Source organism: Acipenser ruthenus, chromosome 25, assembly GCF_902713425.1.
Source record: "Acipenser ruthenus chromosome 25, fAciRut3.2 maternal haplotype, whole genome shotgun sequence".
Taxonomy (NCBI): Eukaryota; Metazoa; Chordata; class Actinopteri; order Acipenseriformes; family Acipenseridae; genus Acipenser; species Acipenser ruthenus.
In genome coordinates this window covers 15,833,161-15,955,764 of record NC_081213.1, presented here as the reverse complement: position 1 = coordinate 15,955,764, position 122,604 = coordinate 15,833,161, and the positions used below count along the sequence as shown (strand labels likewise).

The 122,604-nt window shown below is 38.2% G+C and overlaps 1 protein-coding gene across 5 annotated transcripts; it reads right to left on the bottom strand.

The window, feature by feature from the left end:
- Positions 1-984: 984 nt before the first annotated feature.
- Positions 985-76,916, bottom strand: LOC117963453 (FYVE, RhoGEF and PH domain-containing protein 5-like). 5 transcript variants are annotated; one of them, XM_058999834.1, is made up of 22 exons: positions 76,584-76,916; positions 69,131-72,068; positions 51,089-51,200; positions 47,546-47,604; positions 46,850-46,880; positions 35,646-35,797; positions 34,812-34,968; positions 28,357-28,450; positions 27,908-27,958; positions 26,609-26,667; positions 25,798-25,869; positions 23,344-23,412; positions 18,127-18,210; positions 16,279-16,358; positions 12,047-12,137; positions 10,298-10,435; positions 8,815-8,880; positions 8,196-8,298; positions 7,600-7,730; positions 6,824-6,952; positions 5,195-5,352; positions 985-4,560 (listed from the first exon to the last, which is right to left on the bottom strand). In XM_058999834.1, exons 1-22 carry the CDS (start codon positions 76,597-76,599, stop codon positions 4,524-4,526), a joined length of 4,827 nt encoding a protein of 1,608 aa, XP_058855817.1. In that variant the 5' UTR covers positions 76,600-76,916; the 3' UTR covers positions 985-4,523. The 5 variants fall into 5 exon arrangements, with proteins under 5 accessions (XP_058855817.1, XP_058855818.1, XP_058855821.1 ...); XM_058999835.1 differs by having other exon boundaries at positions 28,357-28,444; positions 76,584-76,915; XM_058999838.1 differs by lacking the exon at positions 76,584-76,916 and adding an exon at positions 75,877-76,046.
- Between the last annotated feature and the right edge of the window lie 45,688 nt (positions 76,917-122,604).

Here is a 122,604-nt window from a genome sequence, read left to right as displayed (position 1 = left end):
GTGGTAGTTGTCATGAACAATTACGTCTGTGTAGAACCCCACATAGTATAGTTTAAAACATTTTGTATGCTTCAAGCTCTGGGTCACTGGGGTCTGGCTCTGTCCTGGAAGCCTCACCACAGCCCCTAGTTCCACCGGATTTGACTTCTCCTAGGCCTGGCCCTTGGCTCTTGGTGGCACAGTGCTCCTGTCTTGTTTGGTGGGGTTTGCATTTTGTAGCAAAACCATTCTGTGTCACTGAAGGGGAAGATATCTCTGATCACTTTCTCCTTCCTAGCCAATGAGTCAGAAGAGACTGCAGCAGGAGCAAACAGAGCTCAAAACTGCTCCCAGTCTCATCCCAGAATGATAGGGTAGGGCAAACACAATCCTACTCTTACGTTGGCCGTGTGTCTGCCAATTGTATTATTTATCCGGGCCGTAGGGTGGGTATGGACGTCACCATGCATGCACGACATGGCTCCACGCCCCTTTAATCATCGATGCCCTGATAAGATCAACCCCTCCAATATACTGTACAAATCATAAACAGATTTAACACCTGCAAGATGCAAAAGGCACAGGCGAGTGGCATCTACTAAACTAAATTCACTGGCAAATTGATCATTCGACAGGAAAATATTTGCAAAACATAACCAAGCCAGGGAAATGTAAACCTACCTCTCTTTACAGTCTGTGCTGTGCTTTGAGTTTACCTGCTGCTCATTTATGGCCTCCCTGCCTACCTCTCAGTGTCAATCAAGATTTAGTGCCCCTCAAAGTCGAGCCCAGAGACCACAAAAAAAAAAAAAACTTAAAATGCTGTGCTACTGTACATGCTTATGTCAATGGTTTGTAAGCCTGCTGGAGAATGATATCAGTATTCACCATAACCAATATGACTGGAAACTAGGCAGTGTCAGACCCCTTGGGTTTTTGCCCTTTAAAGAAAGACCTGGATACTGTGCGGCTTCTTGTTAGTAATTAAAGATGAGGCCATTTTTTAAGATTTCATTTTTATTATTATTATTATTTTCACATTGCTTTAAACAAAGATACAATCCATTACATACTGATTTTTACAAGAAAATATTTTCATGGTTCTCCGTCTTTTACTGCAGGTACAGTCACTAAACATCATCAGGTTTGCATTACTGCTGTCACTGGAGTGCAGTCTGAAACACGGCTTAGTAAAATCTGAGACAATCGTAGCATTCCTTGTTTTTGGCAGTGCAAAATAAAGCAAAAGAATGTTTTACATTTACAACTTACATGTGCAAGGCCATTTTAGTAGAATGTTCAACACTAAACATTAAAAGACATATCTTAGTAGATAATGAAGTACTATTGGGCATTTGTGTATGCATACAACCTGTGCTTTGTTAAATTGTACAAACAGTAAACATGGCCACCAGTTCAGATCAATGATAAAGTAGGTTTCATGCCCTATCTGTTTTGGCAGGACTTCAATTCACCACACACAAAAATATAAAAACATAAATGCCAAGCACCGCCCTAACAAAACCAGTTGAGCTACGCGGGTGCATTAATGTGCACTGTGACCTTTGTCAGTGCTGACTGAGTGGAGTTCTTGTTCTCAAAATGTAAATAGTTAGGGAAGCCTTCAATGGATTTTTTGAATGTATCCATTATTACTATTATATTAAATGAGAAGGAGTGGACAAGTCCTCTTGTAATCTGTGATTAACAATCTGCTGTCTTCCTTTAACATAAATCCTTCATTTTGAGGGTCAGAAGCAGAGCTTTATTTTTTTCACAGTAAACAAAATGACTTATTTCATGGTCTAAAAATAGATATTTCAAGATAGTTCACAATTAAACATAATATTTATTAAAGCAGAAACAAATTGTGTCACATTTAACATTGACCATTTTCTCTAAAGCTGTTATACAACAAATGTTCCTAAATATTTAAAGGCTTACCTGAAAAACAGGAAATGCTAAACTGTAGAGTATTTAATTTTTTATGTCCACCTTTTAAAGACATTCTGTTTTCACCATCAGTGAAATATCAAACAAATAAAACCATAAATACAAGTAAAAATAACAACAAACATGTGATAAGTCCTCGATTTTTATTGAACCGAGCGATCTTTAGCAGAAATATTTCCGATATTTGATGTAGCTGGTGTCTTTTTCGTTGAAGACATTTTAAAGAAATCGTGCAGCTCTAAGCAATGTGTTTTCAATCATTTACCGGAAGCAAACTAAACTGGCTGCCAAGTTCCTAAATGCAGTTAACACATAGTGTGTCAATAAGGCAAATGTTTGCTGTATTTATTTTTAAGCAATAAAAAAATATTTAGATTTAAACTATTCTTTCAGAAATGCAAATTTTCAGGGGGAACTACATATTACACAGCAATGGGTACATTTCCTGGAAAGCATGAAATCTGTGACAGCCATTAAAAAAAATACAGCCTTGGGCATAAGACAGACAAAAAGCAAAATGCCCAATGACTTTAAGAACACTTCATTGAAAAGCAGGTTTTGATTTTACAATGAAAGGAAAAACATGACTGTTTTTGTTGCATTGCTGTTTATAAATACACATACTCTATAGAGTTCTGATATCATTATTGTCTTGTACATTTGTTTCACTTTTTTTTTAGCAATATATTCCTAAAATGTATCCCAAGGATACATATTGTTTTGCATTATAAATTCAAAAACAATTTTTTTTTTGCAATATAATATAAAGAATGTGCTGCCATAAGGCTCCATAATTCAATAATGGAGTTATGTGTTGAAAGATTACATAACCGCCAGCCACATTTAAATGTTTCCAAGGAGTTGTATTTTAATTCTGCCCAAAACTAATTCTCAATTAAAAACCCACACATTATTAATATGGTTTGGTGAAATAAAGCACTGTTAATGGTTTGGTATGATATAAACAGCATTTATTTTTTGTTTTCTCCATATATTTGTATTGGGCCTCCTTCAGGTCTGGGTTGCGTGCATTGCTGAGACCAATAATGCAAAACCGAAGCAGGCAAACACAATCTTATTCCTAAATGGTCTGTTTTCTATCGGTTTCTGTAATTGCTGCAACAGATGCTGAGCTGCAAATGCAGCTAACATGTTGTAAAACTACTTTAAAGTAATAAGTTTAAAATCGACTAAATATAGTATTTGCAATGTTTTATTTAAAGAATGATCTTAACCAATGTCTTCTGCTTGTTGTTTAGATTCACTTTGCATCACTTTCCGGTTCAGTGATCAAGTGACTGCTTTACATTTTTAAAGCACTCCTTTGGACTCAGTAGACCTCTCAGAATCATGTCTTCTCTACATAAGGTACACCAGAGTGTAACCACTAACCTGTCCCCCTGCAACGCTCTGGTCCTATTCGATATGAGCAATGTCTTCTATTGCTTCCATTTTTCATTACACTCTTGAAACATATTTCTAAAAAGTTTTAGCTCAGCATGGTTCATAGAAATATCCTGTGCTATAAAGACCATTACAAGATGGTCTTTAGTAGTGAACAGTGCAGCGTATTAGAAGTAGAAGGACAGTTGTTGCCTATTAAGTAGAAAACACATCAGTTGGATAAAATAATTGAACATTGTATATATTACAAAACCATAGGATTAAAGTGACCTGGGCCATCTGTTTCCAAACATTTCTTTTTGGGGAGCACCATGAAGTAGACACCTATGGAACAATATTAACATTTACCATGGTTCAGATCTGACCGTTTTAACAGAAAGCAGGGGCATGTGAAGATTTACTATGCTTAAAGTGTAGTTTTGATTTTGTTTTTAATTAAAGTAGTAACTAAGGATGTCAGGTGTGCCATTGACTGGAGAAAATGTAATACACAGGGTTGTGAACGGGAGCGCATACATTTATCAGCCTTCTGTGCATTCAGATGACTGCATTAAAATGTGCTAATATTTGCTGGGTTGCACATTGGATTAGTTATGGTATGTAAATGGATTTCAATCTGACGGAGTCCTGGATTACAGCTGTAGGTGGACAGGTTAGATAACAAAAGAACCAGAAAACCATAACAAGCCTTTTAAAGATGCCAGAGACTGTGGACATTGTGGAGACCCCAGCCTTCTTGAGGACGACTTTACTGCGGCAAGGTTTGGCACGTGGCACATTGGCACATTGTTTTTGCAGCATAGACATGCCAGCACTACAGCTGTCTGTGCTGTAAATGCTCATAAGATAAAAGACAGACACTCATTTTCAGCGCCATCTCTTTGTCCCTCTAGGAGTTCACTAAAGTTATAAAACAAAAATTAAGTTACCTCATCCGGAAAGTATTGAACTTGTTGTGCAAGTGTGCGCAATCTCCATCAGAAGATGTCTTGCATTAAGTCAGCAGTGATTGAAGGCAGGTTATGTTGTTTTTGTTTTTGTCTTTACATTCATTGTTTGGGTGCATGCTTTGTTACAGACTGCAGTGTATGAGTTCCAAGGCTCAGCCCAGGTTTGCGTCATGAGTTTCTGGAATGTGTGTTGAAGATGTAGAACTCTGTGACCCAAGGCCACTCAGATAGCCAGTGCTATAACACAGTAGCTTCTTCTATGGCTTCAACCCATCTGCAAAATAACAAAATAAATTAGGTAAGAATTGGGAGACAAAAACAGGAAAAGGAAATGGCAATAATTTGAAGAAAATGGATATGTGATTGCAAACCGCAGTTATAAAATAAATTAGTACTGTATATTTAGCCTGCTGTATTGTGGCAGAATATATCACAGTGTAAATAAAGACCAGGGACTTGTGTGAACGGCATAATGCTAATGAAAGTTCAGTCATTACACTCTGAAGTCTGTAATTATTAAACTCTACGAATGATTTCAATATGTTTTGATGAGTTGTGAATGTCGTGTGAACAGCTAGTTTCAACAGTTACAGTATGAAAGGTATGTTGGGGCAGCAGTGTGGAGTAGTGGTTAGAGCTCTGGACTCTTGACCAGAGGGTCGTGGGTTCAATCCCAGGTGGGGACACTGCTGCTGTACCCTTGAGCAAGGTACTTTACCTAGATTGCTCCAGTAAAAACCCAACTGTATAAATGGGTAATTGTATGTAAAAAAATAAGGTGATATCTTGTAACAATTGTAAGTCGCCCTGGATAAGGGCGTCAGCTAAGAAATAAATAATAATAATAATAATAATAATAATAATAATAATAATAATAATAATAATAATAATGTTGCTGTTGTTGTTACCTCTGTGCTGTGTATGCGTCCTCCGACTGGAAGGTATAATAGAGAGTTTTCTTGTGGTAGAGCTGAAACACCAAGGCTGGCTCCATACCTCCCTCCACTTTCCCTGGCAGCTTCACTGTAAACCCCAGGAGAGGTAAGCTTTCAGTTGCAACTTTGTCCTGCAAGGTAGATAGATGTTAGCATATTCCCTTCACTGTATCACCCCTTCATGTGTCTTCTCTCAGGTACTGTAGACTGTAAAACAGAGATGGGCTACTTACAGTACACGATCCTGACAAGAGTAGCTGGGGTATTATTCAATTAAAGGCCCTGCCTTTGTAGCATAAAAATTATAAAGCCAAGCTGAGAAGCGATAATATTCCAGATGTCCTTCAAACAACAATAACTTGCTACAGCTCTGAAATACCAGTCATTGTAACTAATGTGTTCTTCTTGTTTAGAAGCACTTGTATCATTTCCTGCTTCAGTCATCACATCCTGTTGACTACAAAAAAGTTTAACACACTCCTGTAACCCCAAAAGGACTCAAATATTTATTCTCTCTCGGTTCGGTTGGTACACCAGACTAGAACCATTAATATGACCTCCTGCAACACTCAACTCTATAAAACACAGTGGAAGACAGAAATGAATACAAACAAACTGAACACTGCAGTCACAAATATAGATACTGGATTGTTCCTTCACTGTAAATATTTGTCAAGTGCCAGTGGGAACAGGAAGAAAGTTGCTGGTATAATGAAATTCAAAAGCCTCAAACGCAGAGCTGTACAAACACAGGCGGTTCTGAGCATATGCTTGTGTTTGCAACCATTTGAGATAAATATGGCCCATAATGTAAACTTGAAATACCTGGCAAACTATTTTTGCTAAATGGTTAGTTACAAAACAATACACAAATAAAAATATAAATAAAAAACAACAACATCACAATCGTATCATATAAGTTTGAAACCTTATTGAGTTGGAGTTACCTACATTATAAGAACATGAGAACATTTACAAATGAGATGGGGCCATTTGGATTATCCAAGCTTGTCTGGTTCTGTGACAAAGATCGAATGAGTACCGTACCGTGAATAAGCCGTGAGTGTTCTGTGTCTGTGTATTAACACTGTGTGTCTTGTGTGTTATTTGTCACAGAAGATTACTGAGCACGATCCGGAGCTGCAGCCGCAGGCCAGCAAAAAACCCGGACTTCACCACTCACCTTTCACTACCAACTGTCTTTGTGTTTGCACCTTTTAGCACTTGAATCACGCACTGTCTTTTGTGTTCGTGTTTAGTGTGGGTGTCGGAACGGGACTTTGGGGTTGCGGGTCAAACCCGCGGGATTATAAATTAGAAGTGATACACGCCGCTGTATCACTTCCAGCACTATTATTATTTACAGGTTTTGCCTTGAGGCTCTGGACATTTACAAAAATAAATAAACACCCTTGCACCTGTACTAACGTCTGTCTGTGTAATTATTCTGCACTGCACTCACCTGCACGTCATTACCACTTTGCCACAGGTTCCTAGAAATTGATTGATCTAGGCTGAATAGATGACGTTTTCCTGTCAATCTCAGTTCATTATAAGACAGGTCTGTAATATGTGGATAAAAGGAGACTGTATGACCCCTACCTCACTGGTTGTATAAGTGTACAGCACTTTGTCTTTGATGACAAACCATAGATTTTTCCAGTGCCTCTTGTTCCTCTTACAGCGGCGAAGGGGGCCATTCATTGAGGAACCCTCTGCAGACGCTGCAACCTAAAACAAGAACGGAGATCTTTATTGACAGCTTCAATTACAATACTGGAGCTCTAGCTGTAGTAGCAAATAAACACCACTAGGTGTAATTTTACACGCTTTAACCTTATCATATATCTCATAACAGGCCCTATTCACAGAACTTTAAGAAATGAATTGCCTGAAGATTACCTAAAACATCTTTGCTTATTAACTTTTTAACATAATAAATAAATAAAAAAGATTGATTTTGAATTACTGCCAAACAATAATTGATTTTGATCGATAGTATTAGTCTTGTGGGTTAAGGAATTAATTAATTTCATCAGTTGATTCAGTACTTTTTATTTAGGTAAATAAACTAGGAAACTTTTTGCAGAGTCTCTAAGCAATGTTGACTGGGGTTCTCAAGTCCCATTCATAGATTAGTTGCTCTGACATTTCTCCTGTGGCATGATTTCTAACTGATTTTAACCCGCCCCCCGCCCAGCAGCCAGGTAAAGCAAGTAGTAGCAAAGCAATGCCTTTCCAAGTGCAGAAGCACTATAAGCTTCACTGATCTGAATACAAATTCAATAAAGCAAATTTTGAACTATACAGGAGCCTCGCACTGGTTTGTAAAGTGATAACTATGAACAGAGGGCTTTGGAAAGGGCGTTTGTCCTCACCTGTGACAGCGCAGAGGGGTTTTTCCTCTGTTTCCACAGTGCTGTGGGGTGGATGCTCTGGAAGACAGCTGATAAGGGCCGTCCTGAGGATCTGGACAGTAAGTTATCGCCTGGTGTTGGGCACTCCACCCCTGTGGAGGAGATACAAGCCAAATTTATGAACATTCCTGGGTTACATGACTCCATTCAATACCGGTCTTGTCAGACATTATTAGAGAACCATTCTTAGGGTTATAATGACAAATAGATAACCCACCCGGTCGTTCTGTGTACAGTTTATATGTACAGTTGACTCTGGCTCTTACAGTAAGAGAGTGTCTTCTCGTCTCACACTTTGGGTTTTCTTCTTGCTCATCCAAAGTGCTCATGAGAAGACTCTTACCATAAGAGACAGAACTGAACATTTTAGCATACACAGTAGCCCTTTGATTAAACCCTTAGACTACATCTCCCAAATGCTACCGGCAAAACAGGTTCTCACGAATCCAAACGGCTCACAATTCCAGACAGCTATAAACGTCCATTCCTTTGGTGACCAGAATGTATTTGTAAGCATATCAGGAATGCAGGGCACTTTTTTTGTTATTTGTAAGTACCTCTTTTCTTCAGCTCCGTGTAACACTGGTCACATACTTTGGCGAGCCTGTCCTTGAGGTACTTGAGTGGACACTTATTCCTGGAACAGCTCCGGCACACAATCTGCAGGAGGTTCAAAAGAGCAAAAAAGAAATAAATGAGGGCCCTCTTTATGTTGCTTTTTTGCAAACCACAGAAAGCTAACTACCATCTAGTAAAGATCCACATTGGATTGCAATATACTGGTGGTACAGTACAAACACAATTATTTATAAACATGCAGTGCATTTACACAAACAAAACACAACAAAAGTTTTCGGAAAACTGAGAAGTACTGCCAATTTCAGATGATGTTCTGAAAACTCTCATCAATTGTAAATAATGCAATGCTCCCTCTGGAATCCCCAGCGACGTCAAGGGACTCTGCACAGCCAGGACAGGAACCTGCGCTCCCCTGACTGCATGACTCCCATGCACACCTCGCGGCCGTGCTTCTACCAGGTAAGCCGCTCAGGGACCCCTCCGAAATTGTAAACTTTTATTTTCTAGTTTTCAGAAAACTTCTTTTCGATGCACTGCCTTGCATGCAAAGAGGAACTTATTCAGCCAGCTACAAAGTGTGCATATATGTACAATAACCTTAAGATCACTTGAACCTTGCACCAGCCTCCAGTAGAAATAGGGTTTAGGCAAGAACAGAAGGGACTGCGAGTGGAGAGAAAAAGCAGGCAAGAAAAAAGAAGGTATCATTTCAGGATTTGGGCAGCTATGCATTACCAGACCCAGAACAATAAGAGACATATTACTGAGTGATAATATAGTCTGATTAATATGTTCATTTATATAGTCTATGTTTATTAAAAAAAAGTTTTTAATGTTGAGTAGTGTGGTGTCTACTAATCTGGCAGCATTTGGCCACTGCAAAGAAAAAAATAAACAGGAATTGGAATGAATAGAAATCATTAAGAAATACAGGAGACATGCCATCAATGTAAACAACAAAAATTGCAATGTATACTGAAGTTTTACCATTACAAAATGTTTGCCTGTTTTTTCTTATAACTTTTGATACCATGGACAAGATGTTTTTTCTAAAAATACAAATTGAATGAAGACCTCTTTAAAGCAAGGTCATTTAGAAAAATAAATCTGAATTTAATAACTTGAATCAAATCAGAAACAACCACACCATTTTGTATGTTTTATTACATATTATAATGAAGAATATCGTTACAGCATGACAGTGTAAACAATGGTCCCTATTCTCAAAGCTTTCACTTATTAGTTATTTAAAGACCTGTTTAAGTTCCTGTAAATGAAGTTGTTTTTGAACTGTAGAGATGACTGTTAATGAAACCAGCAGTCTAAAATAAGTCATGTATAATTCTTTGTGAATATGGTCAGTCTGTATTAAATAACAGAATACAAACACTAGCGTTGCTTTTTGTTTAACTTTTTACTTTCAATTGTTTCTTTTCAAGCATTGTATCTTTAAGAGAATTCAAATTGTCTATGTGTACATACAACCCACATATTCCCATCTACTGTAGGCATCTACTGTGAAGTGGGTGGATTTATAGCGTTATAATCATTGAGGTCAAACAGTGCTTTGAAAAATGAGACTAAACCAATAAAACCACTCTAAAAAGTTGAAAAAGGTTTCATGAACTGCAAACTTGATTAAATTAATTAAAATCAGCTTCAAAAACATTTCTTAACCCATTAAGTACCAAATCAGAACACAAGCTGTATTTATGTAACTCATGTAGATTCAACTTTTGCGGTTACCTAAATTAGAGTAAGTTATCCTAACAATACAGTTAAAGAGAAAACTAAAATAACAGGCAGATGCCAGTTAACATTACAAAGCAGCCTGTTCTAAAATGAGGACAATTGCAAACAATGGGTTACAACAGTCTTCAAAGTTCTGTGAATTGGGACCGATGTGTGGCTTAAATATTTAAACCTGTAAGCATATATATTTATTTCAATACATGAAAATAGTACTATGCAATCAACACCCTCTCAGAACTCAACAGCGCATTTGGTAGATATAGCAAAAGACATTCTCAAAAGACTGGCAGCGTGATGAATATGTAAGTGAGCTGATTCTTGACCGTACCTTTCCACAGGCATGGCAGTGATGACGGCGGAGGGTGAGGCTGAAATCAGAGGCACAGTTCATGCACATCATCACATGGGAAACAGGCACCAGCGTGGGGGGCTTTTCACCCAGGCACATCCACAGCTTCTCTCGGGCCTGGAAACAGAGGGGCAATATTATTCACTGGACAGGGGCAGAGGCTGTGTGTGTGAATGAGAGAACGAGGTGCGCTGTGTAAGATCGCAGGGAAGCCACCACTGGAGCTTGGAAGTGAGCTTTGCTTCCCCGATGGGGAACTCAAAGAAGAAAGGTAAGAAAGGACAGGGGTCTACCCAGACTCATTGGGGACTGGCTCGCTGGGGTGAGACTGCCGCTGCCTGGCCTCCATGGATGGAAGTGAGCTTGACCTCCCCTAAAGGGAGAACCTAGTGCAAGAGAAGAAGGAAAGCCAGAGGTCTCCCCCAGACAGTACAGGTAAGCCAAGAATTTAGCACAGAAATGGAGAGCTTCCTTTAACCTACAGTAGTACCAGCTATCATGTTTTAAAATTAAAATACACGTGTGCTTGTGACAGGATGACTGGGCGGTGACGTCACGGCAGAAGCAGGGACAGGAAAAACACCGACACCAGGAACTGCAGTTTTAAAGTAAGACGCGGCTGGCCGTCGTTTTTATTAAGCAAAACAAAAATAAATAAAATATTTAAACAAAAACACACTGTGCTCACAGAGCAAAAATAAATAAGTAAACAAAAATAATCACAAACACAAAATATATAACACACAGGTCAGGCTGGGCAGATTGCCTTCACTGTTCCTATGTCTTTTAAATAAAGTTTCGTTTTTTTTTTCTCACGCTCCTCTCGCTTCGCTCCGCTCGCTCTCTCCTCTCTAACAACCACCTCGAGCTGGAGAGCTGCAGGCTTTTTATATTCAGGTGACCATCTCCCGATTAGCAACAAAATGAATGGCCACCTTCTGCACGAGTTTACTAAAATACTGTGTGGATGGGGCTTCCCATCCACGCTACTAAATAATAACAAACAAACGGCTACGCCGTCACATCTATAAACAAAACAATAACTAAATATACGGCGCTCGCCGACATCTATACATTTAACAAATACCAAAATAATAATAATAATAATAATAATAATAATAATAATAATAATAATAATCAAATACAAAATAACACAGGGGCGGAGGGGGACCCCGTTCTAAAAATAAATAAACAAAACAATGTACAGGGCACCTCGCCCTGTTACAGTGCTATATTATGTGTTTCTTTTAAAACTGCACATTGGACATGCTTATGGAATTATTTTGTTAGCTACAATTACTTGAATATCACATTTACTTCAAAACAATACTTTCCATTGTGTAAACAGGTAAATCAAAATATCAATTTGAGCTCAGTATTACGACACAGCCGTTGTCAATGCCCACTATTAGCATAACAGTCCACGCATGACCATAACTCATATTTTACTTAACCAAGTTTACATTTTAATTCTCTGGGAGATAGCTCGGGTACGGAGATGGTCTGTCGTCAGGAGAGGATTCAGGTAGCTTGTCTCACTCGCACTAATGAGTGCCTGTGTTATATACCCTACCTAATTGCATGTGTGTGAAGCTCAACTTTATAAAGCCTGCATGCTCTGTGCTTATCCACATGTCATTAATGTATAGCAGAACATAGCCTCACCTTCTTTATTAGGGGCTTCTGTATTGTTTGACAAAAAGCCCACATACATGGGAAAGCATTTACCTCACTGCTGCTTGGACTGGCTTGGCCTCTTGAATGATCTGCAACAGCTCTGCTGAGCACATGGTACCAGTCCTCTCTTTCACTGCAAGAGCTGAGAGACAAATAAACAGGGTCTAAACATCCCGGGAATCAAAGATTCACTTCCAGTTAGTACGCTGTAGATGGAAAGACTGGGGTTTACATCACTGTACACTGGCTTCAAAATAGGACTCTCTCACTTTAAATCCAACGACATGATGTAGCAATACTAAGCCTTTACAGCTTCAAGCGTGATAAAAGAAATTAAAACGCGCCATCTTGTGGTGCAAAATATTACAATATAAAGGTTTTTTTTTTTACAATGCTGTCAAATTAGTCATGATGAAGAACTGTAAGAACTGCCTTACTGATTTATGAAGTTAGGTACAATTTGGTGAATTACATTTTATAAGCCCACAATGCTGCAATTTCAAAATGTTAAATGGTACTTAAGAGTAACTGTAGTTTTTAGTCATTTACTAATTTTTGACACTTTCCAAGCTCAATGTATACCCTTATAAAAGATTATTGCATGATAATTGTTCAGTTTTCCCATGTTTTTCACCCAGTTATACTACCAGTTGAGTTCTATTGGATTTTCATAAACTCCACTGAACAAAACAGTTTGGAAGGCAAGCCAAAATGTCTTAATAAACAGAAATGAAAGACACACACTGGATGATTTGAGACATCATTGCACTTTTTTCTACAATTGGCTCCAGCATTGCATTAACATCAATGGTCACCAGTAGGTAATATATTAAACTGGAAGAGCTGTCCTGTGTGTGCAGCGAGTATCAAGAAGATATCTTGAATGCTTTGAAAGATCTCACCTCTCACACGTGGCCCCTTTTCAGTGCTTGTTTTCATCCATCACAGGCACCTCCCATTATAGGACCATAACTTATAAAATAATAAGAGAGCTGAGAGCTAATATTTTGGGATTCTGCCTAAAACACCTCCAGGCACGTCCATATGCGATATCAAAATAATCTGACAGAGTGAGGTGGGCACCGTTGGTCCATTTGATGTGGAATGACCCACATATGAATCAAATGAATATAGTGCTGCTGTATGTGATTTTGTCACAAGAGGGCACACTTACACCAATTATTTACAAAAGTACACAAACAACAAAAGACTTTGTAGTGGCCTGGACACGGAAATTAGGGAGTTTCTGTAGGGTTAAATCTTTGCTTCTATTGTTTGTTTGTTTTTCTTACTGCAAATTAACATAAAAGAAAGAACAGTGTTTTACATTATATTATTTGAAATCAAATATGTATGATTTGGTGATTGAAACTGATTGAAATTATTAGTAGGAGACAAACACTGACCAGAAACTGGAAATCAGTTACAATTGGGCTACAACAGGCTCACTATCGACAAAATAGTTTAACACTGGCTAATTTATAATTAATAGAGGTAGTACGCTATGATTGTAGCGTTAAAAATCCCTTGACCCTGTCCTTTCTTCATTTTGACAAGGGTTTGCAACAACTTTCTAAACACAAGACACCAGTGGGTGTCATTTTATGGTATTTAAGGAGAGGCTATGCTAATATTTCATATAGTGCGCACCATAAGAACATACGGATAATTAAACATGCATTACACTGACTTTGTAAGATTTTAGAATGGTATTACAGAAACGTTCCAATTTAATTGATCTAATAGTGGCCATTCAGGTTCACAGCAGATGCAACTGGAGCTTTCTACTGGTCACCTCTGTTTTATTTGTATCCCCAGGGGTGGTTAAATGTAATTATGGGTTCCATGTTTCTATTACGATTCCCTCATAGTGCACATTTCCAAAACCCAGTTTGTGTACTGCATTTACTTTTGAGTAGGGATAGCAATACCACAATTAGGGGCACAAGCATGAAACCTCAAGGAAGTGCTTTGTCCATTTATAAATACAACTTAGTTGACTGAAAATTCAAGTGGTCAAACATTTGAGCTACATTGTTTATACCTGATATGAATTAGGGGGATGGTAACTGATTAAATGTGCCAATACCTAAAAGTATAGTACAAGATGTTTGATATATGACAGTTTAATATTTGGTAATTGAGTCTTACTAGCTCTGAATTTATGCAATTGAATTGTACAGTCTGATTAAAAATAACTATTAACACTGCATAGGAAATTAATACACTTCGGCACTGTACAGTAACAGCTTATGGAGATGAATTAAGCACATCTTAATTAAACACGTGTCCAATGTAGATCTAAACTGTTTCTTTTCTGAAACAAAAGTAAAATATTGTAACACTGGGACATTTACATTTGACATAAAAAATACATCCGAGAGCCATTAGCCTTCGTAATTTGAACAAACAAAGCGTTGAGCCCCTCCTGACAGGGAAATAAATACTTTACTGGCTCTGTGAATTTGCAAATACGCAACTGTACATGGTGCTTACAGCCATTAAAATCAATGATCCTCTAAATTAAAAAATGTCTACATTTAATGTACAGGCAATAAAATGGCAATCTCACAAACCCTTGTGTGCATATTAAATTACACATCATTGATTGACTGCCATCCTTTAGTACATGCATATCAAAGCGGAGATCTTTCTATTCATGTGATACAGACGGCTCTCGGTTAAGCATTCATTTCAGACATTCACAGACATTCATTTCACATTGTGAGCACATTGATACCTTATCAGATCCCAGAAGCCAATCTGGGCTGGCTCTAGTCACTTGGATGCTGTAGGAACTAATCCAGAAGCATGATGTAAGTTGCTGGGGGTGACTTTATTTAGAAATAGAATAGTGATGGTACATACTGCATGCTCGAGCTAGGACATAATGCACCAGTATAAAAACTGAAAAAACACAACACTTAATTGTAATCGGATGGCTCCTAAGGGCTAGTTGTTTCTTTGTAGTTTTGAATTTTTTTTTTTGACTTGTGCTTAAAATAACTGTATTTCCCTTTACCATGCCAGGAAAGTCATGCTGTACAATTTACTATCAGCCTCCCTGCCAAAGCATTATATGCATCGCAGTGTCTCGTTTTGAGCTTGTTTGTTCTTTTCTGTGAGCGACAGCCAAACCAGCCAGCCACTGGTACGTTTAAGTTTTGCTCTCTGCTTGTAATTGACCTCTGGTATTAAACATATTATTCCAGATCAGTGATTTACATTACAACCCATCTAACCAAAGAGAGATTCAATTTAGGATGCATGGGATAAGAATCTCATTAAAGTGTGGGTCCCCAATCAGCCATTTTGCACCTGCTGTGCTATCTCTACAGTCGACCGGGTGTTACTATACTTGAGTGTGAAACACAGACATGTTTTGCCATTTCTAGCTTTCAAGCTATCAAATATATGATTACATGTTTTTATGCATTTTAATATCTGTGGTGGATAATGAGACACACACTTTGCATACGTCTGAGGAACACTTTGTTTCTTAATGTTATTCTTTTGTTTTGTAGTTTTTTTTTTGGCCGTTAGGGGAGTGTCAGTCAGAAGCTATAGTTATGAGACTGTGCTGGTTGTCTTCCACTTTATAACAAGTTTTTTATTTGATTTTTTTTAAACATTATATCTGGCACTACATCATGCTTGTTCAAATTGGCCGCACCCCTTTAAATGGATTCTTTCCTGTCATTACCAACCAGCTGCTTCCCTTATTGACTGACATACTTTCAACCAATAACATGCGTTGGCCCAGAAGATGCTGCTGAGATGAAACGAGGAAGTGCAAGTATAATCTATATACTGAAAATAAGGCTTATAAACTCTCTTTAACCTAAAGCAGTACCAGACATTGGGCCATATTTTTAAAGTGTTTTCTCTCTTTATTTGTTTTTGACAGCAAAAAGAAAACATGTTATGTTACAAAATGGGAAACAAAACAGATTGAGAGTGCTGAAGAGAACTTGAAATATATTTTAGTTGTTTGATTCCAGTTAATTAATAGTAAAATAAAAAAAAACAGGAATTAAAGCTATGCTTTGAAAATATGGTCCACCATGTGTTAAATACATGTTTGCTATGACATGTGTTTCTTTCAAAACTGCACACTTGAGACCTATGTAGCTATTGGAAAGACACACCTGGATTTTCTCTCTGCCCATGATGCAATACTAAAGAGTCTCCTTTTAACAATATTTAGGTGAGAAGCATGAACACATGTTGTTGTGTGGTGTTAAAATATGAGTATCCGGACTGATAGAAATGTAGAAAAGTACCTTGCAGAAAGAATAATGGAGTAGTCAGCCCCCTCGATCTTCAATGCATTCTGGACCTTGTCAATAATGGGTTTACTGATCTGAAACAGAGGACAGAACTGATTTGCAATCTGCACTGAGATGATTGAGTGGAACAATAGCCAGTGTTCAGGTGCTGTCGTCCCCTTTGACTTTGAAGGGATGTTTGCTATCACAGATATGAGCTGACCTCAGCCTTAAGAAGCACAACAGAACAATGAAATGGAACAGTTCCCTTGGTGTGAATGGAGCTGCCTCAGTGACAGCTTTGATTCAGCATCACATATATTGTTCAAATACCACATTATTTATAAGCAAATGGACAATAGACTCTTCACTGAACTGAATGATAAAAATCTGTGGATTTGAGGCTGGGTATTCATATTCCGTTGGTAAAAAAGCTGGGTTAATGCATGATATTACAAGGACACAAACATTTCCAGAGATCCTATATTTCAAGTATTGTTTACTTGAGTCAGTATTATGTTGGGCTGCATCCCAATAATATTAGATAACGGTTGCACACTGTATGGCATTTGTTATTTGTCTTTTTTTCCTTCTTTCTTCTTTATGAAAAGCATTTGGATGTAGTGGGATATATTCATAAAGGGTGTTTACTAAGCATTTAACTTTGGGCGTGGATAAATAAATACATCTAAATGTTTGTATTTCTTTATTTCTGCTTGTATTTATTTATTTCGATTTACATTTATTTATGAATTAATTTATCTATTTAAAAATGTGGCAGAAAAGATCCTCCATATGTGTGAACATTACCAAATGGTCTGTAACTGACTGAATTATTGAATACTTTTATTTACTAAAATCAGTCTGCACAAAACAAGTGTCTATGGTATAACACTGTTTACAAATTTTGTCTTTTTTTTTTTAGGACCCTTAAGCTATTTTTGTTGTTGTTGAATTTAAGTAATTAATAAACTATTGCATTGCAAAAAAGTTATTTTTATAATTGTACAATTTGTTTTAGCTCTGCATCAATGCGACAGAAAGAGTTCAAGACTTAAATAGCTGACTAGAAATAACCACAGCTTTTAAAAGCAGACACAATTTTCTTTTTTTTAAAACAGGTTTCTGAATAAGCTTTCTTATCGTTTCTGATCAGGGCTGTAAATGGCAAACAGTCCCAACACTGTACAGTAAAACAGTACAAGGATGCACATTTTTGTTCATAAGCCTGTTGAAAAATACAGTAGGTTACACTTCTATCACTCATTTAAGTGCTTGTAGCTAACACAATACCCTCATCTTACCTGTCATTCACTGTACTCAAATGTGCAGTTTTGAAAGAAACACATTATATCACAAACATGTAATTTACTTTTAAACCATGGCATCTGGCACACTAGTTAAAGGAACTTCTCTGTTTCCTTGCCTTGCCCCCCAGGAAACATTTTTCACTTGTACTTCCTAAGTCATTTCACCTCAGCTGTGTCACACTGGCTGTAAACATGTCTGTCAATAGTGGACGCAGCTGGTTCATTACTGACAGGAAAGAAGGCCCTAAAGGGGTGGGAACAACTTCACTCTCCAGGTGAAATGACCAGGAAAGTGCAAGATTACCCATAAGCAAGGCCTGCAAACAGAGATTTCTTTAACCTAGCGCAGTACCAGATATCATGCTTTCCTATGTTTGCTAAAATACACACTGATAACTATACAGTGAATGCTAAATCTATTGTAATTATTTAGCTGCACTTACTTTAAGTAGAATGCTCCTAGACAGCTTAATTAAACAACTACAGCTATGAATGCATCTTCCTTCAGATCACTGGCAGGGAAGAGGGATGTGCAGATATTTAAAGAACGTACCTTCATGTCTGACAAGGACAGCGTGTTCTTTAGCCTGTACTTGCCATCCTGCTGTGGGTAGGTATACAGCAAAACATCGTTCATCTGTCAAAAAAATATATAGAAAAGAGGTTGGCAAATAAACACCATATTGGCTTTTACCAGCATGTATCTTTAGCTTAAAATAAAACCATGCAGATCAAATGCTTTTAGTGGGTACTCTAACAATACTATACATTTAAATAAATAAAATCTATTTGATATAAAACCAGTTTTCAAATATGGTGTTTGGCACAATGTTCAAGATATCTCACAGTTATGCTGCCTAGGAACAGCAAATCATCTGAAATTAGATTCAAAATGACAAACAAATAGAAGCAAGTCTTCTATTGCAGTCTATATAGACAGAACGCATTGATGTGAAGCTGTCATTGTAGCTCTTCACCCATGCTGAATGAGGAAAACATTCAACAGTTGCAACGTTATTCTTTTTGGAGTCTCAAAATTTCTCATAAAAGTATGAACAATGAGCTATGCACTTCCACCAAACCCTCAGGCTGTACAGAAAAGATTACACCCGTCTACCCTAAATTTCACTGTGATCTTTGGAATAGCTAAGCTCATTTTTTTTTATGGAAAAATGCAAACCCAGTTTTTCAGTTTTAAAAAAAGAACCATGGCTTATTACAGGGCAGCACGATTAGTAAATGAGACTTTAAATCCAGTGATTGTCTGTAATAAGCCACTTGACCTATTAATGCTCCTGTGGTTCCTAGTATTTGTTTGATCCAGGAACTTTATCTAGTCGGCTCTTAAAGGATAAAACATCAACCACATGATTCCGCATTCCATGCCACACTCCGTTCTGTGAAAATGCCCTATATAATGAAAGGACACCTGATTGAACTGATAACTGATTTGAAGAGCTGATACACAAACACCCTTCATCACACAGGGAACGAGTTAGACAAATAAGTATTTTATACATTAACTTAATTTGGTTTATTTTGTAGAGAGCTGGTTTGATTAACTGTAACCTAGCAACCTCAAGGGTTCTCATTATGGGCGGGAGTTAAAAGTTTCAAGGAAGGAGCCCAAAAGAAGGAGAGCTAGAGCATACCCCATCATGCAAATCAGTTTACACCCAGGGCTATTTTCCTTTTTGAGTGGAAACGGAAACTAAACAGCGTTAACAGATTTCTCATGGTGAGCTAGTTTTATGAAGTGGTTTCCTTTATCTTTTTAATAGATATGTTATCACATAACACGCTAGGTATGAACTGTTATACTGTATACAAACACTGATGTCACTTGGAACCCAATTTTGCTATGAACTGTAAAACCAGATGCCATGAATGTAAATGTGGATACACTTGTTATATATTTTCTTATTTTACCCAATGTGCTGCCTTTGCATTCAATCTAAAACCTTACATTAACCTGTCCCCCATCACACACACAGACACACACACACACAAGCACGCACACACACACACACACACACACACACACAGGTGAAATGAGCGTCTGTTCAAAACAGGATGGATCCATAAAAGCTGCGTTTAAAAACAGCACAAAAGGACTTTCAACACAAGCAGGTGACAAATGAGTTGTCAAGCATCTTTACTCAGTTTACTTATTGCTTCATAAATTACCCTCCCAGGACCATTAATCTAACAGGAGCTCTGGCAGCCCTGCCTAACATTAGAATCCGCCACTCCATCACCTCCCTCATATGTGAATTGATGGGTACATCCATCACAGCCCATTTACTACAGGGGAGACTGCAGCTATTAACAAAACCAAAAGCAAATATCTAAGCTGTTTCCAAAGAAGGGATAAGGAGGTCAGTGTGACATATTTAATCACTTCTTTCAGCTTTTAAAAAGTTCAGCTTTACATTAGCTTCCTGCTTAATTCAGATCCGGAGTAGTGTGTTACGAACATCATTATACCAGTGTTTATTCCAGTGTCTCTTTACTGATCACATTTGAGTTGCTTAAATCTGCTTTATTGTGAATTGCTGGGCCGGATTAAGTAAATGAACTACACTTCAGAGGCTGGTAATGTAATAAAAACAATTGCACCCTAGTCTCTCCGCTGCCATTCTCTGACACAGCTTTTCAAAATGTTTAAATAATACATCTTTCCCTAAACCTTTAATAAAGTGCACGTGTCTGGATTGTATCCATTCACTATGAAAAACACAATCATCAGACCTCATCTTCAGAGTACATGCTGTTAGTCTAGTCTGTTCTCATCTTGGGAGGAGAAGCAGATGAGACAGATACGAAGATCTCCCCTGGTCTGAGCCTCAAAGAATAGAATCGGTAACCCCAGTCATTGTTTTTATGGAAGACAATTGAAGATTCAATGTACATACAGGCAGGTTTGTGGGAAGAAAACAAAGTAGGTTACTTCCTACCTGGTTGCTTCATGCCTTGCATTTTAAAACTGTTATCACTCTTAACCTTCGTTCTACATTTGTATTTCTATTCACGAGTTGCATAATTCATGTGCAGCTCATCTTCACTGTGTTCGCCTTGTGTAAAACTCTTCAACACTACTCACTGCTACATGATTCTGATATATTACATGACCAAATATTGGGACCCTACTCCATGCAACGCTACAGACCAATAGCCTAATGGATTGCCTAATGTTACATGTGTCACTGAAAAAACACATTTTATTATTTCCAAATGAAACAGTTTATCAGTCTATTGATTGGCTGATAAACTGGCTTTCTTTCCAACTTTCCCAGTCGTTGACTGTGTTCGGGAGCGTGACTCTTGCATTCTTTTAAATAGCCCCCGAGCAGGAAACAGGGATTCAGAAACCCCCACCAAACATCCTGTCAGGAAAGCCAGTGCTCGACAACACCATTGGTCAGGAGAGTCCTGTTTTGGGTGGAGATATCTGATGTCCTTGCGTCCTTTCAAAGATAATGACACTGCTTCATCCTGCCTTTCTGTTATTTCACTCAGCATATTGTTACCTTGTTTCAAGGAACTGGTCCGTAAAGGAAATAAATAATACTCCACCTTCAGTAGAGAACATGACGAGATCCAAGCACAGTCTCCTTTCAAGCAATAATGAGACATACAGTACAACTTGGGAGGGGCTTAGCATCTCTTAATGTTCACCGGGTCGACTGTCGACTGACTAATCGACTGTGATTTTTCTAGTATTCAGTGCTACCCCTACCAAAAACTGCACAGTGATAACATCCTGCTCTATAAGTCTGTTGGAAACACTTGGTTCAGAGACTAGTAAAAGGATTTAAACATTGTAAAACATGTAATTGCTACACTGAACAATGGAAAAAGGATTCTCATAAGAGAACCTAGACAACAGAAAATACTAGCACATTCAATAAGAAGAACATTGCAGCACAGTAACACGTGCCAAAAGTGTCTTTGAATGAGCTGAGTTCCAGCCTGGTGTCTGGACATGCCCTGTCAGGCTGAGATCCAAAGACATGCCAGGGTCTCCGTCACAGATGGAAGGGTGGAGGAGGCACTCTTGAACCTTGGCATCCCTGGGCATGGACACTTTGTGTAAACCTCTCACTGCTAGTCATGTAGCTGTGTGTGGGTGAGGAGATGCCCAGTAAGGAGTGATCCACCCTGCCACACCTCTAGAGGGCACTGTAGAACACAGAGTCTCTGAGAGAGGGTCGGAAACCAGAGGGGGCGACACAGTATACAGCTGAGTGTGCTGCAAAATCAAGCCTTGTTAAAGGGCTGGGCCAGTAATGTCAGTGTTATCTTCAACAAACTACTTGCAAGACATTTAAATGAAAGAGCTGTGGTGTTTTTGAGATTGCTGAACGCCCAAGTACAAAGGTGGAAGACAAAGGACACCAGCTTGGTAACCCCATGTCAGGAATATTGAACCTTAAGGGGCAGTCGTAAGTGTTTTGCCGTTAAATAAATGGGTAAGGGTATAACAGCTGTTTGTAATTTGCATGTAATAATGGATGTGTTTCAAATGATTTTCTGTTGAATGAGTTGAGAATTTATATGCAGTAAACATCATTTCATGGTACGATCCACATTTGTTTATTGTAATTACCCTACTATAAACTCAAGAGTAATAGACACTGTTTGAAGCATTTGTGCTGCAAGTGTTCAGCAACTGAATTCCACACCGATTTGTAAAAGTAGCAGGCTCGTTTTTGCTACTGGCAAAATGCTTAGGGACTTCAATTTATGATCAGCTCAATTGAAAGAACAATTTGTTTTCAAGCACCGTAACAAGACAAATCAGTCAGAATATTATTACCAGGCTTCGTTTTTACGACCAAACTTATTAAAAAGTAATGCACCTATAACTCTCAGAAAACTAATATGAAATGTGTGACATGTAAGAAACATTATTCATGTGAAATAAAGCAAATTGCCTAGTGCAAGGATAAAGAAGGTTTTTTTGCAAGCCTTGTGCTTGTTTTATGTTTTATGTAAAGTGCAACAGGCACTGCCTGCATTTATTTACATAATATAGTATTTAAAATCCCCACTCATTAGATTTTGCTAAATAATATTTAAAATATACACTCCCCAGATCTCACAGGCAGTGACAGTTTAGAGATGAGTAGTATTGAAAATTCAGCATCTGTAAAAATGCAGCTAGTCATTAGATTTCTTAGCATTATAGCTAAGTGTAAGAAGTACTGTGCTGTATAATAACTGGTAGGGATCATTTTTGCTTTTTTTTTAATACTACATAAGGCTTTGAAAATGTGGCTCAATCAGACATCTCATGTGATGTGATGTTTTTGTTTGACGGTATCTTAAGATTTTACAGACAAAAATGCTTAATATATTACATTGGAAGTACTTAACCCAGAAACTGTTTGATATGATTATGTTTACTTGATTTACATTTGTATAAGCCATTATTAATACTAAACACATAAGATGCTCCACAGAACACTCCGCAGTTATCTGTTTCATTTCTGCAGGTTTCTTGCATATTTTTACAGATAGTCATCTGCAGATGTAGTTTGTATGCTGTAGGGCACATTCCAACTTGCAGGCTAACTTTGAAAATATGAATTATGGTTTCATTGCATATGCTGAAATGCCATTTGAAAACCAACTTATAAAAAACCACGTTTACTATAAGATGTTGCTGTCGTTTTAAGTGTAACAAACACTTAAATGAGTTAGCAATGTTCTCACAAGTCTCCATTTTTACCCTCGATTTTCAAAGGGGAAATAATATAAACATTACCAAGAACAGATGTCGAGGGTGTCTGTTTTTCCTGGATACCTTCATTAATGTTCCTTCCTTCACAAATACCTAACAAACAGACAGAAAAACAAGTGTACATCAGTATTTGGGATTCATTACTATATTAAGGAATTTCAACAGAACTTTAGGAGACCTTTTGGAAATTCTCACATGCAGTTAGTTACATAATTAAGAAATATGAGATGAAATTCACTAACGCTTTCCAGTTGTGCGAGTTTGTTAATAGTTCCAATGTTCTGTCTGTCATTTTAATATGATCTTGCTTGACTTTAAACATGACTTAACATGACACAGCTCAGTTTGTTTTTAAATGTATTGCCAGTTTTGTTTTTAAATGTACTGCCATTTTATTTATACAGTTGTGTGCAAATGTATTAGAACACCTCAAGGTGTGTCATTGACATCCTTTATATACCTACCTGCATGAAAACCTCTGGGTGTGAGAATTTCAATTTCAGTAATCAGTGATATAGAAATAAAAGACACTATGTTAAACTGTTAGACCACTTTGTGCTTTAATTGGGCTTTGTAAAACAAATGGCTATGTGTTCCATTTCTCTTACTATTTTAAATGAATTGCATGTGTGGCCGATTAAAGTCATCAATTAAATTAGACAATCATTCATTTTTGTCTATTTTGACAAGATTTCCGGTTACAGTGGTATGCACAACACATCAAAACTACAGAAGCAGTTGCGTGTTCTAAATCATTTGCATACTGCTGTACATGATATTAATGTCAGCTAACTGGACATCTGAACACCCAGACTAAGTATGAAGCCGTGGTTATCCCTACTGATGTTCTGTCAGAATCAATCAGGGAAGCCTTGTCAGAACTTTTGATTTATGTTACTAATTTAAAATTATTAAGGGATGTTATGAACCGCCTATATCTATGGCCAAAAGTTTTGCATCACCCTATAGAATGAACTCATTTTGCTTCATAAAGTCAAATGAAACCTTAACATATTGAATTATATACCGCGTTGTAAAATTGAAAAATGTGACATTTCGAAATCTAGCATGAAATACTGTACTACTATTATGGCTTCCAGTAGATTTTTGCGATATCATTTTGTAGTTTCTTTCATTACATGATGTTAAATAAAATATCTTAATTATGTTCATAGTTTAAATATATATATTGTAAGACAGCAGGGAGGGGGTTAAAGCCTCCCTGAAGAAAAAACATGTGCGGAATGCACATTTGTTTAATTTAATTGTTTAATTGTTTTGCTTTATTCTTTTATTTAATTAATTGTTTTATAATTAATTATCCCCTGCACCTGGTAATTATTGTTAAATTAGAACCAGGTGCAGGGTATTTAAAGAGGGCAGTGAGTTTGCTCAGGGCTGCTGAGGAGAAGGAGGCAGAAAGGAGTGCTCTGCTTCCTGGCAGTCGTGAGGTAAAAGTGTGCTGTATTAAACCTGTGTGGTTTTTGTTTATTGTTTGGTGGGGAAACGGCCTAGCTGTCCCACTTGTAGTCAGGGTGTTCCTGTGTGTTTAGTTAGTACTCCTTTGAGGAGTTAGGCTTTTGTTTGTTTTGTTTGGGGTTTATGAATAAATATACAGGCCCTGTCCTGTTTAATAACCTCTGTGGTCCAGTAAATGTTTCTTTTACAATCAAGAATGTCCCGAATTGTAGCAAGGCACCCCTACTTTGTTACATGTGGTGGAGAATGCGGGCAGAAACACGCCCTAATGACCCAGCACAGTAAAATAAAATAATAAAGCAAAACAATTAAATTAAACAAATGTGCATTCCGCACATGTTTTTTTTCTTCAGGGAGGCTTTAACCCCCTCCCTGCTGTCTTACTATATATATATATATATATATATATATATATAATGTAAGACTTTTGATGCAGCATTGTATGCAAATGTTAGGAATGGAGATTGCTCCAGTTTCATCTTTTGTTGGTATCATTTGGTTTGGAATTTTATGAAAATGTGGGTTTTGGTTTGGGGAAATCCTAACTGTTGCATCCCTAATTGAGAAACAAACACCACATTTATACCATCTTCCTTTTTTTAAGGGCATTACCCATTATATCTGTTTTTGTGAACACCATTACTCAATAGTAAGGCTCCCGTTGCTTGTATGTATTAATTTTCTCTCAAAGAAAATCTTAGACATAAACCTCTAATGCATCACATACACGTTTTCTAACAGGAATTGGTTATTAAAGGTCTTTTGTGGAAGACAGACACTTATAAAGTCTCTCATCAATTTTTAATAACAGAACATGAAAGAAGAATGTGGTGTGCTAAATCCCACAAGAACTGCACACTGGCCCTTTAAATGAGAGCTCTGTGACTCTGAGTGGAGAGAGGGGCTGAGGGAGGCTTTTTAATTACATACGATTTGAAGGCCCTGTTGTGTTTGAGACTTGTTAAAAACAATGTCCTTATCGGAGAGTGCAGTACTCACCCTTCCTGGCTGGAGCAGGTCTCTCTGGCCCCTAACACTGTATTCGATGTGAACCAGACGGAGGAGGTTCTCCTGAGCGAGAGAGAGAGAGAGAGAGAGAGAGAGAGAGTCAACAGCACCTCTCCACACTGCAGCCCTTGTTATTAAGCACCTGGAAACTTTAATTACACCAGTCCTATCTGTCTAAGACTCGTTTGTCCACACAAAACACAGAAGGTAAATGCATACAGTTCAAGGACTCATTGTACTTTGCAGTTGGAGCATTTTTTAGGCTTTTAAAGACATTTAGTGGCATGGCCCTGGTGTCAAATAAAAATAAGTGTTCTGATTTCTGACAAAGTACAAGTGAATACGATATCAAAACAATTGCGTTTATGATGAAAAAGATATTGCAGAAATATATATAACACTGCATACAGTAAGGGTAGGTAACATATTTGGTTGTAATCCCTACAGCCTGTATAGTAACCATTTGATACAGGGTAGACACAGGACAGCACCACTACAAGAATTTGTAACTATCCTTATTGGGGCAAATGTGTTAAAGGGAAAGGTAAAATTGCTCAGTACTGTAGATGTTTATTTATTTATTGATTTATCAATGACGCATGTGTAATTTCTAGATTTCTTTTTAATGTACTGACATTTTATTTATACCGGATATTAATGGCAGCATGAAATCCCAATCTATTTTTTTCATAATGGCAGTTTTTAGACCACCTCACTAACATTTCCCTGATAGCTGGGGAGCAATAGTATTTTTCACCGTAGGGCAACATGATAACAAATAACAGGATACAAGGAGACTCACCCCTTGTCTCATGCTGTCATTGGCTCGATCTGCAACTTCAGAGACAATTACCAAGGCAGCTGGCAGAGGAAATGGTGGAAAAGAAAACACTGCAGGTTAATAAACTCGGCTCTAAGAGACACAGTTGAGTTGAACAACCAAGCCTCCCTAACCAAGGTGGTTGTCTTAAAGCAGGGGTGCCCAATCCTGGTCCTGGAGGGCCGATGTCCTCCTGGTTTTTGTTCAAACTGTACACTAAATTGATTAATTGGACAAATTAAGCTTCTAATAAGGGCTTGATTGGTCCAATTAAGTAATTTAGGGCACAGTTGCAACAAAAGCCAGGAGGACATCGGCCCTCCAGGACCAGGATTGGGCACCCCTGTCTTAAAGGGTTACTTTGCATTTGTCTAATATTTAATTACTTACCTGTTCAAAAATCTTAATGTGTGTTCTGTCAGGAAGCTCATGCGATAGATCATTTATTAAAACAGAGACTAGACAACACTACCTCATTGTACATATTTTACACTACGTTCTTTGACCTTTGACCTCCCCTTTCGAGCTAGCCCTGCTGGTAAATCAATTTGCGGATCAGTGGAGAGGCTGACTGTAGGGAAACCATGGGCAGGGGGGCAGGATAGCTGCCCTCCCAGTGTGATGAACCCAAAAAGCAGGTGGAGGCTGGGGAGGAGGAGGCGAACTCAGAGATACTAGCTATTCGACTGACGATTTGATCTGGTACTGGAAGCTCCTAAAACATGTTTGATGTTTTATGTGATTTGATCTAAGGTTAAAGTGGGTTCCGTGCTGGAACTACCTCTTTGCTTAATTTCTGTGTAATTTTACTGCTGTTTAAGCATTGACTGTGATTTGTTAACTAAATATTCCAGCTAAAATTGCTTTTGCAAAAACTACTTAACATTGGTGTTGGGGAATGACATGGGGAAGCTTACTAGTGTTGCACTTGCAATAGGTGCTCCATTGTGCACTGAAACATATGCAGTGCCTCTGTGCTGCCCACATCCCAAGAAAACATTTAATACATCATTGAAAATGTGAGAACTATCAAATGTTGGCAGTGCATATTGGTGAGATTTAGTGGTGTAATGTCAGCTCTGTGTGATTAGGGCCCAAAGTCTAAGTGTGAAAGTAATACAAGTCCTAAGATTATGTTCCATAGCAGTGATGGTAGTTTTGTCAAATGAATCATAGGCTACAGTTGTGTGTCAATTGTCAAGTTGATCTAAATCATCCAGAAACCAAAACCAAAAAGTTGCATTCTAGCACCCTGTACCACAATATTGTATACGCCAATACCTTGAGTGTCTTCATACTCTGACGAGTCTGGGGACAGATTGTTCAAATAATCTGTAATACCAAAATGAAGACATTGTTACATTATATTCATAATAAATGTTACGATAGACACAAGGCCAGTAGGCCCACTTATGGGTCCTAGTAGCTAAAACAGAGCACAGTGACTGTTATTGGAAATGTATCATGAATCAACGATTACTTCATGAAATCAATATAACACCTTCTATTCATTTGTTTGCAAATATCTTTGAATTATTTTTATCTACTAGTTGTATAGTATTTTGAATGAAGTGGCTTTGTAAGTACTCCATGAAAGTGTACTTTATTTCCTTGTTGTAATACATCGATCAACGTTTCTTCACATGCAGTTATCTCTAAAATAAGGACACACATTGTGCTGCCCCTTCATTTCAGTGAATATTAGTGTGAATATTAAAGAGCTCTCTCACCTGTAAGAAGCATGCGATACTGAAGGATCCGGAGAATAACTTTTAGCAGCTGATGTTTCACACTCACGTTGGCACAGCCAGGACTTTGCTGCTCCTCAAAAGGAAAACAGAATATGATCAGCTTTGAAATGATCAGTTCAGTTACAGTACATAAACCATTCGCATTAAAGGTCAGCCAATGGGCAATGCATAGCTTTCCGTGGGCAGCTACTGAAAATACAATAGTGAGCTTTTTAATCATTTATTTGTGGTTTTAAGTCATTATGTCACATCCATGAACCATGCAGCAAACAAGGACGTAGTTAATCGTTGGAGCCTTTACGAATCTTTCACTGAGAAACTGCATGTTGTTGGATATTACAACTATGGCCAAAAGTTTGACATCAGTTAGAATTTTAGGATTGAGACATAATTAAAACAAAAAACTACATGAACATCATTTAGATATTTTATTTAGCATCATGTAATCAAATAAAATGATATCGCAAAAATCTACCAGAAGCCTTCATTTTTGTCAGTTTCTCATTAAGTATATGGTACAAAGAGGTATTTCATTCAATATGGTATCGTAACATTATTCAGCAGGTTTCATTCGACTTTATAAAGTGAAATTAGTTAATTCTATAGGGTGATGCAAAACTTTTGGCCATTGCTGTATACCAGTATTAAGGTAAGCCTAAATGTTTTATTTAATACTGAAGACACGTGCTATTAAGATTATTAAAAAAAAGCATTTCCATAATTTTGAAGGAATGAAAAACAGTGTTCATTTATAATATCACAATTGAGTCCACCTCAATGTTATTTGCATCAGTCTCCATTTTTCACAAAACAAATCACCCACCACTGACAATAGGAATTCAATTAAAACTATTTGCATAATAAATATAAGGTAATAAACTAAATATAAGCAAATACTTGCAACACAGTTTATTTTAGTTATTAAGTATTTATTTCTGAGTTTAATACAATGAAGACTTTTGTGAATAAGGCCCTTAATGTTTATTAAATCACAACCTAATTCTGCACACTGTGTGGTGCTTCTCATTAGCTTGGGCAGCACTTCTGCACAGCCTCTGACAGCTGCTACCTCTATTGTCACTGCAAATGACAGTTATACACAGTGGAATTGACAGCTGTTAATACGAACGGCTCCTATAAAATCTAATTATTTCAAGAGTGTAAAAAAGGTCTTAAACTAATGATTAAACACAGGAATGATTGACAGGTGTTTGTTTTTCTGTTTTTTAATTGCTGCCAATGTAAAAGTATGGTTTGGCCCTGTGATCCACACAACATTGTTCTATTTAAATCTTTGTTCAAGTGTTCCACAAGCCTAAACATTAGGATTGTTTTTTTTAAATCTAAAAGACAATTTCAGAAACATTTTTTTGTTTGTGTTGTGTTGCTGTCAAACATGAACACATAACAACCTTTTATAATGTTATAATGATAGCAGACCACTGAGAAAAAAAAAATCCCATCACAGTAACCAGCTTCATTTTAAATCTGCCTTTATTAGTAGACTTTACACAGGATTAACATAACCCAACCTGATCACAACAGGAGCCCACATGACCTGAAAAAGCATTTTCTATTTGCCTCAGACCTTTCTTTGTTGCACACAGTCAACTTCTCTTTATTTTGTAAATGTATATGTGCATTACCATCTACTGTAGATTTAAATAAAACACATTATAAACTGATGGTTCTGTGTTTTCTTTTGCAAGTAAAATAATGAATTGTGGGCCTGAATTAAATTAATCCTCAAAAAATACTTAGCACTGTCGGGTAATGCACTTTCTCATCGTTGCAGTAATATCTCAGAAGAAGAATTGGGATTGCACATCACCAACCCACTGAAGAGTATACTCTAAGTGTATAAATATTTGTGGAACTAGATTATACACTTAAGCGGGTTGGACTGCATTTTAACTAAATACATAACAGATACTGAATTTCATTAGAAAAAAATGTAAGGTACAACCAGTGTTGGAGTTACATATTACATGTAACGCCGTACTGTAATCTGATTACATTTTTCAGTAACTTTCTCAGACCGGTAACAGATTACATTTTAAGTGAAAACATAAAGTAGTTTTTCCAGTAGTTACATTTAAAAAAGGACTATGTTTAATGCATAACATGGAAATCAGAGTGCGTGTCAGTCAAACCTTACTTGTCACATGAATATCAACTTGCTAGAAAATGGTGTCCGAGGAGGGAATGAGCGAGTTAGTTAGCTGGATCTTAAAATAATAGCTTGGCATGAAGCCTGACCAAACCCAAGCAAAAATGCCTCTGTACAATATAAACTGTAATTTTAAGTAGTTCATTTTTTTTTCCAAGTGATAAGTTACTGTAAAGTGTTACAATTCTGCTGTGTTACAGGTTACTTTAAAACGTTACTTCCCCAAAACTGGGTACAATTATACTCAGGAAGCACTTACTGTTAATCCTTTGATTTTCATTTTTCTCCCAGATGTACACACATGGCCTATACTAGTAGTGCAGCACAAATCAGCCTCCGTAGCCAAGAATGACATACAGCATGGAACCCTCTGCTTGTCTCTAATGTGTTCATGTTTAGTACCCCTTCAAACTACACCTGGTGATATTTCTGCATGAATACAATTCTGCATGTGTCTGTTTCATATTTTATCATTTGAAAACTTGCATTTACATCCCTATGCACGCACAATTTCAAATGAATGATTTCAATTAATGTCCCATTATTTCCCAGTGTGACAACAGGCTTGGAAGAGAGATAAAAATACACAGCAACGTTTGCCAAGGAGGTTTGTGGGCATGACGTTAGCAGGATCCACTGGGGGGGGACCGTTTATGGTTTGGAAAGGGTCAGTTGTAAAGAAAAAGTGGAGGAAAAGCATTAAAATGATTTACAGTGCTGCAGCCATGCTTCTATTCTCCTTTTAGCAGCAATCAAGCCTCATAATAAAACTAGAAATATCCTCAAATGGCATGATGCCGACAGCCTGCCAATGACATAAGCTGCTTTCACCCTTAAGTAAGTGTCACATGGAAATGTTTCCCAATTTCAAGGGTCACTAAATATTGCTCATGCAAAAGACTCTATAAATGCAGCTGATTCCTGACGAAACAGCCACCATGAACACAATCTTTTACAATAAGGTGAGTACACCTAGCTTAGATGTAGAATTGACTAAATCCACGTCCAGAATTGTATGATTTTATAGTATCAGATCAACTAGAAATGGGATCCCAGGGGCATATTCGAACAGATTGAATGGTTTATAAATATGAAGTGAAATAGATATTTGAAAAAGATCTGTATCTGAGATTAAAACGATGCAGCAGTGAAATGGTTAATTTCTACTGGACATCATCTGTAATGGAACCTTGCTGAGAGAATCATCAAACACAGCTGTGTACAACTATAAAGACACTGGGCCCCATGTAATACATTTCATAGAGAGTCAACAGCCTGCGATTTGTCCATAGGGGAAAATATAGGCCACTATGTCAAAGTACCATTGATGTGGCCAGAGATTAAAACAATGGGGCAGCATGAAGCCAATATCTGGAAGAGTTAGGTCTTTATCATGCAGAAACCAAGGTCCAGAAACTCCAATATGTTATCCATCTTAAATGGATTTATGAAATAAATAAAATAATGAAACAATAAGCAACGGTCATCCTGAAGAGCTTTTGTTGTAACTTCATTCATTCTTTTCAAATCTAACTTCTCTGTACAGCATTTTCAATATTTGGGATCTGTTTTGCAGGTTTATATGCATTATTTAAATATTTGTTTTTTATTGATTGCTTATATATTTTTCTACATAATATGCCTAATAATTCTAGGAGGGTTGTAACATAGTCTTTATTATTATTATTATTATTATTATTATTATTATTATTATTATTATTATTATTATTATTATTATGTTCCATAATGTACAGTATCTAGTATGACTTATGTTAAGTATTACTATAATTTACATTATATGTTTAATTGAACTATTGAACTGTCTGTCTGTCACAAACTACATTGTGAAGTGGACTGACCGTAAGAGTCAAGCTGTTGTATGTACAGTAGCTGTGTTTGTATTAGTGTAAAATTCTGAGACCACAACCTCTGTACTGTATTTCTGTCAGCCAACAATACAAGTGCTCAAAAGCCATTGACTACAACTCCTTTCTTGTTTGAGTCCTAAGCCTAAATAATGAAGGTCCTAAGCCTAAATAATGAAACTGAAGTTACTGCATCAGTGCAATGTGTCACCCAGCAGCCAGCACAGCTGAGATTGCATACTAAAGAAGCTGCCGTGTCAAGTGGCTCTATTTCCTCAGTTCCTCAGTCTGGAAAGACTGCACACACCTTTGGGAGGGACTCACACCATTTTCTGGTGGCCTTTTCAAGCTTTGTTGTTAAAGCTGGCATTCTCCAGCTTGACCTTTCTGAATGGAACAGCCAGTCCCCATACAGTTTTGCTAATCAATACAGTCGCTAAGACGGATGCATTTGAACCCACTCTCTGGAGCATTGCATAAATAAGTCCACCAGTCTTTATTAGGGTACAAAACTGACTGCTAAAGTTTGCATATTCACACATTTGTTTCCTCCCCAGTGGCCTACATTGAGTGAATACATATGTTGTGATAGTATATATTTTAGTTTAGTGCTGGGACAAATATACAAATATTCAAACTAACAAACGAGCAAAAATCGATGTCAATCAGAAATCACAGAATTGATAGAAAAGTGAATCTTCTGATATAATTGATTTTCTATCAATTACTTTTATGTACCTACATACAGTATATATATATACATACAGATAGATAGATAGATAGATAGATAGATAGATAGATAGATAGATAGATCAACACAGCTACTGTTGACCCTCTGTTCAAAAGTTTTAGACAGCAAGAAGTAGAGCAGATCTCTATCTTAAAGCACAGATGCTGCTTCAGATTTGGGAAGCGGGTCAAAATCGGGATACAGTTGCAGGTACGTCACTCAGAAAGGCCTTGCACTTTCCAGCACTGGCCAACTTGCACCTCTCTTTCCCCACTGTACACCCCCCCCCCCCCCCCCCCTTTCCACGTATATTTGAAGTGTTTATTCAAGTAAGATTTGACAGTTTTCTCTTGCTTGTGCAGCAAAAAAATAAAAATTATCAAAAGTAAACCCCAGTAATGATGTTATTACTTTATGAAAGTGTGTCTTTGGCTACTTTGTTTATTGTGAAGCAACAGCAATGGCAGGGATTTAAAAAAGCAAACAAACACGATGTCTACCTCATGTACTGTTTTTGCCTGAAATAAACAGAAGAAAAAAATGTTTAACTTAAACTACTGTTTAGCATCCTTTGTTTTGTAGTTAATTCAGTGGGGTAGATGATGATTTCCATTACATGAGAGTAGACGTGGGATAAAGTAAGACCTTCACAACCTATTCTTACTTCAGAAATATATATTATTTACTTGAATAAAGTGTTACATATTACGACTTTGATTACGTTTTGAAAGTGATGAATTTTTGAATACTTGTCATGAATTTTGAATGGCTATCCGAAGATGAAAACCTCATGTTTGTCCCAGCACTATTGTATTTGCAGTTGTAGTAGTGGTATTCATTTATTTATTAGAAGTTATTTATTCAGAATGAGTTCACTGAGATGCAAGCCCCTCTGACAGCAGCAGCAGCATGTTACAACAAAAACAAACAAAAAACAATCACCCATCAATACATCTGATGGCTCTTTTAAAAATTATTCCAAGGACATGACACTATGTAAGCAAATTAATGCTTTCCCAGATCTGTTTTGATTCTAGATGGAGTTAGAGAATAACGTCTAACATCCCAAAGACCATAGCCTGTCAAGAACAGCAGTCAAATTCGGAGCAGTCTGAGATTTTTCACTTTTAAACACCATTTTTTGTAATTCAAATGACGCCTCATGCTCAGAATAGGCCTGCTTGTTTTTTTTTTGAAAGTGGTAAAACACCATTCAATTTACCAAAACTAAAACCAAATAACTACGTTTTATATTTGACATTCTCTTCAGCAATCCCTGTGTGTTCTGTATCTCAATGTGTAACATTATTAATATATTTTTTATTCCTTTCAAAAAATAGGACTGAAAGAATGGAGGAAACACTACAAATATGTTCCAATGAGCAGTAGATACTTCACTTCATGTTGCTTTTTAGAGAGGTCTTTTAACAGAGGTTTGATCCATTCGGGACTGCTGATGGTGGCTTTAATATAGAAATACAGGGTTTTACAGGAATTACTTAATATTGAAGATTACTTTACATTGTTGTCAATGTAAGAAAGGTAGGACTGTAAAATGTGACCTGTGAGGTGGCCTTTTTACTGAGAAGGCCTTAAAGTTTAATGTACTTTGGAACAAGCAGTAACAATACATCCATGCTAAAATCCTACCATGTTTTGCAGGGCTTACCTCAAATTGTTGTACAGCTGAAGCGAAAATCTGGGATTTCTGACAGCACTCGTCAAGCAAGGCAATGTTCCTATCAAATTCTGTGAGGTATGTGTTAAAGACGTTGAACTGTGGTCTCCTTGACAGAATAACATCAGCAATCCTTGTATGCGCCTCCCTGAAACAAGGTCAAACATGACAATGGTTTTCAATGAAAACGCCAAAGGAGGGCATTGAGCTGTCAAGCAAGCTCAAAGCTATGTTAATGCAAAGCAGCTCATCATTAGAAACCAAGGGAAATGCTATGTTCATGCCAGATGAGCCACGTACACGTGTATAATTCCCCTTTAATTGAGAGTGCAGCAGTGAAGCTGCAAAGAGACTGAATCATCACAGCTGAGACTGCTCTTGCTGCTGCTCACTTTCTCTTTCTCGGCCTGATTGAGTTATTATTGAGGTTCATTCTATTCAGAGCTGTACAGATCTGAGCAGCGCATTCTTATGGATATTTAGCATTGAGCAGATTTAGTTTAATCAATACCTTCATGCAAACACCTGTGTGGAAACCATGGATAAGAAGATGGGAGACACTACAGCAGAGCTTTCTCACGTCAATCAAGTCGTTTTCCAGATTACATAAAAAATAAACACGTATTTGTTTGTTTCTCACACATCACTCAACTTGACTTCACATATATAACACATTTTTTGGGGCGTTTTGACGATTGGAGTCCAAAATAAAAAGTGTAATTTTCTTACTCGTAGATTTCACATCCTGGAATATTCGTTACAGTACACTTTTGTAATTTAAAATCCAGGAGGATGGCTCAATCATTGGCTTTAGACATAACTAACCAGTCAGTGATTCTCTCCTCCAGCTCCTTGAGAATGTCCTGGTGCAGCTCATAGACTTGTGGCAGCTCACACAGAATTGCTGTTAAGCTCTCTTCTTCCACCACAGGTTCACTTTGTTCACAATTCACTTTCTGGATGGCTTCTCTAAAATCCTGCAATTAAAAATGTTTTTTTAAGAGGTTAAAACAATTCATTACAATTTCACTACTGGTGAAGGAACATGAGAACAACGACAGAATATAGATGAGTACCAAAAAGACAATAACAGTCTTTACAGCCCAGAAACCTGAAAGTCACGTCATAGTTAGAGGTCAATGTCATGGTCACCAACACACAGTGTTTACATGACCCTGCAAAGAGGAAGTCCCTATCTACGAAGGTCTACAAATGGGTTCATTCTTCTAGTATGTTACCTACAGTCATGAACTGAAACATCAGCTGTGTACTGAAGCCTGAAGACAAAATCCCAGAGTTGGGTCTTTGTCATCCAGAAACCAAAAAGTCACATGACCACAGTGTGTCCGCCATCTTAGGTCACAGGCCAAAATAAAGGGTTCTGTTAGGTGTTCTCCAAAGAGTTCCCACAGCATTGAAAATACGTAACTGGCATCTCTAATAGTTTATGAGATATTAGCTGTTAAAATATCAGCAGTGGCAGCGCAATGAAAATTACAAATAAGCTACCCCACAGGGATGCCTACAAACATGTTGCGTTGAATTCTACATTTTATACATGATTGTTATATTTGATCTATGACAAAAATAAGTATGTTATAAGAATTATAGGCAAAATTGAAATGTATTTTGTTCTTGTTAAATGCAATTTTTATAGTATCTTGCATAGGGCGTACTAAACCAAGATAATGTATAATTTTAAATAAGCATGTTTTGTTATTAGTTTCTGAAATATGGCAAGAGGACTGGGATAATCATAGAAGACAACTCTGTACTAAGTATGAATACAATATCGGAAAGTGTGCTGTCTATAATGCAGAAACCTAAAAAGTGACATGGTTTCACTATGGCAGCCAGGTCAATCTCAAGGTCAATGTCAAGGTCACTGCCATAAATGGTCTCTCAACACAAACAAGCGCAATACCCATGACTGATCTTGACCCATCGTTATGTAATACAGTTGTGTGTAAAATGTGACGGCAATTTCTCAATGTGTTTGTGTTTTATCATCCGAAAAAAACAAAAAGTTCCATATGTTCAAAGTAAAGGGCACTGTTACATTTTGCCCAAGCGTCTTCAGAACACTGAACATCTGATGTCTGAAACAGATAGGAGCAGCTGAAGTGTCTGTGGCAGCAGATGCATAAAAGCTTATAAGATCCCTCACAGGGATGCTTAAATATACTTGACATATCTGTACGTCTGTACGGATTCCTCCACTATGTGTACCTTTTACTGGAGATATGTATCTCCCGTGGGGGATAAAAATTACAATATCATTTAAAAAGAAAAAAAAAGAAAGTAATACCCCCCTGTGACAGGATAGCGAGTGTGGTGACGTCAGGCAGAAGCAGGAAGGATAACTGACACCAGGCAAGTACTGCAGTTCAAAAGAATCGGCTGGCTGCCGTTTTTATTTATAACAAAAGTAAAATAAATATTTAAACAAAAAAACACACTTGCTCACCGAGCAAAAATAAAAGGTTTGAACATAACAAAATCCCGAACACAAAAATACACAAACAACGGTCAGGCTAGGTAAATAGCCGTCACTGATCCTTTATGTTATTACTCTTATGTTTTTACTCTTACGTTTCTCTCCTCGCTCTCTCCACTCTCGCTCCTCATACACCCGCCTCTAGTTGGAGAGCTGCAGGCTTTTTATAACAGGTGACCAAATTAAATCACCTAATTAATTCGGGAGATGGACACCTTCTGCATGAGTTTACTAAACAAAACGGCTACACCGTCCTAAATACATAATAATCATAAATACAAAAACAATAACAAAACCTGCGGCGCTCGCCGTCATAAATGTACAAAACATTACTAAATCATAATAAACACAAAACAAAAATCTGCACAGGGGCGGAGGGGACTCCATTCTAAACTAAAATAAACAAAACAATGTACAGGGCTGCTCGCCCTGTTACACCCCCCCAGACAAAAAAAAAGTTACTTAATTTAGTCTGGTAAATTCCGGAAGCATCCATCACAGTGGTAATCTGTCTCTCCTATCTCCCTCACAACCCTATGTAACGTGGAAAGTGCAGGCTGGTACTCAATCAGGAAACGCAAATGTGTAAACAAAGTAGGTGGGATGGCAGTATTGGACAGAGATCAGCTTGGACGCCTCCACTCTACAGCCCCCCCCCCCCCCCCCCCCCCCCCGCCGCCCCCACACACACACACTCCCTTATCTACCCTTCATCAATCTTCTGTATAAACGCATTGTCCCCACTGAGTAGGAGGAAGGGAGGTGTTACTAGACTGAAACCTGGGGTCAGTAATCTCTCCAAATACTACGTGTAGCACACAACAGGATTATTACTGCCCCTGGATACTGTCAGCTGACGGGCCCACTGAAGCTGCATCTCTAGCGGAGCAGGACTCACGTGTACTATCAGCACAGTCAGCTAGCTCAAGTGGTTCTAAACCATTAAAAGCCAGTTTAGAGTCAAGCTCCTGCTCGTATCAATTATTGATGCTATGCTGAAACATGCCTCTTTTCCAAGTGAACAGTAATTATTACCACGCTTAATAAACTGTTGTACCTCCCCACGATTCACTGCTTGACAACATATTTCTAGTGGACAAAAACACATACAGCCTGATCTGCCTTGATCTGCCCTGTCGCTGAAAATGTGTTTCAACACACTCTGATGACAATAGTTCCATCACAGAACCACCCCTCAGTTAGGCACGATGACCCTGGGCCCCTTTGCATGTGTAACAGGCAGTGCTGTGTGATGCGCTGCCGGAATAGATTCTCACCTCTGTTGGCGAAGCTGAAAGCACTATAACCACACCTTCAGACGAGCCTGTTACGCTTGCATAGCAGTTACTCCCTTGCTTGCATTGAGCATGGCTGCCAGTTCACATGCAGCTTAGATTAGTGCCATGACATGGATGTCAGAATGGCTGTAACTGATTAGCAAGGTTAAAGGGGGAAGAGTATAGGAGGCAGTGTTGATGGACGCAGGTACGGATTCTGACCCCTGTCTCAAGCATAATGGTTAAAATACTTGCTTGCCCATCAGTTTGCCCTCATCCTTCTCCCTGTTACACATCCTTGTGGGAGCAGTCACAAAACAATGGAGGCTAAGGACTGAACAGGCATGGAGACTGGACTGTTCTCACAACCTAGTGTCATCCCTCCAGAGTGTTTGAGGTATGATGAGGGGCAATGTGCACAACATTTAGCAACAAAAAAAGTTTTAAAAATCCACTATGCAAAAAGGAGAAGAAATTAGAGGCACCACTACTCCCCGTTTCAACCTGAACGAGGCTGTGTCTGATATCACAGCATGTCCCCACATCTATGAAAAGAATAGAGCCCCGTGCCTCCTGTCTGCTCTGTTTTTCTAAATATTCCCATTGAAAAGCAGTTTCTGACTTCCCATCTGGGAATGGGTGGAAAGTCTTTTTTGTTCTTTTACACATAAACAATAGAACAATAGTAAGCTTGCATATATCAACATATCTCCAGTGGTGGTCTTTTCCAGACAACTGTGATATATTGAATATGTAATACTCAGGATGATATGGACTTCCCCATCTATTAAGGTTTTTGTAAGTTCAATAATAATATAAAAATGTTTAGTAGATAAAGTAGATAGTGTTCAAGGGCTGCTGACAAGTGAAATTCAAAGCAGCACCTCTAATGAACTCCATTGTCCTAATGTACCAACTCCTGGTAGTTGTCCCAGTGGGTTACATCATTGGGCCAGGGAAGGGTTCTAGTTCAGTGATAATGCTCACCAGTAATCCCATGATACCTTGCAGCATGAGTGATTGTCTGTTTCCCAATGGCTTTTTATAACAGAAGGCAGGCACAGACTCAGGAAACTGGAGCGATTCCTCCAGTGGAGACTTCCTGTGGGCCAAGCTAGAGAATCTTGTCTTTCACGGTAAACTCCCTCCCATACGATTACAAATTAGATAATGCCTTTTCTATGATGCACACATCAAATTCAGAGACAGCAATGTCTTAGACTGAATACCTGATACCCGAGTTCTGGAACTCAGAACCAGGGAACCAGACGAGGAAGGGAATCCAATTACAACACATCCAACTCCATTCTAGAAGAAAATGTATACTTTCTCCACCAAAACCAAACCTGAACCACAAAAACAGCATACCATAATAAATAAGACAAATTATACAGCATCATTCATATACAGAACAAACATGCATAACCTACCAAAATGTAAAGCTCCAAGAATGGTGTGGGTGCCTTTATGGGATTCAATATAGGGAGGGCTGACTTGTTCCTCTTTGGCAGTCAGTCTCAAACCCCCTAGAATACTTCCTGTAAGTCTGCAGACCAGGAAGCACCCCCTGTTTGCACAGCAGTCAGACTGATGTGAAAGTCAGCAATAACCAGCAGGTCTAATCTACCCAGATGAACAGTTACATGATCACATCATTCAGCAGATGTGCAGTTTCTTCCACTTCCTTTGTTTTTATTCACACACAGATGGTTTATCTTGACTAAACCTACCCTCAAAATAATGCAGAGCATCTCTGACAGAAAAGCAAGAACACTGTCTAAATATAAGTTGAATTATTTTAGACTCTTGTCTGCACATTACCTGTGGGATTCCTATTTACACAGGAGCCAGTGGACATGCATGCAGTTGTGCTAGATCAGGGCTGGCCAATCCCAGTCCTGGAGGGCAATTCCACTCCTGGTCTTTGTTCCAACCTTGTACTAAATTGTTTAATTGAACCAAATAAACCTCCAGCCAGACCCTGAAGTAGTTCATTGTCTCACTTTACATGTTAAACCTGGAGTGGAATAGCCCTCCACCCCTGTGCTAGATTGACTATTGTCGGCAAAAGCACAACCTTTTTTGGGGCATGTGTCACTGCATTAGCCAACAGGGTTGAGAGTTTTAACCGCATATGTGATCTTTTTTATTTTTATCTCCACTGCATAGATTTATCACTTCCATATATTCTGTATATAGAAGATACACCATGAAAGTACACAGAGTACTGTAGTTATTCCACAAAAGAGGATACACCTATCCTCATGAGTGAAATAACCACAGCACCCGATGAACGTAAGGATAATTATCGAAAAGAAAACCCTTTTAAACCTATATTTAACAGCTTACATGCAAAAAGTTATTTGATGCTAGATATTTCAACGCTTGCTGTATAGAAACAGGATAGTCCCCTTTCTTTTTGGATAATGAAGTAACTCAGACCCATCGTGGATTTGAATCACAAATGATTACACACATAAGTTTTCCATTTTTGAGTAATACACCATTTCGGAAATATTCATCATGGTGCATGGAGTTCAATAAAAGCAGGCATTACAGAGAAACATGGCAGGTTAAGACGTAAGATGATTATAATGGATAGAAAGATTGAAGAACATATAGATCAGTTGTTTGAACTATATTATTATTATTCAGTGTTTTTTTCAAACGGTTGAGCTATGATATCATTGACAGGCACTATGACTTAAAGAATACCCCCCAGATTTCTCAAAGCATTCTTGATTCACTGATTAAAACTCAGCTAATCAACATTTTCAGTTTTGGCTCTTAATTTGCAATTCTCACTTGGGTGTGTTGGCAACTGTTTTTAACAATTCTATATAGATGCACAAAAGCTAAACAACAACAAGTGAAACAACGACAGCTTAAAGTCTGTTTGGTGTTGCCACAATTTTTAAAATTAAAATAAGTATAATGTGAAAAGCTATAGAATATCAAGCAATAAAAGGACCCACATAAAACAGATTCAGCAATTTCAATTTAAAAACAAAACGAAACCTGCAATCTGACAGGTTCATACAACACTCATACACATGCTGTGTATTAACAAAACAGTGTTTTAAGTCTTTCTTTCCAGAAAAGAAACACCCTTAAACGATGATTAAAATTGTAAGTCACTGATGACATTACAAACCCGAGTCAGCTAATATAGGCTGGTTGAGATTTAGACAATGCTGTTTGTAATTATAGCTCAATTCAATAGCTGTGTGGGTGTACTGAAATGCCATCTAATGGGCAATCTTTCAAGATTTTTTATTCCCAATTAGTTACACATCAATTGTGGCTGTAAACACATTCTAAAAGTAGCCACATGGGTTTATAAGACTGTTCATCCAGTGTGCAAAAACATTCAGCTCTTTAGGGATTCTAGCTGGCTTGTCAAGTTTTTATGAGGGAAGGGTGGGAGCTAAAAAACATATGTAGGCCATTCTTCCGAAAGAAAGGAATCAAATTATTGTAGCATGTAACATGTGTTTATCATGCTCAATGACTCAGAATTAACTGCTAAACACAAGTTAGTAAATACTAATGGAAATAAGTTTAACAAGACACACCTGAGCTTGTTACCTATACACTGTGGCTAATCAAGCTTATATTAAAACCCAGATAGTGTGAAACTGCTATGCAACAGAGTCTTATTGCCATTCCTGAAGTATCAGTATCATAAAAAAGTAGATCAGCATGACAGCCACAGTGTGTATTATACATGTAAAATGCAAGTGTGACATATATACGGACAGGTCTATTCATATATAGCCACAGATCCTCTCAATAACTTGCAGGTAGGGGTAGAATGACTGACTTACTTGCCAGAGTGAATAGTTGTCTAGTCGCCACTTAAAACAAAATATTAATAAATCATGCATTTATAAGTCTGGTGCTCTGTTTGTGTCCATACAGTTTTGTGACATCTACTTTAGAACTGCTTGGATTTTATATATACATATTAATGCACTTTCATCCATCTGAAACTGCACACTTTACAATTACTTTCCATTTCAATTCAAACAGTTGAATACAACTGAAATATTGACACTGGTAGTTCACTACTAGTACACATTTTAAACACACAAAAAACATGACTATGTTGCTGCTGCTGCTGCTTTAAAATTGAGGCGTGCGATTAGTGAGGTCAACTGTCACTAGTCGACTAGTTGACTATTTGGTACTGGCCCTTCTTGCAGGTGTGCCCAGTCTAACTGGGAGGATAATGCTGTGCCACAGCTCATTCAGTATCCTCTATTTATACCAGAGCGTTAAGATTTAAAAATAGCAACTATGTAACTGCGTGACACAACTCAGTAAGCAAGGATTTTCTAGCTTGGTCTTAATTGCCGAACAAGTGAAAATTACCGATCCAGCAAGGTAGCCTGCAGCATCTACAGCAACAAGAAATGTATCTTCAATCGTCACAGATGTGTGCACTGCTGCCTTGGGGATCACAACCCAATAAGTTTTGTCAAACTTGTACTTTACTTGAACAAAAGTTATTGTATTTCTTGCTCTTATTGTATTACTTGTATTGTAACGCTTGAAATGTTTTTGCCTACGATTGTAAGTCGCCCTGGATAAGGGCGTCTGCTAAGAAATAAATAATAATAATAATAATAATAAATAAACTGTTCTGGACAGCCCACATGATGTATGTTTAATGCATGTGTGATTTTTGAAAGGATTGTTTGAACCCGGGAGGGGGAGGGTATTTAGGATCATTCTCTCAATGCTCATAACTCTTTGAGGGCAATCATGAAAACTGAGTGCCTTTACTACTCCTGTAGCAAATTAAATATATTACTCAGTTGTAATTGGGTTGGGAAAATGTCAAGTTGTATAGATCTCACTCGGGCAGTACAATTTGCATCTATTTTTGAAAATGATTCTATAGAAAAAAGAAACACATTAAAACCAGGTTAATATCACCTCTGTTGATGCGCTCTCCCCTTACTTTAGTTTATTTATTTATTTATCTGCATTTTTATAACGCTTTTTATACAGTATATATCTATCTATCTATCTATCTATCTATATATATATATATATATATATATATATATATATACTGTATATATACACACACATGCATACATAGATAAATCTACTTATATACACACATCCATACATAATAATAATAATAATAATAATAATAATAATAATAATAATAATAATAATAATAATAATAATAATAATAATAATGCAGCTATATTAAAGTTACATTAAAACCCACTAAGACAAGAAAGCCATTTTAAAAAAGTAAGTTTTCATTCTTGAAAAACTGTAATGGTCCCAGCTTCCTTGACAGATGCAGGCAGAGCATTCCACAGCCTAGGCACTTTACAAGAAAAAGCCCTACTTCCCATGGTGACCCTAGGAATAACCAGTACCCTGCATCCTGTGATCTCAAAGTGCAATTTGAAAGATACAGGATCAGTAACTGGGTGCTAATCCATTCAGGGCTTTATAAGTTAACAACAAAATCTTAAAATCAATTCTATACTCCAGAGGGAGCCTGCGCAAATAAGCCAAAACAGGGGGAATGTGTTCACTTTTCCTGGTTTTCCAGAATATAATGAGTTTTATTAGGCCACCATCTGCTCTAGATTTGACATTATCTAAACACTCAGCCTTTTTAAGCACTATTGACTATTGGTACTCACTGGTGATTTTAATTATGACTGGCTTTCTGCTAAATCTAAAGCTTGGCATTGGGTCTAACCCAACTGATAGATGTTCCAACTCATCCCAACCAAAAAAGATATAACTAAATAATTGATTTGTGTTTTACAAATACTCCTCATAAGTACAACTTGGCTGGTACATTTTGTTACACAATGCCATGTACTGTATTCAAGATGCTCATGTTGCTAAGCTTAAATCTAAAATTATCTATAAAAGAACTTTTAAGAATTGTAACAAGCAAAGTGTTCTATCTCATTCGGCTCATATAGACTTGGAACTTTTTTTTGGATGAATTGACTTCAGTTATTAATAATCATGCCCTGTTCAAAAATCCTTGTGTAAAAACATACAACTGTCGCTGGTTTACTATAAGTGGAATATCACGTTCTTTTGAAGCTCAGGACCATTGATGAGCTAGAGCACATAAAACAAAGATTTTCATGCCTTGAGGAATAAATTTACAAATTTAATTAAGAAAACAAAATCTGATTATTACCTGCAGCTTACTAATAATAATGTGAACAACCTGCATACATTTTGGAAACTTCTGAAAGAAGGTCCGGTGTCTCATCAGCATGGCCCCAACCGGTGACATTTAATGATAGCACTTATACTGAGAGTAAAGATGTCACTGATTGTTTTAACAAGCATATTGTTAGGACTGGTTTGCCATTTGATGAAAGGACAAATGCCTTCAGGTTCTATTAAAACCAGCGCTCAATCAGATATTGAGTCTAATTTAGCTGAACTGTACAGCTAAATTGTATTTTCGTACTATTACAACACTTAAACTATTACTGTGTCTAGATCATACAAAAATAATATTTTTTAAAGGTAGCAGCATGGATTATTGCTCAACTGTTAGCAGATCTATTTAATCCTTTTCAGTCCTAACTGTTTCTAAGAATACCAAGGCCTGTGGGAAGGAAAGAAAAGCTGAGAAGCGACCGAGGTTTCTGTACTATAGTGATAAAAGACAAGTAAGAACAATATTATATCAGCCGTATTGTCATACAAGTGAGTATAAACATGCTTTGACATTTGAGGCCAAAGATTCCTCAACTGACAGGACATTAAAGTGACATTTACCAAAATATTTTGTTGTCCTATTCTCATATTTTGTTGTCTATTCAATAATTATATAACTTAATTTTGCATTCTTCAGCTCGACAACAATAATTCAGGACTGAAAGAGTTAATCTCCCTTTAATTTCAAACTGAATACAGTCAATTAGGAAATCTGCATATGCTGTCCCTATTTTAAAGGAAGTGACCATTTGAACCTAAACAACTACAGGTTAATGACTGCTACTATTTTCCCAGTTTTAGATTATGGTGATTATATTTACCAGTTTGCTTGTAAGCAGTCTCTACATAAATTAGCTATAGCCTACTATATAATTCATGTGGCAGATTTGTTCTAGAGTGGTCCTCTTTTACACATCATTGTCATGTGAACATAAAACTAGGCTGGTTCTCACTTATACACCGTAGCCTTTTTCGTTGGTATTGTTTTGTGATACAATCGCAAAACCGGGACAGTTTAACAATTTTATTGTTTTCCGACCAGGACAAAAATGAAGGCTGAAAACTGGGACAATACCTAATGTAGCCCTGAGACATTTAGTTTTTGCTCTACTTGTTTTTTTCAGAGTAGGAACTAAACTACATGAAAAATGTTTACTTCCTTGTATAGTTTGTTTCCTATGTGCAAAAGGACCGAGTCCAGCAGTTGTTCACTTTGAGGTTTAGCAAGTGAACCAGACTCTGTGCGTTTGCCAAACTGACTGAGACCACCTCTTTAGGTGGACTCGGTACGGTTCATTTCCCAAGAGGACATTGTTGTTCTCACTTCACACCAAACGTACTGAACTGTACCGAGTGCGGACCAAACCCTCTAAACGGACCCAGTGTGAACACAGCCTAACATTGGCTACAGTTTACGGAAGGGTTCAAACACATACGGGAGAATTATCTTTTGCATATCAACTTATCGAAGACGTCGAACAGTTTCCATCATAGTAGGAGGATGGAATTTGATATTTTTTCTTTCTCTGGTTTTAAAGATCGTATTTGGGAATTGCTTAGAACCTCCTGCCAATGCTTCTCTTTCAGTCCACATTAACCAATATATATGACTTATTTATTCTGTTCTTTGATCTCAGCATGCTGCTGATTAAGTTTGAACCACACATGTTTTTTTTGTGTTGTTTGTACTTTGCAATTGTCCTGTTATTGTGTTCCAGGACACCCTTGTAAATGAGGCCTCGGTCTCAATGGATAAATCTCCTGCTTAAATAAATAAATTCGATAGTACTATATTTGAGTTCCTCAGTCAAACAGGCATAGTTGTTGTATCAGCACTTCTGTGTTTTATTGCTTATTTTGCCAAGTTATTGTTGAACTCATAAAGTCAGCTCCGCTTATTGTCCCCGTTTTTGCTCAGTCTCTTTGAAGTTCTATTAATAGGGTATTATAAATGATCACGCCTTCCCCAATAACAAACTTCAATCTCATCAGCAACAGGAATTTCAACACAAAACTGAAACTCATCTTACCACGTGTAGTAGCTTCAGGCCCTCCACATACCTGTAAAAATAAGCAGAAAGGGCAATGCTGAATCAAGTTAGTGCTTCTGAATTCTGTTGAGTTTGAATGATTTTCCCTATTGCTGACTATCACTTAAATGTGTAATAGCTGTTGATTGCTAACTACCTCTCTACTGCCTTTGACTTCATTGAAAGTCAGGTTACACCTCTCTCCTTGCTGGATTGTGCAGTATCTGCTAGATCCACCTGCACTGTAATGTAAACTGGGGACGACCTCAGGTATAGCCACAAAAGAAGAATAGTAAAGACAGTTTTCATAATTGAGATGACATCATTTGCAATAACCCTTGTGGGAACTTATTATGTTCTTACTGAACCTGACTAAAGTACAGAAGTAAAAACCAACACCCTTCATTACACAGAGAGTGGTGAGGGTAATGGATGGGTTACCTAGTCATGTTGTTGAGGCACAATCACTGGGATCCTTTAAGACCCAACTTGACCAAGTTTTGAGATGAATCAGCTTCTAGGAACTGGACAATCTCAGATGGTCTGAATGGCTTCCTCTGGTTCGTAAATTTTCTTAAATGTTTTTACAGGCAATCTACGCAATTATAATGATATTACAGTAATGCGGTTATCATATTTTATTGTAATACCAGCAAGTGACCCAGCCTAACACACTTATTTATTTAGCATACTTACACTTTCTCAGAATCCACCAGTTCCTTTGCTATATAAAAAGCTCTTGATTGCCCATCACTCTGCAAAGAGAAACAATGAAACGGTTCAATTAGTAGTCACATGTCCCCCATGGTTTATGTCAGTTCTTAAAATTAATATAAAACTAAAAGTATGTTTGACTTCCAAAACAAATCACACCAATGTGCAAATGATAATGTTCATAGAAATAACAAATAGTCTTTGGAGTTTTGATGCAGTTTCCAAAGGGGAAGTCCCCCACCCCAACAAGAGTCACAAGAGTCACAATATTTCATAGAAATAAACATCCAAACCCAACACAAGAATCCAGTGTGGGAGCTGCAAGCACCCAAGAAGATAAAGCATGTTATAAATACATTTACAGAAAGCCTTGCACTCTTACTATATGCTTCTAACTCTTTTTTGTATTTCATACTGGGTTTAAATGAAAAAAAAATAGAAACACCTGCCATATCACTGTCAATAGGCTCTAGGGCCACTACAATATAAAAAAGAAAATGTAATGTAGGTAAAAAAAATAAAAATCAATTATATCTGGATGTTTCAGACTACAAGTCCTTCTTCAGCTGGAAGGAAAAAGCAGTGCTATAAACAAGCTGAAGAAGGACCTGTAGTCCAAAATGTCCTGATATAAAAAAAGATAGATTGAGAGATAGATTGATTGCGTGAGAGCGCCTCTAGTGGTGGGTTTTGGTAGTGTGGCTGTACACTCTCACCGATAATGTCTGGTGTTGAAAAGCTATTGAGTATACTAGGGTGTCAATTTGGAACCCTGACTATAACTTCACACTTTGATTTTCAGTCATTAAACAAAAATGTAGCTTTCAAACCCACTGTCTGAAGTGGCTGCCTGAGATGGGTCTAATGTCTGCTTGTTTGGCAGACAGACAATTCACTGGGTGGCCTGTGTCACCTGACTTGCGTCTGCCTGGTTCTGAGACACTGAGGCTAGGCATTGCCCCCCCTCCCCCAATGTTATTAAATAACTGTTTGTTTAACCACTGAGTGAACTCTGTAGCTGACAACAATGTCCATGGACAGGCTTCTTAGAAAACATCTCCACACACAATGTGAACCCAGCAGGGCTCCTGCAATCTTCTGCTGAACCTGCTTCACAGGATTACTGTTAAAATGACATGACAATATATAGTATGTTATCCACTAATGTCATGCATTCCTCCTCACTGAGTTAGAAAGCCCATGGAAATATACAAGAATGTCTCATGTTTTCATCATACAGGTCTTTAAGGTCACCTTCATGTTGAGTCTTACAAATTTAAACCTGTCTACTGTTCTCAGCGTCAAGTTTCCTGCTGCTGGTCTTCCAGGAAGTCTACAGCAGGTATGCATAACTGACCCCGTTTTCAGAGGCTGCAGTTGTAGGTTAGCTTCCCTGTTCTTTAGATTCTAGCTGTGATTCTTAATTGAAATGGAAAGGAAACTCTTAATAGAGTAGCTGTCTTCATTACACAATTAGATCACGTTCTGTCTACTCTCTGACAGCTTAACTTAAGGATGGAGTTATCCAAATGTAAATGTACTAAGATAAGCTGATAATGCACCGCCCCATTTTATTAGGTAAGGGATAATCAATGATATAGTCAGTGAAATAACTGTTCTTGAGAAACTATAGATTATTTGAACACATTTTCTCCACTTTTTTTATTTATCCCACTTAAAACATCTCTAATTCAACTGACATGTATTCCAATGCCAACAGCAATTGATATTCCACCTCTTATATTAATTCAATCATGTTAGTGTTAAGAATTTAACTGTGGTAAAAAAAAAAAAAAACAAGATATACTGTATATATATATATATATATATATATATATATATATATATATAATACCTTGGTTTTAAAATCTGTCTTGTGATTCATTAAAATACCAGCACGTGGCAGATTATACCTTGCACTATAGACCCCAGAGTCCTTAAAAAAAGTCTATATTCCCAGCAACGCTACTTATACTTTAATACTTCCATAGCAACGGTACATATTCTAATAGCAACGCTCTGACCTCGACTGACGTGCTACCTTCACATCACAAAATATGGCAAAAGCGTGTTTTCCTCAGCTTTCTAAAGATAAGCTTCAACAAATTCTAAATGAACATCTAAATAAAAACATCTGTCACCATCCTTCAGAAAGCTGTCCAATCCAAAAACACAGACTTAGAGGTCGTGAAGAAATGAGCCTCAAGATCTGAATCCCCTTCTACTGCTGCTGTCTGGAAACCGCATGCAGATCAAGCTGTCTTTCATGGTTTAATAAAACCAATATGGACCATGTATTTCAGGCTTTGTGGTAAACTATTGTCCCCTTGTGTTGATATCGTGTCCTTCGTTTGTTGACGGCTGCAAATATGCCTGAAACTAAATTTCAATTCTAGTACTTTTGGTTTGAAGAAGTGTTATGACAACATGCCATTAATACAAAGTGGGTTTTTCCTGAGCATGTAGGTATACAGTATTAAGTAGCCCTGTGGTGTCATGAAGGCCACATGGGGTCTGATTCAAATAAAGCATAATCAGAGAGGAAAACAAGCAATTGACTACTGAGAATTCAGCCACTGTGGTTTGGTTTTCAAGTCCAGTTTTCTTTTACAAATCCACACATGTTTTAACTACTGTAGTTAAACAGTTTGCACACAGCACACATATATTAGTAAAATAGTACAGTAATACCGAGCTAGATTCTTAAAGCTATTTTCTCTAAACCGTCATTAGCGTTATTTACATCTGAATGGAAAAAAAAACACCATCTACAGTGCCTTGCTTCACCAAAAAGAAAACTTGTAAAATGATATCAATGACACCAACTTTAGCTGCAGTAAAGAGAGAAAAACTGACCTACCAATCCACATTGAAATACAACCAACACAGAATAGTAGGCAGCTTGAACACACGCTGTACATTTATAGTAGATGTCGCGGTAGGGAAATTGATCAGAGATGTTTGAACTGAATCAGTCATATTGCATAATGCACGTTGTTTTATCATCAGTGCTAGAAAAACATGATATATGACAATTTCACAATCAACTCATTAGGCTTAATATGAATAATAATATGTGGTAGAAAAAAAGAATAACACACAAACATCTGAGTTTTCAGAAATGTGTATGCTGTTGGTAAAAGGACACAAGGATATTTTATATAAAGAACATGAAATCAAGGTCCCCCTCAATTGAAACTTTAATAACCTGGAATTAAAAAACGTTAGAAAGCCCATGACAATAAACAAGAACATCTCCTGTTATAATCATACAGGTCTTTAGCATCAGATTTAATGAGAAATAAAACTGTAAAATGCTTAAAGAGTATAGTGCAACGTCCTCAAGTATGCACTGTATGAATAAGTATATGAATATGGCTTATATATCTGTTCTAAGATAATTGAAATATCTTCTATTTCTGTGAGAGGCATGATGTAACAGAAAACAATGTCACTGATTTCAATTTTCTAACGTCTTCAAAGCTGTCAGAATGATGAAGCCCCAATGGGAACGACCTGTCTCACCTTGCTGTGTTCCACCAGGGAATCCTCCTCTCCTGAGCTCTTCCCTTCATCCTCATCAGATGTAACATCCACCACTGGAACGGGACACACTCTGTAGGGTTCTGTATAGGCACTGTGGGGCAGAGATACGAGAAGGCGTTTCAGTCACTCTGCAGACACAGTGCTCATGAGAACTCAGTGGAAATACATTTAAATATGTGGATGTGTGTTCAGTCAGGAAACTCATGCAATAGATGATTTATTAAAACATAGACTAGACAACATTATACATATTTTACACTACATTCTTTTGAGGTACCCCTGCCCATTCATTAGCTTGCAGTGGCAAGTGGCAAGGCTAACCATAGGTGGCTGGACAGCTGGAGCAACCTTTTGTGTAATTTTATATGGAATGACCCACTTCTAAATTTGAGACCTTGTAGTTGAACTACGGGGAGATAAACAAAATGTTGTACAACAGAAAAGATCTTCAAATAGAGTCAATTATTTAAAAAATAAAACAACAGCATGTGATATCAGTAGGTTTCCTATAACCCCAGAAGAATTCTCTTTCTTTCCCTTGTAGCAGTGATACGCATGAGTAAGAACAGATTGCAAAGAAATGACCTGCTCATGTAAAAACAATTGCTTTGAAATTATACAGAAACCGAAGCCAGTGTGTTTGCAGAAGCAGAAAGGCTACAGTGCCTCACACTTAATTGACTGACTCAACATAAAAAAGAAACAGAGTACGGTACTGTAATAAACATACTTCTGGTCCACACAGCTTATACAGTAGCATAACTCGAATACCGGCAGCTTTTTCATATACAGTACAGTAAAATATTTCACAGACAAAGGATGTTGTAATTAATAATGTTATTTATTTACCGAACATATTTAACCAAATATAGAAAGATATATAAATATATAGTCCAACTTTCTGGCCTCTATACTTTGAAGTAGAAATACACAAATGACAGGCTTGTTGATTTAAACACTTCTGCATTGTGTTCTGGAGAGGGAAATGTCTTCATGCAAGGGGTGGTCAACGTTCTGGAAGATAAAGGCTCTATAAGCACAAATGCAGACAATCCTGGCTGTCTTTCATAGTGGTTAAGATGCTTGTTTGTGGTGTGCTTGGTTCGCACCTAGCCTTTTCCCTGTTGCACCCGCTTTCACATTTCTACATCCTCACTCAAGTCTTAAAATGTTTTTGTAAACGTCATTTTAGAGTGGTTTATTAGTATCGTATATTACAGGGGTGGCCAACCATGGTCCCGGAGAACCACAATCATGCAGGTTGTCTGGGTATCTTTAAAACATCAATGGCTAAATACCTGGAAAAATGTTAGGTGTTGACCAATTAACAAAATAACTGGTACAATTAAGCAATTGAGAACTCAGGTGGAAAGAGAACCAGAAGACCCTGTGGCTCTGTGGGACCATGGCTGCCCCCCTGTTATATTAGTTTGTTATTATAACTCCAGGATAAACCAAAATGTATTTAATTAAACAGGTGAGTATAGCAATATAAAACACTCTAAATCTGTGCTAGAAATGTAATTCAGGCACGTTAACCCTTTCCCCTAGGGCTTTACCTAGTTGGAACGTGCTACCTGATCACATTAAGTTCTCCTCCAGCCTTGAAGCCTCTGAGACCCTGATGCTTCACTACATTAAATCTGATTATGTATGTTAATGCTATGAATTGATTTTGATGCCTTAGTGTAATGTAATCATATGAATCTGTCCTGCTGCTCCTGTCGCTGCTGTTTCCCTCAATACACAGGGTGTTAATTAAGTCACGGTGGCATATAAAGTGGTTGCACATGCATAGATCCGACAATGAATATTCAGATTGGTGACCCTGTGGTATCCTAACCTGTTTGTGTCCATTGTGCCGCACCTGCTACTTGACAGGAGCACAAAGAACATTTGTAGCAATTGAACATTTCAGTATCTGACCCTGTCCTGTGACTTCTTTTACATCCTATCTGACCCTGTCCTGTGACTTCATTTACATCCTATCTGACCCTGTCCTGTGACTTCATTTACATTCTATCTGACCCTGTCCTGTGACTTCATTTACATCCTATCTGACCCTGTCCTGTGACTTCATTTACATCCTATCTGACCCTGTCCTGTGACGTCATTTACATCCTATCTGACTCTGTCCTGTGACTTCATTTACATCCTGTGGCTCATTTCAAGACAGAGGCAGAGATAGATTGGCCACACAAAATCGACAAATATAAGGTTTTATCTCTTTGCATCATTGTAGACCCCATACACAGGTGCGTCCCTGTCTCTGAGGATTAATGTTGAGTGTGTGTAATACACAAGGTGCCATAGTTTACTACAGTAAAAGCATACCAACCTGTAATAATGCACAGTGAAAGCATGGTAAAGCATGGGCATTTATTGAAAGGCTTAGAGAGGTATGGTAAAGCACATTAATAAAAGTGGCACACGATGGTAAACTATGGTAAATATAAAGTAAAACCATGGGAAAAGCATGGTAAATTACTGTGCAAATTTACTTTGGTAAACTTTTATAGGTTTATATACAGTAGCATGATTAAAATCAGAGGTAAATTCCTTATCTATTGGGTTATATTTATCAGCGGTGGTTATATATATATATATATATATATATATATATATATATATATATATATATATATATATATATATATATATATACTGGTCTGGAAATAGCAAGTTGTGTTATGGTATTATGTGGCAGACACAGAAGTGGATTGCTGCTGGTGTAATACAAGCAGACAGTGCTTCACTGTGTTTGTGTGCTTATTGGGTGACATACAGTCCATGTTTACTGGTCTACATCACATTTTGTAGGAGATACACATTGTATAACAGTACGGCTCCCCAAGTTCCTGCTAGTTGATTTATCTACTGCAATTAGATAAATAAAGCATCCAAATATTGTAGCATCAACAATGTGGTATAGCAATGTATTCCATTTACTCGTCGCTCTCTGTGCACTAAAATGGCGCCCAAGCCTCTGTCCCAAGTCCTCTGTACTGTGCTTAAAATATTGGCTAGGGTTAACTTTGTCAACTCTTTTTAGGATTATAAAAACTGCAATCAGGTCTTCTCTGACCCTTCTTTTTTCCAGGCTAAATCGATTCAGTTCCTGTCCCACGACTTCTTCCCTTAAGCCCTGGGATTAGTCTGTTTGCTCTGGACTCTCTCCAATGCTGCAAAGTCTTATTTGTAGAATAGGGACCTGAATTGAACACCTGAATTATAATGCACTGGTGAGACCTGCGATCTCACCAGTGCATTATACAGCCTCATTTATCTACATAACCAAGCATTCTGTATTCCGTTTGAATTGCTTCCTGATACTGTCTAGTTTCTGACAGTGATCAGTCTATTACAACAGCAAGTTCTGTCTCCTGGAGGGTCTGTTCCAATTCTGTCACTTCTGTTTCATACCAGTTCTGTAATCTGTATCCTTTTAGCTTTCCTGGGTCACTGGATAGGTGTCCACCTTCCTGTCTTTGTGTCATCTGCAAATTTCTCAAGCTTGCTAATTATCTCCCAATATGCTATAGGTCACTGATGTAGAGTGAGGCTTCTATCACAATCCCTGTAGCACCCCACTGAGTACATGGCCCCAAATAGATGTTTCTCCCCAGAACTCCTAGAGCCTACAACAGAGAAGAATTAGGGGTGACATGATTGAAATCTTTAAAGTCTTAAAAGAAGTTTACAAAGTAGGGATGCAAGTCTGTTATGATCGGTTTGGTTTTTTATCAACTCTATCGGCTGTTTCTGACGTCGGTTTTCGGTAAAATCGTAATGAAAGTCTAAAACCGAAAAACTAAAGTGCACTTGTGCAGCCAAGGGAACGGGTCACCACATTATTACATACATGTCATTTTTCAAACTGTGACAAATAAGCTTAATACAGTGTCACTGCATCACTCATTCCAATGTATTACCAAAGTAGACACAATGTAGACAGAATCAAATAATGTATTAAGAGACATTTCACTTTTTTATTTATTACTTTCCTTGTACTCCCGTTGTTGCCGTGGCTGGTTGTAAGTGACAAATCACATGCAAATCATGTCTGAGTAGAACTGCAGCTCATGGTTTTTCAATATTGTTAAGTTATTTAATCATCATGAATGAGTGAGATGTTTGGCAGCATTTTAAAATAGTTTCTGATGAGGAAGCACTTCTAAGTTAAAATGCCATCTAGATTTATGTCAGCAAAAAAAAAGCCAGTCCACCAAAACTCTTATGTAAAGTTCTCATTTAGTATGCTGGTTTATTATAGTCTTTTACTGTAATACATATGACTATGGATAAGGCACTTACACTTGAATTCAATCAATATGCCGATAGACTGCAGTAACAAAGTAATCAAACAAAGTAAACAAATTTCAATACATGAACAGTAATTGAAGTTACCGTAATAAAAATAAACTGACCTGCTCACTGAAGCATCTAACTTATAGCAGTTTCCAGATATTTCCCTGCAACATCCCCTTTATCGAAAATGAATATAATTATTTGTTTATTTAGCAGATACATCTATCCAAGGGGGCTTACAGAGACTAGGGTGTGGAGGATAAGTGACTTGCTCAGGGTCACACAATGAGTCAGTGAGTAAGCCAGGATTTGTTACAAGCCCTTTTCTTTAACCACTGGACCACACAGCAACACAGGCTTAGTGCTGAGACTGCCAACGTTTTATCATTGTAGTAAAAAATCGTTTTTGGTTTGATCTTTTGCCGATACCTTTTGGTTTGGTATTTTATGCAAATGTCAGACTCAGTTTGGTTTCATCCCTATTACAAAGTTAACCCACACCGATATTTTAAGTGCAGCACAGAAACCACAACTAGAGGATAGACACAGATGGAAATTACGTGGAGATAGAACAGGACAGAGGGCAGGAGACACTTCTTCACAGAGTGTGGGTATGGAATGGACTACCTAGTCATGTGCTTAATCACTTGGCTCCTTTAGGACCCAACTTGAAGTTTTGAAATCAATAAATTACTAGGATAGGCAGAACTGCCTCCTTTTGTTTGTACTTATCCTTATTTTCTTATGTTCCTGTGGTTTAACCAGTTCTGTACCAGTTGTGAATTGTACTAGTTGTGTGTACAGTCGTGAGTCAATGCTGCTTCATAATCATCTATACTAATTGAGGAGCTGCTCTCCCCCCACTTCACTCCATCCTGCAGCAGGATGTCACACAGAACCCCCACCCAATCACACCGTCCGATACAAGAGCTCGCCTTGGTCACTCTATGTCACTGGGGCAGTATCAATTTAATGGTGTAATTAGGTCAGCAAAAGCCTTCTTTCCAGCAGCTGAATCTTATATCTTCTTATACACAAATGCAACCTACTTCAGTATATTGCCCTTAACACCTTGCAGTGTTTACACGAAACACATGAAGTTACCTTTGCTGTGTCTCATGTTCTCTAGATTGCAGCATTATGTTTTTAAACATATTGCCGACTCTAGATACTTTTATTACAGTGTATCCAGATCACGCTTCCTCCTGCAACAGTGCTGGTTTTCAGTTCCCACAATACACCACTCATGTCAGTCACCAGCAGTGTTGAACTGGATACACCGCGCTGATTCAAAGAAAATTGATCTTTTTCCTGACAAATGTTCCAGGGTAACAGCTGAAAAAATCCCTAATATGTGTGAATAGAAAAATAAATTGGGATTATGTTGAAACATATATTCCTGCAATATGGACGGCACGGGATACAGCAAAGGTAAAGTAACGTGTTTCTTGTAAACACTGCAGGGGGCTCAGTAACACTTTAAGTAACACACTGGCAGTACACTTCCAATAGAATATCTAGCACTGTCGAAGCAATTCATGGGTTAAAATCGTGCTCAAATCTGGAACAGTAAACCCAGCCTGTTCTAAAATGATAACAGTACTGGTATATGTTTTTTTTTGTGTGTTTTTGTTTTATGGCAATAGAGTTCAGCTGCAGTGTTCAATGGCATTTGTAAAACAGTGTACAAGGCGTCTGACAGATCTGTACTTGTGAATGATGGCTGATTATATTTGTAACAACAACAAAATGACTACTGGATTCCAGTACCTCACGTCAGCTTGTGTTGTTCCAACTTTACACTGAGAGCTTCACACCCTACGACACCACAGCCCAGTTCTGAGGCCCTTGTCTCGCATTTCCTGTAAACAGCTAGGTGGAAGAACAGAGCCAGAGCACTTCCTCCCCAGAGATGACCTGGCAATGAACTAACAGCGGCTGACGTTAGGATGCCCCACACCCAGGCCCGGCTGTGCCAAAAGCTACAGCGCAGCACTGCTGATACACAACAAGGGCTTTTACATGCAAGCACACATGGCACTGCCTGTCTACCAACATTTTAAAAGATTTGTATCCAAGATAAATATCACCTGCACCCTCTTACTGGATGGGTTCACTAGTATCTATTTCGAAATCATACACTTTTTGACTTATTCTTGGTTAAGTCAATTGGAAAAGAGCATTCTTTCAAAAGACAAAAGACAGTGTCTATTTTCACAGCATCAATCAGAATGTGTTAGAGCCAAAGACACCACTAGCAACTGGCAAACAGCACTCCTGCCCTCAGCCTAAAATACTGTTGTTTGTTTCTTTAACTTAAAATGTTAGATCCTAGTTCCTGAGGAAATAAATAAAAAATAAACTGACCCATTTTTAACATTACAAGACTACCAGATATTTAAACACTAGTGTGATGATACATTAAGGTCAAAATTTTCAGGTCACGATACAAAAAATAAATGTGATGCGATACTTTGTATGATGCGTCATAATAATAATAATTATTATTATTGATGGAAAAAAATTTAATGGCAGGGATAGCATTTATTTATACAAAAGCATCTATTTACTGTTGCACTTTTGATCACAAGCTCAGTATAATACATTATTAGACGCCAAATATAGTCGACCAATTAACTTTAATATGACGTCACAGCCGTGCCTATGAATCCAACAATGCGGGTAAGGATTCTGGGAGCTTATCGCCTCTGAAGATCAAACTGAGTCAACAGCTCCCATTACAAGGACGCTGAACTATCATTAATAGATTCACATTTTCCTGACAGATTTCCCTCCTAATCTGAAAAGGCAGACTGTTTCCCACACCATAACCTGCTGTCTAGTTTCGACAAATCAAATGCAATGCTACACATAAAGATCAACTTGGTATGGGTATGCTATATCACACTTAGCTAACGTAATCTTTGTCTTGCTTAGATACACATTGTACATGTTGTTAGCAGCCCTTTTGAGACAGGAATGATGTTTTAATATTCCTGCATCTCTTTTTGTATCTGTAGTGTTTGACACTATCTCAAAGAGACAGCAATGATATAGATGTGCTGCTGGTAAGACGAGTAAGACAGGCCTGGGTCAGAGGTCATCACAGTGCAGTATATCATGTTTTATTGTGTAGGGTAATGGATATTGCTGAACATCAGTTTAAAACCAAGCGCAATACAGTTTTTCAAATTGAACACCCATTACTGTTTTTTTTATATTAACCCTAGCAACAGTCATGACTGGTTTTAGACTTGACAGAACTGGTTTTCAGCTAATAATGCTGGTTTTATAAATGATGGTTTGAGGGAAAAAAACAAAACATGAAGGATAAATATCAATAGGGCCTTTTTTTGGCCCAGGATGGCTTGAAAAATGAAATTTCTGGAAAACAAAAAATTATTAATTTGCTGCCTGTCTAAAGATTTTCCCTGCAGCATTGCTCTTGACCGGCAAAAATAGTAAACAACCAACCAGAAATACTTTGTTAGTATGAATTCTATATACAGTACAATAGTGTGCAAATGTATTCTAGCACCTCAAGATGTGCCATTTATATCCTTTATATAGCAACTGTACCTGCATGAAAACCCCAGGGCGTGAGAATATCCATTTTCAGCCAGTGATATAGAAACAACAGGCACTCGTATAAATACTAGACCACTTTGTGCTTTAACTAGGCATCTTAAACAACTTCTAAAAAGTCTCATGCAGTTTATCATTTGTGGCTGTGTGTTCCTTTTCTCTTACTGTTGTAAAGTAATCAATGACATTAAACAATCACTAGTTTGCCTATTTTTACCATTTTCAAGATTTTGAGTTACAGTGGTTTGATTTCGTATGCACACCACATCAAAACAACAGAAGCAATGGGGTGTTCTAATAAATTTGCACACTGCTGTATTACAATGATGTCTATAAAGGAAAGGAATGTGTTAAATGGCTGAGACACACACTGTATTGTATGCGTGTGTCTCAACTGCTCCTAATTAAGTTACAAGGCCATGGTCTTACTGGCTGCGCTGGTGGGAGTTAAAAACCAGGGGTCTGTCATACTGCTGCCTCAGTCTGAAATACCAATTAATTATGTCCTAATGAAGCAATTAGACTGAATGGATGAGAGCTTGTACTTAAAAAAGCACTCACTGTTTTGCCAGCGTTAGCCCTTAAAAAGCTAATAAAGTGCACTCTTGCAGTCTGGTGATTGGTTGGATTAAGAGAGCGACTTAAGGGCTTAGGAGATCAATGATGAAACTAGTTTAGATACTGAGAACAAAAAACAGGACTGATACTTCACATTGCGTTTGATCACACAATACACATCACAACAATCTATTCTGCAGTACTGTATTTCTATATTCTTGCTTATAAAAGCTGTGTGTTAAATATTGCGGAAAACCTTACAAAGGGTTATATATTGCTGCATTACATCTAAGCAACCATGGATATAAAGAGCAAAGTAAACCACTCCGGAAGCAGGCGAATTTTGAGCTGTAGTTCCATGTAGGTCTGTAAATAGTGTACAGTATGCCGCTTTGTGTGAATATATAGGGTAGAATTTAAGTGGTAAGTTAAAAGAAAATATAAAAATCACTCACTTAAATGCTCATTTGAATTTTTTTTTTAAACCCAAAACACGACGATATTAAGAGTACTTGATCAGAGCAAACATGGAAACATCTGGAATCCCCAGTGAAGAACGTCGATTCTATACAGCCAGGACGTGACCTTGTGCTTCCCTGACCGTATGACTCACCCGGCACACCATGCCATGCTTTCACCAGGCAAGCCTCTCAAACCTTACACTATGGGAAATGCTTTGCACCCTAATATAATAGATAGGAACATGGCAGGCTAGACGTGAAATGATCTTTATGAATTTTTTTTTTATTCTATATCAATTTTTCACAAAGGAGAAGTCGAATGACAGCTACTTCTAATTAATTACAAATAATGTACCGTTCCAGTGGAGAATGGGGCTGCCAAACCCAGATGGATGGTGTAAGTGGATGGTACTGTCCCCAGATGCCTAGGAAATGGCTCATAGTGTAGCTGCTATAATGCAGATCATGAGAGAGAAATGGGATTCACAGACACAGGCTGGGTGAATGATCCGTTTTTTTAGCTGTTAAAACACATCAGCCCCCCTCAGTGAAAATAAACGTACGCTCTAATTTAGATACTATGATTTTTTTTCACCTAAAGGCGTAACACCAAAAAGATCTCATGCATTTAAACAGGCACAAAACACAGCCCATTTATTACTGCTATAACCAAAAGCTAGGCTTTCCTTTAGGCACAACAGTAAATGATCACATAAACAACATTTGCTCATTTTCAAAGCCAGCAAGAGCTAATCTGAGGGTTACTTCGGATTCATTTTTAAGAGAAGGGTTTTGTTTAAGCAGCCTAAATGAGGTCATTAAATGAAATTTATCAGTCGTCTTTGACTTGTCTAGCAGAACAATATGTTCTTTCCTCAAGGAATTTCAATCGCTGAATGATGAGTCAATAGATTATTTTTATTATCAGAAGGGTTTAGGTTATATTGGACAAAAAACAGCTGCATATGTCTTTGTCACAAAGACGGCCAGAGTGGGTTGCGTCAGACCAGAAAGGAATTCAAACACAGAGACGGTGGTTGTGATGAGCTGAGTGCAATGGCTGCACTCAGCGTTTAATAACAAAATAAAAGGTTTAAACAACGGAATACAAAACAGGACACGGCACTTGACGCCAAAATAAACAGACAGACAAAACGACTAGACACTAACACACAGGTGAAACGGAGACGAACAAACACGGTGAGAATACACTTATTATATTTATAATTACGCTGACGATTTTACTCCTTCTCTCTCACCCGTTCTCCACTCTCTGAACACCTAACCCGACTGACTAAAAATGTGCCTATTTATACTGTTGTGCTGGGATTCAATTACTAATTAATTATTCACTTGAATCCCAGCACGTGAATTAATTCTGTGCAACCCCGTGCTCACATATTACATTTAACCAGCACGTGAAGTGATTTGTGCTCTCCTCGTGCCTAAATACAAATCTACACTTTTTAAATACACGTGAAACACAGACCCGTTTATATCCCGTGTACCAATCTATACACCGACATTAACACACACACGCACGCAACATACAACACAGAACACACAAATGCACACAGGGGCGGGGCACTTTGCCACATATACCCCCCCTTGTGCGCAGCACACATGGCCTCAACGGCCACCTCCCCCCTTAAAAACCCAGCAGTCCAGGACAAAGTCTCGGGCTGGGAAGGGAGGCTTCAGTGGGCCCATGGCTGGCCATGCTGTCAGCACCCCTGCCGGTAGTGGCACGGCTGACAGCCTGTTGGTCCCGTCTTGCAGCGGAAAAGCTGCGCGGGCAGGTGGTCCCCCGACCTCCCCCTTCTTCATAGCCGGCAGCTCCCTCCTGTGGGGCTCCGGCCACAAGAACTCCTGCAGTGAAACTGCTGCTGGGGAAAGTGGTCTCCAGACCTCGTCCCCCTTCTTTGTAGCCGGTAGCTCCCTTTGGTGGGGCTCCGACCACAGTACTGCCGGCAGCGAAGAAGCTGCAGTGGGAGCAGGTCTCCGGACCTCCCCCACGATCTCCGGCAGCGAAACTGCTGCAGTGGGAGCAGGTCTCCTGACCTCCCCCACGATCTCCGGCAGCAAAACTGCTGCTGGGGTTGGTGGTCTCCAGACCTCCTCCCCCTTCTTCGTGGCCGGCAGCTCCCCTTTCTGGGGCTCCGGCCACCGTACTCCCTGCGGAGGTACGGGCAGCAGAGGCAGCTCCTGCTCCTCTGCTCCGGGCGGTGGTGGAGGCAGAGGCAGCTCCAGCTCCTCTGCTCCTGGCGGTGGTGGAGGCAGAGGCAGCTCCAGCTCCTCTGCTCCTGGCGGTGGTGGAACCAGCAGGTATTCACCCTCTGCTGGTGGAGGTGGGAGGGGCCAGCAGTCCTCCCACTGCGGTGGAGGTGGAACCAGCAGGCATTCACCCTCTGCTGGTGGAGGTGGGACCAGCAGGTATTCACCCTCTGCTGGCAGCTTGGGTCCTAGGGCTGTGGAAGCCCCGACTTCCCTCTTTTCGGGCTGTGGACGCACCGACTCCTCCCTTTTGGGCTGTGGACGCCCCGACTCCTCCCTGTTGGGCTGTGGACGCACCGACTCCTCCCTGTTGGGCTGTGGACGCACCGACTCCTCCCTGTTGGGCTGTGGACGCACCGACTCCTCCCTGTTGGGCTGTGGACGTTCGGGCTCCTCCCACTCAGACGTAGGACGTTCGGGCTCCTCCCACTCAGGCGTAGGACGTTCGGGCTCCTCCCACTCAGGCGTAGGACATTCGGGCTCCTCCCACTCAGGCGTAGGACATTCGGGCTCCTCCCACTTGGGCTGTGGAGGCAAAACCAGCAGGCATTCACCCTCTGCTGGTGGAGATGGGGACAGCAGGTACTCACCCTCTGCTGGTGGAGATGGGGACAGCAGGTACTCTTCCTCTGCTGGTGGACCTGCTACCTGGGCTGCTGTTCCACTTATAATTGCCTCCAGGTAGCTGAGGACCAACCCCACACCTTCCTCCCAGGTGCTTACAGTCTGTTCCCTTGCATATGCCTCCCATCGCTCTCTGTCCATAAACTGCAGGAACTGGACGACTACTGGTATAGACTGGGCCTCCAGCCCAGCATTTTCCAGCATCCAGTCCCGCACTTTGATGGCGTCTTCTGCCATTTTTTATTTTTTATTTATTTTTTTATTATTTTTTTTTAAATCCAAAACTGCGGTTCCTGCTCTGGCCTGAGTCCTGGAGGCGCTGTCGATCCCACGCAGGACACCACGTGTCACAAAGACGGCCAGAGTGGGTTGCGTCAGACCAGAAAGGAATTCAAACACAGAGACGGTGGTTGTGATGAGCTGAGTGCAATGGCTGCACTCAGCGTTTAATAACAAAATAAAAGGTTTAAACAACGGAATACAAAACAGGACACGGCACTTGACGCCAAAATAAACAGACAGACAAAACGACTAGACACTAACACACAGGTGAAACGGAGACGAACAAACACGGTGAGAATACACTTATTATATTTATAATTACGCTGACGATTTTACTCCTTCTCTCTCACCCGTTCTCCACTCTCTGAACACCTAACCCGACTGACTAAAAATGTGCTATTTATACTGTTGTGCTGGGATTCAATTACTAATTAATTATTCACTTGAATCCCAGCACGTGAATTAATTCTGTGCAACCCCGTGCTCACATATTACATTTAACCAGCACGTGAAGTGATTTGTGCTCTCCTCGTGCCTAAATACAAATCTACACTTTTTAAATACACGTGAAACACAGACCCGTTTATATCCCGTGTACCAATCTATACACCGACATTAACACACACACGCACGCAACATACAACACAGAACACACAAATGCACACAGGGGCGGGGCACTTTGCCACAGTCTTATTACAAGATCACTTTCTTTCTTGAAGAATGCTGCAACGAACAACTGCTTCAGTTATGAGAACGAAACCTTTAGTAATATTGAGAGACAAAAGACCCTTGAATTGACCTCTGGATTCTATTGGAGGAATGCTATAGAATCCCAAAGCAGTGTAGAACAACAATGCCTTGATTAGGCTCCTCATTCAAAACATGGGCTGAGAATGGCCTCTGTCAATCTCTATATGGTAAACACAACAAGTACCTTGATTTAACCCCAACTTCTATCAGAAACTCCTAGCCTGCTACAAACAGACTGTATTTGTCTATTATCCGATAAACTCTACATTTTAAACACTTTCAGGTGCAGCATGAGGAACCTCTGTATGCACTTTTTTTGGTAAAAGCAAAGCAAAGTGTAATAAAGCACAGTGAAAGCATGATAAAGAATAGGTAAGCATTGTAAAGCCCAGAGTAATATGGTAAAGCATATTAAAAACATGACAAACCATGGTAAACTATGGCAAGTGCAAAGTATGACCACGGGGAAAGCATGAGAAAACTGCAAAATCACTGAGGTAACTTTTATAATAAGTACAGTACTGTAATTGGAAAGACAGAAATGGCAGAAATTACACATACAAGTTTGGTAGCAATTAGAATGCACGTTTCACGTGCGCCTGCCTGCAGCCAATCATGGTAGAGATGGCAGTCAATGGTACTGTGCATCACTTGGTAAGACACATTTAAGGTCAGTCAAGATTAGTTGTGAATGACAAACTAATGTGTGCTGCAGATATACCATAATGCAAAAATGGCAAAAAAGAATGCTTTAGTTATTCATATATTTGTTTGTTAATGTGTATTTTCCTTTTTCTTATACTTTTATATCGGGGAAAAAAATCCTTTCTAATAACTATAAAAATCAGGCAGCGGTAAGGTTCATTAATCGCTTCAATCACGGAGAAATGGTATTGTCAAAACTTACATTTGATAAAGTGCAATTTATCACTGCCTGGAATTATGCTAATTGATAGTGCTATAAATGAAGCATCTGTATAAGGATCTGAACAGGGAAATGTAATCCAGGGCCCAGTGACCTGCACATGTGTGTATGTAAAGGGGGGATGTTCCTCAGACAGCTGAAGACTGAACACACACCACAGAACCTCTGACTTTGAAAGGATGCTGTTAATATCAGCAGTTATAGTCAATAGAATGCATAACCCTTGTGACAAAGACTTGCATTACCTCTAAGCCACATGTCCTTTGATGAAAAATGCTGAAGCAGCAATAGCCACACATTGATCAATGTGTCACCTTCATGCAAGGTATTTTCAAGAAAACCTTACACACCCATAGCTGTAACACACTCAATAGCGGTACATTTAGACAGATTCAAAGAAACAGTAAAGCCAGATGTTTCAACTAAAGAAGAAGACTGCTCTACATTTCTTTTAGAATCTCTCAATATTTCTCATGATCATGAGAGAGAGTGATGAAAGTATAACATGCGGTAATGCAAGCAGTTTCTTCCACTGTTATTGATGAAGAATTGCATTCATGCCACTTTCTCAGTGTTGCCATGGTTACATGAAAGCCACCAAAAGGCTGCTCAAATGTACTTAATAGTTCAGCACTACCATTTATTTGTATGGATGCCACAAGTTACTGTCTTACTTAAGTGTGTTTTAAGTCTCTCACAGAAGTAGAAGTGAAGCAAAATCTAAATGCACGTATAATGGACATGGATTATAAAAGCTAAAAGCCCTAAAAAATGAAGAGAGATTTGGCATCAGGCAGATGTATTGTATTTTTTTTTGCCTATTCTTCCCCACTTTCACACATGCTGCCAGCAAAGAAAAAGAAATGTAGCAATGTCATAATGAGTTTCAAGCCAAAATATTGATTCAAGTTGTGTGATAATGGTATCCAACCCCAATCATGGTAATTATGTCTGCCTCACTTAAAGCAATTGTAGCTAACAAAGGTGTATCTAGCATAACCATGGGAAAGGCATGACGGAAAACTTTACAACTACTTTGCAAATGTTCCGTTGTAAACTTTTATAAGGGTAACCTCACTTCAGCTGGTCCTTCCGGTTACATTACTCAGATTAAGGAGTTACAGCATTTCTGGTTAAGAGTGCTAACAAATGCTTTCAATTCGATTTTCTTGCCTGTTATTTGCTTTATAAAGATTATACACTATTTTGTCTCTCCACTTAAGTTAATGCAAATAGTTAAAATGCCAGTGAGTTTGAATTACAACACGTGTAGCGATTATGGACCAGGATATAAAGTTATTAGGTACCAGCAACTTTTCATTTACATAACATTGTCTTTGAAATATCTGCATATTACAATTGAAGTACAAAACAACAAGCCCAAAACCAAAAGATCTTCAACAGAAGAACATTTTAATGATATCGCAAAAGTCTACCGGAAGCCATAATAGTAGTACAGTATTATATTTCAAGTTAGATTTCGAAATTTATATGGAAAACTACAAAGAGGTATGCAATTCAATATGTTAACGTAACATTATTCAGCAAGTTTCATTCCACTTTATGAAGCAAAATTAGTTGATTCTATAGGGTGATACAAAACTTTTGGCCATAGCTGTAGATTATGTAGAAATGTTATGACCAGTGTTCCTTTCATGAATGTTGGAGAACACATTCTGGACACACCTGTTATAGAAAATGTTTAAACACCATCTAGATTGCTTTGGTATTTGTATTCCCATATCCTGGATTGAGGATTGCTTAAAAAAGGTGACTATCCCACCACTGAACTCTCTTTGGAGTAAATCTCCCAGAACAGTTTGACAAAAGTGTAATGAAGAAAATAAATTGAAAGAATAAAAAAAAAAACATACATCCTTATCATTGACTAACGGAGCTCTGATATTGCTATGTAATATATATTGCTATCTAGTGCTAGAAGTTCTCTGTGAAACTAATCCCATCTTTATGTGTTGCATTATTGTCTGTGCATGCGGCAAGAGGACTTTCAGAGAAAGGAAATTGAGTTTCATGAGGGAACAACACCCTAGTTCATTAATAGAAGACAGACAGTAACAAAACAATTCTTACTGTGTTTAAAAATTCATTTGCTACATTAATAATACAGGAATAAAGAGTGTTGTATTTGTACACAGTGCTCCCCAGCTCTTGGCAAAACAAGCAAAGGTCTGTAAACAAGTATTCTAATAGTAGCAGATGAAGGCTACGTGATACCATTTTGAGAAACAGAAGCATATAAAAACAAAGCCACAAAAAGAAAACAGAAAACTTCCTCTGGCAGCAGATAGTCGTGTTTTTGGGGTTTCTACAATTTCAATGGTCTCTCTCCAGAGGAAGTGCTTGCAACTTGATGTTTACTGCAACATTTACACAATAGTGTTGGGACACGAATGATGTCAAAATAAAACCTCCTTTCCAGTTGAAACGAAAAATAAACAACCTAACTGTACTTAAATATCTGAAACGTGATGCTATGTGTTTTGTTTTTCTAATACTTTATCATTTATTGTTGCATACAGTACAATGAAATTTAACAATCTGCTTTCAATTCGATTCCTGTAGTCTGTTTATAACACTAAAGATCAATTGCGGTGTGTCATATATTTAAGTATTTACAGTATTTGCACTTTAACAACAAAAATACTAATAAACCTTGATGTTGTTTATTGATAATGGAACCAGCTGTCTTTAAAGGAAATATTTCAGATCTGTACGTGTTGTATTGGTTAGTGTTTCTAAAAATCCAATGCTATACACCATTAGATTACAGTTTCTGTGCATTCTTTGTAGAGTCATTATGGTTTCTGGACTCATTTTGTTTAGGTTCAATAAATAACTATTTTTTATATACAGTAGCGAACACCATGCTTCACATAAGGAAAGTCCCAAGGAAGAATACTGGTTTTATATATACATTCATGCTTTACATGTTGGCTGTAACTTGATGTGGAGTAAGGGGTTATGTATATGCTTTAGGATGAAATGAGTCCCAGAGGTTAGAGGGTAGCAATTAGTTTCATAATGCTAAAGAACACTTTGAACAGTTTAAAACTGGGGCACATGGGCTGGTGGTTTGATAAGGAATGTCATTAGAAATGTAACATAAAGGGTTTTGAGGCACAGACAAGGGTACATGTCACAGGATAGACATTGAGTGATCAGATAATGTAATCTAGCAGGAAACAAATATGAAGACTGGTGGCACGGGTGGCAAATCTTGGAACCTAGAATATCCTATTAGATTAGGAAAATCTAATTAAATTACTGTATTTGTCACTAATCACAGATGTTTAAATACTGGAATGATTTTATTTCTTCATATTTTTTTGCACATACCTAAAGGACAATCTTATTAAAGATATGTAATTATATTGAATGAGAGGTATTGCAATAAGTGTCAGCAATTTATAAATTATTTAGTAATCTTCTATTCATGATACATTCTACATTCATTCATTCACTGTAATAACGTTAGCCCAAATTCAAACACATACATATACAAAGCTGTAAAGATATAGTAAAATTATTGACTATTAAAAACCATACTGCAATATATATATATATATATATATATATATATATATATATATATATATATATATATATATATATATATATATATATATATATATATATATATCTCAATAGCTTATAGAACAAGTTAAGAATACCTATCAATTATATAAATAAACCATGAATTACTACAAAAATTGAAAGAAAAGAAAAAATGTACATTCAATATGTATGGAAAAACAAATGGAGGATTGTTTATAGTGCCTTAATATGGTTAGCAGAGGTAATCTAGGACAGAGTGTTTGAGTTAAGATGGTAAATTCTCATTTAGTGTTAGAAGGCTTAGTAATAATTCTTAATATGTGCTAGTGATTTGAAGATAGGTATGAGGGTCATTATCTCCAAACAAGATTCTGGTGTCAAAAGTGAAACATCCATTTATTGATAAGAGCACATCTGACAAGCAGATCCATTGCATTTTTCATTACAGAATATTCGTGTTTCTTAATGTGTTCTTATTGACGATTTTCCTTTACAGAAAGTTAGCCATGTTTTGTTCTCTTTATGTTGAAAGCACTTCTTTGGTGAGACAGCCCATCACAACTGGTAAATAAAGTCAATTGTATATTTAAAAAAAACAGAAAAAATGCCACCGTAGGAAGTTTTCAATCTCCTGAATTGGAAAAAAGCTAACAGGTCTTACATAATAATTTACAGTACCTTTCTGTTTCCTGGTCGGGCGTTTGAGGATTGCTTTCAAAAGCGTTAAAGCTGCTCATGTCTACATAGCCATCATTCTCATTGGCAGAGGACAGGGCTCTACATGGATCCTCAAAGAATTCTGTAAAGGTGCCTGTTCTGGACGGTCTCCTGGGTGGAATCTGAATATTTTCGTAGTCGGAGTTCATGGCCGGAATGTTCTCATAATCTGAAGTATCAGCATTCGGGAAAGAAATAGATCTTGGCTTTGTCAAAGGAAGGGCCATAAAAGGAGGTCTTGACCGATCCTCAAAGGATTCCACTCTAGATACACTCCTACTGAATGTTTTATGGGTCCCTTTTCTCTTGCCATCCTTGTAAAACAGAAAAGTAGATGGTGAGTCTGATGCCCGTGACTTTCCAGACCGGGACTTCAGTTGTGGTGAGCTGCCAAGACTTCTCCTGTCCAATTCCAGGAGTCTTAAAGGCCCTTGATGACTGGACTCAGAAGAAGACCTAGATGAAGAAACATTAACGTCTACATGGACCTTATTTTCTGTCTTCTTCTTGAACCGAAGTGTTAAGAAACGCTTGAATGACAACTTTTTCTTTTTTGGTTTATCTGGAGACTCGTTCTCCATTAGGAGTGATGGTGAGCTTTTAGTGACCGGCTTCTTGGTTATGCAAGCTAGTTCAAAAGGAGGTGGAATATCAACTACTGAGGATGGAGTTGACATCCCGCTGGAGGAAAGGTAGCTTCTCTGAGAGAAACTGCCTGAGGACCCGATAACACAAGGTAGGGAAAGGTTATCATCGTTCCTCTTCATTCCACAGTTCTCCACTCCGTCATTTTCTCTGTAAACAGACATTGGCATATCACGACCTTCAACTGAGTATGACCTAGGGTATAAAATAAAACGCCTCGACTTAGATAGCATTGCTCTGTTTATGTCAAGTTGTTCACTTTCACCAAGATGTTGATCGCTTTTGTCCAAGGCCACTGTGCAGTATTCATTGGTGTTTTGTAAGTCAGATTCCTCTGGAACCGTCTCAGGCACATAACCAGGTACTTTGCCAGAATAAGACCTTGTTCTTGTTACAATAGTTTTTCTATCGACGGCAATAAAGTTTAGATTTTCACCGTCTGTGTCTAGTCCAGCCTCTTCATACACATGCTCCTCACTGATGGTATCCTCTGATTTTTCCTGTTCTATGTCTTCCATATACGGCACTATAAGACCTTCATTATCATCACCAAAAAGTTCTGAGTCATCCAGCAGTGCTGGTCTGCTAAAAAGAGAATCTACTGATAAGTCTTTTGGCAATGTAACGGTGCATAATTCTGCTTGGAGGCCACAATGGTCCTGATTGCAGATTGTGTAATCATTAACATCAGTGCACACTGTTTCTGTCTCTTCTGGTTCCACAACCAATTCTTCAAGTTTGCTTAGAGCCTCTTCTAAAGTATTTACATTGTTAATATTTTCCACTGTACTACAGTCCTCAGTTTTGGCATTTTCATCGGATAAATCATCTGTTCCTGCTAAGCTATATACATTTTCCTCTGTGTCATTAGGAAATATCTCATCATCCTTTTTTTCACATACTAATTCTTGGTCAAGACCTTCACATTCATTAGAAGGCTTTTCCATATCAATAAATGCATGAGTCTCCTCCAGGGTAAAGTCATCTTCTACAATGTCATCTTCTAAGGTAGGGAAGCTTTGCTCCTCTTCAAAAACATCACATGGAAAATTTGAAGACTCAACATTTTCAGATTTTTCCATAGCTACCTGATCCTCTAAGTTCATAATATAATTAGTTTCATTTTCTGTAAATTCCTCCAACACATTGGTTTCATTGCCCATATCTATGGTGGCCGCAGTATCTCCCACAGAAAGTGAAAGATCAGGTTCTACAGTAACAGTCTCATCCAATAAATTTGGATCAAGAATCAGAGAACAAGGATCTATTTGTTTTGCAAGCTGCAACTGCTCAGCATCTGAAGAGAAAACAAGGTAATCCTGAGTTTCTTGTTCCTCGGGTACCATATTTTCACACAGTTCAACAACCTGATCCTCACGCGCTTCGTTTACTTCAACATTTTCCTGATCTTCTTTCTCAGGATCAATTTGTTCATTTAAATCGTCAGATCCTTCACTAACTGGTGGAGACTGATTAGGGTTGTTCTCTTCACTAATTCCACATGATGTGTCGTCATCTAAGATCTGATCTTTTTGGTATTCCTCATCGCCTTCACTGGCGCCCACATCCTCTGCAACCTCTCCCAGATCTTGATCTGATTCCCTACCTGTATCATTATCCTGTGGACCAGCTCCTGAGTCCACAGCTTCAGCTTCCTCTCTGTTCTCACTGTCTGATGTTCCGTCATTACTCAAGGCTTCAACACTTTCTACAACTTCAGTACAAGCCTCTACTGTATTAGTTGATACTGCATCACCAGTTTCATCAATTTCTAATGATACAGTGTCTTCAGTCTGATCGGGTTCAACAGCCTCTTCCAATTCTACCTCTCCATTTCCATCAATGTTATCAGTAGAATTGAGCACCTTAGCATCAGAAGAGAGCTCATACAACTGTCCCTCTTCATTACCACTGTCATCCCTTTCATTAGTAAGAGTCTCATTGTCAGGAAGCATAATGTACCCATCGTCCATGATTTGGAAGCTCTCAGACTCAGAATAGGTGCTGCATGTATTTTCCTCATTGAACTCTTCTTCAGAACACAGTAACTTTCCATTTGTGCACCTGTTCAGGTTATTGTTTGTATACAAGCAGCATTTCTCTTCAGAATCCTGCAGCAGCTTTGGTTTGGGAGCAATCGGAGGCTTTGGACCCCGGGAAGCAGATGAAGGTCTTGACATCAGGGATGAAGGCAACTTAGATGTCAGCTGATCAAGAATCTTTGGTTTCGGAGCTAGAGGTGGCTTCTTATCATCTGAAAAAGGAGTAGAAAATAATCAGATCTAAAGCATTATAAAAAAAACAAAACAACAGTATGACAGAAATAAAGTCATATCTTCTACATAGAAAATGTATACAGGTCTTGGGAAGATAAACTACATTGTGTGCACACGTTTTATTATGTGTTTTTATTATAACACAGTGAAGGCTGGTTCCACTAATTTTGGACTAGCTAATGTTACCCTTGGTAAAGTGGTCTAAGATTAATGCTAATCCGTGTCTGTGAAACCAGCAGGAACACTATTAGTTATCTTACGTTTTATTTCTGTAAGGTTACTTAGAGTTGGAGTAAACTTTTTCTAACAGCATTAGGGGGCATGAGTTTGCATCTTTATCACAGTAGCAAATGATAAAGATGTATGTACCAAATGTAACCCCTTTCAATGCTTTTGCAACATGCAAGCTTGAAAAAATCAAATATACACTCCGTGGATCTACTGAAAAATGCTATACCGCCTGGCATGCCTTTGTCTTATATGTCTATGAACTCAGACTTCTGTCTTCACTGACTTCTCATCTTACTAACCTACTCTTTTCTAACCTGCAAGCTGACCACTTGAGACCCTCCTCTCTCACTCTCCTTCTGTATCTCTCTCTCTCTATCTCTCTCTCTGTGTGTGTGTGTCTCTCTCTCTCTCTCTCTCTCTCTCTCTCTCCTTCCCCCTTTCAAAGTTGATACTATGTTTAGATTGATGTTAATAATCACATAATATTTTTTTAATGTAATTTGATGATTTTAATGAATTGCCTTTTTGCTAATCAATAGTCACTGTTTGTATTTACAATTACAAAACCAATAAACAGTTTAAAACAAACAAACTCTCACACTCACACGTGCTGTACTCCTGTGCCACACTCAAAGAGAAGAGATTAACCATCTGACTGTGTTTCAACACATGATTGAAAATATATTCTCAGCTTTATTTGAGTGCACCACATCTGAACACTGGTAGTATTTAGTGAGGAAAAGTAAAACAATACATAACATTTTATTGAATACATTTAAGAGCATTTGTGTAAAGAGATAAAACATTATGGTGCTAATGCATAGTAATTGGGGAGAGGCACCAGTCCTGAAAAAGTGATTGTTTAAAACTGCTTTTTACATTACTGTTTTTAATGTAGAAAACACTGTAGAAATACTAAACATATATAATACATCAAATAGGTTTGACTGGGGAAAAAGGTTGACTTATTGAGTATGTAGGTCTCAAAATTTGGTTAAATTGTTTCCCACACAACTGATATGCAAATTTAGAAAATGATAATTTTGGAGAACAAACCTATTTAGCGACAGTGTTTAAATTCTTTAAACTGCGCTGCTTTGAGCAGTAAGGCTCAGGGTTTACAGAGTCCTCTGTCCTGACCTGACATTACCGGCTTGTTTTATCATCGGGACACAGGAAAGGTGTGGAGCAAAACAGTCTGCACAGTGTTTTGTTAGCATAGATACTTGCAGGGGTAATTAACTAAAACACTCCCCAAATCAGGGTCCAATTGGGTATACTGTACATGGTAATAGTGTCTGCATATCCCCTTGCGATGTGATTCTAATGTATGTGCTATGTGCAGTATTCCTTTACAGCATATAGAAGGTTGTAGCAGCCAATAGGATTACTTTAGAATCTGATACTTTAGTACTTTTGGAGTATTCTATCACTAAAAGTATCGAAGCTGGTACTATTAGTTCTATAAATAGTACTTTAGACAAGGGCAATAGTGAAACTATGACTATCAACATATAATTGTTCTTTTCTTTTTATAGACAACATTTAAAACCTGGATTGATCATTTGTCGGGTGCCCTTCCGCGGAGAAATGTAAATAGTCCTGACAGTTTAATAAAAAACAAATTAAATTATACCGTATTTGTTTTAAAAATGTTGAATTGTCTTTTAAGTTGCTTTTCGGTTTATCTGGGCTCGGCTTGACTGCTGTTCTTATTGAAACATGAAAGGTTGTGTGGCAGAGTTAATTCAGAGTCTACAATAGTTCAGTTTTGGAACCAGGAAAGAAACTATATTGACAGTGGACGCTGATAGGCTGACAAAGCTTGAAGTGAAAATGAAATATTGGAATTACAGCTGATTTGCTGATGTCGCATCAGTTATTTACCATCTAATAGAATGTGAGCTGGAATGCGATTGGCTGACTGCACTATATCGTGTTCTAATAGAGGCAAGCAGTAGTTTTAATGATTTTTACCAAAACATTTTTGGATTTTACAAAAGATATAGACCTGTATTTTCTGATTGTAACCCGAAGTTTGGCCCACTCAGTGTGTGGAAATTCTGATTTACACCAAGAAAATACATTACTGTACATTCAGTATATACAGCTCTATAAAAAAATAACTGTCTGTTTAACATACTGGAACTGAAATAGTGATACAGGTTAACTTGAGCAGCTTTCCACGGTTTGCATTCACAAACAACAGAAGCAGGTGAGCTGCTTTTCTGACTGCCCCTGAGTATTACACCCCATATTTACCCGGAAATGCTTGAAAATGATTTTTGTTTTTAAAAAAACACTGATAAAATCCCAGGAAATGCTACATAAACCAAAAATAAAGGGCCTTGATTATAGACATTGTAGTAGACTAATTGTACATTGTAATTACTTAATTGTATTATTGTTCACAACTATAACAGCTTGTTGATCAGACTAATAGCCTTTGCAGATGTATAACCTTCCTACCTTCTGTGGGTTACCTGCATGGCCTATGGAATAATAAACTTGCAAGTATAGGGTTAAACACTGGTAGCATGTACACTATTATATTATATACTGCAAAACAGACAGAAAACATTATTTAAAGAATGTCAGATAATTTTAAGTGTATTATGTTTATGGTTAATTGTGCTAGCTAAGTTTTAAAAACCAACTCCATGTAAAATGGGTAGTTATTTTATTTTTTATTTTAATCCTACCAAGATTTCTATTCATTTATTTCATATTCTTTTGGTACGTGAGACTATGGTACTGCGTTCTTATGGGAGTTTCCTGTGTTTCACACTAGAGACCATTTTCCCACAGTGAAGTCAGGTACCGATTTCAGCCTTGCATTAACAATACACCCATATATCAATTGTTACCAGTAAACACAAAATACACGACTTAAACAATTGCGCATTCATTATTGTATATATTGTGCAGCGCTGTATGGATGTATTAGTTGTCTTAAAATGTAAAATCGCATTTCTGCTGCGATATTTACCAGTTAACATTTTTTACACTTTAATTAATTAATTAATTAATTAATTAATTAATTAATTAATTAAACACACTAGTATATCAATTTATAATATACTCTATGTACAGAGTGTGCTTCAAAATCGACAAATGCAGGCATTCATGTATCCAATATGTTTAATGTGATTGCATACCGTTCCTATGACAATTGTATGGATGAAGACAATAAAGTTATACATATTAAAAAATAAAACAAATTAAAAAAAAAAAAACATGCCAAAATCCTCAAAACAGAACACTCCAAAAATCAGTTTCATTACGGATAATAATAATAATAATAATAATAATAATAATAATAATAATAATAATAATAATAAAGGAAAATAAAAAAGCTATGTCGGTAAAAGGCCAATTTGTTTTAAAATGTAACATAGCTGCACTGTGTTCGGCTTAATCTGAGAATAAACATAAAAGGTGTATTTTCCTAAACCGAAAATACTGTTATTTGTTAGAATGCATCCGATTTCAGAAATGACAAACCTAATTGTAAAACTTCAATTATAATATCCGTGTAGTACAGTATCGTCTCACCTCCACCAAAGCAGTAAGCCCATTTCAGCACAACTTTATTGAGAGATGAGTCTCTAGGTCTCGCAGCAGTGCAATTCTGATACAGCTGTCTCCCGGCGGATTTATGGATTGTGCACCGTCCAGGAAATTGCACACTGTACTAACTCCGGACTGGTACTCGTCACCGCAGAACAGAGTGCGACATTCTTAAGTAGGAAAAAACGACCAGTCGCTGCACCGTTGCGTTATTTTCTAGTATGCTAGTTTTTCAACTGTTTGCAAAGTATTGTTAAGATAAAATCTTCAGAAATCAACTTAATCATATACATTTTCTTCATTTAATGAAATATAAACTGAGATTACAAATCATACATGATTTACTGGCTGATTTGGAATTTAAATGATATCTATTACTGTATAATATGCACTTGACATTATATTACAGGTCTTACAAAACTTAAATAACATGCTATAAAAGTTAAACTGTGCGGTACGAAGTAGTCCAACTTTGTACAGTAAAACAAACATTTACCTATTTCATTTTTTAAAGACGTCTTTAAGCAAACAACAAATAATAACACACAGTTCAAATGCAGGTGCATTTACGAATGTCTTAATTTAGACAATTAATGTAAATAAAACTAATAAATGCATATCTATGACAACTCCCGTGTCAAAATTAATAAAAATAATATAAGAAAATATTACAAAACAGACACGTAGCCTACCTGCTGCTGTATTCATTTTGGGAGACGCACCCAAATAGTCAATGAGAATGTGTTCAGATCATCACAGTCCTTTAAAAGTGATGCTACACACTAGATATACATTAAAACACATTACTAGAAATCCCCAGCAACAAGGAAAGACGCGGAAAGACACAAAGGCTGCGTATCGGTCATCTTTCCCAGTCCTTTTATTATTTTTTTGTTCTTTCAAAATTGTTTCAAATCACGTCCCCTTTTGCCGAGGTGCTGCTTAATAATGTGTTCTGAGGTCTAGCTGGATGAAGCGCGCATTCCCCTCCTTTCCTGCAGAGGAAGCCCTTTTGCTCAATCAGGGATTGTGCAGTGAAAATCTCAGTTTCAGGCAAAAACAAACCCAGGATTTAAAGAGACAGAATCTCACGACTACTTGCTCAGATTACAGCGGATACCGCGGAGACGGTCCGCGCGTGAAGAGAGGTCGGGGATGCACAGATTTGAGATAAATAACTGAATACAAATACAGCACTTACATTATATGACAAGGGGTTGTGAATAATAAAGAGCAAGAGCTGCTTACAAACTTATCCAATAGTGTCCAACAATGTACCCCTGTTCATGCTGTTGTTTTGGGTCAAGGGGATGATCTTCTATTATAAAAACACGAATTTACAAAAATATCCTCTGAAGATTACTGCAGTCTTCTCCTATATGTGTGTACGATGCTGGTGCTGACTCTTATAAATAGTACCGTAATTATAATATTATATTACATATGGGGAGGTGTAAGTTTCGTATTGTATTATTCAAAGCTCTATAGCAGTCATTGACCATAATAACATACGCAAGGGGGTGGGCTGTATGTATCTATCTCAGTGCTTCCAGAGGGACTGCTTGTTTGTTTTTTAACTTTAACAAAAACCTAAACTAAACCTTTTTTTTAACACTTTACGGTAAAGGGTGGAATTACGCATGCTTTTTTTTAATACAGTGGTGATGAAAAGACAAAAAACACCTAGTTTTTTTTCCAGCTATATACGCTTGTATTGTAAACGTTGTAAATGAGTAAATCATTTTAAGAGCCACATTATTATTATTATTATTATTATTATTATTATTATTATTATTATTATTATTATTATTTTCAATTATATATCCCAAACCTCTTGTTTAGTTCAGACCACATCCCTTTCCCTAGGATCATTACTGTCTATCGCTCAAAGTCTTTTTCAGGAGCCTTTTTATACATAGTCTGTACACTTGGGATCTAGATGATATGAAGTGTATTGTAGTTGTATTGATATACTATCTGGTAGATAGGGTAGGAGATATCTTGTACCCTAACACATCTACACTATATTTCTTTTATTTTATGGTTTTACCAGGAAATAACCCATTGATTTTGATGTCCTTTTATAATCCCGGGGAGCACCAGAATCCAGACATATTCTTGGGAGCTTTTTAAGAGCAGGTACAAAGTGGTCAATCCAAACACTAACTATTATAGACATGATTTTTGCATATTTGCTAACAAAACATAGAATAAAAATACCAATGGCCCTGGGATAGGCATTACCAGGCCCGGTTTCCTGCCCATGCATATGTTGTCTGATTGGAGGAAAACAGTCCTTTAAAACCTTTCTTCATAACAGGAAACTGCTCTCCCTGTTTCCTGAACTACAGGCACCATTTCCTTAGCAACAGATGGACAAAGCTGGCACAGTTAACCCCTTAGGGTGCCATATTAGACACAAATAAGAATTTACAAAGTTACAAATAACACAACTATGACTATTATTATTATTATTTATTTCTTAGCAGACGCCCTTATCCAGGGCAACTTACAATCGTAAGCAAATACATTTCAAGTGTTACAATACAAGTAATACAATAAGAGCAAGAAATACAATAACTGCTATACTATACAATATACAATAAAGGCTAAACATAGATTTGTCACCACCTTTTTGGTAATAAAATAAATAAATAAAAAACAACTTTTTATACTTTTGTTGTCCATAGACTTTACAACAGTGCCATCCGTCCTGGTCTCTGTGCTGCTGTTAAAATATTGTCTGGGGTTAACTTGGAACAATTTATTCTAGGATTTTAATAACTATAATCCAGTCCCATTAATCCATTACCCTTCTTTCTTCTGTTAGACTAAACATATTATATATTTTTACTAACTCAATATCCCTGCATTCATATTCAATTCATATTGCATTCTTTTTGCAGAGTGAATTCACTTCAGAGTAAAACTGAATTTGTTTTGCAAGGAACAGTAATTGGGATGAATACATTTTGATTAAAAGGATTCCTGAAGAATTTGAAATTCGTTAATCTACAGCTATGGCCAAACATTTTGCATCACACTACAGAATTAACTGACTTTGCTTCAGAAAGTTGAATTAAACCTGCTGAATAATGTTATGCTAACATGTTGAATTACATACGGCTTTGTAGTTTCCTATATACTTAACAAAAAACTGAAATTGAAAAACAGACATTTTGAAATCTAGCAAGAAAAACTATTATGGCTTCTGGTAGACTTGTGCAATATTATTTTGTAGTTTCTTTGATTACATAATGTTAAATAAAATATCTAAATTATGTTAATATATTATAATTTTTTTTAATTATGTCTCAATCCTAAATTTTTAGGTGATGCAAAACGTATGGCCATATCTGTACTGTGTGATTCAGTCAAGCTGATTTCTGTTACACCAACTGTCAAGTCAAGCTGATTTGTCCTGTGTCACGTCATCGGGCATGTCAGTGTGACACAGAATTGATAAGTCAAGTCAGAAGATTTATATATAGAAGGGTGAGTGGTCCGTTGGTTAAAGAAAAGGGCTTGTAACCAGGAGGTCCCTGGTTCAAATCCCAGCTCACTCACTGACTCACTGTGTGACCCTGAGCAAGTCACTTAACCTCCTTATCCTCTGTTTCTTGGGTGAGACGTTGTTGTAAGTGACTCTACAGCTGATGCATAGTTCACACACCCTAGTCTCTGTAAGTTGCCTTGGATAAAGGTGTCTGCTAAATGAACAAGTAATAATAAAAATAATATCCCTACAGTTACAGGTAAAAAGTGCTGACTTGTTTGGGAACTGGCCTTCTTTTGAAAGTAAGAGTGTTTGGATCCGTGCCCAAGGAAGGACGGGGCATGTGGAAATAGCAGGTAAACACCTGAGCAACACAACAGTCAACTAGTCGAATAAAAAACTGGCATTCGACCTCAGAAACTGTCAGTCGACTAATCGCAGGTCATGTGATTGTGAAGTCCTGTCACGGTTGCGTTCATTAACATATAAATAGGGGCAGCAGTGTGGAGTGGTGGTTAGGGCTCTGGACTCCTGACCGGAGGGTTGTGGGTTCAATCCCCAGTGGGGGACACTGCTGCTGTACCCTTGAGCAAGGTACTTTACCTAGATTGCTCCAGTAAAAACCCAACTGTATAAATGGGTAATTGTATGTAAAACTAATGTGATATATGTATAATGTGAAATAATGTATAATGTGATATCTTGTAACAATTGTAAGTCGCCCTGGATAAGGGTGTCTGCTAAGAAATAAATAATAATAAATAACATGTTAGAAGGTCAAAAAAAAAAAAATTAAGCAATTTTAAATTACAGTGCACAAGCACCAAAATGTTACAAAACAGTACGTTGACAAATAGAGCACCAGACATGATAAAAATATGGGATTTATACATTTAGATTTTTTTAAAGGGGCGATTAGTCAACATATTTTGACCTCAACTATTTGACTCTCTCTCTCTCTCTCTCTCTCTCTCTCTCTCTCTCTCTCTCTCTCTCTCTCTCTCTCTCTCTCTCTATATATATATATATATATATATATATAAACTGTGAACACTACATTCCACAGTAACGGAAGACATCTTAATACAGACTTGTTTAAATCCTGCTGTGTCTGTGGTTTACCTGATTAGCAGAATGTATGCCTCAGTGAGAATCACTTTTGTATATATATTTGGGGGTGCCAAACTGCCAGGAGATCTGACAGCCACAGTGTTCACTGAAGCACTGATGCAAAGCGTAATCAATCATGTAGCTGTTAGTATTTATCAGGCCCATAGCCATGATTCTATTTTGTATTTTAAAATGTGTTAAATATTTGTGATCTGGATTTAGTATTTCAATTACGTTGTGATTCAATTTTCGGTTTCACTTTGACAAACAGTAAAGTGCGTTTATTTATCATTTATAAATGCAAGATATTAAAGATTTTACTTTATCATTTTAAGAAACAGCCTTATGACAGCGAGTTACAGCAATGCTTTATATTGCACTGAAAGAAAAACGAAATATATAATGATTTGTTCTGTGCATGTACTGGAATTATAGTCTGAGTGATTTAAAACTGAAGCAGGCTACCTGCTACAGAAATTATTACAGCAAATACATATGGATGGGAACTCCAAAGTACTGTGAGATAATTTATATACAGGTAGTTATAGGACTTATCACAACAGCAGCATCTAAATGTCCAAAAATGTCTGCAATTAGTTTTTCTATCATATATCTTACTGTTTCTAAAACTTTGGGCCATATTTTGAAAGTGTTTTCTCCATCTATAATTTACTCCTATTTTTTACAAGGGAAAAAATGATGGTTTAACTATAAGAATAAATGAGAAACAACCTGAGAGTGTTTAAGAAAAGACTTCTAGTCGAAATGTTTATCAGATGATTTTTAATTTCTTTAGTATTGCATAGCAGGTGGTACATACAAGTGTTTTTCATATGATCAGTGTTTTACAAAGAAACTCTACTCAAAGCAGCTTAACTGAGTAATACAAATATCCCATTATGGATTCTCTCTCTTTAGCCAAGAATAAAAACAGTACCTGTATAATAATAATAATAATGTTTAGGCTTTTAATACATACATTTATATTACACACGGAGATTTGTCATTGGTTCGGTCATATCACAAAATTGAAAAAGTTGGCTAATGTCTTATAATACACCTTGTGTTCATTATTTAAGATTGTTTTGAGGTAAATACCAGCTCCCATTGCCAGGGGGATATGGTAACGCTTTCTAGAGGGAAAAAACATTTTTTTTGGCTAATATCAATGAGGTTTCAAGAAAAAAGTATAGACGGCTGCAACAATGACCAAGCAGCAAAGGTTAGGGGTAAAATATTGGGGGCCACTACATTAAAGCTAGGATGTGTTTGAGCAATGGGATGTTTTCATATTTTTGAAATGCAATGATATACCATCCTTAATAATGTCACAGGTACACCAGACCACAGTTTAGAGGATTGTACTGCCTTGAAAGGGAATTTCAGATCTATCAAAGACAGAAAAATCAACCAAGTTGGTTACATTTACCATGAACTAAATCAATGGCTTTCTATCCCAGTTATATAAACTGTACAAATGTACCTTAAAAACATGGATGTTACATGTGACTAATGCTACTTTGTATCACTGTGGTCGCTGTTATGTTACTTTTCAGCATCCCATTCCGTTTCCAAAGGAATTGTGTTCTTTCAGAAATGCTCTGTTCCAACAGTCGGACAATTCTTCTGACATGCAAATGTACACACATGTTTCTTTAAATGTCCACCTGCTGCTGAAGAAGAGGCTTTTGGGTACTGAGAGCTAGTGATTCAAAAGCATAGTTCATCTAAAACACAGTGTGGAAGGGTGGTGGGTAATTCACTGACACAGGATACAGAGAAATGATTCTGAAACACCGCACAGGTGCCCAGTTTTATTAGGAACTGATTTCGGTTCAGCCCGCAGAGGGCGCTGTTGTCTGTGGCCTGCCGTACCAGCTATGCAATTCCCCCAAGCAATTCCCCCAAGACCCGCCTCCCAGCCACTCAGAGAGAAGGAAAGTCCGCACACCCACTCTCCCCCCTCTCCGTGTCACTGCCATGACTGACAGGCGGATATTGACAAGCTGCTGCCCTCTCCCTGCAGCACTATGAACACGTCAGAAGAGTCAGCACAGGTCTCCCCCTGTTACATATCCTCCCCCTTAGAATGGCACCACCGGTCCATTCGAAAATCCTACATCCCCATGCCTTCCCGAGAGAAAAAATCTGCGTTTTGATGCAGCTTCCCTGCTCGGTGGACAACCCTGAAGGCATAGGGCTGCAGGGCCAAGTACCACCGCGTGATTCTGGCGTTGTTATCCTTCATCCGGTGAAGCCATGCCAAGGGGGCATGATCTGTAACCAGGGTGAAGTGTCGCCCCAGGAGGTAGTACCGGAGTGACTCGACTGCCCATTTTACTGCGAGACACTCCTTCTCGATGGTACTATAGTTCTTCTCGCGGGGAAGGAGCTTCCTGCTGATATACAGGACCGGGTGCTCGCTTCCCCGCACCTCCTGGGATAACACTGCCCCGAGACCTGTCTCTGACGCATCCGTCTGCAGGGTAAACCTCTTACCGAAATCCGGACTGCATAGCACTGGCTTACTACACAACCACCGCTTCAAAGCGAGAAAGGCCCTCTGGCACGGCTCCGTCCACTGAACCGTATTTGGGGCAGCCTTCCTGGTGAGGTCTGTCAAGGGAGCAGCAAGCGTGGCGAAGTTCGGGATGAACTTCCTGTAATAGCCCGCTAGTCCCAAGAAAGAGCGCACCTGGGTTTTGGTTGTAGGGACCGGCCAGTCAGCCAAGGCTTTCACCTTAGCAATCAGCGGTCTGATCTGGCCACCCCCTACTCGATACCCCAAATACTCTGACTCACTCTTCCCAATGGCACATTTCTTTGGGTTAGCAGTGAGCCCAGCCTCCCGCAAGGATTGCAATACCGCCGCTACCTTACACAGATGACTCGGCCAATCCTCACTGTGGATAACCACGTCATCTATGTAAGCAGCGGCGTACTGCTGATGGGGCCGCAAAATGCGATCCATCATCCGCTGGAAAGTGGCTGGTGCTCCGTGCAACCCAAAGGGCATGGTCCTAAATTGGTATAACCCGAAGGGAGTCGAAAACGCCGTCCTGCACGTCGTCACGCCCTTGCTCGAGTCGGAAGTCACGGGAACGAACTAAAAAATCAGCTCCCATGGCTTCCAGCTCTGGGTCGGGTCGGTCCGGAGCGGAGGCAGCCGAGCCAGACCCCTGTGCCGACTCCGCAGCCTCCCCCCCCGAATCTTCACCAACCGCCCCCACCTGAAACCTCTCGGACTCCTTCCATCGCCAGCCCTCATTCTTAGTGGCCCAACGTTCCCGTTTAGTTTTTCGGGGTCTAAATCTATGGCAAAACCAATTCGGGTCACAGAAGGGGAAGATCTCTCCAATTACTTCCTCCTTCTTGGCCAATAGGGTGGGCGGGGCTGTCAGAGCAGCTAACCAATCCTTAAACTGCCCACAGTCCCGCCCCAGAACTACTGGTACTGGCAATTGAGGACATAACCCTACATGCACGTGCGTCCCCTGCTGGCCAATCGTTATATTCACACTTATCTTAGGGTAGGAGCGTACATCCCCATGAATACATTTAATATGCACCTGTCCCAATAACCGTTTATGCCCCAGTGATATTAGGCTCTCCTGTATTAGGGACTGACCACACCCTGAATCCAGGAGCGCCTGGGTTTTTGTACCATCCACTGTCACAGGAATAACAAAACCCGTCTGCTGAAGTGACTGAGGTAATTGAACAGGCTTACCTGGTCGGCTGAGGTCACACTCCATCACGGGGCAATCCCGCGCGAGGTGTCCCACCTCCCGGCACGTCCAACACCGCAGTGGGCTAGTTTCTTGCCCTGGAGCCTCGGCAAGAGGTGGAAACACCGGAGCCATCAAAGAGGCTCGACGGTAAGGAAGCCGTGCGAGACCCCGGTCCAACCCCGCAGCAGTCCGAGGGGAACCCCACGCTGCCCCGGTCCCTGGGCCGGGAGCTCTCACAGCCCCCCCCCCGTCCAAAACCTTGTACACCCCTTCCCCCCAGTTCCTTCGCCCTATCCGGGGCCGGTGGGGCGGATGATGCCGCAGTGCTTCTCCCCGGCAGCCGGGCTGGCGTTGGTTCGGCTGCCCGGTACTGCTCTGCCAGTGCGACCGCCTGATCCAGGGTGGCGGGTGCCTGCCGCTGTACCCACAGCCGTGGTTCCGGAGCTAGACACTCCAGAAAGCGCTCCACCACAATCACCTCCACCAGCCTGGCTTTCGTGGTCGCATCCGGCCTCAACCACCCCATGGCATACTCATTCAAGCGATGGGCGATGGTTCTAGGGTGCTCCTCGGGCGGGAAGCGCTCCTCCCGAAACCTCCTGCGATAGACCTCCGGTGTGGCCCCCACGCGATTCAGGATGGTGGCTTTTAGCGTGGGGTAGTCCATCATCCGGTCGGGAGACAGCGTCCTCGCTGCTGCTTGCGCCTCCCCCGTTAACTGGGGCAAGAGGTAACTGGCCCATTGGGCCTGATCCCACCTGGCAGAGGTCGCCAGGGCCTCGAACACCTCCAGGTAGGCTTCGGGTCGATCCTCTGCCGTCATCTTGGTGGGTCTCATCAACCGGGGGTCAGGTCCCGCCGGTCTAGCCGCCCCTTGCACTGCTGCCGTCAGGGTCTGGCGCAGGAGATTCATCATCTCCGCAAACTGGGAAGCATCCATGCTGGTGTGCACTGCTTAAAGGGGGCAGTGCCAGTGAATCCCACTTCTGACACCACGTGTGGAAGGGTGGTGGGTAATTCACTGACACAGGACACAGAGAAATGATTCTGAAACACCGCACAGGTGCCCAGTTTTATTAGGAACTGATTTCGGTTCAGCCCACAGAGGGTGCTGTTGTCTGTGGCCTGCCGTACCAGCTATGGTAGCGACAGAGCCACAACTATACCGGAGAGGTACAGGGTACAGAGGTTTAAACAAAACAGTAATCAAAAGACGAAAGGAACAGGGAAAACAAAACACAGTAAACAAAACTACAAAATAAAAAGTGCTGCACTCGGCAGCTTCACCCCAACCGTCGCTACCCGCACGGCCCGGGTCTCCGTCCTGCACTAGCGGCTCCCTCAGCCTGCTATATACTCTATCGGGGCTGCCCAAGAGTTTTCCCCGCTACCGTTAATTCTTTTATTTCTTTCTTTTATTATTTATTTGTCCTGCTGGGATTTTCGTCCCGGCTGATTTTCCTCCAGTGATTCCGCACGCCTTTTACGTCTCCGTGGGCAGACCTGAGGGAACAGCAGAATGTTAACTTATAGGGTCAGCAATTCCCCCAAGACCCGCCTCCCAGCCACTCAGAGAGAAGGAAAGTCCGCACACCCGCTCTCCCCCCTCTCTGTGTCACTGCCATGACTGACAGGCGGATATTGACGAGCTGCTGCCCTCTCTCTGCAGCACTATGAACACGTCAGAAGAGTCAGCACAGGTCTCCCCCTGTTACACACAGTATCAAACCTTCAAACCTACTATCACTACTACCTGGTTTCAAACAGCAAAAGCTAATCCTATTTATTAGAAATAGCAAGTGACTTTATAGAGCATACACCATGGATGTTCATCGATTCCTGTAGTTATAGACTCATTATTTACAGCTATACATGATTGTTATAACTAGAGTATTCTGTTTATGTATAATTATGGAAAAGAAAGTAATAACACAACACAGTGTAAAAGTGTGATTCGCACGCCATTCTGTCATTGGATTTGAATGGATGCAAGAATGAATCCAAAATCTGATCCTGTAAGAAGAATATTCACTCAGGACTGCAGAATAAGAAAAAGTATATATTCAATGTTAGATATCTCAACACTTGTTGTATAAACTAAATGATTAGATTACCAATACATTTAGAAGATTACCATTCTTCTAAATGTATTTTGTAGAAACTAAAATCCAGGTTTTAAACTTCCCTGAAAATGATTAAAACATGTCAGAGATTACTGATGTCTTACCCTCTTCCCTAGCTTCTACACCCACCCGAACACTACCCTTAAAAAAATGAACGGGCCATTCACAGTTTTTTATGTAAGAGAATTACTGTCAGGTGAGCCAGTGCAAATAAATGAAATTGTCAGCCAGGCAGTCTGGCCAATATGAAAATATCTATCGATCACAAATCCAATTACTGCTGTTCATCTGTCTGCAAGTATAATAGCTACTTAACCAACAGCAATGTTATGAGCTCCAAAGATGCAACTGTCCTTTAATTGAATTGGGGGGTTTTGGAGTAAGACATTCACTCCCACAGTGTTCAGGAGTAACTAACACAGTTTTGTTTAATGTGAAGCTTATATGGGTGGGGGCATGGTTGAACATCAGTGAATCCAAAAGCCTTTGTATCCATTGAGCAGGTGCAGTCGTGGTTAGAAATAGAAGCAACGAGGGGAGCTTTCCCAAGGATAAACAAGAACAGTTGGAATTGGGGTCCAGGGTGTGGTGAGTTTAGCAGTATTTATCCAGTCCATGGTTTTATTTAATTTTAAACTGTAATGGCCAACAACTGTGCCTTTGTTTTGCATGCTCATAAATAGACCCTGTGAAAATGAAATTCTACAAAACAACAAGATGCTTCCCCTCGTTGAAAAACATTCAATTGCCAGTGTTACTAAATTTGATCCGAACTTTATTGTTTGATAGAAAGGTCAAAAAAAAAAATGTGGTGGTGGCTGTGGAGGGCAGTGACAAATGGGTACTTTGAATTGTGTTGACTGACTTTTTCTTGGTAAATAGTGCTCCAGATGTGTGGTAGTTGAAAACATGTTTTTAGTGCAAGATGTCAGTTTCCTTATTGTGAGCAAGCAGACTATTCGCTCGCAGTCTGCTGTGTCACTTGGCTAATTTGTTACCTCACTGTTCCTGTCAGTGAAGGCCAGAGCAAAACATGTTGTTTAAATTGACTGCATCATGCAGAGGAAATTCTCCTGAAATGGGTTATTCACAATGAAAAAAACAAATATTCACACTGCAGTGTTCAACAACATTGGGGTTAATCAGGAAATCAAGCATGGATGTGTTAACTGAAGAAAGCCAACGTAGTACAATAACAAAGGGGGTTGTTATTAATAAATGCAGGAGGGATCTAATGTCACTTGGCCACTTTGCATAGTTGTTATGAAAAACACATTCACTGCAGACTGTACTAGAGGAGGCCACTCGACCCATCTAAGCTTGTTTGGTTCCTTGTAGCTGATTGCTGGTACCACTCTCTGTCCTCTATCTCCACTTAATTTCCAACTGTGTCCTCTGGTCCTGGTCTCTGTAATGCTCTTAAAGTAATAGTTTGGGATAATTATGTTAACACCTTTTAAGACTGTAAAGACTTCAGTCATGTCCCCCCTGATTCTTCTTTGTTCAGGATAAATAGATGACGTTCTTTCAGCCTCTCTTCACGTTCATGCCATTAAACCCTGGGGTCAGTCTGGTTGCTCTTCTCTGGACTCTCTCCAGGTCCACAATGTCCATTTGGTGCTGTGGACACCTGAATTGAACACAGTATTCAAGTGCAGTCTCACTAGTGCATTGTACAGCCTCATCACCATCTCCCTGGATTTGTGAAAAATCTTTGCAGCGGCTTGGCAATCCTCCCCCATGTTTCTCTAAGACCTCTTGGGTATATGCTATCCAGACCAAGGGACAATCATTTTCCACTATATGCCTCATCTCCATTTGTATAATATTTCATTAGTCTCAGAACTCCTAACAAGAAATGTACATTTAACAGTTCCAAATGTATAGCTCAGATGCAAGTGCTGTGAAAATGTCATTCAACAGAAGCATGTAAAGTTTGTACCTGTGGATAAATTCAAAGTCAAAGTTGTAGTTTTGTTTCCTTTGTTTCTAACATATTAAACCCAAAGCTCACCTATGATCAAATATGGTCATTCCTGGTTGAAAGGGCTGAAATGATAGCTAATAATATCTCCTAGTCTTGCATTGCTTTTTGCTATGTAAACACATTCTACAGTGCAACTCCATGTCTCAGCATCAAGTTCAAGTTGCTTCTAATAATCACTCATTATATTTAACAACTGCTCTTAATTCCATCTGTCAGTCTATTTCAAAGTGTTCCTTTCTAGCTTCACAAAGCCTGAATAGCCTTCCTGCTGAAATTCAGGCTGTTTCCAGTACTCTTTCTATTTGCAATTATTTGTTATTCAAATATTATAATTCTAACCATTAACTTTGTTCCTCAAATTTTGAGGGCCAATTGACGATCATCATTGTCGATTGCCATCAACCGTATATAACAAGGAACTAACGCATACACAATTCCAGTTGAGACTGAGGACTTAATTACCTCAGCACAAACAAACTCTTGCTTTGTTTTTTTAAAATGAAAAACAAGATTAAAGTGATGATGGGACAAATCGAGGACATACCTTTTAGACATCTAAAGCATTGTGAAAAAGAGTGATGGGTGCAAGATTGATTCAAATTCTATTCAAAAGTAATTCAATATCACTGTTGCTGTTACAATAACAAACATCTAGACTTCAAAGCCAGCATCTTAACACAAGAAACAATTCCTGGGAGAGCACAGACCCTGAAGATGATCAACAGCAGGGCCCTTTATTAAAATGTAGCGGTTGTGACTGGTTTCTGACTATGCCACTGTGTTGCTCCATAACATATAAAGCAATTATTTTGTTCTTCTCTTAGCAAGGTGCTCAGGTGTAGTTTGCAGATTCAAACTCATTTTGCTGAATGAAAGAGCACAGTGCTAAGGTGCAACAGGAATTACCCTGACGTTTTAAAGGACTGTATTTCTGCATTATCTATTTACAAATAAATTAGGTGATCCATTTTGTTTGCTTGTGCAAATTTCACATCATTTGCTTTTCTAGATAGTTTCAAATATTAAAACCCATCCTGCACATACTGAGTTTCAATGTCATTATCTTATTCGATGCTACTGCTATTTAGAACAACTTTGATATTTTAAGACTATTGCCAGCAAAGCAGCTTTACCTTACTGGTCAGTATTTTATAATTCATTGGGCTGAGATGCCAAGCCATGACTCTTTGTTTGACACTGAGTATGTTAAAGCCTAACCTTTCAACATCTCTCAATGATGCAGAGCTCCCATACCTAGTTAGCATTGATTCTACTCCTGATTCAGAGTAGTGCTTTTCTTTAGTGCTTTTTCTTTTGCTTGAAGTATTCCTGACTCCCCTCAAGTTTTCTTGCAGTGCAATGATTGAAGACAAAACTAACATCAACTTTGAATCAGTGGCAGCTTCTAATAGTATTTCAGCCAGGTACATTGAAATCTACCTCTCTCTGCATTTAGTGCCATGCTTAGAATTTACCTCCTACTTCCCAGCCACTACCTCATGTTCAGTCCTGCCAGTTGAACTGCCTCCTTGCCTATCTCTCAGCGCCAGCTGAGATATCAAGCAACATTTTCAAGTGCCCCCAAAGACGAAGCAGAGAGTCAAAAACAAGAACAATGCAGTGATATGCTTACGTCAACTGTTTTTATTCTTGAATAAAACATTTTTTAAATTGCAAGAGTTGCCCTGACTGAAAAACATATCACATTGAGAGTTTTTTTCAAAAGCCATGAGATTGGATGAAGAAAAATGACTGCACATTGTTGAGAAACAATGCGAGCACCTTACAGTTTATTTATGTGAACAGAAATTACATGAGAATTCAAAGACAGGGAAAGCAAGTGTAAGTAGTACAGAATACAGGTAAGAAATGTAGCCCTTCATATTGTTTGACAAGTAAAACAGGAAAGCCCTAAAGGACAAGGCTTTATAAGATGGTAATTTTTTCTACAGGCGACGGACAATATTTTTCGATGTTTATTAAATCCTATGTAGGCCAACTTATGTAATTTTGTTCATTTTAAGGTAATTATTTCAAACTTTGTATCCATTTTTAATGTGATCACATCTCACAACCCTAAATAACATACTAAAGACTGAAGTTGTTTATGGACACATTCAAACTAGATTTCTTCCTATTCTGCATCCATTTATAAATGTAAGCACCATCTTTAAACAACATCTCGGTTTAATATTTATAACATCTTATGATACACAAACTAAAGAAGTTGTTTAAATGGATGCAAAGTAGGACAAATTACTATGTAGGTTTCCAAAACATGGTACAACAAAAGAGTAGGTAAATCTCCTTCTCGCGCTAAAAAGCCATGCAAATTGACCACAAACTAAGATTTGAAACTCGTACCATATGTTCACAAGACTTCAGCAATGAAGCTCCTGTTTGTGACTTTCTACTATAACTAAGGCTGTACAAAGCAATTCTTTATCATCAACTGAGAAAGTAGCCCTAGCAAGAATATTTGACCAAACTGAAATAATAATAATAATAATAATAATAATAATAATAATAATAATAATAATAATAATAATAATAATAACAAACCCATTTGAAAAGCATAGAGTCTTTTTAGTCTTTACACTTTTGTTATTTTCATGTTTGGTGATCAGATAGCTGATTGCTTTAAGCTTAGACTTTTCAGTCCCTTAGCAATTAGATAAGATGCAATCCATGTTACACTAATTGTAAGTGGTATCTATCATGGGTACCTACCCAAGTTACATTTGTACCCAGTCATGCGGTTGAGTCAGAATGACTTGGATCCTTTAAGATCAATGCGCTTCTAGGAAACGGACAAGCCGAATGGCCTCCTCTTGTTCCTATATTTTCTTATGTTCTTAATCTTAAATGTACAGTAACTATGAAACTCTTTGGTGTTACAGGGGCATTCCAGTTTATATTTTTTATGATAGAGTTGTATTGTATTGTTATACACCTTAGCAAAAGTTCAGCCAAATATTTTGCCACCTACATTCTTGTAGTCAAAGGTCAACAAGGACGGTGCAAGTCTGGGTTTCTGCCCACCAGACCCCAGCTGTAAACAATAGCTACATAACTCTTAACAACTCCCTTTTGATTAACTTTTTCCTGTTACTGATTGTTTTAAGACTTTCGGGGAGTGGACTCCGAGCTCAGAGATTTCATTTTTCCGGCTGCTATATATAATTTGCCTCACTGCCGACATAACTATTTCTTTTACTACCTTGCTTCTGCAGGGGAGGGACTGCGCTCCAGGGTAAAAATGTAACTTTAAATTCAGTTAATACTATGCTTCTGAAGGCCCTCATATTTTACTATTTTATTGAATGTGTTGACCTGAAACTTTCACTAATCATTTATTATGTCACAGTTTTAGCCTCTAACCAGTTAAGTACATTTCTGCTTTTTATTAACTTACATCCAGTATTGCCTTCAATTACAGCACACAAATGTCTATGTAGTGACTAGATGGCACAATGTTTCCTGCAGCTTTTATTCACAGTGTGCATTGATTGCAAAGTGAATGGCAGTGAATACTATTTTGATAGTATGAAATTGTGAGTGGGCTGTATTTTCTGTATTTATGTATGGAAGTTGCTGACACATTAACTTTTACAGCAGGACATGCACAGCCGTGTCTTCCTCCATCTCTCAAAATATTTGCACTCATTCCAGAATGTGTTTTTTCATCTCTCCGATTTTTCTGTGTCACTCATAAGCAGGTCTTCTGTTATATTCAATATGCAACGGTAAGCTTTCCTGAAGTGCTGCTGAAAAACAATAAGCAGTCCTGAAACAAAACCTCATTTTCTCTGATTGCTGTATGACGCATTGTAATATTGCGTTGTAAAGTGGGTCACAGTATTTGCAATACTGCAATATTAAAATCTGTGTTCAAATTGAAAAACAAGCGGTTTGGAAATATTTATTTAAACAGGGGTTGCAACACATATGAGTTCAAGACAACATTAGTATTTTTGCAGTGCTATACAATGTACTCTAGCACAGCATGTAACATGTTTCACTGCATTTCAACAAGGCTAACCCATTGAATGGTTTACTGAGGTATAGTGGAGACAATCTTCCTTTATGTAATCAATCTGTTTCTAATCATTTTCAGCCCCCAGTTTGGTATTTAAAAGGGACTTTTCATAGTTTCTGTAAGTCGCCTTGGCTAAAGGCGTCTGATAAATAATTATTCAAATTGTATTCCTCTCACCTTAATTCTGCCCCCTGATTAACGATGCACTTTGTTAGTATGCCACTCTCATTTGTAGTTTGCACTGCAAACGTCTCTGCTATAATTAATCTTACAAAGATCTTACCCATGTAAAAATGTGTGTACATAAATAAAAACAGTAAGTAGCTTCAATTTACATTAACTTAATACTTAATGAGCTTAAACCAATGCTTGCGTATTCTCATGGTAAAATGGTACTATAATATTTAGGCATGTATTTTTAAAGTGAAGTAAATTAAATGAGATTGTGTAGGTTTGGCACAAATCGTCATCGGTGTGGTGGTGTCAAGCGAGGATTGCCACAATGCAAAAGGGTCAATCCAACCTAATGTTGTGCGAATGTATTGCAGATCATACCTCTTTGTTTTCTTTCTATTGTCATCTAATAAACATGTTAAATGTACAAAAAGCCAATTAAATTACCATTTAAACATATTCACATAATCAGAATCAGATAATCCATAAGGTTGTTTATGTTATTGTTCGATGGCACTAACGCAACCTAATCAATTATTTATTGCTGTTAACTTGCAGAATACATCGATGCAGTTTTGTACTTTTACATTTTTTTTTAATACATTAGAAAAACAGGGACGGGTTTAGCAATTTTACTGTTTCTGACCTAGTCACAAGCCACCCCTACTTATTGGATCCACTCCAGTCTGGCCATGATTCAAACTGATGTCAAACAAACAAAATCCAAACAGGTTTCTAATACAAAGAGAACAAATATTTATGTTATAACGAGACTAAAAACAGGTTGTTTTTTTTCATATTACAATAGGTATATTAGCTCATAAAGGAGTTAATATTAGCAAACACTAACAGATCCAGAAGTGTTATCTTGATGCCAGCTAATTATAAAAACTGCCTGAATATGGAACAGCACTAAAGTTCATGAAGGAAAAAATAACTTGAGCTGATTTTTGAAAAAGCAATCCGTTCTTTGCAGCTGCTGTAGCTGGCACTGTTAGATATTCCAGTAAGGGATGACAACTGGAATGTTGTTGATGTGTGCGGTTCTCTTACAGGACTACTCAACCCAGCTGTGCATGGGAGGAGCAGAAGGCATGACTTCAAAGGGGACAACTGGAATTGCACCATTGGTTTTCTGAAATGCATTTCTGCTTCAGATTTCAGACTCTACATTTGGGCTTCATTCAATGGGTGCTGTTCACAAAGCTTAAAGGAATAGTTTTATTTCTTAAAATCGGATTTTCATTTGTCAATCAAAGTTTTCGGTGTGCAAACCCTTTTCAGCTGTGGCAAAGGGGGTTTATTTATTTATTTATTTATTTATTTATTTATTTACAGTAGTGTGAAAAGGTATTAAAACACCCCATTTCTTCTGTTGTTTTGATTTGTTGTGCATATGAAATCAAACCACTGTAACTCAAAATCTTGAAAATGGTAAAAATAGGCAAATTAGTGATTGTCTAATTTAATTGATGACTTTAATAGGCCACGCATGCAATTAATTTAAAATAGTAAGAGAAAATGCCCGTGCTGGGCTGACAAAACACTGCCGGCGGCGCATTGGTTGGGCTGGTTGAGGTACAAGCTGTGCTGGCCACATCCAGGCCACACCAGCCACCAATTCCAAGCATACACAGTTTCCCACTCTCAATCCCTTGATTGTTGCAACATCTTGTCCCCTGATTTGTGACAACAATGTTGCAACCAGGTCCCGCTCGCACAGCAAGCCGAGCCTCCAATTGGTAGCAATTCTCCTGTCTCTGACGTCCCTGAACACCTGCTGCCATTGAACCTTTGACCCACAGAACCTTTGGGTCACAGAACCATCCCAAACGCGGTTAGCAGACCCAGGGTCGTTACAATATAAATCACATTTATAGCCTTTTCGTTGCTCTAAGAAGGTGTGCTTGTGTGGACTGCACATCAAGAGGAGGGAGATATTTTTGGAACATGATCCAGAAGTGAGAAGACCCCGCAGTTTTGTTTACAATCTGACATTCATCTTCCCAGCACTTCTGGCAGTATACAATCTCCCTTTTAGTACCAAACGCACAAACTCGATCAGCTATCTCTTGCCATATATTTTTTCAGCCACAGAACCTTGTATTTCTGAACAGCTGATCTGTGTTGACAAGTATGGCTTCATTTAATACTGCAAATTACTGGGGGAGTGAGTCAGTTTTTATTAATTTTATACCGTTAATTATTTGCCTATGCACTTACTAAAAATAGGCCTCTTATATCATTTAGTGAACAACAATGACAACAGTGTATTTGAAAGCACAAATCCACTCAATGTGATGAATGCTGGTAGAAATAGATCATTTTTTATTTATTGTTTTAAGTTTAGAAACTGCTTGCTTAATTGCTGATAGAATAAGCCAACTAGTTTACAAACTTGGAGAGGTTATCTCGGTATGATTGCTTCTTTATAGAAGCTCTAGTATTCTTCCTTTTTTTACTGTACTATGGCCACCATTCCTTATTAGATTTCACACTGTATATCAATCTACATCCTGTCTGCCCAGTTCCCTTATTATTTTATGGGATATTTGTCAATCTGAGTGTAAACAGTAATAGAATCAAACCCAAATCACAAGGCCCTGTCACCAGCAGATGAATTATAGCCAGCAATATGCTTTCATTGCACAGACAGGAATATTAATCTCAGCCGGAACCGACAGCCTGATAAGGATGACTGTTATTAATATTGTCTCCCTTGGAATCACATTTACAATGGTAATACCAAGGTTGTGTTTTAATATTGTGAACAAAGACGCAGACTGGGTGTGTGCGTTCGGAGACAATGTTTTGTTGAAAGAAGCAAGCATCATGATTAATTCATGAGATTTTTGGGAGTGATGATGGGACTGTTGGTCGTGGAGATGCTGGTGGGAGGTATCTGGCTCCCATCATAGAGATAGCTCATCAATCCTCCCAATGGTGTTAATAACAAATTCAGTAATCCCTGTTCCAGAGCTATCAGGAGACTTTTATAAATGTGGACAGCTTCCTTGACTGCTTTCACAGTTCCCAGTCACTGCGCTACAGTCATCTTGTTTCATAATATGCATTATATAGTACAATAATTACTTTTGCCTGCCAGACTGATCAATCAGCTGTTTATATAAATAGCAAAACGCACTGAAGAAACTATCAATAACATATCAATCCAATATATTAATAGTGTGGTCCAGTGGTTAAAGAAAAGGGCTTGTAACTAGGAGGTCCCCGGTTCAAATCCCACCTTAGCCACTGACTCATTGTGTGACCCTGAGCAAGTCACTTAACCACCTTGTGCTCCGCCTTTTGGGTGAGACGTAGTTGTAAGTGACTCTGCAGCGGATGCATAGTTCACACACCCTAGTCTCTGTAAGTCGCTTTGGATAAAGGCGTCTGCTAAATAAACAAATAATAATAATAATAATAATAATAAAACAAGGTAAAATTGTTAATATGACACCACTAGCAGAAGACATAATAAAAGTAGTTTGGTGCAGTGTCCTGGGTGTAGTATGTGGTGGCTGACAGGAGAGTTAGCAGGTCTTTGTACAGAGGAACAGCTTGGTAGATTATGCGCTAGCTGCAGAGCACAATACAAGTACAAAGATCTGATAGCTAGTCTGACAGAGCAGCAAGACCAGCAGCGGGCAATCAAGGACTTGGAGCAGTTTGTAGACTCCCAGGTGGAGTTGCATGTGGCTCCTCTAGATACACAGAGGGAGGAGGGTGGACCAGACAGGGAGTGGACAGAAGTTCAAGGGAAAAGGAAAAGGGGGAATATGATAGAACAGAGTTCAGCAGCACGCAGGAGGAGAGCAGAGGATAGTCCAGAACCTGAAAACAGGTTTCTTGCTCTTGGGTCACAAGAACAGGATGGGATCTTTTGAATACTGATAACTTGTAATGCATTCTAGATGTTTTGTAATATAACACTATATTTTAAAAATGATTTATTCACTGTCACTTACTTATATATAATGTGACTGTATGAATTTGTACCATTGACGGTATTGTGCACTGATTTACAGTATGTATACGTTGTGTTATGTTTTTATTTACACAAGGAACCACAGTTGTATTGTATACATGTTATCTGTAATATAATTGGCAGTTAGTTCTTGAATTGAATTGTATAAATTGATAAATAACTGCCACCATTTTTTCTTTATTGCTCTACAGTTGCTGTGTGAAACCAAAACATATTGATTTTAATAAAATAGTGTTGTCAGTTTATTCTTTTGGGAAACGTTTCTTTTAAGCTACAAGGCACTGGACTGGCATAGATGAGCCGAATGACCACTTCCTGTTTGCAAATCTTATATTCTTATGTTCTATCTCCTTTCAGCTATTCACCCTACTATTTAAATATGCACACATGCATGAAACGAAACACATTCTATATACTTGTATAAGCATTTCTATTCAGAAACAGTATTGCATTCTTGAAAATGCATAATCAATTGTTCATATATTTGCTGGGTGAAAGCCTACCAAGGGTTATTCTGAATATTTCTGTTTTTTACATTTTAATACTGAATTATGAAATTCCACTTTTCCTGTACGCTATATTGAACATTGTTTTATCAAAGTATTGCTTTTTTTCCTTTTCTGCATTTAAAAGTAGGGCCTGATGTGTTAATTCGTTACCAGTAATAAAAATGCTTGTCTCCATCTTAAATGTAAAGAGTAAAGCTATTTAAATGGCATTCAAACAGTTTTAAATCATTGTTTCCTTTTTAATATGTTCACTATTAAAGGTGCAGTGCACTATATGTTTTGTGTACACTGCTGTGCAAAAGTCTTAGACATGTTGCATTTTTCTACTTTAATGCATTATGAGCATCAACAATTTACTCAAAGCCTCCACTAGTGTTTTCTACTATTATAACAACCTTGACTTGCATAAAGAAGGAAAAATATTGAGTGAAATAGCTCACATCATTTGATTTTCAAGGTGTGATATCCGAAGCATAATCAACAAGTACAGAGATACATCATCTGTAATTGACAAACCCAGGACTGGTTAGACCCAAAAAGCTGTCTAACAAGGATGAGCAATACTTGAAGATAATATCCTTAAGGAATAGAAGCGTTGAATTGACAACAGAACTGGCAGAAGGCACAGGTGTCGTTGTCTATCCATCAACAGTCCAAAGTACCTTTGACCACATAGTCCAATTTCTGTGTTCTTGTGCATATTTGTGCCTTTTGGTCTTGTTCTCCTTTCTTAACAGAGGTATTCTTACTGCAACACATCCTTTAAGTCCTGATTTCAAGAGTGACCTTCGTACTGTTGATTTGATGGACAACGACACCTGTGCCTTCTGCCAGTTCTGTTATCAATTTCAAAGCTTGTCTTCTAGGAAGCAGCTTCTAGGAACTTGATGAGCCTTGGCTGAACCGCTTTCTCTCGTTCTCAGCGTTTCTTATGTTCATATGTTATTAATGCTTGGTTTCCGATCAATGCTAAACTGCAGAAGCATGCAAGAGAATCTATTTACTGTAAACCCTTCTTTGTGTGAGGAGTGACGATTCCTTTAGTGCTTTTTGGTGGCACTATACAGAAGTCATGCCCATGATAGCACTGGCCCTGACAGTCCTTATTTGCATGCCCACGGTAGCGATCAGGAACAAGGGCATCAACAGGAAAGGTAACACCATAAAAAGGTAATAGAACAAATGGAATTACCATTCATACTGTATGATCCTAATCGACACAACTGTTTCTGTATTCAGAATGAATTTGATCTGCACTGGCATGATAAAATTATCCCACAAAGACACTGTCACTGTCCATTAACAATAAACACAGGCAGCCTAAATGCATCATTACCTGGTCGAAGAGAAGGATGGACCTTCTTAATAGTTATTTTCTGATCAAGCTAACAATAAACTCATTCCATTACTCATTACTCATTCCAGCAATTACTTTACCCCTGATTTTGTCCTCAATTTGAAATGTCAAATCATTTCCCCCCTTACAGTCCTCTGATCCCATGTTCGAGAGCAGATGTAAGCAACCTACCGACCTCTGGAGGACAAAGGCCAGCCCTGCAGGAGTCCGCTCTGAGCTCACAGGGTGCGTGGCCAGCAGGGTTCGCTGTAGCGCATGAGGAGAAACAGTCCCTACCGGTTTTTACTAAAACATTGTAATAGTAAATACTGTCAAATAGTCTAACCCACGGGAGCGCCAGAGCCAATATGACTCTGCCTCCGAAATTCCCATCAAAGACCGGCGACTTTGCACAGCCAGGACACAGACCTGCGAGGTAAGACTCACCCTGCATAACACACAGCTGTGCTTTTACCAGGTGAGCCTCTCAGGGACCCCATTCCAGGATTTTATATAGACTACACTACAATGAATCAGTAACACTGACATTTGAATGACGTATGGATTGAGCATTGAGTTCACAAACAGTTCTGACTTTATAAGGTTGATTAAAGGACATGTAACATTTTAATTTATTTCTAGGTCCTGGTATCTGTAGGGCACATTCGTCTCAATAAAACTCCTCATAGCCAATACAGAAAATATTATAGCATAGTATAATCCTACCAAAACCCAATACTGTAATTGATTTATGGGTACAATAAGATATCATAGTACCATACTATCATAGAGGCTACAAAAACTGTCAATATACAATAATGAAACATCAAATACAGGCCCCATGGTATATTATTTTCATTAGCTTACAAATACTAGATAGATTTCATTTACAGGCTTGAGTGTGGATTTACAGCTTGATCAATTAAGGCACAAAGAAGCAAAGTGGTTGGCTCAGGGGTTTCACAGTACATCAATAGCTGGGCTGTGATCTTCAGCTGTGGGAAATTCTGGAAGCAATGATTTAAACACTAACACACCACACCAATTATATTCCAGCATTAAAACATTTAAACATAAAGAAATCTAATGGATCTGCAATTACAGTAAAGTGCAGTTTCTTTGTCACATGTATGGAGGCTGTTCAACAATGTACTATTGAACTCCAGGTCAAGGACTCTATGTTGCAACACAGGCTCAAGTCCAGTTTTGAATTCTCTGCCACCTTCCTCTACTGAAATCCTTGGGATACAGCAGTACGAAGCCTTCACAAGCACTTACACTTTAATAGTAGGCCTACATGTAGCAGTACAGTATGTGTATATTTGTTTGCCTAACTACTAGGGCTGTATTTTTTCCCTGTAAAAAAATTGCTTATTTCGTTGCATTTCATGGTCTAAAAATATGTATTAAAAGGCAGAAAAAAATATTGTGTTGTCACATACAAAATTGATTATTTTGTCTAGAGTTATTATACAACAAATGTTCCTAAATGTTTAAATGCTTTCCTGAAACACAGTCAATGCTAAATTGTAGAATATTTCATTTTTTATGTAATCTTTTAAAGACATTCTATTTTCACCATTAGTGAATTATTAAACCAAATAGAGATCTTTAGCAGAAATATTTCCAATCTTTGATGCAGCTGTGTGCCTTTTTCATTGAAGACATTTTAAAGAAATCGTGCAGCTCTGTGCAGTGTGTCTTCAATCATTTACCGGAAGCAAACTAAACTGGCTGCCAGGTTCCTAAATGCAGTGTAAAAGGCAGTGCGTCAATAAGGCAAACTTTTGCTGTATTTATTTTGATACAATATGTATATTTACACTATTGTTTCAGGAATAGGAATTTTCACAGGGACTAACTACATATTTTATGGCAAAGCCACAGTTTAGGGGCTTCATCAGTCTTGATAAAGGCATACAGGATTAAACTAAAGTGACCTTTCATTATTTACAATAAAGCAGGAGCCATGACCATAGTCATCAAAAAGGGCCTGTAAAGATTGGGTTGATGGATGTTCAATGCAGTGGTGAAAACCAGCTGAGGTCAATAAATAAAACAAATAGTTACTAAAAAATAATGGCTAAAGGAGTACAATTAGAACCTTGCAGAACTGATAATGATTTATAGAGTGGATTATTTCTTGCTGGCGTCATACAGCATAATGTATATTAATATATATGAAAAGGGGAGAGGTGCATCCTTACATACATAAAGGGTAACATTACTACACAATGGAAAATAAATTATATTAGATAAAAGTAATAGGATATGCACATGATCTTATAGGACCCATCATCATTGCATTGTTTAAAAAAAAAGGCTGCATCGTACATAACGGTTGAACACTCAATAATACTGAATTTAGAAAAAAAATAAAATAAATGTATATATAAATTAGCATTTTGGGAGTTTTGCAATAAAAAAAATGCTGAAATAAATAATTGTATATGTCTATTTCTTGTAACTTGTTTTCCCTCATCCATAAAAGCTTTTGCTATAAAAGATTTTTCCTATAATTCGTTGTTTTTGAGAAATGTTCAGAAATTAAAAAATTCCATTGGGGTATGTAAAGTTTTGACTACAACTGAATATATATAATGTAATGATATTAGCTGCAACTGTTTTCAGATTAACTATTCATATATGAAATGGTTTAAGATTAACTATGAAATGCAAACACTTAGCTTTCAAGACCTCAAAAGTCTCTTCTTCAGGTGTAAGTGGAAGTTTTAAGAAACGTGTGTTATTTAAGGGACAGTGGCATTTTACAAGGTAATAACAGACTTCCTGCATCAGTAAAGTGAGACTAGAGGTCTAAGGCATTATTTGAGAGAGGGAGAACATGCAACAGCAATGCCAGTATCACTATCATACTACCTTGTAAAGTTATTTATTTACCTCTGTTTGTCTGAAATAATCATTGTAGTCCACCTGTGAAGTGTTTTCATCAGTAAGCAATGCAGAACAGGTGTATATTAATTAGTGTCATCTTTATCACTATTAGCACAACGGAACGGCTGACCTCCATAGAAAACAACGGGGAGCAATGGCTGGGTGTTGTCAATGTTTAATATGTTTATGTTATGCAAAAGTAAACACTAATATCAATTTCTTTATATCTCCACTTACACCAGAAGAGACTTTTGAAATATTGAAAGCTAGTATAAAATGAAAACTAAGCCAATCAGCATAATGCATAGTCATACAACAACTAAAGAACCCTCTTATTAATTTACTGGATGTGGATCAGATTGTTAGGACCTGACACTTATATTCAGAAGCTTCAGTTCTAATACCCAGATGGAAGACTACACAAAAATGGATATGAAAAATGTTCTAATTCTATCTAGTGGTGTGATTATTTATCCCAGTAACTCTAGGGTTACGTCAGTGTATTGCTTAGTTGTGGTTGATGGAAACACATTCATTGGAATGGCTAAATGGAAATGTACAGTAATAGCAGGCTGTACTATATAAACACACTGATTAGGGTTACACTCCAGTGTGTTCAGGAGTACAAATGAATCCTCTGCCTTTTCTCCGTGGTGTATGATACCTAAATATAATACTGATACCCCGCCAAGAAAAGCCACCCCTGGTTTCTATTACAGCATATTACTGCACTGGGGTAATCTTGGGTACCCATGGCTAGGTGCTTGATGCAATGCAAGATTCCCCAGTTTTGTAAAATGCTCTGGAAGTCCATCTGTAGTTGATCCTGGTTTATAGGCTGATCTGGGTTAAAACCTATTCTCCCTGAAGGGAATGCTCTTTTTCAGTTCATCCTTTTACAGTTCATTCTGGGTCAGTCTTCCCGATCTTTTCAGTATATACTGCATCATATAAATGTTTTGAAGCTGTCATAAGTTAATTACAGACTGTTTTGTTTATTTTCTCTTTAACTGTGTGTAGACAACCCTGTTTGAAAACTCACAATACGTTTCAGCTGTGTTTATACAGGAAGAGGTGTAGCTGCAGTTCATATTTTCTCATACTGTACAAACTGGACAGCCACCCAAGAAAACTGTAACTGCCCTAATCCCACACTGTATGCAGGCTGTCACTTTCTATCCTCACACATTGGAATAATATAAAACCAGTATGTACCGAATACTGCTTTCAAAGCAGGGGTCAAAAATACAGATTCACAGGAGGGTCACAGGCATACCTGTTGAGTGAAATAGAGAAATCACAATCAAACACTACGGCCAAAGCATTTCATTTCTTCTCAATCCAATGGCTTAAACAAGTCCTGCCTATAGAGAAGAATTAACAGCCTGTGGGATGTCATCCAGACTCCTCCTTAACATTAGCTTTGCCATTGTGATCAAAAAAAAAAAAACAGCGGGGTATGCTTGTATTGGGGGGTTGCTGTAGACTAGCATAATATTTCTTTTTCTTTTATTGATTTGAAATGTAATTAATAATTTAGGTCAGATTCATTTAACATTTTCCCCGACACCCCCCCTCCCCCCGCCCCCTGTTTTTGAATGTCTTATTTATTCAGATTTATTCACACTTGACTACCGATGAACTTCAAATATCAGTTAAGAGTGAAAGGAGTTTGGATCGCACTTCCTGCTGACACAGTTTTCATTCCAGTTGTTTTTAGCTTTTCAGAATTTATTATCCCATTATCAGTGTTTGCAAACAGATAGCACTCAGCACTTCTCTATCTCCCTAAGATGGCAGCTCTAATATACTACAATGTCTTTATGAGCGTAAGGAACGACCAACAACGCTGATCCATCGTCCTTAAGAGACTTCTATAGACTATTTGACAGTATTTACTATTACAATGTTTTAGTGAAAATCATTGATAATCTGCAAACGGTAAGAAATGTAATTATCATGAGGCACCATTATTATGAAACTGATACCAGATTCCTAGACAATGGTCTCCTATATATATATATATATATATATATATATATATACACGCATATATACTGTATATATGGTTTACATTGCACTCAGGGCTTTTACAAGCCAAGGCAGAAGGGGGGCTAGGAAATAACACAGAGCATGACTAACAAAAGAGGAAATTAAACTTCAGAACTGACAACACTCTCGATGATCAAAGTCGATAGTTTAATTGATTCAGCTCCAGAGTCACTGCATGGCACACATGGCTTATTTCTGATTGGCCACCCACTATTGTTCAACCCACAAGTGTAATGAAATCGACCAAAACATATGCAGTCAAATAAGCAAACAAGGTTTTAAAAGTTTTAAAAATTGATAAATTAATAATGTAGAAAAAAAGATACTTTTCTTTGACAGATGCAAATATGCTGATACTAAAGTTTTATGAGGACTTATACTGTGCACTGGTTTCTAAAATAAACAGCTCAATTACAGCTCAATAAGTTTCCAGAATGTTCCTGTAGGTAAAGTGTAAATAGGTAATGAAATGGTTTATCTCCTGGTCATTAAGTTTAATAAACAGATATGTGCCAGTTCTTTATTAAAGGCTTGGAGCTTGCTTTGAGCTACAGTGGCTAAAATAATTTTTACAACAGTATACAATGCATCAAATTAATGCTGGGACAAACATGTTTTTTTGTTTTTTATATGTTCGAATATTTTTTTTAAAATGTAACATTATTTTATTTTTAATTAGTTGGAAAACAAAACTATAATTTGTGCCATATTACAGTACAATAAACCTGGCACAGTTATTTAATGTTTTTTGATAGTCATGTTAAAATTCTATTATATCACAAATATGAATATGGTAATTTTTTCTGAATACATTGCAACAGTGTTTGCTATATTCGACTATTTGTCTCAGCACTACAGAATATGTCTGTTATCCCAAGTAGCCCACCAATTTCAGAGGTCGAATTCCCTGTACCAGGTGACCAGCGTTTACTGCATTTTCAAGGTCGCTCGATAAGTGAATCTCTGTGATAAGGTCATTTTTTGCATTAGTGTTTTTATCTTTTGCTCTTCTCAGGCTGTATGCTCTCCCCAGCTGCTTTAAACGCCTACAATGAGGAGGCCATTGCCAAGGCAGGAACCATAAAATCTTCCATTAAATGTTAATGAGGACAGACTAATGACAAGGATTTAGATTGGATACTCGTCAGGTTACTCTCAGTATCTTCCCAAATCCTTTGTCCTCCATCCTCTTACACTAACGTGGTCTGCATCTGAAGATTTTGTTAAATGTAAACATCATCTGTACAATGTATTCTGTTCCATCTTCATTTTACCTATTTTAATAGTGTTATATATATATATATGAAAGGCAGTTTAATCCCATCAGATTCTATAGTGGGGCCCCCACCTTCACTCCCAAAAAGTTTTTCATAATCACACAGTAGCCCCTCGCTAAATCGGACATGTTTGTCCGACATAAGGAGGTGTTGGGTTTAAAAACAACACAATAAAATCGCACACACATACATTTGTAGTGCTCAGTGCATTTTAAATGCGCTGAAATAACACTGATGTGTTTTGGGTAGGCTACACATTACATTATGTAAAAATATAAATCTGTAGAGTAGGCCTATACAGTATACAGTACAGTGGTAAAATCAAATGAATACCTGGTGCACTTTCTTTTTACTTTAGCCTGTAGGCTACTGGTAACACAAAATAAACCATACTTCTGCACTGTACACAAATTGGTTGCATTGTACAAATTATTTTAAATTGATTTAATTGATTTCAGCTGGGTTTTTTATTATTATTTTTTTTTTTAACAATTAACACACAAGATCATGGTCCTATACAGATGCTCAGAATGACCTGGATGGCTTAGTGGCACATGTGTGCAGTCTATTACTCCCAACACGTTGGGGAAACAGAAATGTCATAGAAATTTGTTTTCAAGGCTTGTAAGTACACCCTGTCTTTCGTGAGAAAATTAGGTACTTAGGTGTTTGCCTCAAAAATGCATTGAGCACAACTGTCAACGCACGAGAAAAAGTGGACTGGGAAATGCCAGCAACAATTGCGACTGTTTAAAACATACTTTCAAAAGCTTTTAACAAATTGATGCAATTGTAAGTGTCGCAATTGCCAGGAGCTTTCATACATCTCATTATAATATTTGAGAACCCTCATTTGCATAATTATTATTTATTTCTTAGCAGACACCTTTATCCAGGGTGACTTACAATTGTTACAAGATATCACATTATTTTTACATACAATTACATTATTTTTTTTGTACACATTATTTTTACATACAATTACCCATTTATACAGTTGGGTTTTTACTGGAGCAATCTAGGTAAAGTACCTTGCTCAAGGGTACAGCAGCAGTGTCCCCTACCAGGGATTGAACCCACAACCCTCCAGTCAAGAGTCCAAAGCCCTAACCACTACTCCACACTGCTGCCCCTTTATAATTGCCACCACCTTTTTGCGAATTTATGCAGGAATGCCCATAAATACATATTCTTCAGCTTGAACTGCAAAATAAAACAACTGCCTAAGCATTCCCTAAAAAGTGGCAAATAGCATTGCACTTGTTTAGTACATTTCACCCAAGACTTCCGGCTCGTTTGCAACTGGTTTGCGAATATTGCGACAGGCGCAACACTAGTACATCTACCCCTTAGTCAGACACACTGGCAAACTCCCTGAGCAATAACATCTATTTACACTTATGCCTCCATATAAGATGCTACCTTTGTCAGCCCCATCGATGGAACATAGAAACAGACACAACTCGGGTACAGAGCTCAAATACAACAAGGCAAGATAGATTCTACACAGGATGAGCTATGGAGCTACCTAATTCATCTTATCATATCAATCAATACATGGGAGGATCCCTCTACCCTCTGCTTAATGAACTACATGGAAGATAATTAACTATCAACTGATTCCTTTATACTCTCATGCATATCATTTATATTAATCAGGTGCTAACAAGCAAGGCGTATAAAGAAATCATTATGGTTGAAACCTGTAATTTAGACCTTGGCTCTCGAGCACTGCAGGGAGAAAGGTGGACTGCACAATGGCGGCTAGTTGTATGGGTTGCATTTTGAGCTCTGCTGGTATCAAGTGTAACATTCACCATCAGGATTATTACTTTCTCAATGGATACTGATACAATTAAAAAAGCCTCACTTATATGGGGTTCCAGAGTGGCTCATCTGGTAAAAGGCATGGCCATGTGGTGTGTCATACAGTCAAGGAACTGCGGTTTTGCATCCTGGCTGTGAGAAATCGGTAGTATTCGCTCAAGATTCCACAGTCACATTGAGAGTGGTGTTCCCGCAGGTTAGGGAGGTAAAACTAGAAGGGACTTTTTCTCCTCATTGTGCTACAGCAGGGCTGGCCTTTGTCATTGGGTGTAACAGCGACTGGCTTGGTTGGGGGATAGGAGGATGCTTCAGGTCTTCGGAGCTGTTGTGGACAGTTACCGCTGTGAGGGAGCGTCATGAGACATTCTAAATTGGAGAGAAAGTCAGGAGTACATTTATATATAACAAAAAAAGAAACGATTACAGTGTAGTAAATCTCCAAAAACCTGTTTATTAAACTTATGACCAGGAGGTAAACCATTTCATTACCTAGTTACATTGTACCTACAGGAACACTCTGGAAACTTATTGAGCTGTAATTGAGCTGTTTATTTTAGAAATCAATGCACAGAATGTCCTTATAAAGCTTCAGTGCCACATCATACAAGAGGTAACATACAGCATCAGCAACAGGAATGCCGTTACCAACCCTGTTCCTAGAGAAAGTGTTCAGCAACATGCTGTAGAGCTATTTTTTAATTCAATACTGTTAGAAACACAATAGGGCTGAATTTATTATTTTCAAAAAAGCCCCAAAAAAGACTTGGATAACCTATGAGCAGGATTTCTCCTGGTCCTATCTGTTAAGTTTTAAAGTGTGCCACCTACCTAGCAGTTTTTGTTCCGCTTCCTATTAATATATAAACAAGAGACATTCTGTAATTTGGAGATAGCTAAGAGCTATGCTGTATTAAAAATACACGAACGTCATTAAAATTGTGTGAGTTTGAGCTGGTATTAGAGTAATAAGAAATACAATTTTTACAGGGTTAGCAGAGTTCCACTAAAAGTCCAGACAATATAAAAATGAAGCTTCTACGCCTGCTTTATGAACATTAAATCACTGGAACTACAGTATTACAATGCAGGTACACCATTTACACCATTTAGTTTTATTTCCCAGTACTGGATCTACTGGGAGATGTACAGCAGTGCATTGTGAGAACACCCCCATTTCTTCTGTTGTTTGGATTTGTTGTGCATCTGAAATCAAACCAATGGAACTGAAAATCTTGAAAAATTGTTGGAATAGTCACATTAGTGGTTGTCTAATTTAACTGATGACTCAAGAGGCCACACATGCATAGTAAGAGAAAAGGAAATAGTAAAATGAATGACAATTTTTAATTATTTAACCCTGAGGTTTTTATGCAAGTAGGTGTGTAAAGGGTACACATGACACATCTTGAGGTGTTCTAATAAATGTGCACACTACTGTAGTTATAAGCACATAATAGAAACAACATGCTGGCCTCTCAGTGACTTTAAAACAGCAGAAATGAGCGTGACTCAATGGTAGTACACTGCACATTTCAGTGTTTTTGCTCACAGTATCAGTTGAGAACCTGGCTGTCGTTGAGGGATTTTAACTTGATCAGGATTATAGTATTTGTTAATTTGAGCAGCATAGCTCCTCATCTCTGTTTTGTAACTGCATGACCTGCCAGCTCATGCAATGGTCTGTTTGCAAAGGTCCAGTTAAGCTTATGATTAGTTCCTGGTGAATCATTTTTCATATAAATGTTAAATGATTTGGCATAGACATTTGTAACCAAAACAATGTGTTTATTCATTCTGTCATTCTGGAATAAAGAAAACACTAAGAATGGTAAAAAAAAGTACATAGCACTATCAACTATACTGTCTTATATCAAACAGTTTCATCAGCATCATTCAGTAGATTTGATGTGCAGTAAAAGCTACAGTCTCAGAGATAATATTGAGAAAGGCTCAGAGGTTATATTTATAACAATCTTCCCTTGACCTCAGAATATTAAAAGAATTCTGTGTCCCGCTGAAACACAATAGAAAGTGATAGATAGGTATGATCCGGCTTTGTTGGTCTCAAGGTGTGCAGCAGCTCCATTGCCTGGCTTTACTCATTTTCTACAGGAACATAAGAACATTTATGAACGAACCATTCAGCCCATATAAGCTCGTCCACTTCCTAGTAGCTGATTTATCTCAAGTGAAGTCTTACAGGATCCAAGTGTTTCTGCCTCAACAACATAACTAGGTAGCCCATTCTGTACCCTGACCACTCTGTGTGAAGTAGTGTCCTTCCCTCTGTCCTAAGTCCACTTAATGTTTGTGATTGTGCCCTCTGCTCCTGGTTTCTGTAATGTGCTTAAATTATTGGTTTTCGTAAATGTTCTTATGTTCTTAAGTGTGCCAACTACTTTATGCTGCCAAGGCCAGGCACTTACAGAGTGCCTGTACTGTGCAATATACTTTCCATTGAATAGAAACATGTCAGTGTCAGGATAATACATCTGCACAAACTACTTCAGTATTGGATTCTTTTAAATAGTTGAAATTCAGGACCAAATGTGTCTCTGGACTGGTTTGCTTAAATTGATCCCAATTCTCTAGGCAATAAGGTCTTAAAAAGAATGAGGCACAGTTGTAGACAATTAAGTCTGCATCTCTCCAATCCATCTGTTTCTACTCATGTGGCCAGAATGGTTTTGTCAATGTCCGAAGCTTGAGTGCTCCTCTCCCGTCCATAGCTGTCAGGTCCAGGTTATTAGTACAGCATGACTGGGATATGCAAGCCCGGTAATGCTGAGGACTTGCAAAACCAATAACAGTCAATCAGTCCGACCTACTGTGTGTTATTACAGACTGAATCAGCTAAATAATGACAAAACATACATGCTGCACCCCTAGACATTTAGAGTTTTCTGCAATATTCCTTTGACCACAAATTATTTGTGAAGAGCTGGAATCTGAGCTCTTATTTCACTTTAAAATTCACAGTTCTTATTCATAAAATATAGGAGTTACCAATTATGAATAAATCACTCTGTAACATAGATGAGCAACACAAATATATAGCACTTGATTTTGGAATTTCAGACCTAAATTAAATTCCTTGCCACAAACTTATTTTGAATGATTAAAAAAATGCAAAAATGATTACTATATATTTTTGGATTTTTTTTTAGGTGTTTTAAGGTCAGAAATGATTGCACCTTTTTGCAATCTAGGCAGTTAAAGATGGTTATATTCATAATTAAGAATGTGGAGGTCAGACCTGCCAAAAGAGATCACTCAGGGCAGTAGCCAGCCATGAAAAATGACAGAGGCACTTGCCCATGCACCTTGGAATATTAAGAAGCTGGATTTGCTAAATTGCGGGACTTGAGAATTCATGTACACACAATGACGGATGAAATGCATTTTATTTTGCGGCAAAGCAACGTGTAAGAGAGCCTAAATAAACAATGATAAGTATGATTTTAACCGAGGCCTGTGCCTCGGGTGCCTCATAGCTGGCTATGGCCTTGTGAATATTGTAGCCTTTTCTGTTTCCTATTTAAAAAAAAACACACATACACCTTTATACAGTACATGTAAATTTTCTTTTACAGAAACATGACTATTTTATTTTACAGAAACATGACTATTTTATTTAACTTTTTGAACCATTTTTAAATCCCTATGTATCCCTTGTGGCAGAACAGAGGTTTTGTGTGTGCTTGTGTCCGTGTGTGTGTGTGTGTGTGTGTGTGTGTGTGTGTGTGTATGTGTTGTGGCTGGCAGCCATCTTGGCTCAGGAGTGAAGGAACAGCCTGGAGTCAAGATGGCCACCATTTGCACCTGGTGAACCAGATGAGGCTCTCGCCTCTGCCTACTGCTGCAGCCGTCCGGTCACCAACTTGCGCTCCCGATGCCCCATCCACGTCGCCTGGGTCGCCTGTCGACGGTTCTCAGTCTCTTGCTGGAGGCACCTAAATGTGGGCCGACCCATGTGAATTAACTCCTGGTCATATGATATAAAAGAGACAAAGGAATGTTTGTTTGTGAGTGTGTAGGTGAGTGTGAGTGTGGAGTGGAGAGAGAGGAGAGAGTGTTGAGAGCAGCAGGGAGTACTGAGACAGCCGAAGCTTGGATGCTGAAGTGTTTATTTTGAAGAGTTTTGTTTAAACCCTTTTTTTGTTCTTGTTTTTGTTTTGTTTGTTTCCGGTTTTGTGTTTTCAGAACAAAAATGTGTGAGAAGCGCTTGAACTGCAGTTTCTGTGTCTGGGTCTCTAATATGTCAGTGCTATCTATCCTTTTTATAGTGCCTTCATTGTGCTTTTGTAAATAATTTGATATCAATACTGTATTACCCCAACTGGGAGAGCAGCCTTTTATCATCACAGGACACAGACCATTAACACAGCCAATAAAATTATCAGATTTAATGTGTCAATGTTGTAAAAACACTTTAACAATGACAGGGGGCAGCTATTAAATTGCTTGTCGTGTGCTGGAATATTTAAAGCTGCCCATACAAGGTGCTGGGAAAGGGAGTCAGAAATATCTGGATTTCAACACAAAAACCTCTTGGTTTTCAGTATCATGTCGAAAGAACTAAATCTAGAACAAAGAAAAATTAGGGATGTGTGGCAAAGTGGCGTGCGGTCAAAACAAATCCAGAACAAAACAGAACCCAAGCACAGCTATCATGTTGCTTTCTTCTTTCATTTTTTTCTTCATTCTTCTTACATTATTTTTTCTTTCTCTCTTTCTTCTTTCATTCATTTTTTCTCTTTCTTTCTTTCTGTCCTCTCTTTCATTCTTTTTCTTCTCTTCTCTTCTCTTCTCTTCTGGTTTGGCAGCACCTTCACTGAACTCCTGTCTTTGGGGTATTCTCCATGTGCTGCCCTCAAACAAACATTTAATTGTTCCTTTTATAGGTTGTGACCAGGGATCAATTGATCATTAATAATTCAATCACCACCTGGCCACATCCTACACTTTTCAATAAACTAATTTAATAATTAAACAACTAAACAATAACACCAATCTACAATGGGTGGCTGTGAAAGGTGGCCATCTTGGCCCCTGCAGTCAGTTCTTCTCCAGCCAAGATGGCTGCCAGCCACAAAACACACACACACACACACATACACAGGCAGAACCTCTGCATTGCCACAGAGGGACCTGATTTATTTATTTTTAAATCTTAAAAGGAGTTTACAAAGTTAACCCTAACCAATACTTTAAGCACAGGACAGAAACCAAGACCAAAGGACACAGTTGGAAATGAAGTGGAGATAAGCTTAGGACAGAGGGAAGGAGACACTAGGTTACCATGTCATATTGACAAACTTTGACATCAATCAGCTCCTAGGAACGTGCATAGAAGGGTCGAATGGCCTCCTCTCATTCGTAATCTTTTTAATAATCAGGTGGTTCTATAAAGACCAGGCACTGATTTGTCAGTAAAGTGTAGGACCTTCTTTTGTACAATGGGCTTTCACAATGATCCAATAACCTCCTGCAAGGATGAAACAGCAGCATGATATTAGGGAAGGGGTTGTGGAGCATGTGCATAAATAGGTGGGCTTCTCCTTCCTGTCTGAATGCACTGAGATGAATGCTTATATATTGCTCCTGCCAGCACCACAGTCCAAAAAAACACCCCAAAGGAAATGTTTTCTTACCAGCATCGATGTCTAGTGTGACCTCAAGTTTTGAATAGAAATAAAAATAAACTCTGATGGGGCAAACATCTTGGAACCCAAGGTTATAGGGCAAGATAGACTAGTAGTGTGGCTGAACAAATAAGCAGATGAGAAGAGAATGTATTCTTTCCAAGGAGGGAGATTACCTGATGGAAACAAGTTCACACTCCTTCCCTTAGTATGCCAGACCAAAACATATACAAAAAAAAAAAAAAAAAAAGCCATGTCATTTTTCAGGGATCTTAATATTCACAAGATTTTGTGAAACATTTAGCGAATAAAACAAAAATAAAAATAAGATACAATAAGCTAACAAGAAAATACAATAGTGCATATCATAAAACAAATCATAAAAGCTTTTATAATCTGAAATAGTGCAAAACAAGCCTATTCATGTAGCTGAACCCCATGAAGCATCAATAAAGCATAGTCTGCTAGCTCAACCACTTTTGCACTCTAGAGTTTTATTTTCTTATTTTTTAAAACCTCACAAGGACTGTAAAATAACATTCACTAGGTTTTAAGCAGAGACTTTCATTTCTGGAGAGTTTTTGTCGATGCTAGGAGCTGTAATAAAAATTGAAATTTATTGGCCAGCTCTAGTGAGGTTGAGGGAAGGGATTACTGGAGTGAAAGTGTCAGGTCTATCACTCCTGCAGCAGCCATAAAACGTCCATTAGATCCGTTATCCACGACATGAAACAATTTGAAGGTAAATGTAAAGATATTGCCTCTCGTACACAGACATCAAAATAAAACCTTCAATTGCAAAATCCCTCTAAGCATTTCCCAGAAATAAGTGGATCACTTGCTGTTAAAATAATCTGCTTTGTTTTTTAATACCTAGAGTTTAGTGTCTTCTAGAGTTTAACTGATGTGACCCTTTCTTATGGAAACTTACAAGAATGAATAATGTCTTATTAAATTAGATCCCCTTCGTCTGGGAAAAGCCTTGATGGGATAAACAACCTCTTTTCATTCCCAAACTTTTTCTATATTCTTATGTTTAGAAATAGCAGTTTCCCATTGCAGTGCAATTCAGACAAGGAAATGTTTAAACTCTCAATAACGTAGTTTACTGTAATTGCATAATTCTCGTAGAAAAGCTCTGCTTTGCTTTGTAATGAAATTAAATGAGGCTGCATGTGCAAGCCTGTTTTCTGATCTCTTGATTTGAGTGTTTTTTCTAGGCAGGTTCACAACTGTCCACTTTTGTACAAAATAAAATGTACCATTATGATATTAGGTTGCCATCATGAACTTTGTTTATTATGTTACTAGTTTAACTTTGTTTATAATGTCAACAGTTAGTTGTGCTGAGAAAAGCTTCTGTTTTTTTGCTTTATCATACACTGGTTCAATGGTAATTATTGTCTTACACAGCAGTATTCATGTAATGGTATTGCACATCAGCTGAAGTCTTGTAAAGTGATAGTGGCAATAAACAGAAACCATAAGCCAATAGAATATATTTAGGGGTACATTAACTGAAAGCAGTAAAGCAGTGGAGTGCTTTGTCATGTGTTTTTTAGCAGCTAAAAGAACATTTCCAATATAAGTATTTATCTGGATGACACTGTGTTAAGTGCTACTGACTGACCATCACTTTTAGTTCTCAATATGTGACTGCTGTTTGACCGTAGGCAATGCATTGGATCAAAACATGCACTAAAACACCAGAGCTAAAGTAAAAAGATTAGCCATATAAAGGTGTGATTGTCTACAAAATTGGGTGTAACTTGTCCTCAGTTTAGAAGTGCTAATTTCCAAAGGAAGGCCCAAGTTAGTCCAAATGGCAAGTTCAGACCTTTACCAGCAGTAAGAAACTAGTGGGGAAAAGGCTGAAACAGATTCAAAATGAATATTGAGCTACTGTAGCCCTTCTTATTGCCCAAATGAGGCTGTCTCAACTAGTTCACAGTGGTCATTTCATATTTAACAGGACCGCAGAATGTAATTCAAATAGATGTATTACTGCTGTATGGGTTACCATGGAAATTGAAGGTTATACTGAAATAAAAATGCACTCTTCTTGTGTTTTCCATGTTCATATACAAGAATGGGGAAAAAGAGGGAAGGTTGCCATTTGATTTCTATGCAACATGAACAGTACAGCAGAGAAACAGTCAAAACAGAAACAAGGACATTTATCTTTGCACATATCTGGAGAACCACATATCCAATTGTCATGAAACTTGATAGAAATATTAGCTTAAGTTATTCAGAATATCAGTCTGGTGACATAGGCGGGTGTATCCACTTGTCTGTGTCCAAGCAGTAATCTTGAAATTTACTTTATTATCACTGTCTATATTGTTCATGTTAATAAAAACTAGACTTGATAAATCTAGAATGAAACAACTAGGCAAACATGCAAGCAGAAAAAGAAACACCATCTTTTATTAGTCTCATCTTTCCTCCATATAATCAGACTCAGTCACTTTTCTTTGGCTACCTGTAAGTTCTGTTGAGTTTCACACTTTTCACCATTGAGAAGACACAGTCTTTGTCTGATAAATTCCTGAGTAGGTAGTCCAGAGTGGAGTCTAGTCTCTGCCTGTTGAGGAAGCAATCGGACACTGTGAGCACCTTGTAACAGGCAGCAGGATATAATGTGCGGGGCTTGTAAACAAGAGAGGCTGGAGAATCTCTAATGAAACATGACCCTCAGGCAAGAAAAGCAGCTAGAAGCAATGAGATAAACTGTTCAGGGTAGAACAAGCCATGCTGGTCAACAAGATTAACAATAAAGGTTAAGAGGAAGAGGAACCATTTTTATCTTTAGTTTACTCACCTAAAGCAGAAACCCAAAAGTTATTTTATATACGTGGGTCAGCTGATCATATTAAAAGGCAAAGGGTGTATCTTGAAATTCTGAAGAAATATAGAATTCAGAACTGGGTCTTTATTTCTCTAAACCGTGACGGATCTAAACTGCCAATGTTGAGACAAACGTTTGAACAAATGTTTTGAAAATCTAACAGCGGAAGGGAGTCGGTTTAGTGTATTTCTGTCTGTAAAAATAACTACAATGGAAGCCAAGGATCCTTGGCCATTGAAATCAATTGAGTAGACCCCACCCCATGGTCCACAGACAGTGTTGATTTATACAGCAAACCTGTTTATTTGGACTGGTAGCGTTCCCTCCTGCATTCATCTTTCATTCAGCTGGGCCAAACACATGTGGAAGAGGCTATAGCTGTGTGAGTGAGATGTACCCACGTTTTGATTACTTGCAGATATTTGCAAGGGTTCAGCCACGTTTGGGAGAATTATCTTTTGCATATCAACTCCTGAAGATGAGGAACTGTTTCCATCATAGTATGAAGATGGAATGTGATCATCTTTCTTTCTCTGGTTTTAAAGATCGTATTTGGGAATTGCTTCGAACCTCCTGCCAATGCATCTCCTTCAGTTCACATTAACAAATAGATATGTCTTATTTATTCTATTCTTTGATCTCTGTATGCTGCTGCTTAAGTTTAAACCACACATGTTTTTATTGTGTTTGTACTTTGCAATTGTCTATTTATTGTTTTCCAAGACCCCCTTGTAAATGAGACATTGGTCTCAACAGGTAAATCTACTGGTTAAATAAATAAAGAATCAAAAGAATACAAATATGAAAGTTTAATTTTCTTTTGATGGATTTCTTCCTTCTAGATACCATCTTAAACTAGGTTTTCATAATCCATACTCAGTTTCTAACAAGGGCTGCGATTAAAAGTACGTTTTGCAAAGGTTTTTTTCCTTCAGTGTTACCAAGGTGTTGTACTTCAATGACTTTTACCAAGCAGAAGAACGAGTCCCTTTGCTCTCACAAACCCACACGTGTGCATTGGTGTTTGTTACACTAGGAAAGGAGCAATCTCTGAGCAATAACTCTATTCATGTACAGCACAAACTCATTCAAACACAGGCGTAAAAACAGACACATTTAAAAAAAATACACAGGATAAAATGTACAGATTTTAAGTCGTATGTGATATTGTGATGGATAAAACACTCTATCACTGTAAAAACTTGACATTACATTTTATTTATTGCTTGAAATATAAAATGGGGGGAAATTAATCCTGACAGTACCTGTGTAATGTGACATTTTGCTGTTCTGAACAAGCCCTGAAAAAAAAAGTTACTGCACTGTGTTCTTTTGTGTTTGTTATACAAATTTCTGGTTTCAATCAAAGTTTTGGGGATAGTTACTCTATTTCTGCCTCATGACTGATCCCTGTGACATCCAACACTTTGTTACACTTGCCATACACCTGCCACTCGGCAATGCAGAAGCATTTGTGAAAACTCTACAGAGGCGAACTTACCTTGTACAAACTGAAAACAAAAGCAACAGACAATTCCTGTTCTTACCTTTGAAGGATTTCTGGAGGGAGAGTCACAGTTGTCCTTTTCAGTCTCTTGACACAGGACTGATGCTGTGTGTTTGAGGTCCCATTTGTATCTTTGTAACCTCGGCACTGGTGCTGGGTAACTGAAATGAAAGTCATTGTCAATCCAGGCTGATTAATATGGTATAACTAACCAAATGGACACAGAGCTGCAGGTTTATCAATGTCAGTACTGTACCTACAGGCAAATTACACCATATTTGGGAAAGTGAAACAAAACACACAACCAGACACTTAAACGAACATTCCAAATTGTTTATTGCTAGTTTTGTAATATTAATTAATCTGCATTAATAGAGAAACCCTTAAGGCACAAATTAATTTACAGAAATTAGAGATTAGAAATGTACAAAACAGAGCAATTGTGGAACATTATTTAATGGGATTAAATGAACTAATCACAATAAACAATCAATATAAATAAATATATTCCCATTAACTTGAAAATTATATCATTTCTTCCAGTTTACTTTCCAAATAAACTGCCCCTTTTAAGAGGTCTCCATTCGTTAAGGGATAATAGTGTTGTTGTGCTGCGCTACAAGGTTATTTGAACAAGGGAGTTTTACAGTTACTGAGGAACACGCCACAGCACAGCAATGGCATTAAACATGTGGAGTATAATAGTAATAGTTATTTAATCATCTCTGTAGTCCTCTGATCACATTTTGACAGCAGGGCTCGGGCTCGGGTGTCTCTATGAAGCTCATCAACAGTAAGCAGTTGTTTTAGAACAGGTGTTAATCTTTTCCATTATTAAGCTATAACAGAATGGCTGACCTCTATAGAAAACAATGGGTGAGCAGTGCCCAGATGCTGTATAATTGCCAATAATGTTCACACTTTCTCAAAGTAGGGTCACGATAGAGCCATAACAAAGACACTGGGGATCAATCAGCTACGAGAAACCAGACAAGCACTGATGGTACGGTTTGGCCTCTCTTGTTTTTATGCCCTTAAAACACATGCTTTAGAATTGCCATTGTAGATCCCAAACAAACATAACCAGGGTGTTAAATCATTCAGTTATTATTTGGAACTACAAAAGCGCTTTAAGAATATGGAAAATGTGCATGAGCTGCAGGAAAAAGCAGCAAATCTGACATCACAGTAGCTAATGACATGATTTACACTCTGCCTCTTATTTCCTCACTAATTCCTTAATTCAGGGGCATTTAAACTGTTAACGGAGTAGCAAGCGCGTGTCACCACACACAATCATTCACAGCAATGGACAGAGGCATTGACGGACTACGTGGACATTAACGCAGTCAGAGCGGAGGACGGGGATCCTTTATTATTCCTTGTTATGCAGACTATGGGGGAATTGGGGGGTCTTTACTTACACTAAATGTGCACTCCGTTATCCATCACAGCATCGATTGGTACCGGCAAACTCTTTCCAGTGCATTTTGTCTCTATAGGGTTTCTCTATGTACACTAGCTGAGTAAGATTATAGAGTTCCTTAGCTCAGCTGTTGGCTGAATTAAATAGCCACAGGACTGCAAAATGCAGTGACTGCAGGAGGGGGCAGGGCAAGGTAGGTTCTAATGGTGTATCTTCTGTTTAAGTTGTTCTTCCAGAGAAATATATGTAAACAAATCATTCAAAGGCCTCCACTATTTTTAAAGCAATTTTTAACTTATCCTCTTGTAGTGTTGTTTTTTTTTTTTTTTTGGAAGGTATGATAATATATATTGCTTACATTGCATGTGGTATTCGTTCAAATATTTATTTAATTATCTGGTTGTATTTTAAGCTTTAATTGAAAGCTATATTGTGTTCTGCTTTTATTTGGTTAATTGCTTGCAGTACATGCGACATTCATATGTGATTGGTTGTATTTAAGTGTTTGTTTTGGTAGGCCAGTGTATGTGGTAAGAGAAATATTGTACTGACAAATGATGACAACATAATTTATAAAATTATTTTTACACTCAATCTCCATGGGTTTCCCCGCATTCTATCCACTATCTCTCAAGCCCTGTTGCCATGACAAACAAAGCTTCACTTCCTGCTTTGCGCCTTACTCTGATTTCACCTGACAGGAAGTTTGGGGTTCTTTCACGTTTTCTGTTGAAATGCCAAGCCCCTGGACCAGTCCTCACCAGATAAACTGTATTCAACTAAGGTGATTTCTGCAGCAGGTAAATGCACCATGCCATCATCATAACATCATCATAACATGTATCCAGATATGGGGTTGTAGTGTAGTGATAGCACAAACATGTATCCAGATATGGGGTTGTAGTGATCTAGTTATCAATGTTGAAGGTATAGATTTCCAAACTTTAAGAAATTAATATTATTCAAAATGAAAGGTAATATATATATATATATGTATACATTTTTATGTAACATTATTTAAAGAACTAACGTTTTAATTTTGTCTGAAGACCCTGAAAAAAAGGCTTCTATTCGAAACGTTTGTGAAATAATGGATATGTTTATTTTAGTATTACTACATATCTTCTAATTGAGTGTTTGTAAGTACACAATTGTATCAGAAAAGGATTGGGGGAGTTATGGTTAGGTTTAAAGTTAGGGTTATATCATGCAAAATAAATTACACATTAAGTACATTGTAACAAAGCATAATAACATTGTAATTATGTGTAAATACGCATGTATTTACTAACCTGTTCTACTTTATTAATACATATTTGTATTCTGAAGAACATTTTTGGAAAAATAGTTTAAACGCATCACAATGTGGAAAAAAAGGTTCTGCCTAAGTGATGACTTGCTTAATTCATTAGATTTTTTTTCTGCCAATGTTATTGAATGCAGGTATAGGTCAAATCTAAACTATTATTAATAGTATTGGATTTGTCTGGGAGCATTTATCATTACTGAATGTTAAAGCACTAAACAAGTTCAACTTAAAATTGACTGAAATAGTGAACTTTCGATGGTTTGAATCCCAATGCACGTTAAACATTAGTTGCACAACAGGAAGCTTGTTGTAAACCAGGGAAGTTTCACTCTGAGTACCAGAAACCAGCCATATGCAGGGTATTTATTTATTGAGAGGGCGGCTTGCAATACAGCCTTCACAGCATCCCTGAAAACAGGAAAGGCCCTTAAACCTTTGGGAAAGTGCACAATGGCAATACTGGAGGATCTCACTGGTCTGATGAATCAGATTATTTTAGAACTCAGGGGTGACTCACAGTGCGTTAAAGCACTAACATTTCACCGTCTAACTTAGGCTGAGGGAAAATGAAGCCAGTTTTTCAGGAACAGTGGCTTGAAACCTGCTTCCAGGAGACAGAGAGACTTAGTTTGAGGCAAGTTTGCTGTATTAAACCCCAAGTCTCCCCTGGTGTGCCATGCAGCGGCCTAAAACCCAGTCTACTGAAACCAAGTTTCAAGCCAGAAAGTGGCTTCGTGTTCCCTCAGCTTTTAAGCCTCAAGTAAATGTGCCCAGCTTGAACGTGCGGTAAGGTCAGGCTGAATAGAGAGTTACATGACGAATGTGAATAGCACTATTACTTTTCTAGTTTTCAATAGTTTGGCAGTTGCATAACTAACTTTAATATTAGCTGACCCCTCATTGACAACGTTTCTGACTATACAGTATAACTACATCTAGGATTTGGCAATTGATTAGCTGATTAAAAAAATACATGAAATAAATAAAAGCTTATGGTCATTGTTTAGTTTTATGTCGAATCATAGCATTCACCATTTCTAGGACTCCGTAGAAAAAAAGTGGTCGTTTTATTCAAATCAATATAAATATCTGTACAAATTCCAGTAAGAAATCATGTATTTTTTTGTACTCGGGAAGCAAGTTACTTCCATTATGAAATTCCTACGCTATTCTGTAAATTATTCCATTTGGGTTTTTGGCAGATATCTCCACTGCTTTAATAAAATGCCTGGGGCTGAATTTTCAGATTTGATAAACAGGGCCCAAAAAATTGGCAGTATCCATTTCAGTATGATAAGACCAGCAACTAAATGTGGTGTCCCCTAAACAAAATGACATCTACAAAGTGAAGCTATCTTAAAGTCTTATCTATGACCCCTCCTAGCCTAGCCTGGGTCCCAAACAAGTCTGGGCGATACAGTCTGTGCTTCCTCTTTACCTAAAATTGTAGTCATCAGGCAGGACGTCGCCCATCAAGTAATCCCTGCGTGTTTTGACGATCTGCTTGAGCAGGTCCTTCTTGCTGAAGCCATATCCGTTCAAAACAGTACCTCCAAAAAGCAGTTTCCCCTGAGCATACATCTGTTGACAAACAGACAGGAAAGGGCCTGACAGTAGAGAAGAGCACGCTGAGGTCGGGAGTCTCTGGACCACACAGTTTTCCTTTTCCTGTTTTTAGTCTTGGGAGATCTTGGCTGTACGCTTTTTTTAACTAGACATAAAGAACCCTACAAAAGCAAATATAATTCGTGATGGGTTTACAATAATTCACGTGATGTGCTTTGTCTGGACCCTCCCCCCTGTTGAGTGCTGGTGAATTGTATCACAACAATTGCAGAAGAATACAATAAAACGACGGCCATAACATAATCTCTGCCAGTTCAGTGATACGGTGTTTTAACTAATCCAGAAATTATTTGAATTCACGATTGACAGGCAATCTTCAGCAAATCATTCACATTCCTAGAACATTAGAAATGAACCATTCTCTGTTCAAGGATTTACACATTGACTTAAATAGAACAGTGTAAGGACTGTGCATCCAGAAAAGTACTCTTCAAATATAACAGTATTCCATGTACACTCTTGACTCACATGTCAAAATAAGCAAAATTCCTACACTCTCCAGCCCCCCATTTAATAGCCAAACTAATACCAGAATAAGCCTCATCATCTGGAATCTGGTGAAAACAATCAGAATTACATAATTAGTACAGTAGTAGCAGTGCAAGTATTAGTATTATTTTAGGTGAGCCCACACATTTTATTAATATGTTAGTTACTTTTGGAAACAATAGTGCAGAAAATGGCAGTACACATGTTTTGCAGTGTGCTGCAGTGTATTAGTCAGTAGATCAGCCCTATAGTGTCCCCTGGTGTATACTTGCTCCTCTAGGCCTGTGTTGTACCCATTAAATACGCCACGGAAGGGAACTGAGATGATCAGCTACAGGGTAGAGTGTGGTCGGCGCTTGCAAGCTGGCAGAGTTACAGGGGGACAGAGCAGGGCTTTCCGTTCACAGAGCAGCACTGATGCGAGGCCAGGCTAAGGCAGGATCCACACCCCTCCCTAGAGCTCCTCCCTGCCCTGGCTGTGATGAGGAGGGAGGACGAGAAAAAACGCTAACCGCTAACACTGGGGTGTACATTTGGTTTAACAGAATTATCTTCCAAATATAATAAATGTAGTATGACAGGAAAACTTTGAAAAGGCACACTTCCATGCAGCACACCATGATGTACTACCTGTAAATATATTAACACCCAAACAGAGATCAGAGGCACTAAATCATCAGTCAACATCCATTAACCTTGTACGTGTACCTGTAAAAGAAATAGTATACTGCATCATCTGCAAGAAATGCAACAAACTGTACATTGGGCAGACTAAAAGACGTTTAGCACTTTGTGGAACCCTTACGAAGCCATTGAACAAATGCTGCTCGGAAACAAAGGGAACGTCAGTTTATCTTCAAACTAAGAACTTTGGAACCTCTTGGAATGAACATTCTATCCCGACATGATCATGACATCATCCACAGAATTCTTGAAAAATAACAAGTTTACTGCGCTGTTTACTTAAATTTTCTTTTACACAGCTGAAGGGCTTTTGTCCAAAATGTCCTGAAATCAATTATTTTTTAATCATTTACACATTTCGTAGATCTAAAAAAAATCTTTTCATTTTTGTATACTGCAGTTATACCTCCTTTCAAATATCAGTATTATCTTCGTATACAACAGGGTATTTCAGAGCCTGTAATTGGAGGCTCCTTCATGCTTAACATACAGTGTAAACTAATGTTGGAAATAGCTTGAGAGGTGGGTGTTGCAAAAGGCCTGAATTTTCCCAAGTGTTTAACCCTAACCCTATTCTGTTTGGCTTTTGGATCTTGACAGAAATAGAATACAGTAGGGCTATCACCGTA

Excerpts from the sequence above, each read along its gene's own strand:
- LOC117963453 (XM_058999834.1), bottom strand. Across the intron at positions 46,881-47,545 it reads CTGGTGGATTCTGAGAAAGT|GTATGTGGAGGGCCTGAAGC; the intron begins GTAAGTATGCTA and ends TTATTTTTACAG. Across the intron at positions 6,953-7,599 it reads ACCCCTCTGCGCTGTCACAG|GTTGCAGCGTCTGCAGAGGG; the intron begins GTGAGGACAAAC and ends TTCTTGTTTTAG.